Source organism: Nansenia antarctica, assembly GCF_963989245.1.
Source record: "Nansenia antarctica genome assembly, chromosome: 7".
Lineage (NCBI taxonomy): Eukaryota > Metazoa > Chordata > Actinopteri > Argentiniformes > Microstomatidae > Nansenia > Nansenia antarctica.
This window is the reverse complement of record NC_137677.1, coordinates 14,405,703-14,548,202: the sequence shown is the minus strand read 5'-3', so window position 1 is coordinate 14,548,202 and position 142,500 is coordinate 14,405,703. Positions and strand designations below refer to the sequence as shown.

The following is a 142,500-nucleotide window of genomic DNA, read 5'->3' as shown; positions in this document are numbered from 1 at the left end:
TATCGGGCCACGCGACACGCCACTACAGGAGTCTCCCCAGCCTCCCTCATGCTGGGGCGGGAGCTCCAGCTGCCTCTCGATAGGCTCCGCCCTACACTAGCTCAGCCCCCGGTCCATCCAGTTCAAGCCACAGTCACCAAACACCAGCGCTTGATGAAGGATCGTTTCGACAGGGCCAGACGTGCTAGGCCACCTGTCATTGCTGTGTCGGACTGGGTCAGGATCCGACGACCTCATCGGGACAACAAACTCCAGTCGTTTTGGTCTGACCCTGTCCAGGTCAGCAAACAGCTTGGCCCGGCCTCGTTTAGGCTCGCCGACGGCACTCGCTGGCATGCTACCCGTCTGCGTAAGGTGCAGCCTCCCCCTGGCCCAGCGCTGAGTGTGGCCTCTTCCACAGTCTTGCCAGCCGCACGGTTGGATGAAGCAGCAACCCCGGCCTACCAGGCTCAGCCCCAAGGCGTGGAGCCGCCACCAGTGGTTGTGGCTGCACCAGAGCCACGTCTGGTTCGAGCACGCAACAGGCCCGATCACTTACGTGACTACATGACTGAGTATCACACCTAGGTTGTGTGAGGGGGGGGGGAATGTTACGTCTGTAGTTTTACGACAGTTTGGACTTTACTACAGTGCCGTATTACGTTATGTGTTACACACGTTGTTGAATAAATGGAGTACCAGTTCCAACTTGAAGCTCTGAGTTCAGTCTCCATTATTGAACATAACAGATAGCTCACCCATGCCGTCTTTCTCCTTCTTTCTCTCTGAATCCTTGCCACCAAGCCACTTTTATGACCGCACATTGCGGGCGCTCCGTCTCGTGACGTTAGAATTATAAGGTTCTATGTCCATTTTTGTCAAAATTTAGTTTTTTACATAATCCGATCCATTAGGTGTTTATTAATGCCTGTGAAATGTTGACATTTTTGAGTTAGTAATTCATAAAATACAAAGGTTCCATCTCACAAAACATAATGGAATGTAAAAACTTTGACGCTCAATATCTCTGAACTGCCCTAAACGGAGATAGAACCTTATAATTCTAAGCTCACGGTCTGTTGTTAGTCCCACAAGTTTATCCCAAGGCAGCTCCATGTCATTTACACACCCGGATACCTGTTCATACAGATCCTTTCCTGTAGTTGTGCCATGCATCGGACATAATCCCAATAACTCTTCTGTCACGCACAGGCTTTGGGTTAGGGTTAGGGTTAGAGTTAGGGTCACTCCACGGATGAAAATTGACAGCTCGTGACGTTAGAATTATAAGGTTCTATCTCAATGTTTGTCAACATTGAGTTTTTTACATAATCTGATCCATTAGGTGTTTATTAATGCCTGTGTGGTGTTATTTTTAAAATGTTTACATTTTTTTACTTAGTAATTCATAAAATACAAAGGTTCCATCTCACAAAACATAATGGAATGTAAAAACGTTGACGCTCAATATCTCTGAACTACCATAAACGGAGATAGAACCTTATCATTCTAAACGGAGATAGAACCTTATCATTCTAAACTCACGAGCTGAGCAATGTCCGATATGTCGGTGCTCTCATCCACAGCAAGTGAGTATGCGATGAAATATTTTCCTTTTCCCACAAGCTGTTGTTTAAGATGAGTGGAAAGCTGGTTTACACGGTCAGCAACTGTGTTTCTGCTCAGACTCACATTTGAAAATAGCTGCCTTTTTTCTGGGCACACGACGTCACAAACTTTGAGCATACAGTTCTTTACAAAGTCTCCCTCTATGGTAAATGGCCGGGCTGATTTTGCGACCTCTTCTGCCACAATAAAACTGGCCTTGACTGCAGCCTCGCTTTGTGATGTGGCTTTTGTGAACATATAGCCTGCTGGGACTTAAAGATTTATTTTGAACTCTTCTACCTTCTGTAGCCTTTGGTCTGTGTTCATATTCTTGTATTTGTCTTTCTGTGCGTCTGTGTGTTTCGTTGATGTTTCATAGTGCCTTCTTAAACTAAGGTGATATGGCATTATTTATATAATTTTTTTTTTTTTCATTATCACTGTGTAGATTGAAATGAGTGCAAATACAATGTAAGTTTCTCAATGCCATTTGTCTCCAAAGCCTCCAATCAACGAACATTATAAAAAATAAATAAATAAATGATTAAACAGAGAATAAAGTGTTATTATATAAACATATACACATGTTTTCTATCTCATATTGACTGTATGGTTAAGGGGAGCGCTGTAGGTGGCGGTGATCTAACTACCCGTGGTCATGCGCAGAAGAAGAAGAAGAAGGAAAAGGGACCCTCGGAAAGGCGGAAGTGAAGCCTCTCTCTCTGCGAAGTGCACTCTGTCGTGTTCGCCGAGGACCCTCCGTAGTGGAACATGAGTAGCACCGATGATCATATGTATACTAACACCATATACAATACGAACACTTATGACCCGGCGGAATTCACCTATAAATGTGAGTACTCAAAGGCACCGTCCTTTGTGCAGTGGACTGTAAGTGAATGAAGTGGTTATACAGGAGCTTTCTCACCCTGGCTAGTAGTGAACCTCCACTCCCCACCAAGTGGACCAAACATCATGGCCGTTCCCTCCGATACTACTGTACTTGTCGGCTAGAACGTGTCCACACTGTGTGTGCACACTCTATCCATCCAGTTTGTCCATGTAGTATTTTTTTTATTAGTGCAGAATCATCATTCTTGTTAATTAAAAATGATATTCAAATGTTTTTTTTCTCCAGTGACTCCAAATGAAACTCATGATTTGGTGAAGCTGCGCGTCTCTAACCAGGGTCTCTTCACGGGGAGGAGGAACGCCTCCAGGTGTGCATGGAGGTACGTGTATTTAATTTATTTATTAAAATCAGGTTTACATATTAGTAGTTTCCACATGTCTAGTGTGTTGTTGTGATAGTAATTGCCGTTCTCTCCATTTAGATTAGATTACATTTTTACCATGATTATACATCATCTGTATAATACAGATGATACATTTACCATGTAGAGAGGGCACTCAGATGTACCAAGCCTGCACCAGGTGCACATGTTTTGATTTATTTATACTTTTTAATGAATAAATAAATAAATAGGGCCTAAAAGGTTTACCGTAGTGTAAATGCTTTGTAGATCTGGGTCCCCTGGTAGTGATATGTTTTTTCATTCATTGCCATAGATTGCCATTAACTCAACAACCTGTACTGTACCATAACTGTATTATATTGCATATTGTATGATATTGCATTTCATCATATTGTAACCTGTACAGCATTGTGCACTACTGGTTCACAAAATCACTTTATTACCATATTATTATTATTGTTGCTTTTGTATCTTGCCTCAGTGCCAATGTTGAAGAACCTAAGCCTAAGAATGATACTCTTGTATACCTGTAAAATTGAGGTAATAAAAGCAATTCTGATTCTGATTGACCTTTTCTTCCAGGGCCATTCTGAAACATATGGGCTTGCAGTGGAAAATGACGCCCAGCCAGGCAATGAAAAAATGGGAAAATCTGAAGAAAAAATACAAGGTATCAAAATGTACCTCTTTGGAAAAGTGACCCGAATAACACTACTGTCATAGCAAGTTATGCATTTTAAAGTGTTCATTGTGTGTGTCCATACATTTGCCCATCCAATCTTTTCTGGGGGATCAATAACTAAGATTATACAACAGTTAGTTCCGACCAAGTAATTTGATTGGACAAGAGGCATTCCATGAGTGCTGATATACAGTATAACAGCACTGGGACCTTTAACTTATGTATCACTCCGCCGCACAGATGTTCTACTAAATTACCGTTAATTAGACTACATGTTTGTGTTCAGGTTACTAGGCAACAGTCCATTTGAAGTTCAGTTGCAGAACAATTTTTTGTTTATTTTTATGATTAAATAAACAAACAAATCAGAATCTGTTGTCACTTATTACTGTTAACTAATAAATTGCGCTGTAGAACTGTTGTATAAAAGCAATATCACACTCAAGGTTGTGCTGTTATACTGAATATCAGCACGTCTGTGGTCGTCTTCAGTACTCGGCCTGCGGCCTTGTACCTACGACCGAATCACAGCCGTGTTGATATTCAGTATAACACACTCCCTCTCGTGTGATATTGCTTAATTAGAATAGGGGAGGGGCTATGGGGGGGGGTTCATATTCAAACTGGTCAATTACCAATACTGATGTCTTTGTTTTCTTGGGGACAGGAGCTGAAGTACCCGCCTGAGGGGGTGAGGGTGCACCCCGAACAGTGGCGTTACTACCAGCTAGTCAACGATGCCATCGAGGGCCGCCTGGTTGGCAGTGCCCCCCTCCTGGTCGCCATCCTCCCGGGGGACGACGGAGACTTCTTACCCGACACCAGGCCCAGGAAGAGGCTAGAGAAGAGACCCCCTCTACTAGAGACCGTACGGCAGGCGGGGAAGATCAAGTCAGAGATCGAAGTCCGGATCAGTGGCGAGGAGGAGGAGGAGGAGGGGGAGGAGGAAGAAGAAGAAGAAGAAGGGGAAGAAGAGGGGAGCAGCAGGGTGATGGATTGCGCCCTAGGGGAGGCGGAGGACGAGAGGATCATGATGGAGGGAGAGAGAGAGGTGCTGGAGGGCGACAGGGCGGTGCTGGAGAGTGAACGGGAGGGGCTGGAGAGGGAGAAGATGGCCCTGGAGAGAGAGAGAGGGGGACTGGACAGGGAGATGGCCTCCATGGACAGAGACAGGGCCTTGCTGGAGAGGGAGAAGGCGGCGATGGAGAGAGAGAAGGCGGTGATGGAGAGAGAGAGGGCGCTGCTCGAGACGGACAAGGCGGCAGTGAGCAGGGAGAGGAGTGCACTAGAGAGGGAGAGAGTGCTCCTGGAAAGAGACAAAGTGGCCTTGCAGCAGCAAAAGAAGACAGGGATGGGGAATGGAACAGAGGGAACAGGGGGGGAGAACAGCAACAGGACAGACTCCCAATCCTTGGACAGGAGGGAGAGATTCCTCAACCTTTTTGAGAAGCTCATTGACACTTTGTGAAAAGAACATGGCTAGACATGTTGTGTGTTTATACATGGCTACGTATACTCAATTGGAAAATAATTGAATATCATTTATATGAGAATGTATAAACATTTTAGCAAATGCTTTAGTCTGTATTTTTTAAGCCTCTGGAGAATATTACATTGGGATTTATACTTTTTGTACATCTACTAAGTGATATGCCTATTTCTATGCACAGTGGTAACTTATCTCCAAGTGTTGTATGCTAGCCTGCTTTGTTCTAGGCAGATATGTTCGCCAGCTATGATTATCAAGACTAGACTAGTCTATTCAAACCTCCTGAAAACGTCTCACCCATCAGTTCTCAAGAAAAAAATTTAAGCCACTCCTGTGTTGGAGAGGTCATCAAAACTTTTTTATTCAATTGGTATTGGTATTAAACTGGTTGTAACCAGGGAGTAGCTGAAAAGGACTGTATAATTTAGGAAGGGGCTGGTTATCTAACTAAGGGAGCTAAATAGGCAGTATAGGAGGATACAGGCAGGGGGCGACAGCAAACCGTTAGACTAGCAGTTAATGTCGTTAGCATTAGCATGGGAACTAGCATTAGCATTAGCCTTGTGCTTAGCATTAGCATACAATTAGCATTAGCATTGGAACTACAAACAACTAACACACGGTATTACATATGAACAACACATTTATTACACAAATGGTATAGGTCTATATCTCCCAAAATTATACCCTCCCTCCCAGCCGGCCACACACGCACTCAATCACTCACTGACAGTCTCGGGCCTGAACAGGCTTATAGTCCAGGGGCTGTGGTGCGCGTTGAGGCCTGGTTGGATGGCATGTGCGTCGATGAAGTTAGCCGACGAAAGGGGGGGTGACGTAGCAACGCGGAGGGAAAGGGCCTTCTTCGTGGTCCACCACGAGGTGAAGGGCCCAAGTCCGCGTGGTCCGCGTCGAAGCTCCGCTGGAGTCAGTGTTCAGTCGCAGTCCGCTCGTGGAGGCGACGATTATGTCCAGCTGGCGTCCCGCTTGGTCCAACGTTGAACAGCCGGCTGCTGGCAAGGCGGTCCAACGGGAACACAACTAAACAGGCTACAGTGGTACACTCAATAATCGCTTTCCTGGCGTCTTCAGTTGCTGCACGGTGTGCGCGCTGCTGAATCCGCCATCTTAGATCGGCTTCTCGTTACTATCTCTCGTTCTGCTTCTCTCTCTCTCTGATTCTCATCACAGACTCTGACTCGCGGACTACTTCCGTCTCTTATATAGGCACCACCGAACGTAACATCCGGGTCACGGACACACCCCGGATATACTACGTCATCAACATATACATAAACATTACAAGAATAATACATACACTTCATAAAACGTACAGAAATAGTATAGAAAATAACAAAGAAATAACTGGGGCAAAATAGGGCTGGTTTGGGGAAACTAAACTGGCACTAAACTGTGGGCCTTCACAACAGCCGCCCCATGAAACCCTCGGTTTCAGTTAACTAAGAAGGCACACTGGCTAGGCTGCTCTAGCAGCGTGAAGTAGGAGGTGATAGTGTCGACCACTCTGCCTGTCTGCCAGGTGGCGCGCGGAAGGGACTGGTCCATCACCAGTACCACGGCACCTTCGGACATCTTGTCTCTCTCCCTCAGCAGAATCTTCTGCTTCTCCTCCTTCTCCAGGGCGCGGATGTGCTCCTCGAAGCAGATCAGAGCGTCTTCCTTGTCCATGTTCTCCAGCTCCTCGTACTCAGCGAAGGTGGGGTCGTCCAGCAGGTACTGCTGGGCCTCGGACCAGGTGGTGCGGTAGGTGACGCTGGCCATGTTGTCCAGAATGCTCTTCAGCGCCTCCCAGTTCCTCTTCCTGAGCTGCTTGGCTTGTTCCTTCTCCTTCTTAGCCTTGTAGGCCTTAAACGCTTGCTTCTTCTCACTCAGCTTGGGCAGGGCGCTGTAGCGTGGGTCGTTGATGATCATTCTCATGGTTTGCTCCCATGACGCGTCGGATGAACCACCATCCTCCTCCAGAAGCTCTTTGAAGGCCTGCTTGGCCTCCTCTTTTGGGTTCCACTTGGACGTTTTCTTCGCCAACTCCGGCCTTTCCTCCTTGGAGGCGTCTACAATACTGGCTGAGACTTCCATGGCTGACGTGTACTCGACGGAGTTGACGGGTGCGTCAATGCTGACCTCGGCCACGTGAGGGTGCATGGCCACCTGCAGGTGTTCCTCGGCAACAGCTGTTGCCGCCATGGCACGGTAGCGCCACCACCGGGACTCCTTAGTCTGGGAGTTGTAGTAGTAAGGCTTCCCATCCAGAGACTTATGCTCTGTCCACAGAGACTTCTTCTTTGGTTGGTCATCCTGTGGTGAACCATTTGTGGTACTAACGGTTCCAGGTGCACTGGCAGCAATAGATTCCACTCCAGGCGGTCCGGTTGGTTGGTTTGCTTCTTCGGTTCGGACATGGAGGGATGACGTAGCTCTCCCGTCTCTATCTCCCCCCTCGGTAGCGCCTTGGAGGGCCCACCCAAGCGCAGTCTTAACAGCCATCGGGCAGCCTCGTGGTCCTCTCAGCGGAGGACGGAGCGACACAATCAGGTCAGCGTTGTCCGAGCCGATGAGAAGGGTTGGCTCCGCTCCTTCTATCGGGTGTAGGTCTACTCTCCGTAGGTGGGGATATCTTGCGCGTAACCTCTCCAGGGGGTAGTCGTAGCGGGAGAGCGCTAGCTGGTCGGCGGTGAAGACATTCTGAAGCCGATGTCTATCCGACGGCCGCCCCGCCGGGGAGATAGAGAAGTTGATTCTCGCCCCGGTGACCTCTTTAAGGTCGCGACGTATCGTGCGCAGAGTCAGCTTCTCCGCAGTCCCTTGGAGCCCCAACTGGCGCACTGCCCCCTGGAGAAGGATGGTCCGTTCCGACCCGTCGTCTAGAACGGCGTACGTGTCGTACACAGCGTTGTTGTGGTGAAGTCGGACCTTCACCACCTTCAGTAGAACCTTGGAGCCGCTGCTCTGTGGCGAGTCTAGGTAGTAGACAGGGGTTTCCTCTTCCGGTGCGCGACCGGACCTAGGGCTTCTGGTGCCCTCCGTGGACCTGGCGAGGGAGACCTCGTGTAGAATGTTGAGGTGGACCTCCTCACAGGGATTGCACTTTCTCCTCAAGGTGCAGTTCTTAGCCAGATGGTCGCGCCCACAGTTCCAGCACCTCTGGTTCTCCTCGAGCCACCTCTGCTTGTCCTCGGTACTCAGGTTGTTGAAGTCACTGCACTCATTGAACCAGTGCTCGCTGGTGCAGTACGGACATGGCGGTGGACCTCTCCGTCCCTTTTGAGGGGGTTGAGAGGAATCCTTTCCCTCAGGTCGGGCTTTCCTCTCTCTCCGAGGCTCCTCCTCCGTGTGCAGCACTCCTACTGGGCGTCCTCTGTTCGAGCTCGGCCGGTCCCAGCGGTCTCCCTTCTCCCTCTCCTTCTTCGGCTCAGCGTAACCCATGGCGTCTACGTTGGTGTCATGCACTTCCTCCAGTAGGAACTCCGCGAAGGCAGCCATGCTCAGACCCAACTTCCCGGGGTTACGAACGCGCTGCTGTCGCCGGAACCTCTCCTGCCGGAAGCGTGGGATCTTGCGGAGCAGCCGCTCTACGTTGGAGGTGCTGTTGATCTCGCTGGCGCCAGCTGGGCCCTGCGTCTTCAGCATTCCAACCAAGGTGTGCACGCGGAGCGCGAAGTCATCCAGCGCCCGGTCATCCTTGATGGGGGCCTGCTGTTCGAGGGCTTGCAGTTCAGCAAGGGCGTGGTTCCAGGGACGACCGTAGCGGGCATCCAAGTCAGCGAGCGCTCTGGTGTAAGGTGTCGGTGCGGAGGCATGGGCCAGTACCATGTTGTGGGCTCTGGGGTTCCTCACATGCTGAAGGAGAATCGCATATTTGTAGGACTCTGAGCAGGAGTTGTCCAAGAGCGTGTCTAGGCAGATGCGTAGCTCCACATACTGGCTCCTGTCCTCGTCCTTGAAGAAGGGGAACTTGGGTCCCTCCACCTGGGGGAACATCCTGTAGTGGATCATCGGTGCTGGAGTGACGGTCTGGGTGTCCGGCCTGCATGCATTTTGGTGCACTGGAGGACCTAGGGGTGTGCTACGCTCTTGGGGGATGGCTCCCCTCCCGGGCAGCGACGCTGGCTCCCTCTGGGCCGCATAGCGGTCGGGTCCCTGGTCCTCTTCCTTCCAGGTGGTCAGCTGGGCCTGCAGTTGGACAGTCATGGCGGGGGTCATGGAGCCATCGGCGGGGGGTTCAGGAGATGGCACTCGAGAGGGCCGTGCGGATGATGCTCTGGAGCTACGGGCCGACGGAGTTCTGCTGATGCACACGTCGCGCATGGTCTGCATCATTTCCTCCATCTTCTCTGCGTGCAGTTGCTCTCTCGCCATCTGCCTCTCCGCCGCGCGTTCCGCCCCCTCCATCTGTCTCTCCGCCGCGCGTTCCGCTCCGTCCATCTGGAGGCGCTCGCGCTCGTACTGGATGCGTTCCCTCGCTGACGCCCCCTCCATCTGGAGGCGTTCACGTTCTAGCGCCTCCTGGCGCTGGAGGCGTTCACGCTCGAACTGGAGTCGTTCCCGCTCTAACGCCGTCTCGGCCTGTTGGCGCTCCCGCTCTAACGCCATCTCGGCCTGTTGGCGCATACATTCGGACAGCGCGGCACTACTCCCTCTGGAGTGCAGGCTATCCGCCCCAGAGGCAGAACTGCCCACGGAAGCCCTGGACCGGTGGGAAGCCACTGAGCGGCAGGAGCTAGGTCTCGAGCGCGCCGTACTGGGAGGCAGATCGTTAAGGCTGAGGCCCTCCCTCTTCCGCCCGCAGGCGCTGTCGGACCGGGCCTCTCCTTCCTGTTCTTCCGGTTCCACGGCAAAACCCTGCGGTTCTGCCATCTCATCCTCAGGCTGGTGCTCTTTGAGGGCTGTCTCAGTGCTAGCCACCCGCGCGCCGGCGGACACCTCGGCCTCTCCGACCACTGTATCCCGTGGAGTGCGCTCCTCGCTACCACTCAGTGAGCTTTCGAGCTCAAGCTCATACTCCTGTAACCTCGGAGGCAACCGCGGGACTCTCTGTGGTCGTGGCTCTGGCTCAGGGGGCGGAGAAGGGGGGGTAACTGTCTGGTCTGGTTGGCTGCGCTCAGCCATGCTATCACTACACTACCTATCCGGCTCGAAGGACCAATTGTAACCAGGGAGTAGCTGAAAAGGACTGTATAATTTAGGAAGGGGCTGGTTATCTAACTAAGGGAGCTAAATAGGCAGTATAGGAGGATACAGGCAGGGGGCGACAGCAAACCGTTAGACTAGCAGTTAATGTCGTTAGCATTAGCATGGGAACTAGCATTAGCATTAGCCTTGTGCTTAGCATTAGCATACAATTAGCATTAGCATTGGAACTACAAACAACTAACACACGGTATTACATATGAACAACACATTTATTACACAAATGGTATAGGTCTATATCTCCCAAAATTATACCCTCCCTCCCAGCCGGCCACACACGCACTCAATCACTCACTGACAGTCTCGGGCCTGAACAGGCTTATAGTCCAGGGGCTGTGGTGCGCGTTGAGGCCTGGTTGGATGGCATGTGCGTCGATGAAGTTAGCCGACGAAAGGGGGGGTGACGTAGCAACGCGGAGGGAAAGGGCCTTCTTCGTGGTCCACCACGAGGTGAAGGGCCCAAGTCCGCGTGGTCCGCGTCGAAGCTCCGCTGGAGTCAGTGTTCAGTCGCAGTCCGCTCGTGGAGGCGACGATTATGTCCAGCTGGCGTCCCGCTTGGTCCAACGTTGAACAGCCGGCTGCTGGCAAGGCGGTCCAACGGGAACACAACTAAACAGGCTACAGTGGTACACTCAATAATCGCTTTCCTGGCGTCTTCAGTTGCTGCACGGTGTGCGCGCTGCTGAATCCGCCATCTTAGATCGGCTTCTCGTTACTATCTCTCGTTCTGCTTCTCTCTCTCTCTGATTCTCATCACAGACTCTGACTCGCGGACTACTTCCGTCTCTTATATAGGCACCACCGAACGTAACATCCGGGTCACGGACACACCCCGGATATACTACGTCATCAACATATACATAAACATTACAAGAATAATACATACACTTCATAAAACGTACAGAAATAGTATAGAAAATAACAAAGAAATAACTGGGGCAAAATAGGGCTGGTTTGGGGAAACTAAACTGGCACTAAACTGTGGGCCTTCACAACACTGGTATTTCCATGCAAAGCACATAATATCAAGCTATTATTATTATTATTATTACCAAGCACCCGAGGCGGCTGGGGGCCCCCAGAGGAGATGCCCGAGGACCACCGGCGCATAGCAAGCAAGCAAGGGTGAAAAACCTGTACACTGTACATCCAGACAAAGGTAAAAAACCTGTCCACTGTACATCCAGACAAAGGTAAAAAACCTGTACACTGGACATCCAGGAAAAAAATTGTTTGGTCCATAGGGATGAGATGTCAAGGTGGTTAAGACCACAATTCACATTTCATCTCAACAGGTGGGATTACATTTGTTGTTAAACAAGATGGTGAAGTGGTTGAGGTATTGTGCGCTCAGCCACTTCACCATTTTGTTGAAAAGACGTATTACGAATTTGGCCTGAGTATGCACTCCCACGAGATAGGAGTATGTTCCTTAAAACGAGATGGCAAGATGAAAATGCTGACCCTCCTCAAAAGATAGGTGAAATGTTGACTTTGATATTTGCTTGTCATTCAGCCAGTGGAGGTCAAAATGTTGTTTCCACGTAGGCCATCAAGTTCAAAAAGATGTCCTTTGGTACGGACAAGCTGGTTGTCAGTCACATCCACCTTGAATAAAACACAATTTAGTCATGTCATCACTTTGATATTGAAATACATGTTAGGACTAAATTGACCTACATATGATTTAGTATACAGTACATTTAGTTGACCCTTTGTCTGTGTAGTAATGTTATATTTAATTTAGTAACACAACTCTTCTAAATAATGAGTCACTACAGTTATTACAAGTACTATCCATGGATCAAGCCACATCATGTAAAGTGTGACCAATAAATTAGTCCATTCTGGCGTTTCAACACCAAATTAACACGGCACTTCTGTTTCAACTCTTACTCTTCACTGTTACTTATGCTGGTGTTAGAAATACATCACTAAAATGAAAACATGCGGTATATAAACTAGCTAGCTAGCTAGAGATTAACATTTGACTACAAATCGTTACACAACTAACTAGCTTGTTAATGGGGTTAAGAGTAAATGATTGGCTACAGACTAATATGAAGTCAATTAATAACTGACAATGGCATATATTCTCATGTGAAAAAGATCGTTCTGTACTTACCAAATGATCAGCTGATATGTTCTCTCTATAAATAGTGATTTGCAGGATTTGAGAGGAATTCAAACAACCCACGACCCTCTGACTCTGTAGCTTTGCTCCGTAGCTTGTAAACCAACACATGTCCCACAGAATTGTTGAATTGAACGTAATAAAAGTCAAATGCTATGACATCATCATAATCTACATAGACTTCCCATTTACAGACAACACAGAATTCAAGTCTTCCAAGACATTCATTATTGGCTCTTCACACAATGCTTTTCCTTGTCTCAGGTTCAGCATGGGAAGAGCCCATAATTAGTCAGAGTTGCATTCTGGTTGTAAAGACCACAATTCACATTTCATCTCAACAGGTTTGATTACATTTGTTGTTAATTAGGCTATTCAAGAATTCTTCAACCTCAGGCACAGAACAGTGAAATATCAGTTTCATAAAATAAAATAAAAAAGAAGTAGCCTAAATATCGGCAGATGTCTGTAATCTGAAAATGTTTCCATTTTGTTGATTATCATTATTAAAAAATAATTGTAATAAATATTGCAATAGCCTATTTAACAATTGACAGCGCTAAGTACATTCATCGGTAGGCTTATCTTTACCTTCTGTATCAAACAAACTATTCTGCCATCTATACACATGTTCTGAAAGGTTTGAGCTCAGCAGAGCAGCTGTGGTAACACCATGTTCCTACCTGATCCCTGGTGATTGGCCACATCTATACAGTGTTGAATACCTCTACCAGTTGAGAAGGTCAGTCCTGTGACGATTTGTCTTTTCCTCATCATTCAGCAAGCACATCTTAGCCTCTGATCCTCCACCTAGAAATATAGTAAAAATGCACCGCATAAGCCATTCTGATGCAGGTCATTAAGGAATCATACCCCACGATTTAATTAAAATAATAATAATATAGCCTAATAATTACATTAAAACAGCTATTAGAGGTCGGTACTGAATACGGTATGCCGGTCTAATTAAAGTCACAGCCAAGTGAAATAATCATTTGAAGTACTGTAAATTCTAAATGTGACCAGTTAGTGGGAACCAATGTAGGGTTTATAGGCCACTTCTTGTTAACACGTTTGTTCACTATTGCAGTAAATCTATAGGCGGGATTGATTAGGGTTTGTGTCAAAGTCGATAAGGGTTTGAACTGGAAATGTAACACATTAAAAGTGAATTCCTGTTTTCCAATACTGAGAATACTAAATAAAATGTGTACAATTGTTACAAATTGTTGACCGAGATTCTCTCAGTGAGGAAAATACAATACATCCGCTTTTTTGATTGATTGAAAACGTTATTAGAAGATTTGCAGAAGTAGGTACATGAAAGTACATATTACATACAAGGTCAACTAACAGGATAAAAACCCAAGAAAGCCACTGGCTTATTTCAATTGGGGTCCAAGGCCTACTGAATACGAACAATCAGCATTAGCGCAACAGTTGACATGAGAAGTATGTAGGCATGTTAAAGTGGTCAAATGATCTGTTGCACCTGCTCATACCGAAAGATGAGTCCTGCTGTGATTTCTCCGACTTCATCTTCGTCCTCCGGTATCAAGAACATGTATATGGACTTCATAGTCATAATACCGCACTTGCAATTCATTAAATTACAGGAAAACCCTGTTAGTGGTGCGTAAAGGTTTTGACCGACTATCACCGTTTCAAATCTCACTTGTTTTCCTTTAATTGACCGTCTATGCAGCACCATTGTTAAGTGGATTTGTCGCACTTGCAAAATGCTGTGAAATGTTTGACGATAAAACATTTATAAACGTCATTGTCAATATCCGTCATAATGCCCTATTTCATCACCTGTTTCCATGGAGCGGCCGTGATTTTCTGCGCGCTCTGTTGGTGCATAATAATAATATTAATAATAATATTAATAACAACAATAATAACGTTTATTTGTATAGCACTTTTCTTGCAAACATAATAATAATAATAATAATAATAATAATAATAATGACCTGCTGTATGCAGTGTCGTTATAAAGTTTGTACCGTTATCTTGATGGCGTAGCTTATATATTTGCCTATGTAGATACCATAGACACATATACCATGGCTCGATACACAATGTTTCTGAAATTCATAAATTAATTGGATATGCAGACAAATAAAAGGACATGGCAACTTCCCTCTGCCCACTGTCTAGTAGAAAGTACCACATGTTATACATTTGTCTAACCATGTCCTTACCGTTACTACTGCACCATTGCTTGTCCCAGTTGAACAACCTTCAAATTAAGTCAATGTTTATTGGAGCAAGAATATTATTGTGTATGTGTGTGTGTGTGTGTGTGTGTGTGATTAATGTGTGTAGTTTGCTATTGTTGTGCAATGTTGTGCTTGTTTGCTGTGATTGTGCATGCGTGAGACAGCACGTGTGTTTGTGTGTGTGTGACCCTCTCTTTCCTATATGGACAAGACTGAACCCACACTGACTATGCTTTCTTCACACCGGCGGCTCTAAACAGCCGCGAATGCACCCACCCCGCTTTGAACGCAGTCCCACACAAGGCATCCTCGCGCTCCCAGAAAAACAAGTCACAAGTAGGTTTGTTCAGAAGGAAATTATTTGAGCCACATTGATGGAATGGAACCAAGCTGAAATTAACCCCCGGATCAGATTTAAACCTGGATCAGATTTAATCAGGGTTGTCGGAACGGCCTCCTGCTCAGTTTAATAATGTTACAAAACTCATGTATTAAGTTTTAGACTCAGCATCTTTATTGTTGATTGGTTTAAACATAGTTCTCATTGGAGCTGTATTGCTGTAATGACTCGTGGTCTGATAACATCCTGTATGTGTGTACTTTTTGGGGGTCATTAACCTGCAATGCTGTGTGTATGCTAACCTTTTGTCAGTTGAAAACCATAATTCAGTAAATCCTGACTTTTTTTTATTAATAAATATATCAAGAATCTAAATAAGACTTAATAGAAACGGAAAGACAGACAGTATACATCAATATTTACAGTATAGACTGACTTGTAACAGAGATATAAGGGCATTCTGAAGCTGTTAAATAATGATAATTAAAGAATAATATTTTCTTATGACACCAATGTTTTTGAGTTAACACAACGTGTGACTACTCTGGTGCAGGTGCACTCAGGGAAACTTAGGGTCAGAGGGCTTAAAACCCTGAAGCCATCACAATTATTAACCCCAGCATGACATTCGTCTCTTGTCCACTTTCCAGTGTTTTGTTTTTGGTTCCAGGCTTAGTGCCTCTCCTCTAGTTAATGATGCTCCTTGGTGCTTGTTGCTTCGCTGCCTTCACACTACACCCCTCTGGTCCTCATGAGAGCGTTGGTGGAAGACAAATGACACTGCGGCGTCCCAGGAGGCCTGGAGCACTGGGTCCCTCAAGCCCCTCTTGTCAGAGCAATGTTGCCACTGGGACAGGTCACATGTGCAGTCGGAATCCTCTGGAGGGGGTCGCACTTGCCTCCCGTTGACACAGCGCCTGCAGCGGAACCTGCCGGGGGGCCACCAGAAATAGAGGAACTTCAGAAGCTAAAAAACAACTGTTTGACTGAATCCAGTTGTCTGACACACAAACAAAAAAGTACCAATGGACTTGTGTTGAGCTCATTTAACTTGTGTGTTTGTACCTGTCATGAGTGTCACTGGTAGTCTCCTCGCTGAGGCAGAAGAGCTCTCGTAGCTCTCCCAGAGAGAAGTGCCTTTCCACGTCCTGCTCCTCATCAACCACACAGCTGCTCAGGGCCTTCTTGTGAGCCTGCCTCTGCAGGATCTTCTCCTCTATGGTCCCTGTCTGCAGTCACAGACAGAGCAAGCAAGCAAGCAATTGAGAAAAGCAGGAAAACACCACAAATGATGCGACCTGCAACACACCCTACTTTCTGAGACTCTTCTCGTCTCTGTTTACTCACTGAAAGCAGTCTGTAGATGTAGCAGGTCTTCTTCTGGCCGTCTCTCCAGACACGGGCCATCGCCTGCTCATCATTGGCTGGGTTCCAGTCAGGATCAAACATGACCAAGCGATTCGCACCGATCAGATTCAGGCCACACCCTCCAGCCTTGCTGCTCAGCATAAAGATGAATTCTGGACTCTGATAGATAGATAGATAGATAGATTTGAATGCTCATGTCCACAGACTTGTGTGGTTAGTAAGATATAATTTAGATGGGCTGTAAGATACTTACAGATGGGCTGTTAAATCTCTCCACAATCTTTGCCCTTTTCTTAATAGACATTGTACCGTCAAGTCGAACGTAAAGGTATCTGAAAAACAAGAAATCTGTTTATTTTTCCGTTCTCAACTTATACCGTTTGATTTAAATAATAGAAACATGCTATTAAATAAACACGTCTGTTTCTCCCTTACCTTCGGGATCGACACAGCTTTTCAAAGAGGTCCAGTGTTTGTGTGTAGTTGGAGACCAGCACCACTTTGTCACTAGTTGTGCTCCTTGTCATTGCCAGAATATAGTCCAAAACCAGCATTTTCCCTGGAATGAGAGACTTTATAACCAGGGGTGCACATAACTTTTTGGGGCCAGTGCTCAGAGGAGCACCTAGGGATGCTGCTTGGTGCTCCCCGAGCTCGCGAGTCACGACCCGTCCCACAGGATGGATAAAAAAGGGATACATGGATAACTTATATTAGCAAAACAACATGTATTCATAAATAAAGATGAACGAACAAATGATTGTGTGCAAAACAAAAGAAACAAATGCAAAATCAAATGACTGCTCTTTAAGCATGAAAGTCTGTCAGACTCCTTTAAACACAATGAAATCAACTGACATCTCTTTAAGCACTAACTGAATGTCTGTTCTTTAAACACAATGAAATCAACTGACATCTCTTTAAGCACTGCTCTGTTCTGTAAACACTGAAATCAACTTTTCAACAAAAAGTTACAGCCTAAGCATTTATTTATGCTACAAGCTTAATCATCATCATCACTGCTCTCTTGACTGCTGTTAATACTGTCCTCAATTTCAACCATGGTAGAGGATGTTGTAGGCTATCACTTTAAATAGCTCATTATTTTGATTGTGCAACAAAGTCTTTTTTTCTAATAGAATTCCCAACCATATTCCCTGGGTCAGGGGTCGAGGTGCGATAATGAAGCTGTAAAACAAACGTCTGAACGTTTGAAAGCTTCAGAGAAAAGAAACGTGAAGTCCCTTCAAGGGACCCTTGGTGTTGTTTTTCCTTTTAGCGACGAGTCGTTCGGGACTGAATTCACGTGTCGGCGTGATAACCGTGCGATACACGATACGCGATACGCGGAATGAAAGTACAAGTTACGATACTTTCGAGGCTGACATAGATATGGAAATAGTTACTTAGTGGGGCTTGCAGTGATCGAGCAGTCAGCAGTCAGCAGTTGGATTTTGAGGAAGTAAGTTCCTCTCCCAGCGCTTCCAGCTGTTGGTGCGCAAGAGCGCGTTCATGCCGCTGATCTTCCGCGCAGCATGCATTTTGGCGACGCATGCGCACTGGCGCACCAGTTATGTGCACCCCTGTTTATAACTAATATATATACATACTACTTAATAGGGGTGGGCATCAATGATCAACGATCGATAATTGATCGATAAGGATCTTGGTCGATCACAAAATATTTTGCTCGATAATCATTAATAAATTGGTGTAATTTATAATTAATAATAATAATAATGGAAATTAGTTTGTCCACGTTATGTGTGAGAAATGAACTTTGCATTTGCCTTCGCATTGAATTTCGCAACGCAGTACGGCATGATGCAACAAGTTCCCGTACGTTAGTGTAACCTCCAGTAATTCCAGGTTCCCCTCAACAAAGAAGCACTGAGAGCGTCTTATAAAAAAGTTCAAGTTTATTACACAGTTGTAAAAAAAGGTTAGCAGAGCTGAACTGCGACCCAACTGACTGGTGGAAATTGAACGAAAGAAGGTTTCCTAGGTTGGCCAAATTAGCGCGGACCTACCTCTGCATCCCCGCAACCTCTGTGCCCTCGGAGCGAGTGTCTGTCACCAGATTGCGTTCGTCTCTCACCCCTGAACATGTTAACATGATCATCTTTCTGAACAAGAACCAGTAGGCCTGCCGCCTACAGTCTCTCGCTGGATTTTAAATTTAAGTTAAGCTGGACGCTCTTAAGGACACTAACGTTTTCAGTCATCCTCCTATTTGTGAGTAACTGTTTTTTTACTGCTCCTATGGTGAGTTACTTATTTTACTATATTTTTATTTATAACGTAAAATGTGTTTTTAAGTTAAACAATTTAGGCTACTCACTGCCTTGTTTAAGAGGATTGTTATCTGACTGTAGAGTCTAGTTTGAATGTGAATGAATGAATGTGTGCAATAGCAACTCAGCGTGTGGGCAGCCTACTGGGCTAACGTTATGGCTCGCAGATATTTTTTTCTTTCGAAATGCTTTGTGAAATGGAATGCCTGGAAGGAATACAAAATAACGTTTTTTCCCCAAGGAAAACATGCTTGTTATTTCTGCCCTAGTTTTTTTTTTTTTATGAAAAAAAAGCTTATCAATTGATCGTTAATTCTTGTGATTATCGAAAAAGAAATGTTGATCGTTTGCCCAGCCCTACTACTTAATACTAACCAATTCAAAACAAATAAATGAGCCATTACCAGATAGCTGTGGCTCCACGGCTTTAGTGGAGTAGCCTGGGGGGAAGAGATCCAGTGCCCCGTCAAAGCCCTCCTCTCCCTGCAGACATTTGTCGTAGATGAGGGCTGGGTCTGGGACATAAGAGGAAGGAGAAAACCGTGTCACAAGCAACAGAGAAGGTCGACATAAGGAGCGAAACAAAGACGATACAGAGAGTACATGGCATATCAAGTTATCTGATACCGGTACAAACTTCACATGGGCTTTGTGTACTCACGATTACAAAGCTTTTTGAGTGATGTGATGGAGGACAGAGAGGATACACTGATCTTGCTGCCCTGCTGCAGTGTCTCAACGGGCTTAGCCTGCTTCAGGAACTGCTTATACAACTCTGTTTGGAGTGGGGTCAACCTGCAGGAAAAACCCAGATACACTAGTCACCAAATATACTACCCATACAACAGAAGCTAAACAAACGTCCAGATAATGAACACGCTCACAGCTGTAAAACACACTGTGCATATTTCATGTAAGACGTACCTGCAGCAGACGACCTGCTCTATTTTTACAGGGAGATACTTGGAGAGGATGTCGGAGGTTCTTCTGATCAAGCATCTAAAACAGCCAAAGGAAGGAAATTAAAATCATGGGACACTTGTTGCATACATAATTCCATTGGTAGACAAGGCTTCAGCCAAGCCGGAATACGTAAGGTATTACCCGTTGACAATGCTGATCAGCTCCTTCAGCCTTTCCTCTCCCGACTGTCTGTCTTTGTCACTGGCGTCTGCATCCCGACCCTTCAAGATAGGAATCTCAAAACGCTTTTTAAATTCCTGGGCCGTTCCTGAGATGAGAAAAAAATACCAGAGAATAATTTGTAGGAGGACAATTGAGATTGAACATGCTGAATGAAAGTTCTGTCATATCAACAAGACAATAAAACCTCTGTTATTGACTGTCATTTGAATACAGGGTTTAGCTTACCAAGGATGCCAGCATTGACAAAGTGCACCAGACTGAAGTACTCTAGCAGGTCATTCTGAATGGGAGTGCCAGAGATCAGTACTCTCCTCTGGGCACTCATTGCATTTAGAGCCTGGTATGTCTGGTTGTCAGAGTTCTTTAGCCGATGACCCTATTGTGTGTTAATAGAAAAATAATAATAATGCTGGCCAGAGTCACATAGGTCTATGGACAACTGGTAAAATGTCCATTTGAGGTCTACAACTAAAATCAGAAGCCTACGATCAAACTACCGTGATTATGTTACCTCATCACAGATGACAAGTCCAACTTTTCCCTTGTGCAGAACCTCAGCATGAAGACGGAATGTCTCGTACGAGATGATCAAAATGGGAGTAGGCACCCTCAAGCCATGCTGAGACATGAAGTTTACTGTGGACAAAAGAAACCCGTGTTAATACCGTGGACCAGAGGAGATACAATCACACTGTAGTGATCACCAAAAGCATTTTCCACTGCACTCGTCCAAAATGTACCTAATTTTTTGTCTATCTCGTCCTTTGAACCCCCGTCAATGGCGACTGGTGTGATGCGTCCACCCAGCCACTTGCCCACTTCGTTGTACCAGTTGCGAACCAGGCTGGAGGGGGAGACGACGATGACCTTGTCTATTTCAGGTTTGGCATCCGGGCTCTGACGCAGCAGGGTCCATATGAGTGTGATGCACTGCAATGTTTTCCCAAGTCCCATCTCATCAGCCATGATGCAGCCGTATGAATCAGCGATGCGTCTTCCAGTTACACAGTCCCACAGGAACTTCACCCCCTGACCGACAAAAACAGAGAAATCTGGTTGTTTGTAATCTGCTGAAGAATACACAGTATAATAAAGACAACAAGTGTGCCATATAAATGATTTACCTCTCTCTGATGGGGTCTGAGTACTTTTCCAAGGACTGGATCCACAACAACATGCACTGGTACCGTCTCTCTACAGGGAGAAATCTGGTTAATGTCATATTCGGCAAAGCATTCTGTGATCTTATCACAGAATGCTTATCTTAGGATTTTTCTTATCTTAGGATTTTATGATGCGTAGTCTGTATATCATAATAACTAAAACCTCTAAACATATAAAGTAACTCACTTGTCTGCTTTGATCAGGTCATGAGCACTCAGAGCTGGTGGCTCGTAGAGAACCAGCGCACCCTCTTCAAATGGGTCATGAAGTGCCTTCCTTACCCCTGCACGCTTCAGACCTAATGCTCGGATTCCCAATGCGCCTATGGAGTGAGCACAGTACCATATAGGTAATTCATCACTCACTATGTACTGTACACAACAATAAATTGATTGATAAATATAGTTACCTGTATAATTTGAAATGGGAATTTTGAAAGGTTTCGAGAGAATACTTCGAATGAAGTCCTCCTGAAGAGACAAGACATGATGAGTAAAAAGCTGGAGCAATAACAGCATTACAATTGTTTGTCCATTCAAGAACGACACATTTGCCAATCCAACATAATAATACATCTAGGCCTAGGTCTCAATACTTACGTGTGTATTACTGTCAACACAAACAGGGAAGTTGGTCAGCTGTGTCAAAGGCTTTCGGAAAGGGGAGATGTAGCTCTCCCTGCATTCTTTACCCCCTTTCCCTTTCCGTCTTCTTTTGTCCTGAAAAAATAAGTTGTTTTATTATCTATAACAGAGATACTATACTTGACATTTAGAATCACCACGGCTGAAATATACTGACGAACAAAACAATTGACAAAAAAGCAAAGATGACCTACAACTTCTGGGTCCCATTCCTCATCCTCGGAAGAATCTCCACCTTGCTTCCGTTTGGCAACCTGGCTTGGTGCAAGACTTCTCCTCTGGAATACAGATGTCTGTCAACTATCACAATCCCATATAGAATGTAACCTGCATACAATTGCCATAACTTATAAGCATAAGGTAACTAGCCAGCTGGCTCCATCATCATGCAGGCAGAGACTATAGTAAGTACATTTTATTTATAAAGCACCTTTCGAAACAAAGTTACAAAGTGCTGTACAGTGGACATCACATAAAAACAATCAGCTAAAAACAAGTTAACACAAGGCACATAAGGGCATAAGAGCAATAAAACAACAAGAGATAAAAACAAAACAATGACCTATAGAAGTGGGTCAGGTGAAAATGTCATGGAATGAAGTGCAAACAAAACAGGTGTGTTTTTAACAAGTTATTAGTAATCATAGATCAGTTACTTACTATAATATAGCTGTAACGATGTTCATAACAGTATATTATTATTCACACAACCAGTAATATAAGCGTTGTTGGCTCGTCAATTCTTACCATGATTATCCTTGTCTTTGATTGTCACCAGGGTGGGTGAAGGTAGTAAAATAAAGCTGCGATGTTCAGATTCCAGCCTTAGCCAACACTGAGAAGCGACATCTAAGAACTGGGCTTGTTTTTATTTCATCCATCCAGCTACAACAAGCGTCAGACACCGGAAGCTACGATATTTTAGTTTGTTTATATCTGTTGAATATCCCGCGCGCAGGATGCACAGTCCTACAGCGAGACTCAAGGCTCAAATTAAATCGCGTTTTGGTTATGCGTGCGTCGGTCTTCCTCCGTGTAGTCAGAGCAACGCATCCGGGTACTTTCCCCTCCCGTCATGTCCACGCCCCCTTTTGGGTGATAGAAGAGTAGAAGTTTGACTGGCGGTCAATGGGAATTTCTGGTCTTTGCTACTTTTATCCGATAAAATAAGAAAACCGTAGTGCTTTTTAGATATTAGGAGCCCAAATCCGATGGCCAGTTAGGCAAACTATTATATAGTGTCGTTGCCGATCAATGATCGACGACGTTATATAGAGAAAATTAATGAAATAGGGGTTGATTCATCAGAGTAGTCATACGTCATCTCCCTGTCATCTGGGATTTGTAGTTCTTCAGTTGATACGGCATAGCGCCTAAATAGGTTAAAAGCATAGGTGAAAGTGGGCCGGAACGGTCCGGTGCTGCGTTCCGGCAAGACTTTCTGTGCCGGAACGCCGTTGGGGGAAGAGATGCAGCTGCCTGTCAATCAAAATCCGATTGCTGCAGAGTGCAGAACTATCTTTAGCTGTGCTAACTATTTTATAATCTATTCACGATCCATAATTTCCAACAAGGAAACACATGGCTGACGTTATGTTTCCTTGCGTCTATTTTAATACCTTTGAAAAGGACACGTATGGAAGCATATAGTGGACTAAATTCAAATGTTAATGCAATTTGAGATTGCATTTGCATGTTCCACTTTTGCATGCATTCTTTCAGACAATATTCAAATTCAAATGCAATTCTAATGATTTTCATTTTCATTTACCTGATGTGCACATTCGCTGTCAATATTAAAATGATAATGCAAAGCCATTTGACATTTAATTTTCAAAGTCATGCGCTGCTTTGTAGCTGACAAAATTCAAAAGTTCATTCTAATGTGAAAATGACTATGCAATCCCAAAATAGCATATTCATTTGCCACTTTTGCCTGCGTTATTTGAGTCAATATTCAAATTGTAATGCAATAATGTGATACGCAATACATTTACATGTTCTAGTAAACACATCCGCTTTGCAGCTGACAAAATTCAAATTTTCATTCTAATGTGAAAATGACTATGCAATCCCAAAATAGCATATTCATTTGCCACTTTTGCCTGCGTTATTTGAGTCAATATTCAAATTGTAATGCAATAATGTGATTAGCAATTGCATTTATATGTTCTAGGAAACACATACGCTCATTAGAATTGCATTTGAATTTGAATATTGTCTGAAAGAATGCATGCAAAAGTGGAACATGCAAATGCAATCTCAAATTGCATTAACATTTGAATTTAGTCCACTATATGCTTCCATAAGCAAGCCGTGTTGCCAGATTGGGCTACTTTTGGTCACACTGGACGGGTGGATTCGACAGCTTTTAGACTGGTTGGGCTGGAAATTGTCAATTCCATCTGGCAACCCTGGTAGCAAAATATGTGCATACGTATCTGGTAGCCTACTGGTACTTTCAAATCGCATCGTATTATTATTATTATTATTATTATTAATAATAATTACAATTTACAATACAAATACAACAATTGGGGGTCCCTCAAAGAAAATGTGGGCGCACTGCAAGGCTTGATTCTGACCCAGGAAAAACCCTGGTATATACTGTATAACATGATAGCCATCTATGAGCAATGCACTGTATATAAGATGATGACCAAGGGTCTTTCTGCTGCTGACCAAGGGGCTGAGTTCACTTGATGAGGCCCAATTTTGTTTTAGACTCTGTAGGCTACTGTATTTGTTTATTAAGACTTAAGATATATTATCTGAATTTCTCTTGTTTTATCAAATGTTCCAATTATTTTCATTTCTTGTGCTGGTTTAAAATGGCAGGAAACTAGCACACATAATTGGGTGGGAGAGAGGGGCCGCCGCTACCAAAACGTGCACAGTTTTGGGTCGCTCCACCACCAAAAACTCTCACTCCAAACTCTGGTGAAACTTGGCAGCCCTAAAGTGTTTCTAATTTCGACACCAACACCACGATGTGTGTGTTCAGGGATGCATGAAGCTGGGGGCAGGAGGAGAACAATATGAAACGATGAAGGTTGGGGTAGTAGCCTATAGTTCCTGTAAGAAACTCAAACCACTTTCACCCCTGGTTAAAAGGGGTACCAGAGTGCAGACCCCCCAAGCTCCCCATGTCATAAAGTGATTATTTAAATGCTGTGTTTACATTCCCCTCATGATATCAGAGCCCAGAAAGAGCTTAGCTATTACACGGCAAATAAAATGAAGAACTACAAATCCCTGATGACAGGGAGATGACGTATGACTACTCTGATGAATCAACCCCTATTTCATTAATTTTCTCTATATAACGACGTCGATCATTGATCGGCAATGACACTATATAATAGTTTGCCTAACTGGCCATCGAATTTGGGCTCCTAATATCTAAAAAGCACTACGGTTTTCTTATTGTATCGGATTAAAGTAGCGAAGACCAGAAATTCCCATTGACCGCCATTCAAACTTCTACTCTTCTTTCACCCAAAAAGGGGCGTGCTCGTTCTGATGACAGGGAGATGACGCGCAATTGCTCTGATGAATGGGCCACCCACAATTTAACGTACCCGGTGTAGGTACCGGATTTTCCCACCCTACCAGATTTCCCCACCATGGCATCGCGAATCATAGCGAATCATAGCGCTACCTATGGCCGGAAAGGGAAGAAACTATGACCGGAACAGGAAAATGGAAAGATCTGGTACGGTGGGAATATCCGGTACCTACACCGGTACCATCTGGGTGGGCAAATTCTAGGGATTTTTAAATTCCTATACATCCCTAGATTATGTTTTGATATGGAAGATCTTGCTGACTGACACCTTATTAGTGGTTATCCAGTGGTTATTAATAACTGGGAAAGTGCCTTCCCTGGAAATAATCTTTCTTTCATTATAGTGTGAGGGTGAGTAAAAAAACACACACGCACGCACACACACTAGATAGACTGCTGATGTAATGATTACATTTATTTTAATTAATGATTGATTACATGATGTACCTTTGTTTTTTGCCTTTTTTGTCTGAAGTCAGATTATTATTATTATTATTATTATTATTATTATTATTATTATTATTATTATTGTAAATGTAGTCCCAGTGCCTATCTTGGGAATGTGCAGACTCAGACATTTTGTTTCTTTTTGAAAAAGCTGGGAAAAAAAGCTGAAAAGAACAGGAAAGACACACATCTTCCCACACACACTTTAATGACTAGTTATTGACTTAAATTTCCCTTTGCTCAAAACAAAACAATGTCAAATAAATATGAAAAGCTGCTCCTGTGGAAAGGCTATCATATATGAATTTACTTATATGGACCCTATAAACAATTTAGCATAGGTAAGGCTTTTCCCATTCAGATGGTACTGATATCTGGTCAGGCCCATGGACTAGTAAACAAACAAAAAATACACTGAGACACTGATTGAGATATTTAATGGGGGAAAAATTTGGTTTAAATAGATACAGTACACTCTAACTCTATTTGTGTGAGTGTGGACAAATCCGGCCATTAACCAATAGGGGGCCTACTGCAACAAGGTATGCAGCTTGTGGGAAGCATGTATTCAAGTATTATTGACATTTCATTATAATACAGAACTCAATTAGGCTGTTTGATCCAGGCATTGTATGATCCGATTTTCATCTTGTCATCATTCCACCAGGTGGCTTTTCCTTGCATTGCTGTGGTGCTTAATTGAGATTGAGCTTGTTAATTATACAGTGGCACTGTAAAAGGACATGTATTTTTTAGGGGGAAAATGTGTATGAACAATTGGCTTGACTAATGGATGCAGATCTGGGTCGTTCATTCATCAAGCCTTTATCAGCAGGGGATATTTGTCATCTTAGCACCTTTGATGCATTTGTCTTAAGAGCCAACAGGAGGCAGGTTCCCCATACTCAAAGCGTTGCTACTTGTACACGCCCTGAGCTCAAGTTGTTTGGCCACCTGCCCTTTGTGATATTATTAGTACACTTTGTTCTCTTTTCAGGAGTAGAGAGATCAGAATCAAATACTCATAGAGCCTGCCCTACCTCTGTGTGTGGTTGGTTTAATCAGCAAGTCATGCAGTCGTGCTGAAGAACACTGCACTATGTCATATAGAGGGGGCATGACATTACCAGGCGACACAAGGGCCTCTGCCCTATGGTTTAAAAAGGTTCCTAATCTCAGGTAGAGATCATGCAAAAGAAAGAGGCTTATCAGAGTTGGATGGTGACGGATAAGAAGACAAGGACAGCCTTGTGTGGTAGTTTACAGAGACGTGCAAAACCCAGTGTCAGCTTAGCGCTTCATGGAGTGCTCTGTGGGAACTCCTTTTTCAGTTGATTCCCCGACCATGGCAGAACAACAAGAACACAGGGTGTGAACCACCAGTCAAAAGGCACCTTTTAAAGGGCTCTTCGAAGGACAGTGAAGTCCACACAATGTTGAAAAGTTTTTTGTTAAGTGGGTCCAAATGTCATGAATTTCTGTTAGGTGTACAGTTAACAGTTAGGTATTCGTAAAACACATTAGGAGGTTCCTCTTTAAACAAATATGTTTGAGAGAGCTTTATTACTTAAAGAAAAGTACAAAAATAGTGTCCAGGAGACATTTCAGACAGAAATACAATACAACAACAACATCAATATAATAATAATAATAATAATAATAATAATAATAATAACAACAATAACAATAATAACAATAATAAAAATAACACATACATATATGTACAATATTGTCTTTGTTAAACACTGGATATGAGGTTGACATTTGAAATAGTAAATGCATGGGACCAGAAGATCCCATGAGAGTCCTGCTGACTCCAACTCAGAGCAACATCAGGGAGCTGAGGTGTTTGGTCTGTGATACCAAGCATGCCAGGCACAGGCACTCTTCACTTGGCATAGTTCCCTGGCACCACATGTGACTGACTAACTTGAGGGAGGCCACGCCAGGTTACATTTTCATGTTGCCTGTATACCTGGTACATATACGTAGATACTGTAGGACGGATAAATGATAGGCTACACCTACATGGACTGTTGGTGTAGGTCAATCCCTTCCTCTTGTTGAGTGCGTGTGAAGTCTTTGCCTGGAAATATTCTGCTCTTTACATAATACATACATTAGGAAAGAAAAATAATATTATAATGCATACATGGCCATTTCATAAATAATAAACATCTGTAAGAACCTTGTTTAATATGAATGGAAAATAAATAAATAATTTAACTGTAATAAATACTTTCACAAATGTACAATAAGGCAATGAGATGCATAGCATCTGACGGGGGAAGTTAAGTTTGGACTCAAACAGTGAGCGAAGGCCTCAGAGTCCTCGTGCTGGAGACACGTTTTTGCCAGAGTTAGCATTCATAAAGAGTTAGCATCCATAAAGAGTTAGCATCCATAAAGATCACAGACTATAAGAGGAAGGCAGAGTTAAGAGATATTTTGTGTTGCCACTATACCCATGCCCCTAAACAGTGAACATTTAGCGCACACAAACTACATGCTTCATGTCATAGGATTAAGTACATGGGACAAAATGGGACAACGTCTTTCTGTACATGGTCTGGTTGTATCCATTGATGGGAGTATCAGGGAGGAAAACACTGAATTTGTTGAGTAACAATGTAAAATGTTCAAAATGGGTACACTTGGAACTGTTTGGTATTCCAAATGACAACACATTCAAGTCATTTAAAGACTGATCATAAAATGTCTCTAATAAATGAAGGATAGAACTAGATCTAGATATCTTTCAGCGAGTGTAAAATGTAAAAATAACAGCACAGTCCTGAGAGAATGGTGCAGAACTCTAAAATGCAAAGTCAAATGAAACATTACAAGGTACTTTACAAGGTGAGCTCCAACCCTATACAACAGAAAAAAATAAATGCTTCATTTTTATTTTTTTTAACATCACTTAACTTGATGTTTGTCAACCGCTTGCTTAAAAATGTAAAGAACACTGAAGATGGAGCTATAGTTTATACAATACAATAAATACATACATGTTATCTATGCAATATCTGTGATTCTATGTAAACTTTCCCCTTGTTTGTATTTACTGTATTATTTATATCATATTTAACCATTCTTTGCTGCCTCCATTGTATTGGTCAGGTGTGGAGGGGCTGCCAATCAAAAGACGTTCTATACTGCATGTGGTCCACTCAAATTTTCAAAAGCTCTTTGAACACAACACGCATCAAAGTTGTATCAAGTGAATTTGAGTATGGAACAGTAATGTTGATGCCGATATGAGAATGATAGTTCTGCACATCAACCACATTAAGAATAACAATTTCCATTACTTATAAACGATCTTTGAAATCCCAAACATTGAGTTGACAGTTGTGATGTGCCACATTCAGACCTCAAAATAAACCGTGTAACGAAAAGCTGTCAGCATGAAGGATGGCTGGGCTATGAATAACCTTGTAATGGCATCCTATAATAGACTGTTTATAGACATGTAAACACGTTGGGCCAGGTGACAAAGAGATACCTCTCAGCTAGCATTTACAGTGAGTTTACATTAAAACTTATATACAGTATGTGATGGTGACTTTTATTCAGATTGTAAGAGCAGGCATGCATTGTAATAGCTACTAAGGTCCTTGGAATCAGCTGACTGCCACAATGTATGTTTATAGAAACACTGAGAGATGTACTACAATTGGCTCAAAATGATCATGCCATGACCAATCACTATGTTGATGAGCTGCCATTGAAGGAAACATACAAATTATATTACAACTCATACTGGAGCTATTTTGGTCTTATACAGGAAGAGCCTTCTAAACGAAATAACTTCACTTTTCATTAACATTTCTTCACATCATAGTATAAGGTCTTCAAAGTTGTTGCCCTGATACCCACAATGCTCCTCTGTTGGTTGAGAGTCGAGGCTTGACGCGTGCTGTCTTGTCGTGGTCATGGGTCAGAGGCTTATGCTTCACTATCAGACTTAACAAAAGGCACATGAGGGCCTACATACACTGACCGAGGTCTGTCCTCTTGCAGGACAGTGCTGGTGGTGGCTCTAGTGCTCTCTCTAGCTCTCTCTCCATCTTGCTGTCAACACAGGGAGGTAACTTCTAACAACGTCTGCCACCTGACAAGGAGCTCAAGCCCTCCAGTGGGGACTCATGGGCTCTGAATGGGGATGCCCATGCCTCTCAGGGTGAAGGTGGCATCATGCATCTCCATGTTGTAGTCCAAACAGGACTGTCATGCTGTATCTCTACCTTGCAGACAGGTTCTTCTGCAACCTGGCAGACAGAGGTGAGAGCCCTGGACCGTAGCACAGTGGATCCATGTCAGACTGAAGCTCAAATGAGATCAACCTAGGCTCCCGTCCATCTACTATACCGAGCACTCGAGGGATACTCCAGGGCATCTCTGCCTGCTCCCCATCCTGGAGCCTCCGTGTGTGTGTATGTGTGTGTGTGTGTTTGTGTGTGTGTGTGTGTATGTGTGTGTGTGTGTGTGTGTTTTACAGGTAGACTGGCCTATTCCCCTGTCATCCCACACAGCTGCAGTTGGCTGCCGACAGCCATTTAATGGTCTGCCAGATAGTCTGGGTGTCCATGAAGGACACGGTCTCGTAGCGCGTGGGGCGGCAGCAGGGGTGTGCGCTCACCTTCCTGGAAATGCTCCCGTTCTCCATCAGGGCCTTGAGGGCCAAGTCGTAGTTCTTACGGGAGCTCTGGCACGTGCCTACGCAGTACTTGAAGAGGACTATCTCGTCCGAGTCGAAGCCCAGCCCTAAGTCCCGCACGCGCATCTCCTTCCTCTCCATGCGGCAGTCCCTGAGGCTGCTCTTGGCCTTCTTGCGGTTCCTACGCGAGGCCCTGGAGGCGGGGTCAGGAAGAGAGCGCTGCCACCTGCTCGGGTAACCCTCCTCCTCCTCTAGCGGTGACGGGTTCTCTACAGGAGACGTGGGAGGTGGAAAAAACAGGTCAATGAAGGCTGTCACTGTGACACTTTCTAAAACAACAGAGATCTATTTTCAGACACAGGTCCAACCTCAGGCTGTATTGGCGTCTGCAAAAGAGGTGAAATGACTACAGCACTGGAGCACTGTTTTGTCTGGCACTCTCTCACTCAGGTGGGTGGAGTAGAGGTAATAGAGGCATGTTCATGACAATGAGCAGGTCAAGTGCCACCACCAAGCGCCACCGTTTGTGCTAAGACCGGTTTCTACGTTGTTAAAATATATCCCTTAATGTGGTGGACCAAAACACTGTCTGTGAGTGAGTACAGTAATATCTTTGAACCTGTGAACTTGGCAAGTGGTAACAAAAGCGTGCATGCATAAAGCAACAGTCCATAATACTACATTATACAAGATATGTCCCAGATGTCTGAGGTGGCCTTTAGATAGTACAATGAAACACTGCTCACAGTTGAGCTCATGCGCTGGTTGAGGGCCGCTAAGGCCTAGTCCACACATACATGACTAAGGCCTAGTCCACACATACATGGGTCTTTTTGAAGACAGAGTTTTTCCTCCTTCGTTCTAAAAAGAAAATCCTGTCCCCACAAGCACTTTTATAGAAAATATCTCGAGAGAACGCAACAACGATTTCAAACGCTAACATAAGGATACCAGGCCAGTAGGTGGCGATAAAACATTATGTCAAACACCACAGAAGAACATTAGGAGCATGCGCATTTAATGGGCTTCTTCTTGAGCGTTGAATACACCACATACAACACAGCATAGTGAAATGTTGCTTCTGGATGATGTAAACAAAGGAAATAACGGTACACATTCCAAAAACTTCACCCTGGGAGGAGTTTTCCAAGAGGTCCGTTTTCAGTGGGCTAATATGCAGTTTGCGTGTGGATGAAAGGCAAAAAGCATAGAGAAAGCTACGTTTAAAAGAAATACCTGTGTACGTGTGGACAGGCTCCTGGAGAAATGTAAAAGAGTTGGAAAAAAACTAAAGGCTGTCACCCCCAAACTAGCCCCACACACACTACACAAATAAATATATCATATGACTACATTCACACTGCTTGACTACTTGTACTGTATGTTGTATTTCATCTTATTGTAGTTTGCACAGCATTTTGCACAGCATTTTGCACTATTGAATCCACTGTAGTACGACTGGCTACAACCATCACTTTACTACTTATTATTTTTTTTTTTTACTTTATTTGACTTAACATTTTACTTTACTTAATTATTGTGATCATGTATCTTGATGCTGCAATGTCAATGTTGAGGAACCAAAGCCAAAGAGATTTACTCTTGTGTACATTGGGATGGAATAAAGGCGATTCTGATTCTGAAGTGCAGTGCACAAGAACTAAAACGTGCTGCTGGTGTGTGTGTGTGTGTGTGTGTGTGTGTGTGTGTGTGTGTGTGTGTGTGTGTGTGTGTGTGTGTGTGTGTGTGTGTGTGTACTAGTGGGGAAGAGCATGTGTATTAAATTGAAAGCAGATATGGGTGTTGAAACCCGGGAGTGAAATTCCTCTGGTTATCAGCTGAATGGTGCAAAGTGTACTGTCACTACGCAGGGTCATTACCACAGGGGGAGAGGCGCTCTTGGCTCAACTCCAAGAGGAGTTCATGTTGGTTTGTGAGTTAGAAGGAATATTTCAAAGAAAATGTACCTTCAATAAACCTGCTGAAGCACATCAGCATGAACATTTTGCAGGTTTTTTACTACATGGGCATGGTCCAGACATTCAAGCTGTTTCAACATTCGACCACAAGAATAGCTTTGCCCTGCACATTTGCAGGCCTATTCCTTAACATGTTTTTCCAGGACTTTGGATGTAGTTGATTAGCCCAGACAGTTTTAGTTACATACTTTGTTTCCTTTACAGTAGTCATAGTTTTGATTCGGAAAAGATGTCCAAAACACTTTGCAGACACTCCAAACCAACTCATATTATTATGACAGAATTCCCTTCTGCTGACTTTGTCTACATCACATTTTGGTAGTGACTTTACTGTGCTGTAATTCACTTAAGCATTGAGTTACCATGACAACAAAAATGCAAAAGTGTACTACAGTGTAACAAAGTGACTACCGAAGTGTTCTGAAATGATGCAGACAAAGTCTTCAGAGAGGAGGTTTTCCATCATATCAGTTTGATTGATCATATTGAGAATGTCTGCAAGGTATTTTTGGGACATATTTCCAGAATGAATGGGCTCCTATGGGGCACAAAATATGACTACTCAGTATCTAAGAAAGCATTCATTAAGATGTGGAACATCCCATTAAAAGTGCTAATCTTGCATAATGTTTTGGAGTGGAGTATGCTTTCTTCCAGTGTATGAGCTGATGCAGGGAGACTGAAGTCACTTGTCAGCTCATGTCTTGTTGTTTATGCAAACTAAAGTCATTATGAAGAAGAAAAAAGATATTGGAATAAAAATGTTCCCCAGGCAATGAAGCTGAGCTGATTGTCGAATCCCTTCCCAGGTACGTATTCTGCCATGTTAAAACACGCCATGAGGGTTTGCATTATGTCGTACAATTATAGAACTATTCCACAAGAATGACGGAAGTGCTGCTGACACACTTGTTGTTGCAGGACTACCTCTGAATCTACTTGACTCGATTCACTTCCTTTCTTAGATCAAAGCGTCTGCACAGTGCTTGTCAATAGGGAGAGGCTGGTGCACTACATAATAACTAACAATGAACCCTCCTCTGATTACCTCTACCAGCCTCCACTTGTCAGATATCAGAGAATCAAAACATATCGTAGGATAGATCTGAGTTAGCATGGATGATGTACATAAACAATAATTACAATCAGCATGAAAAAGTAACTGGAGTCAATAATTACAAGCACAGGGTGGATGTGAGTCAAGTACAGGAAGTAAGTGATAGTTGGCCAGCAAAAGACATGTTTTGTACAGTTGCACTCTGAGTTGCTCCTCTGTGTTTTCAATAGAGGTCAGTGGAGATCCACCCAAGCCAGAACATTCTAAACCACAGGAACACAATGCCAATGACAGAAACTTACTTACTTATTAGACAGATTTTTTTTTTTTATCCCAATAGTATGTGAGAGTACACGCTCCATTAACCAAGGCCACATTCTTGCATTGAAAACTACCAGGCATACTTCTAGAGGTTATATTAGTCGTTGGAGTGTGACAGTCTAGTGCTTTATGGCCATTACCAATTAGGGCTCCAACACAGATTTATGAATTTTGTTTTCAGGGAGACAGCTTGATTATCGTTACACCGAAGGATGAATAAGAAGAATGCCCTTCCCAATCTAATAAAAACTTAGCGGAGCTTGCAGGCAAAGTAAGATGGCTCCCACACAGAAACAAGAGACCTTGATGCTTTCCCAATATAGTGGAGAGTCCTCTGGCTAGCCAAAGATACTTTGTGATTTGGTTTGTGAGTAAAACCAGTATTCGACCCTAGCTGCCTGAGTTCATAGAGAATTCGGAGGAAGTACTGTACTAACCCAAGAAACTGGGCCAGGGGGCGTGAACGTTGTTCTCCTCTCCCAGCTCATCTACCTCAGGATAGTTGATGGTGCGCCCAGCAGCCCACTCCTGGCCTCGGAGAATCTCTGATGGAGCCTCTTGCGTGTCCTCTTCAGAGAAGACCCCCTCTACCAGGGTCAGCAGAGAGGCCACCACCCACAGCATCATCTAACACAAACAGGGAATATGTCGAAACATCACAGAATAAATACACCGACTTCAACAAACTCAACATAAACATCAACAAATACAGCAGAGAGAAACAGGAGTGTGACCCAGAAATGAAATTATATTAAAGGGGCAATCTGAGATTGCTATTTCAATCGTTTTACTTTTAAATGAATGCTTGTTTTACCCCATGAAAACCCAACATATGTTTGTTTTCCCTCTTGTTTGTAAACAATTTAATTGTAAACAAACACTGCAAAGCTTTTTAAAAAATGGTGAAATGGTTATCATTTTTGATTTAATGGATAGTCAGTCCTTGCATAACTCCGTCTATGATTTTGAAAGTAGTTCCATTTCTCCAGCCCCATCCCTCTGTTATTTACCAAAATAAGTGTCAGGGAGACAACATTGTTTCTGATTTAATCCCAGATTGCCTTTAATAAACAAACATGACAACATAAACAACATAGACAGCAGACAAAGTAAAGTACACAAAAATTCAATATTCAATTCAAGTATTGAATATGACAAAATATTAAAGCACACAAAGAATGTCATATTTTGAGAAGGAGATATTATTTATTAAGCCCATTGATTTAAATAGCTTGCAAGCCACAGAACATGTGTAGGACACAGGGGGGGTACAGTCGAGTACGGTAGCCCCCGTCTACCCCTCCTCTAAACAACAGGCCGTGTTAAGGCCTGCCCCTGGTCACTTTGCATTTGATTTGGTTGTCTGTTACATAATCCCTCCGAAGGTTGTCGGACTCCAAGCTGTTCTGAGTAAACTGATCCCTTACTGTCCCATCAGCCCCCTGACATGGAAACAGTCCCTTGCCTCCCTGGCTGGGCCTGGGTCCAGTGGGCCGACCACTTATAGCCCTCTGGGACGGCTGCGACCAACACCTCTGCCTCTTTAATTACTTAATTGATATGTGAAACCCCCTGCAGGGCCCGGGCTGGGTTAATATTTTAAGGGCACTTATAAAATGAGTTTCTCTGCAGTGTCTGCCAGGCCTAGGTACAAAGGCCTAGATCAGATGGGCTGTGTAGTGGAAACTGACTAGGCTGAAACATATATGCCAAGGTTAAAACAGGCTGCCAGCCAAGCCTTTGGCCTGCTTTTCATTATTTCATTCAGAAATATAATTGCATTGCATTGGCATTGGCATTGGTGTAAACATGTTTATGTGGTCACGAAGTATGAAGAAAGACACACATAAAACTGCAAAAAAAAAGGGGGAAAAGTGCTTGATCTCAAATGAAAGTTATGTTGTTTGAAGTTTTGTTGATATACAGAGAAGATACTCACCTTCCAGTTTCTTAGGTGATATTGGGTAGTTGACACTTCCTGCCTCCACCACATTTTTCCATCTGAAAAAAAAAGAAACAGCTCTGGCTACATAGTTCTATGTTGTAGTATGTCATCAGTCCAACTATGATGTCTTTAAAATGCCTCACAGGGTTAGCTTAATAGAGTAAGGAAGCATGTTGGTAGTTCTGGCTTTGCCTTTGCTCTCAGCAAGTCTGACTCCTCCATTACCTCTTCACTTGGACAGAAGGATATTGGTGTGGAAGAGTGCTGAGTTAATGGCATCCCTTTTCCCCTCAAAAGGAGCGCCCAAGCTGGAGGCACTTTATGAGGTCAGAGTTCACAGCCAGAGATAGAGGGCAGGTGTCAGGTGAAGGTGCCAGATGAGAGGTGCCAAAGAGGCCTGCTCTCAACATCAACACATTTCTCTCTCAAGGAGCAGTCGGAGCTAGTTTATCTATGAAGTGTTTCCTATGCCATCCGCCGACAGTATGTATGATGCAGCTCACTGAGATTACTGTTGACGAAAAGACCAATAGCTGCTGTGGTTTTTTGCTTGAGTTAGCCAGCAAAAAACCGAAACAAATCGCTCTTTCATGTTTAACACTGTTGAGAGCTAGAGGGCTAGGTCTCCATCCACAGTTGTACTCATTATCAGGTGTACCTGATCAAGTCAAATTCCTCCTGATTCAACTCGACCTGTTCTGTTCTAGAACTGCTTTTACTCTCTGGGAAATGGGATCGTTGGTGGTTATTACAGGCAACCTCATGAGGCAGGTTTACTACTACTCAGAACAAGATGCAGCTGGAGCAAAATCATCTTAGTATTAAAGAAAACAATCCAGCTTGTTCCTGCATTAACTGTAGTTTAACTGTTCACAACAAGGAGGAACTCACTTTTCCTGGGCAGGACTCACATTCTTAAATCTCATTGTGACAGGACCTCGTTAAAAACAAATACAAGTTCTTGGACCACGAATGCATGCACAAAGTTCACACTCAAATACATAAGTGTGACTTCCCAACATGGCAGATACAAAGGTTACTGCCATAAAGAAACTAAATGGCCGCACCCTTCTTCCACCAAGATGGTATAAATAACCAAATAAGTCAATGAAGTATTATCTTCTTTATCTCAGGCTTTTAATACCTTTACTTTACGACTCCATGTTTCTAAAAATACCCTGGCCTTCCCCAGCAGACGAAGCATTGACACGCTGCTTCCTGCAGTTTGGATGACATGCACAGAGTAGTACAAAGGTTAGGAGAAGACCCATGTTAGATTACAAAATATGAGCTCGCCGCTGTTAACCAGGCATGTAATCAATACCCTATTATGGCCAATAGACTGTATTACTATTACCACAGATACAAGCTACAACTACTATGGATTTGAAAAGGCCACTGGGAGGTAAAACATGCAGAAGACAAACAAGAGGAGAAAGAATGCAGCAGCAAGTGATATGGTCCCAGTTGGGCCAGACTGAAGGAGTATGGCAAGCGTTCAGGTAATGTCACTCTGCATACTTAAACATGGTGGCATTCCAGCATCCTGGACAAAAATGGATCTTTGCAGTTGCAGGAGTTCAAGTGGTAGGAGGTAGGTAAGGTTTTAGGTAACACACCGCTATCACCAACACACAACATCAGGGTGGATTTGTGTGTGAGAGCATGGATATGATCAGTGTGCATGAGTGTGTGTGTGTGTGTGTGTGTGTGTGTGTGTGTGTGTGTGTGTGTGTGTGTGTGTGACGGTGTCGGTGTCGGTGTGTGTGTGTGTGTGTGTGTGTGTGTGCGTGCATGTGTGTGTGCGTATGCACATGCACATGCGTGTGTGTGTGTGTGTGCGTGTGTGCGTGCGTGCGTGCATCTGTGTATGTCTGAGCAATGAGATCACTTCAATTGTATTTTGCACACGTACAGAGTCAGGACATGCTTCTTGCATTCCACTCCAAAAGGGAATTTAACACACAAGCTTTGATGAGAGGAGCAGAGAGAGCTTCTCAACCACATATGGGCACAATGAGTAAAGCCAGGACAAGCTATCGCAGCTCCCTCATCAGCCTGAGCTCTGACCGGACCATGGCATTAACACCAGAGATTAATAACCCACTCTGGGGTCAACCCAGGGTTGGAATGTGCACCGCTACCCTCCATCCCTTTCACACCCTAGAATCCATCAAAACAAGGATAAAGGAGGCAGACCGTGTCACAAAGTTCTGATCCAGAGTCTGTGACTACAAGCAGAGAGTCTGTGACTACAAGCAGATACTCAGACCGGCAGGCATGTGACCATGCACACACATGCATGAACATACTAATACAATATGTATGTACACACACACACACACACACACACACACACACACACACACACACACACACACACACACACACACACACACACACACACACACACACACACACACACACACACACACACACACACACACACACACACACACACACACACACACACACACACACACACACACACACACACACACACACACACACACACACACACACACACACACACACACACACACACACACACACACACACACACACACACACACACACACACACACACACACACACACACACACACACACACACACACACACACACACACACACACACACACACACACACACACACACACACACACACACACACACACACACACACACACACACACACACACACACACACACACACACACACACACACACACACACACACACACACACACACACACACACACACACACACACACACACACACACACACACACACACACACACACACACACACACACACAGTGTGTGAGCCTTTCATCAGAGTGGGATGTCCCCCAATAAGGACAACAGAAGGTTTTAATGTTCCAGCTGCTACTGCTTACACATCCATTGGCCTGCCCGTCACCTGTCACTTCGTATAGTCTACTACATTCGCTCTGTTTAAACAGACTATAGTCCTGCCTGGAGGACAGTGGAGCTGGAATAAGGAATGCTAGGACCTCTGAAAGTGTTCACAACCAAGGGGAGATAAATGTATAAATATGACTGATTTAAATAACTGTATTGTTTCTCAGTTTACATTTTTTGTAATGAAATATATGAATAAATATGTGAAATATGTGAAATATGTAGACAAAAACACAGAGGAATGTCCTGCCACTTCAGAAGGCTTGGACCACAGTGACTCATCCTCTTGTATTTATGACTAATGATCACTGGGTCTAAACCACAGATATTACTCACATAACCTTCTCCCCTATGGGCAATGACACACCAGACATCCATGCTTCTTTTGTGGTATAATGGATAAAAGTGTGATACAGCATTATGTCATATAACTAATCATATATTCTGTATCCGCAACTGAGGTCTGCAGGTATAAATACAGTGTGGATAATGGCCCCAATGGTGCTTATAGGAACATTTAGGAGTTGAGAAATCTGTTGGTAACCAGTGCCATTACTATGCTGCTCAACAGTCTTGGGAGAACTCTTTGCCTCTACCCATCATGAGATGTTTCTTGCAGGAAAGCTTGGTGACAATTATTCAGAGGTAGAAAACCCTTTTTCAAAGAGTGGAAGTACTTACCCACCAACATGCACTAACCCAGCTGATTCTAATTAGCATCGGTAGGAGAACTGATTAGTCATATAAGCTGGTATAGTGCCTTTTCTTACTCAAGTGTTCAATACTTTTTTCCTGTGTTCCCTTTTGCGGCACATAGCTTTTTTATGAATGGGAATGTTGCAATTTCTTAAGCTGTGTAGTTTTATTGAACTAATAGAAATGTCTGGTCTACATTTCATGTGAATAGCTGCAATGGAAATATGTTGAATTATAAAATTGTTGATGTGTTGAATACTTATTTCCCCCACTGTACATGAGATAGTAATTTAGGTCATCAGAACCAATATGATCATATATTTGTGTATCCCAGATTTAGGTTTGAGTTACTAATGGCAACACTGTCTAATTTTAATTAATTAATTTTGCCATTTAGCAGACGCTTTTATCCAAAGCGACTTACAATTACGAATTACAGGGACATTCCCCCTGGAGTAACTGAGGGCTAAGTGCCTTACCCAAGGGCACACTAGTAGTGGTGTGGCTTCAGGCGGGATTTGAACTCACAACCTTCCGATCACAAGTCCAACTCACTATCCACTAGACCCCCACTACCACTGTCTAACCATGGCAACACTGTGTAACCCATGATTCAAAGCTACACATACTGAGTTTGGGCACGGTTCACTATTGAGGATTAGACCTGTCATAATTCAAATGGTAATGAGCACAGGTATCCTTAATCTCTCCTGCCATTCTGAATGGGTCCATGTCAAAACAAGTTTGCTCCTCAGGACACCAGCCTGGGTGTCTTAGATAACATTGGCTTTCATTGGGGACCAGGATCCTCTTACACTGTAGGTCTATAATACCTACCATAATAACAGAGACAGTGACAGAACAAAGACTATCACTACTAGATCCACTATCTGAAAATCTGCTGTGGATTCTCAAGGGACACTGTCTGTCTCTTGCTGTGATACAGTAAGTCAGACAGTCTATAAAGTCAGAAATCGTTTTTTTCAGAAGAAACTACTGGAGGTCTCTGTGCATCACTCTCACAACAGATGAAGATGAAAAAAATTGAGATGGACAGCTTTATTTGTCCTCTTCAAAGCAGTCTACAGTGTTTTAAATGCAGAAAGGGGAGTGCTGCTTTGGCATCAAGTATGGAGACAAAGAGAGGTCATCGGCGCACTCTCTCTTGTGAAACAAACCCAGTTGAATTAACGGGGATTCTTTGATGTAATGCTTTTGTACAGCTGGAACTTCATTTAGTCGCTGCAGTGTTTCAGTTTGAAATCTGGTACTTTCTTATAAGTGAGAATTAGTCTCAACTACTTATTCCTATAAGTGATATACATAAGCAAACCCCTACTCGCTACAGAATGGTCCAACACGGAGTGTAGAAGTGTGGAAGTTTGACTAACATTAATGTTGTTTGACAATTCTCCTGCTGACAAAATCTGCAGCAAATACTTAATGCAAAACAAGAGAGATCATTTGCACATGAATGGAAATGTAAACCATATTGAGAATTACACATTCCAATCATAGGCACTGCTATATTTATAGAATGTACACAGTACTAGAAATTTGATTCTTCAAACAAAAACAACTTGTCAGAATAAGGCTTTCTCAAATGAAAACAAATTAAAGAAATTAACATATTAATAACAACCAGTTTATAACCTTGCAACAATATGTACATATTGTGTCAATATACATTTCCTGCACTTAAGTTACAGCCCATTGAAGTCCAATACTGGTTCTGAAGGGCCAAACAAGTGGCTCCTTGTTTCAGGGTATGGCATACAGTATACTTTAGGTACCATGAGATAGCATACAGTATACTGTAGGTACCAGGAGATAGCATGTCGTATTCAGTGTGACAGCTTTAACACTAGAACAGCCGTGCCTTTTTTACCTACTAAAAGAGCCGCCTCTTTACAATGCTAAGCTGCTATTTACACACAACGACCACTAGTCGGCCGCTTGTATATTAGCCTGCGTCCTACACAGAAAAACTGCAAAATAGCTTCATACTAGCTTATCTTGATATGATTTTGAAAATGTAAGGATACTGGGTGGTAGAACGCACATATCTAGGAAAAGACATGAAAGGAGGGTCCTGAAATTTGATCGAGTGCAAAGATAGAACTTTTTTCTTTACTCTCATGGCTGTTCTAGTGTTAATGGAGGCATTCAGCATGCAGGCAGACAGTGCTCAAAGCAAAGCTGAATACATGGTTACAATAGTCTTCCACTTGCACAATGTGCTTATCTAATACATAGTATAAAAAATGACTTAAAATGTCTTAAATGTCAAATATGTACGTATAATTAATTAATTATAACTAATTAATATAATTAATAATAATTAATTAATTATAACTAATTATTAGGTAGCCGTAGAACCGGAACCCCAATAATAATAAATCAATAAAAGTATAATCAAATAAAGTTTGATTGATTGGTCATGCCCCATCTATCAACATATTATATGATGCATAAAAGTCATTCAGATTAGAAAACTTTCTCCAAGGCAAAATAAAAACAGTGTGGCTAAAGTGGAATTCAGACCACCAGCTCTTCCAACACTATTCCATTTCCTTCCACACTCGACACGAAACAAACAATACACTGTGCGTATGATTAAATGTACATGTTTATGTGTCCATGGAGGCCAGCAGACCCAGACTGAGCCTCTTGATGGATGAGTCTCTGTCCGGAAGACATTTTTTAAAATTTGGCTTTTACAAATTAAGTGGAGGCTGTTTGCATTCCCAGCATGCTCCTTCCGTGTGAGCGTGACTTGTGTGGAGCAGATGTTCAGCTGCGCTCTCCGAGTGGATGTCTGGATGGGCAGCCGGACAGCTCACCCTGCACAGTCCTCAGCCCATAGCTCTCTCTCTCCAGGACTACAGATACTCTACATCTACAGTAGAGGATGGGAGACGGACTGTCCCAGTGGCTATGATTAGCAGACATCGAATATGGCCGAATATGTGTGTGATGAGACACCACCAGTCTATCAAACAGCGACGTTTTATTAGCCAGGTGCTTCTGTCAAGAGCTTCTATGAGGAGCGTGTGAGGAGAGGAGAGAAGAGCTGTGTTCACCACTGCTGGGGACATAACATGACTCAGGCATTCTGGGAGAGGTTAACGCTGTTTACACATTATGCCATTATACAGCGTTCCCACAGCTTTGTGTTTGGAGTACTGAATACTGCAGTTCCTCCTAACTCCCTCCCCTGGGCCTCCCATTCACCAGCCATCTCCTCTTGTACATGAGAACACTACTGAAAGAATGATGCCACTTGAACCCTCACCAGGGTGGGAACCACTTTCACTTTGCATTGTTGCTCTTGACAAGAATGATGTGCAGCATAAGGACTTCTATGATGTTGTATCGCTGCCTGTTAAGATTCCTCTGTTTATTTTCAATGGTAGTTGAGTTGTTCAACGTGTCAAGAACAGGGGTGTGCTCTTACATGACAGAATGTCTGTACGCATCATTGCGTCAGCTGAGCATGACCTGTTATGACCTTGTGCTTCCGTGTACAGTATGAGGTAATGTGAACAGGGGACAAAGTCTCAGGTACACACCATTGACACACACAGACACACACATGCGCGTGAACACACACGCACACACGCATGCACACGCACACACACACACACACACACACACAAAACGACAGACAGGGCTGGGGTATGCAGAGCCACAGACATGGCTAGGGTATGCAGAGCCACAGACAGGGCTAGGGTATGCAGAGACACAGACAGGGCTAGGGTATGCAGAGACACAGACAGGGCTAGGGTATGCAGAGACACAGACAGATCCACAGACAGGGCTAGGGTATGCAGAGCCACAGACAGGGCTAGGGTATGCAGAGCCACAGACAGATCCACAGACAGGGCTAGGGTATGCAGAGACACAGACAGATCCACAGACAGGGCTAGGGTATGCAGAGCCACAGACAGGGCTAGGGTATGCAGAGCCACAGACAGATCCACAGACAGGGCTAGGGTATGCAGAGACACAGACAGATCCACAGACAGGGCTAGGGTATGCAGAGACACAGACAGGGCTAGGGTATGCAGAGCCACAGACAGATCCACAGACAGGGCTAGGGTATGCAGAGACACAGACAGATCCACAGACAGGGCTAGGGTATGCAGAGCCACAGACAGATCCACAGACAGGGCTAGGGTATGCAGAGACACAGACAGGGCTAGGGTATGCAGAGACACAGACAGATCCACAGACAGGGCTAGGGTATGCAGAGACACAGACAGGGCTAGGGTATACAGAGCCACAGACAGAGACACAGACAGGGCTAGGGTATGCAGAGCCTCAGACAGATCCACAGACAGGGCTAGGGTATGCAGAGCCACAGACAGATCCACAGACAGGGCTAGGGTATGCAGAGACACAGACAGATCCACAGACAGGGCTAGGGTATGCAGAGACACAGACAGATCCACAGACAGGGCTAGGGTATGCAGAGCCACAGACAGAGACACAGACAGGGCTAGGGTATGCAGAGCCACAGACAGATCCACAGACAGGGCTAGGGTATGCAGAGACACAGACAGATCCACAGACAGGGCTAGGGTATGCAGAGCCACAGACAGAGACACAGACAGGGCTAGGGTATGCAGAGCCTCAGACAGATCCACAGACAGGGCTAGGGTATGCAGAGACACAGACAGATCCACAGACAGGGCTAGGGTATGCAGAGCCACAGACAGAGACACAGACAGGGCTAGGGTATGCAGAGACACAGACAGATCCACAGACAGGGCTAGGGTATGCAGAGCAGTATATAGAGCCACAAGCCCTAACTCATGCAGAGCCATAGACAGGGATAGAGTATGTCCTACTGCTTCCATTGGTGGTTAATGGCCATCGGAGCTGCCCTGACCCTGGTAAGGGACTGAAGGTGTTTCTCATTACAACAAAGCTCTGCCACTCATTAGCCCTCTTTGCAATAAAGCGAGCCGCCGTTATTCTGCCACGGAGTGACTGCAGCCCATAACTCTCCCTAGAACCACTTTGCACCGCAGCCCTATAGATTACTAAACAGACCCCTGTTATGCTTTTGGTGTTGGTTTTGTAGCCTATAATGGAGGACAGTGAAAGACATTCACTTAGCCTGAGAGGCACTAGATGTTACTCCTGACTGAGGCTTTTCAACAAGCAGCTCAGCTCCTGGCGGCTCACAGTTCACAATGACAGGAGAGACTACGACTACAACAACCACAACAATTACTATTACTGACGTACTATCTATGTTCACAGACACACACACAGACACAGACAGACACACAGACACAGACAGACACACAGACACACACACACACACACACACACACACACAGACACACATAGACACACACACACACACACACACACAGACAGACACACAGACACACACACACACACACAGACACACACAGACACACATAGACACACACACACACACACACACACACACACACACACACACACACACACACACAGTCATTATACAACAGCTGCAGAATCATATGGCTTGCATTTCTCAGTTTTTACAGAAACGATGGCTATTAGCCTGTTTGAAAAGACAAAAAACATGCATTTCATGTCTAATGACCTTCCTTTAATTTCAAAGTCAACAGCCCCACTGTTGATAATGCATTTGATCTGGCAAAGAGGCTCTTAGACTCCAATAATGACACAATTTAGCATATACAGTATCAAACGCTTGTGGCGAGAGCAGGCAATGGACTTATTTAACATTCTTGACACATTCCTCTAAATCTTAAAAGGGCACTTGGACAGGAATGAGGGGGCTGGATTTTAATAGTGTGATGGTGATTTGTATCAACGTTGATAACAAATCACTGTCTGCATCAGGCATGAACTTTTACTTTCCAGTAATAACTTATATAATAAGAAGGAATATGTATATATGTATATTAGAATATAAGAAAACAAAAATGAAAACTGTAAAAATGAAAAATGAAAAACTGTGCCTTTTCCCTACAATATACAGTAAACGCAGACTTAAAAGTTCAAAATATGTCACAATCAAACCTTTAAAGTGAACAATTCAGTCGAGATGAATGCTGCTGATAGTGGTAGAAGCCTGCCAGTAAACTGTCATTTTGAAAAGTCTGACTTGTCGGATAATTTCGCGTTCATTTTCTATATATATATATATGCAGAGACTCTTCACTCTGTGCACTTGTTCTCACAATACACTTTGATCCACTATGAGGATGTTCATTTGGTCCTCCCCGTCGAGTCCAACAACAACAACCCCAGTTATAATATTGCATACCCATTGCTTTTGTTACATTTCACACATTTGAAATTAGAATTCGTTTGATTAAAAAACGCCAAATTGAATCTACAAATGTTTTAGAAAACTGCTCAGAAGGGCACACACAACATTGACCTTTTCATGTTGTATTGTTTTAAACCAATAATGGTTTTCATGATAATCAGTTGATGTCTTTTTACTATAGCAACAACAATAATAGCCAATATAATAATAATAATAATAGAATAATATGTTATGAAACGTTATGAATAACCTATAATTAGGCCATTATTATTATTATTATTATTATTAATAATAATAATAAGAAGAAGCATTATCATCATGAATATATATATTCTTCGAATGTTAGTTTGATTGAAATACTTTATGAATTCAGGTTTGAATGTCAGCCCAGCACATTTGGTAGCAAAGCGCGGCAGAAGGGGGGCAAATTCAGGCAGCGCAGGAGTTTGAACATGACAGCTATTACTTGTATAGTGACAAATTCTGTTATCAAATAATTTTCTTAGGTTATATGTTATATTTTATAACACAAACACAAATAGAGAGAATTATAAACATATTATTAATTATTTAAGCTGGATACAAAACATCAACCTACATAGTAATGTTGTTTTTATTCCTACCTTTACCGACTTTGACAACCTTGCCAATCATGGGCGTGTATATGAAGAGAAAAATATCAAGGTAATAGTCAGATCAAAACAATCCAAATGCGATGACACGTTACTCCTTTGTGATCTTTTTGTAGATTCCTCTGCAATATACTCTGGCATAATTGCGCAATCCCAGTTTCAATCAAAAAAAATGCGGCAACATTGTTTCAAAACTTGCAGATAAAAATAGGCTATAACCGTTTCCTAGACGTGACTTGGTAATGTGCTCCAAAAACCGTGAAAGATGAGTCAAAATAAAAAACATTAAAATACAAAAAAGATGCGTTCTGGGCTGTAGACAGCGCGTCACAGGTAGGCTCCTTACAGCAAACTGCAGATGTTAATGTCAATTGCAGCTCCAAATACAGATGTGAGTTGAGTTGGCTCAGGTTTTTTAAAGCCCGGGGTGTCAAATTCCACCCTCTATCACATGATCCCTGCGCACAACAGGTTACATGACAAGCTACACAAGGTGTCTACTTACATTTTTGGTTAACTTCCTTTTTTATCTCAACATAAACTTAATTCCGGATGTTCTTTTATACAGGCATGTCCACCAAAGTTGACCCGTTTGACTGGCTAGTGTGCTCCATTAGGCTACTGCTGCGCTCCAAACAGCTCCGCAAGCGCGACTGCTGGGGTCTATTAACTGCGCATGTTAAATGGACAGAGACACACATCGGAGGCAGCGGTTTTACGAGTAGGCTCCCAAATGCTGCCATGGTATTGCTGCCAAATGTTCAGCCTAAAGCATTGACTTCCACATGAACGGCATGTATTGATTTCTTATCTCATCAAAATTAACTCTGTATGTGCTTCAATTCATTCCACCTTTCATCAGTTTAAAGGAAGTAAAACAATGTATTCTTAATTTACAGCCACTACAAAATAACTAGAAACTGAACCCCATTTCTGAGGTCATAACCATAGGTATACACATTAAATTGGTAAACAAACTATGAAAAAGACAGTTGGCCTAATGAAGCAGGCAGCAATGATTTTCATGACCAAATTTCCCGCAAGTGCTAGGGTGCAATCTCAAAATTCTAAAGACTTATCAAGATTGGCAACGAATCAAACCTGACAAGCCAGGCCAGATTTAAACCTCTTTTTCTGATTGTGGATCTCCACTCAAGAGCACAAAACCATAGCATCTCCTCCCCTGTGCCAAATAGCAGATTAAACCCCTCAGAGAGGCTGCAGCTCCTTCTTTGGGCAGCGATGGCTCACTGGGTAGCTGCTAGTGCTAGACCCTGCCATCCTCCGTTGACTGAGCACCGTTGCCTGGCCTGATAGGCTGCCTGGCGGGCTGAGACCAGCAGCGGTGCCAGGCTGAGAGACAGGACGCCTGACTGGGGCACCAGGGCAGGAGACAGCAGCACACAGGGGCACTGAGGAGGAACTCAGGTCACACCACTGAGACTATGCGCTTATTCATGAGTGCTCAGTGAACAGCATCAGCACAGTCAAAATAACCTCACACACACACCCTACAAAGGAAAACCATGAAGACACAGCATGACATAGAAACTGCCTTACAAATGATGTACAGTCCATCAATATAGGCTATAGTATATACCTATTGGCTCCTTGCCGTGATAATAGCGACCCCAAGATGCAAGCATGTGTAGAGTAGGTAGGTACCAAAAGAATCAGTGATGGTTTAACAATGGCTAGCTGAGGGCAAACAACGTTTAATGAGCACACCCTGAAATGAATGGTGTCATTCATTCACTTTGAATACTTTTTCACATTCAAAAAATAAATCAATCAGCACAGTTGAGTGAGAACTGAGAGAATCCAATTGCTGGATAAGCCAAACCAGTAGAATGCTGTAGCACAAAATCTTTTTTTCTTTTCTTCAGGTGACTGTTTTTAGTCAGGTGACTATTAAGGGGGTTGGTCCTTTCTTTACAGGGGCCGCAACCCTGGACTGGGGACTTGTGTTGTGGTCAACAGGCATGAGAAGCAGCTTGACCCCCCTGCTCACAGGGAGAAGATTAATGAGCAACTCCAAGAGGGATGACATACTCCACAAGCAGGGCTGTCACACAGAGAGGACAGACACATGGCTAGGTCCTGACCCATGGCAGGGAGCCAGGACCCTGGCCCTGTCCCACATAAGACCTGCCTTGGCATGGCCACAACCACTAAGCAAACATTGATCCACCTGCTCTGTTTGGAGCTCCACACACCACAAGGCCACAACCACAAACCCACCTCCTTAAGATACCAAGGCCCTCTCTCTGCTCTCTCTACCTACTGTAAGAGCAACCGGCTGATTAGATTCACATGTAATTCTTAACGCAGACCAATGACCATGAATAAATCTCAGCTCTCTCCCCTCCGTGTTTTCCAGGCTGCACAAGTGGACTTCCCAATGGATATAATTAACTTTCTTCCCTACAATGAATGATGGCTTAACCCTTCAAAAGGAATTGATGGCTGAAATAATTTTATTTCAATACCCATTTAAACTCAATTTGGCCTCTGTCAGAGTGATGTATTTTTCAGGCGTATAGAATTCAGCTGCGAAAACAGAGCCCTCATTGACTGTTAGGATGGATAACATGGGGGAAATGGGATCCCGGGAGTATGTGCACAAACAGAGACCCGGATTTGTATTATATCTGAGGGAGTTATTTGATGTAATTTAGTTTAAAGCTACTACTTTTCCCCGGCCCCATCCAGAATATTATTTTTTCACATCTCTATTATGAACTATCGGCAAACAGCCGAAATGTTTATTTCTCTCTCCCAGACAATGTTGTAGGAGGAATATGAGCACACTGCAACAGCGCTAAACCACACATGCATCTTTAGTCATGGCCAATTAAGACTGGCAGGGAAACAATCACATGATCGCCCCACAGAGAAGGCACAGTAGCATTTAGGTTAGGTTATCACTGTGCACCAGAGCCCAAACATGACCAAGGAATTAACCTGTGCTCTCGGGTCAAGCCCCCCTGCAGTGTTCGGGCCTGTGCATCCTCTTATTCCAGCCAGGGCTCTTTCTATGATGAAACTAACCTAATCTTTCTATGAGGAAACTAACCTAATCTTTCTATGAGGAAACTAACCTCATCTTTCTATGAGGAAACTAACCTCATCTTTCTATGAGGAAACTAACCTAATCTTTCTATGAGGAAACTAACCTAATCTTTCTATGAGGAAACTAACCTAATCTTTCTATGAGGAAACTAACCTAATCTTTCTATGAGGAAACTAACCTCATCTTTCTGAGGAAACTAACCTAAACTTTCTATGAGGAAACTAACCTAATCTTTCTATGAGGAAACTAACCTAATCTTTCTATGAGGAAACTAACCTCATCTTTCTATGAGGAAACTAACCTAATCTTGGCATCTAAGGAACCCCAGGAGGCTCAAGGTTCACAGCGGAGATACTTCAAGATTGCTTTATCAAATCTGACCTCTTGACATGGGATCCACTGCCCCATGGAGTCCACTGTGGGTGTCTGGTGAGGTGGGGTCAGCATGGGCTAACCAGGGGTCAGCTAGTCTCTGGGTGGCCTTGCATGGACCCCTCGCTCTCCTGCTGCTCACAGCATCCAGCCCCCTGTCAAGATGTTAGTGGGAGATCATTCCACTCAGGCTTAGGATTCCTGTACTCAGGCAACAGTAGTCCTACCCTGGTCTGAGCAGAGCTGTCAAGTTGGCCCTCTGTTACCTGGTTCTGGATGGACTGGCTAGTGATGGTTTCTACCCCAATATGCTCTTATAAAACAGTGGGTTAGCACTTTTCCATTTTTTGTCTTTACCTAACCTGACCTACATAGTACAGAATTCGGTTGTTGGCTGAGGTGCTCTCTTCGAAATGCCTTAGTAATAATAATAATTCATTATATTTATATAGAGCTTTTCCGAGGCTCAAAGACCCTGACAATATGGGGAAAACGGGAAAGTGCTGTGTCCCTTGTTGTATTAATAGATCAAAGAGTCCAAAAACCCGATTGAACTGTCATTCTACCGCTGTAGTACACTGGTACTCTGGTGCTTTAGTACACTGGTACTCTGGTGCGGGGAATTTATGGTTTGGACCCGGAAATTGCTAAACGTCACGTTTGACGTCAGACTTAACAACCGAATACACCAAACATATACTATAATAGCATGTCTAATGCTCTCTGTCTGCCTGATGGATTGACAGAGGGACAAAACAGAGGAGGGATGGAGGAAGAAAAAGAGAGGCCTCAGGGGATAGGCATAATGGCCACGGTCTGTAATCAGGCAGCATATTCCTTTATCAGACTCCCAACCAACTCACCTGGAGCTCAAAGGAACATGGCATTGGATGTACGGTACTGATTCCACTCCACTGAGCTATGAACACAAGCTGCACTATTTATGGACAGCATACTTCATGTGAATATCTCTACAGACGATGAAAATACAAGTAGATCACAGTCGAGTAAATGTGGCTTAGTAAACCAAATAAGACTTTACAGAGGAATAATGGGCTTTTCATACATGCATAACATACACATATAACACACAGCATTGTAGTCATGTGTAGTCCGTCTCCTGATTAAAAATGATGATCTTTGTAAATAGCTACGCAATGTTTGGTGGATGCAGTGAGTGATCTAAGATGGAGGGAGGAGTACAGATACGTAGTGACCAGTTATTTCTCCATCTGCCTTCTGTCCCCTCTGCAGATGTGAACTGCATCATGGACTTGCCAATGAACGCAATGTGTGTGTGTGTGTGTGTCTGTGCGTGCGTGTACATCACAGTACTGTACGTTCTGGGCTAGGTCCCTGTTGATTGGTGCTTTGTCTTCAAACAATATGGTTTGAAAAACTCCTGAAAAACTGCCATGCCATGACCATTATATCTCTGGATTGCACATCACTGCAAATACCACTTGGTAAGTTGGGTCTATTTTGAGTATATATGTTACGGTACATGTGGGGATACGGTACATGTGGGAAAACTAGGGTTAGGTGCTAGGGTGCTATGGTTAGAGTTAGGATTAGACATGCCAGCATGTACCAAGTCGACGTAGCACCTAACCCTAAGCCTAGTTTTCCCACATGTACCGTATTCCCACATGTACTGTAACATATCCATTAAACACATTTCTCTCCTTGCTTACAAATAACACAATACACATTCATGCCAGAATTAAACACAAAAACAGTCATGCAGAAATTACAAATCTTTATTGGTCTCAATAGAGTTTGAGTCAAGACCTTCAAAACCCCTGTGGAATTAGTGTAATATATAAAGCTGGCAAAGGACCAGGAATGTGTAAATACTGTAAGTCAATGTGAAACAACATTCTACCTTGGGAGTGAGAACTAGCACACCTCTTCCCATGCTGTGCTTGGAGACCCAAGGAGACCCACGATGACATGAAAACTCCCAGCTGTGGAACGTCCTAGAGGGAGGCTAAAATAGAAACCTCTTCTACATCCCAACCATTTCCCAGCCGTAGAGATAGAAGGAGCAATGTTTTCCATCTGCGAGTGTTCCCATGTCTCCAAGTTTGAGTAAACGGTTTTATTGGTCAGTGTGTGTTGCAGCCATAGGCATATCCAATACAGATGCAGTGTCAGTGAGAATACAGGGGTGTGGAACCTGAGCCAGCACAGACACACTAGTGGAGAACAGTGGGAGAGTGGACCCAAACCCTGTCTTGCAGATCAGGGTTTAATTAAAACTAAATGATGGACCTAGACATGAACCAGGGGTCATATTTCAGACATGAAAAGGAAGCAGGGGAGATAAAAAAAACCTGGGTGGAACTGAACCCCCAGTCTGGCCTTTGCTGCTGGTATGTGAAAGCTGTCCCCCTAGTGTCCCAAGCCATACCCGTGTTGTCACCCCCCGAGGCCACCTACATAGTGTAGACCACCTGTCTGTGTGCACTCGACCAATCCCCCAGCCCCCCCCCCCCCCGCCTCAGAACATGTCCAGGTCAAGGATCCTCTTTAAATAGTGGCCACCTGCCTGTTGTGTCCATAGCAGAACTGTCTATGATCTCACACTTTCTAAATCGGTTTGCTTTTTTTACTGCGGATGCTACAAGCACATTACAACTTGTAGAGTATGGCCTGCCAGCATTATCAGACACTGGCAGCTTGTTATGGGGGCTGTCTCGTAACCTATTCTGTTGATTTCAATTCCTTCCTGATCCCCTATCTGTCTTTTTTAGACGAGAAGTCTTCTTTGCCATTTGATCTGGACAGTTACACAGAACCATGTTCTACCATCGCAGTAAACCAGACCAAGTACAGAGGTTTCAAAATTAAACCAAAAAATGGGTGTGATTTATCAGATATTTTACTTGCAGATACAGCATTTTATCTCAAAGTAAAAAGGAGACCCACATGAGCATGCCACATTAAACATAGCGTATAATAATAGGCTCTGGAGAAGAGTGAAACATTTTAAAGGTTTTATCAAAATGATGAGGATCATAACTGCCATATGTTGGTGCTAGGATCCTTCAGCCAAACAGTGTCTATAACATGGCGCACACTATAAAGAAGCCAATAGCTGGCTCCAAAGAATCTTATAGCGGCATACTTAAAAACGGAGAGAAAAATAATACTAACCCTAGCCATAGTGACTCTTAACAGCAGTCCCTGACTACATCTATAGCCCAGGCTTTGACTCAAAATCGAACCTATTTATTGCAATTCTCTTCAACCTCAAACCTTTGGTACAAGTAACAGTATAGACTGAAATTATAACCAAAGCATTAGAACGACATCCAGGGTGACTTGAATAGTGCACTACATTGATTTCCTTTTTTTCATGTGAATGCTTTGAAGATAATGCTCGCTTCCATGACTCACAGGAAAATAATGTCCATATGAAGAGAAATAACTTTAGTCTGGCTAATAAACTGAAATACTGTTGTGTAAGGGTGGCTCTTGTTAACGATTCACACAGTGTTTTTTAAGTCTCACAGAAGGAGACGGGATCGTCTGGAGTGTGATAAAAGATACGAATGAAACTCCGACATCTCCCGTTTTTCCTCAAGAGTCACCGTTGGTCTGGAGTTATGAGTTATGCGCCATGACTTTCAGCCGTCTACAAGCTAACTTGATCTCATTTGCAGACCAATGGTTGAACTCTCCTTCCTGCAATACACACTTTGATAGTCCTAGCAAAAGAACAAAGCAGTGTTTGAAGAGGCAATCTGTAATTGGTACATATAGCTTATAAATACTTCATGAGCTTAGTTCAACTGTCTTACCACATCAAAACAGAAGTGCTTGATAAGTGTGTCTATGAAATAGACATTTCTCCAGCCCCAACCGTCAGCTGTTGTGACAGGGAGCCCATTTTGTTGTTTGAATTACAAATTGCACCTTAAAACATGGAATTGGTCTTGATCATCACATTTCTATCCAAAGGGAACAATAAAATGAGGTCCCTGAATGTTACATTTCTGTCCTCTCGATCTCTCCCTCTCTCTCTCTCTCACACACACACACACACACACACACACACACACACACACACCTTGGTATCACTTTATGCCGTTAGGCTGAAGCTGATGAGCATCATGAAGAGTCTCAGAGTAATGGCTGAAAATCGGCTGTTTTTGGCTGGTCTGAATTAGCGGACCTGTGAACATTCTTCATCCTTGACCTTTTCATACAAATATCCTGCTAAAACCAGCACACAATGATGACTCACCACCATCCACCATGTTTACCCCACACTCTCTCATAAACATCTACTGTTTGTTGACCATACTTAGAAAACAGGGAACAGTTTACAGACTTTAAAAGTGCGACAAGACATGTTACTGAAGCTGAGACGATCCCTCTGATAATGTGTACCCACTGGGATACATGGATGGGTGGATGGATAACAGATAAACACATACATATGTAAACTATTTAAGATTAGAAAACAACACGGCATGACTCGTGAACCCCTTTGACAAACGAGGCTCTCTGTGCCAGTAAACAGATCAGTATAAGCATCTATGGATCCATAAACAACTGTAAATTACTGTATCATGACCAAGTCATTCTCCTGCATTTTGAGTGGGAACAAATGATGTCTCGTTCAGCTCATTAAAATTGTTTTCAAATCTTTCTTGTGTGCATTTCAACAAGGAACTGGGTTGGGAGATGCAGATTATGTTATAATCAGTTTTTATTTAATTAGTCAAATAATCTTGACAAATCCATGTGCAGTGACTGTGCATGAACTACTGTATGAGAAATACATGAGAGGACTTTGGCTTGTGCATAAAAGTAGAAAAAAAGTCAATCCACTAAAACAACCATAGAGGGTTGAACATAGAATATTTGAGTCACCGTGTATTGATTGAGGGAAACAAACTTTCAAAGTACAATGTTGCAAAATTAACAAACAAAAGTGTTTTAAAAATTATAACGCTCGATTGTTTAACGATAACTGATAGGAACATTGAGTATGATTAGGGGCCAGACTAGGGCCTGATATCCCAGCGTGTGCCGTGGTTGTGTGAGATGAGAGTCGAGGTGAGTAGTGTGTTTAGGAAGTGCACTGTTGGACAGACGATACACAAAGCTCAGTCTCTCTCTCCAAACAGAGCGGTAGAACAGTAGTCTCTGAGGCCTCAGTGGTTTTATGAAAATAAATATGTTAATCAAGGGGTGTCGGCTTCCTGTCTCGGCGTTGAAAAAAAACAAGAGAAGACTAGTCGTCCCTCGACTTAAAAAGGGAAGCACAGTCAGGGTATGGGGGCTTCTTAAGGTCAGCACAGGCCCTTCCCTTCACTCCCCTGTAGGAGCAGAACACGTGCATTTCACTGCCACCTGGACGGAAAACTATCCTATATGATGGGAGTCGAGAGGGAGGGCAGAACGGAAGAACAGAACTCTGTCTTTGATGTTTCTGTGGTGAATAAATACATTCAAGTACAGCAGAAGTACCCCTTCCTCCTAGCGTTCCTCCAGAGGGATTCTTGGCTCAGACTCAAGCCTAATGTCCAGTTTCTCAATCCGTTTATCCTCTACGAATGTCAAGACTGCAGCTAACCCCCAATCGAGCACTTCTAGCTCATAGCCACCTCTCTCTTCTCAAGGCTGTTTGGTGTGCAGGTGCAGGTTGAGGGAGATAGAGCAGGGCCTTGCAGTGCTACGTTAGCTCTGTTGTCTCTCCTCCATCTCTGCGACATGAAAGATGGCTGGATAAGGGTTAATCAGCACCCCACTGAACCACAGATCCCATTGGTCAGGTCTTGGATGACTCCTGCCTTCACCAGCTTGATCAGGAACTCCTTTTCTTTCGAAATGTTATGAGTCCATGACTGTGCAGGAGAGAGACGGTAGGGGACAGGAGCGTTGGGGAGTGAAAGAAGGGAGAGAGGGAAAGAGATTATGGTGGGTTTGGGAGAGGAAAGGGAGAGAGAGGGTAAACAATCAGGTACTTTACAGGAGAAGCAGGCAAATCACATTCCTTTGGAAAGCTGACAAAGTTATTTAAGTCTCTACCATTTACTTTCAGCTTTTGATCGCAGAGATTTTCTCAGCTGAGGTAAAAGCATAGTGGTTCAATAGTAACATAAAGGACAACAAAGTAAACAGGCCATTGAGGAACACAGAGAGTCTATTGTGTCTTTCAAAGCAGTCTTTTCCACTTATGGAACTTGCCCTAAATATAGGGATGAGAGGGGCAGAATACTGGCTTTGAAACAATGTCGTACACTAAGCGTTGTGGATAAACCACTTAAACACAGGCAGATGGATACAAAAGCACAGTGAAAGAGATAACCGCTTTATTGTCAGGGCTTTACAAGCTAAATGTGAAAACAACTATTCACTGGTAAAATGTCTGCGGGAAAAGATCTGACGTTATAGACTGAGCTAAATGACGGTGGGAATTTCTGAGTAATACCGAAGGCTTGGGAAAAGCACTTGCAGCACTTCATGCTTCAGAGGACAGGAGCGACCTATCCCTGCCTGCGCTCAAACAGAGCTGTTGTCAGGCAGTTCAAAGTCATCTAAGTGTGTCTCAAAACCCGCCCTTTTAATCACCACCCAATATAACTACCACTAAAAGTCAAATCTTTCCACAGGATAAGGCATCGACACCCATGGTTTAGGAGCAAGTGTGTCTGAGGTAGAGTTGGTTCTTGTTGGGAGCCTGCAGGGACAGCTGAGTAACTGGCAGCTCCAGAGCAGAGGGGAAGAGGACTGACACATCTACGCATGCTTCCACCTGCTCTTCTAGCTCTCTCTGTGGAGCGAGAGCTCCGTGCTCCAAACCCAGGGCTTCCCTCGACAGAAGGACAACATCCTCGAGGCAGGGATTAGGCAAGGCTCCATTCCATCCCCACACACAACATAGACACACCTTTGCATAATGTGCTCAAAGAATTCAGGAAATTCTTTAAAACATAACTTTTTACTACAAGTAATATAGAATTAATAGCCAGGTTACTTAATAGGGCTAGGTGTTACAGAGGTGTCTTCCCTGAAGATTCTAATAAAATAAAATAAAACATTTGGTCACCATAATTTTTTGCTTGTTATGTGGGACACATGCTAAGCACCAGATGTTCTACTATATCATTGTGTGTGTGTGTTAGCTTAACCTTCGTTGCCAGGTTATTGCTCACAGCGCATTACAAAAAAAAAAAAACTCAAACCTGGCCGTAGTGGGAGTATTTGATACTATTTCATTTCAGCGAATCGCATGGCTATGAAGCGTGGCTCTAAACCAGAAACATATGGTGCTCAGGCACTGGGGGGGGGGGGAGTGCTGTGGGAGATGATTGATGCAAGGTAAAGCCAATGGCTAAGCAACGTTGTGCTTTCCACAATGTTTCTATTGGTCAACATTGGTCAACCAGACCTTTTGTGCATTTGGGCCGGAACTGTCTGGGAACAAGACTACTGTAAGCCTGATGGAGAGAGATCCATAGCCCTGACCCAGAGCAAGTGTCTTGGACTGGCAGCTCCACACCGGGCCTTGGGTCACATAGAGAATACATACTACCTCAGCTCTCAATTATAGATGGCAGGGGGTGGGACTGAGACGGGTCTGTGTCGCTGCAAATTGAAACACAAGTCGCCACCGGTCTGAGGAGAGCGCACACTGACACCTGGGGAGGGGGGAGGGGGGGATCGCATGTCGGCCATGGAAAAGCCACTCTGGCCCTGATGTCTCTGCACTAAGAGTGATTTATGAGCAGGCAGAGTACTGTGTACTTAAACAGTGTATCAAATGCCCCCCCCAGACACTGCGTGTAGTGGTTGTGGTTGTGCCCCTCTTAGGACTGGCACCTACAGGTTCCTCTACTCTCGAGTCTCTCTACATATCCTCCTCCACATCTCACCTCCGCTGTGGTAACACAGAGTCGCTCCAATGGCAGAGCACCCAAGCTCTGTATCAAATAATGATATAAAGGCCACTGTAAACTTCCCCTTGGGAGATAAACGTGGAAAGCTAAACAGAAGGGATGTTGGTGGACAGCTCGTAGGGAGACAGAGACACACGCTTAGCCCGGAATGCTAACACAGAGCAGGGGAGGTTCATGGCTGTGAACTTTTGAGTGGGCGGATATTCCAGTAACGGCGCAGAGAACAGCCGATACTGGGGCACACAGTCAGGTGACCTGTGCTGCGTGAATGAGTCATCAAAGCACTGGGATTCCCTACATGGGTGTCTCTTCCAGGTCAGCCTCAAGCCTTTCACAAACTAAAGCCCGGTGCACACATAAAGATAATCTGGACGATTTTGGGCCGATTTTCCCCCTTTCCGACCGAGGACAGCAAATGGCTGATTATCGGATGGCTCTAAAGATTATCCTACACGATTATCCTGTGGTGTGAGGTGTGTTAAGAGTCAATTTCTTCCGGCAATCTGCTCGGAAAATTGTCGGGCCGACAATCGTAAATATTAAACGTGTTCAATATTTACGACCAAAAATCCTCGTGTGTGTGGGCAACTCCCGACTCCCGACAACAACCGAGCAGGGTCGCCAGATGGGCTCGTTTTTTGGGTGGAATTAGCGGTTTTAGACTGTGGCTAGGCTGGAAAGTGTCAGTCCCATCTGGCAACCCTGCTCCCGAGTCCGATTGTGACGTGGATGGAATGTAGCCAATCAAGAAGCGAGCTGACTTCTTCTTTTCATTCTTCAGCACTTTATTTGCCCTGTCGCACATGGCTGCCTCGTACAGGTCAGTCAGGGTACTACGTTAGATCACGTTTGATCACACGAGATTTCTGGCTTGGGGAACGAGACTCTAGACTGTCGTAACAACAGATCTTTATGTATGTGGGGTGCTGAATTGGGAATATCGGCGCACACCACACACAATACGATCAAAACTGTTCACTCCATGATTTTTTATCTTCATGTATGGGGTCTCTCTCAGATAGAAAATCTGTTAAGATTTTGAAAATCCTTATGTGTGTACCGGGCTTTAGGCCAGGAACACCTCACCTAATGCGGGGTACACACATAAGGAGTTTTTGGCCGGTTTTGGCACGATTTTTGGATGTCTGAAAACGACAGAAAACGAGAGAAAACGCCCGATTGTCAGATGGATCTTAACATTTTCCTATAACAAAATCCTGTGGTGTGAGGTGTGTTAAGAGTCAATTCTCTTCAATTGTGCAATCAACTCTCAACTCTCAACCTGCTCGGAAAATGGGCGTGGGGAACGACAGATTCCGGACTCTCTAGTCTCGTTCCCCAAGCCAGAAATCTCGCGTGAACCCATCCTTTTAATATTGCCTTTAAATTACAAAATAATTAAATTAAGATTATATAATGCTTAAAGCACTTTGAGCCGCAACGTTTGCAGGAAAAGCGCTATACAAATAAAGTTATTATTATCTAACGTAGTACCCTGACTGACCTGTACGAGACAACCATGTGCGACAGGGCAAATAAAGTGCAGAAAAACGAAAAGAAGAAGTCAGCTCGCTTCTTGATTGGCGAGCAGGGTTGCCAGATGGGAATGACATTTTCCACCCTAACCACAGTCTAAAACCGCTAATTCTACCAAAACAATCTGGCAACCCTATGATTTCTGGTCGGAAGTATTGAACGCATTTCACATTTACGATTGCCGGCCACGCCCATTTTCCGAGCAGGTTGCCAGGAGAGTTGATTGCACAATTGAAGAGAAGTGACTCTTAACACACCTCACACCCCAGGATTTTGTTATAGGAAAATGTTAAGATCCATCTGATAACCGGGCGTTTTCTGTTGTTTTCAGAGATCCGAAAATCGCTGAAATCGCAGAAATTCCTTATGTGTGTACCCCGCTTTAGTCTGATGGCACGAAACGCAGTGGCCTATCTTAAGGGATAAGGATTTTAAAAATCTTAACAGATTTTCTATCTGAGAGAGACCCCACACATGAAGATAAAAAATCATGGAGTGAACAGTTTTGATCGTATTGTGTGGTGTCAAGCCAAACATCCAACATCTCTTGGGCACAAAGTTAAGTAACTGTGTCTGATAAAAAGAAACGTTTCATGTTACATTGAACATCTCTTACAATTACTGTGTCTGGTTCAAATAATCAGGTTAGTTTGTCTGTAAATTCTCCCCTTGTTTTACGAGACATTTTCTGTATAAACGCTCCTCTTAATTTTGTTGTTTTGACATCGAGACCCAATGGACACTGAACACATCCATACATTTTTCTCACTGTGATGCTGTATGGACTGAGAGCATGTGGGTGGGAGGAGAGTTATGGAGTAACAATGATACATTCCTAATCCTATGGATAACAATCAGACTGACAGCATACGTACATGCCTTCATTTGGCTTTCCATTATTTCAACAGGGCCTGCCTGAAACCAAACAGACTTCCTCATGGAGGTCAGAGTGACCTAACGCTCAGATTAATGACACACTAATTGACATGACATCTTTCTTTCCATTTCGAAAACACAATAAAGAAGACCTCACAGTGACCCATGCTGAAGTGGAAAGAAATGGAGGGTGCCAGAGGTACTGTACCTCTTTGATGGCTGACATCCTGATCTTCTCGTAGTAGTGTAGGGGGGCATGGGGGGTGTTCATGTCATAGCCAAATCCTGCCACGGCTACCTCATCACAGTTATGGAGGGCCATTGTTATGGCAACCGTCCCCAGTGTCGGAATATTCTGGAAAAAACACAGAAGACACATCTTTACTGAAAACAGGGACAGGCGGTAGGAATCCTAAAGATGGCTGTAGCAAGCTGGGCTAACAGAAGGGAAATGTAAAAGGTTACAAAAACAGAAGTCATGGAAATGTTTGAAAGACCATAGTCACAGCTCATCTAAATCAAGGAAACATGCTGATTAATTGTCCTAACAAAGCTGGTGGGGAAAGGTCTCTCGCTTTCTCCTCCTTTTCTAACTCCTGTTAGAGATAGGTGGATGTCCAGGAATTAAGGTAACTTATCAGCTGGGTTAGCTGAGGGAGTTGTGAGGGTTATCTGCAGTGCTGAAGGTCTAACGCACTCACTTTGACAGACACACAGTGGCAGCCTCGTTGCCAAGCAGGTTAATGGTGAAAGGCTTATCAGCGTGGCACTGTGACTGACAGTGTTAATCCCGCTAGCGGCGTTCTGCCTGGCTGGCTGATAAGAAGCGGACAACGCTCCACATCCTCAGCTTATGTCCACTCTCCCTCCCTCCCTGCGCTGCTCTGAGCCAGGTCTCTGCGGGTGCAGGCATTACAAAAGGGAAGGGCATCTTCAGAGCTACGAAGCTTTGATCCTTGACAGGAGTCACCACAATGTGTACACAATGTTCTGGGAGCATTTCTACTAGTTCACCCCTGTCTCAGGCCTTGATCAGAAAATGCCTCGATTCATATTACCTCCAGTCAGGGAGAACCACTCGAGAACCACGCATTATATGCCAGATGTTTGATGAACATGGGGAAGGCTGAATCAGCATGTAATGGTCATTTTCTATGTTTTCCCCATGTGATTTGTCTGTGTTGATTCCCTGGTCTTGTACTAAGACTTGAGGCATGGCCCTACTATTAGTACTCTGGTGGCTGTAGTGTTTGTGTTGTGACTCATTGGTGTGGTGCTCCTGGAGGCACCTGGAGGTTCTGCTGTGTGTTCATGTTGACCTCTCCTGATATAAACAGGCAGACAGGAGAGAACATGAGCCAGGGCTCCGTTCCCAGCCATTAACTCATGCCTATGCGTAAAACAGCTGACTATTTTTCTTCTAGGAATAAAACTCAACCGTGACCGAGTTCTAGGGTTAGATGGCGTATTGGTTTGGACACTCTTCTCAGCCTCTCTCACCCCTCTTCCCATTTGGCCGTTGTTATGTGGCAGGCCGATGAACTTGAAGGAAGCCTCCTGGATGAAGTACGGGTTCAGGATGCGCATTTCACTGGGCTCCCTAGGGACGTTTCGGGCCACCGACTTCCAGAAACCTTCTGTGATACGCTGAGAGGGAGAGAGAGAGAGAGAGAGAGAGAGAGAGAGAGAGAGAGAGAGAGAGAGAGAGGTTAGTGTGGAATAGCATGAAACATTACTCCAGAGTAATTGCAAATTCGAGAACAGTCAGATCAGTCAGACGCATACATCTACCTCTCTCTATAACAATGTGTTGGTGGTCTCCGGCACATTGAAATCTTCCCACTCTCAAGACTGTTGCATATCAATTACCGAAGAGCTCTGCCAGAGCACCTCTCCACATCTTTTCTCATGTCCTGCCTTGTGATTAGTCATTCTTCAACCGTGAACAACTGGCCGAGTGAGAGCTGATGCAAACCAGTTGGTCAGTGAGTTTTAATGGAAGTCACCTGTGCAAATAAGTCAGTGGTGCCTTTGATATTCAGAATAAAGGGTGCCTATAAAATATGGCAAGTGGCTTTGAGCTGCTTTGGCTGCGTGCCAAGGGCACGCCCAAACATGGCTCAACTCTGTGTCAGACAGGTTTAGTAGAAAAGGCCTTTCTGACAGGGCGACATCATCACGAAAAAATAACAAATAACAAATCCTGGGACACGTAACAAATCAATTACCACTTGGTTTCATGAATATTTCAGGAGAATTACAATGGAAGTTGCTGTAATATAGGACGTGCGTTACTATCGGCTTATGTGTTTGATACTTGTACATATCAGAGCCACCGTACCATACTTGGGTCATGGGAACTACCTTTGGCTGAGTTCAGATTGAATGCCAAAGGTCCCATTCAGATTCAAATTGCACAACAATCAACAACATGGCTTTGTTGTGGAGACCAGACGGATAAAGTTGAGTGAAGCTGTGCTGTGTCACACACAGTTCCAGGTTCCTGGTGTACTGTAGGAACAGTAGAATGGGACAGGGAGGAGAGCCAATAAATCAGCATGGTTTTTTCTGGGAGGGTGCCATTTGCTGCAGCCCTGCTGAAACTGAGCATACTTTATAAAAGGTGTCCCACAAAGAGCTCAGGCACATTTAGGGAGCCCTGTGGCTTTTATAGGCCCTGAGCGGTGGTTTTATGGGCTCTGGGTTTATAAAAAGCAAATAAAGAACACATCAGAGCACAAAGCCATGTTAGAATCAATCCGTGGACCACAGTGCCATAGGTTTGAGTTTTCTCTCAAAGGGAAGAGAGATAGGGATTTGTTTTATTTGCTATGCTTTACACGATTTACAAGATAACTCAGACCCCAACACAGAAGCAAGATAAATCATTGCTTTGGTTCCATCTTTCACAGAGAGAGTATCCGGTGAAGTGGATAAAAGGAATAATAATTATTTTTATTTGACTCTTCCTGAGAAAGGAGACCAAAGCACAATTAAAGGCAACATAATTGGATGTTGACCTGTAAGAACCAAAGAAAACACAATACTCAAGAGACACAGAGTATCTCAAATTAAGAGAGGTGTCGGAGCTCAGAGTACTCAAACACTTTCCCACGGAGAGCTGTGTCCGTGGTTCTCTGGTCAAAATTAAGTGCTAAAGTGTGAGGAAATGACAGACATCAGGACCAGATGTGACGTAACGAAGCACCAAACTCCCATCTTGCTATGTGGCTAACCAGTTATACCGAAGACAAGACCACAGAAACAGTACAATGTTGTGAGAAAAACTGTAATTTCTTTTATATAATAGACAAAACATGACTTGAGGAAGCGGGATGCAGGAATGCAAAAATACACAGTGGAAAATATGAAAAGGTTAAAAAAAGCCCAGTGAAAGCAATACCCTGAGATGAGGCATAGAGAGGAGAGGTCGGGGGCATTAAAAACACTGATGAAAAACAAGTAGAGCAAACAAAGACAGGCAGAAAAGGAAGACCCTGTATCAATATTACCTGTGGGGCCATTAGGGTAATTACCCAGAGGCCTGCGCTCCGCAGAGCATTCCTGATTGGCTGTGTCAGGCCAGTTACTGGGATACCTGGGACTGAGAGGTCCAGAGCGCTGAGTATGAGGTATGTGGAACCTGGAGCAGGTAAAACCCACACGGCGCTGGTATGTACGAGCTGTTAGCGTGTTAGCGTAGCACTGTCACTACGCTGCTCCCATGTGAAGACCTGAGCTCCTCACTGAAAGCCCAGCTGGTAATCCTGTCTGACAGGGACAATTCTGCTCTCTAACTGAGAGATGGAAACCCGACACCTCCCCCAGTAGTTAGTTAGAGACAGAGGGGAAGGGAAACCCATCTGGACAGAACAGGGAGGGAGGATCAAATAGACAAGCGTTGACTCAGACACCTTACACATTCATAGTATTCATTGGCACAGTACAGCCTAGCTGTGGTTAAATTCCCCTTGTTCAAAAGAATTGTTCACATTTTAGCAAATGTTTCAATGGGGAGAACCTTTGTCTCCGGAGAACAGTGAGGCTTCGGTCTGCCCAGTTGGTGAGTGGGCCATGAGTGTAATACGTACCCCTGCTGCACAATGCAGGCACTCAGTCTGCCTCTGCACCGCACTTATCTCTGTGCCATCAGTCTCCTGCCAGTCCACACTCTTGCTCATTCATAACCAGTGACAATTGTGTGTGTGTGTGTGTGTGTGTGTGTTGGTCTGGTAATTGCTGCCATGCAGTAGTGGGAGTAGAAACTTGATTCCCATTCTAAAAGCTGGTGAATGAGGATGGTCTCATGCATCTCAAAGGCCTCCCTGATTCTTTGACCACCATATCGTTCAGCAATTAGACTGTGTCAAACGTGTTCAGCCGATATTTCATATCCTTATATTATTACAAACACAAACCATTCCATGTCTATTGTCTACGTGTACAGTATAAACCTACATGAATGCTACTTTGTCCTGATAAGATTCCTTGGAAGAGACTGTTGGAAAAAAAACAGCAATGTTTTATGACTTCCTTGAGACAAGAGAGCCTTTTTAAACATGTGTCAATAAAGGAGTGCAGAGGGATAGCAGCATGACTCTCACGGCTGGTTGACTCCATAGTGTCTCTGCCCCCACCTGTCACTGTGTGAAAAGTGATCCAGGTCAGAGGACCACCCCAGTGTTCTCCACTGTCTATTGAAAGGCCAGGTGAGCCCAGGCTTCCCTTACTGCCTTGAGCGCTGCTCTGACACAGCCAGAGCTGAGCTGAATCCCATACTCCGCCAGGCTAGTCCCCCTGCTTGTACCTCTGAGCCCCCAGAGCTTGGACAGACCAAGACCAGACATGGAGTCTTGTCTCAGGGAGCCCTGCAATAAAACATCCGAAAAAGTGGCCGTACAGACCTCATAACTATGCTTGCGGAGATAAGATATGAGATAAAAACAAGAGCATTAAGATCCTAGCTTTTTTTTTTCCTCAAGAGAAGAGAAACAATGAAGGGAGTGAAAAGCAGGTATGCTGTGGTTCAAACTGTAAGGAATGTGTTCTTTTTCCCATTCAAGCGTGCAGGACCCAGGACCACAGTGCACTGTAACCAGAGACCTCGTTCTCAGAAAGGGAAAGCTCCTACAAAGCAACCTTGGAATGCCGGTGTGACCTTGAGGCCTATAATAAAGATTTCAATTAGAGGGAAAGTATGGATTAACAGATGGTCTGGTTATTATCACATGGATACAGGCAATGTGGATTATCCCTTAAATGCAGAGGAATTCCACAGGTACAATGACACCTCGGAGGTCATTCCTCCACCCAGTCCTGTTAGAGGGCTGCTTCTCTCTACAGCCTTGCTGTGACAGACAGTCTACGAGAGGAATCTTAGAGTACGGTGCTCATGTGATAGTATACTTGGAGAAACATGAATGACATAACAGCAGTCGAGGTTAGGTACACTGTTAAGGAAAAAAAGACACTTATCTTAACCGCTGTTGCCATGAATCATGTTTGAGAGTCAATTAAGGACAGCCAATCTATAATGTAAACAGTCAATAAAGCTAAGCTATGGTGGCTGTCAAACAATCATCTTCTTCTACTCTTTTCAGCTTTTGAAAACACAGTTGAAAGCCAAATTCAAACTTGTTTCTCATAGTCAGTTGGGAGAGTAGCAGAGTTACAATGTTGCATACACAACCTCACAGAATGCAGAATAATATCCTTGAGTTGAACAACGCTGGTGTAACGTTAGTTACCTCTGCTATGTAAGATACTGGGCAGGAAGAATAGGGCCTAGATATGCAACAAGGCAATTTCCATAGTATTCTCTGATAACATACAGAAAGGGAGAGCAATAGAGACATTTATTAAGCTTCCTTTACTTAAAGCGATAAGGGGAGTCAATTCACCCACACAGGCTTGCCAATTAAACAGATCATTAAATGGCTGTCGCTCAGCTCAGTGAGAGAAATACTATACTGCCTGGCAAACAAAAGGGGCTTCCATACTGTAGGTCTGACCAGATGACTTTATCAAAGTGAAGAAGCGGACAAAGAATTTATTTTAGTAGGAAGGCTTAATGGCGTAGCTGTAGCACATTAATGCGCCTACCACGTAAATGCAAGGTTGCAAGATGTCATATCTCCTCTCTCTCACCCATCCTTCCTGTCAACCTCTAGTGTCTCTCTCCCAATAGAAGCAGAAATGCCCTTAACACACACACACACACCCACACCCACACCCACACCCACACCCACACACACACACACACACACACACACACACACACACACACACACACACACACACACACACACACACACTCACACTCACACTCACACTCACATATATATATATTATATATATTTACATATATATAAATACATATATTTTAGTAGATGTATGGTGTCTAATTCCTTTGTTATAAAAACGGACTGTGGAGGAAATAATTACAATTTAAGTGACTGTAGATCACCTTGGGTCAGCTTTGACCCTAACCCAACCCTGGCACAGACAGCCAGCTTTCCTTCTTTCCATCCACAAAACCATTTATTAGCATGATCCTAACAATATATTGGTGGTTCGGCCCAGGGACCCACTTCTAACTTCCCACTGCCCTCTACTGGTTAGTTCACGCTGCCTTACCAGCTTCTCATTGAAGATCATGTGCCGGAGCCACTTGAAGTCCAGAGATTTGAAGGCAGAGAGGACAAAGAGGGACTCCTGCTCATAGCGCTCAGTCTTCTGGATGGCCCCCTCAGGATAAGTGATGCGTACGGTGGTCTTAGAGCCCACGTCTTTCTCATAGCCTTTCACCGGGGCCTCGTTCAACCTGCAACACAGGGTTGACTGGGATTAGGGCTCGACTAGTCTAGTCTTGCGTCGCTAGACTTTCCAAGTTTCATTAGCACTCAATTATTTGTCATTAAAGTCTGGAGAATTTAATCATGTTTTGAGGACAACAATGCCTTGCCTCTTTTTTTGTTACGCTTGAGAGGAAAACATGTGTCATTAAAGCATTAGCCAATTAACTTAGCTTCCGTTGCTAGCGGCTAATGATTTTGAAAATAGACATTGCTGAAGACATTGCAGAAGCAAAGACTTGAAGCAAAGGTTTAGGGTTCTAGCACAACAGGGCTATCCCAGTAACAGAGCTTTATAAATGGTGATGTGCCGGACAGACCTTGCAACCACATCGTATTCATCAATCCTCAAACCCAAAGACTTGTTGGAAAGAATTCCACCGTTCCCCATGATGATGCATCTCTTACAACTCAAGCTAGAAGAGCAAAAAAAAAAGAAAAGAAACACAACATTGTGAAACTGGCAGGAGTATTACTCTGTGTAAACGTGCTGTAAGGTCTCTGTAGTGACGGGCAATGTTAAAGTGAAGTGCTGTGATGAACTTCGTTATAACATGATATTTACTCGGGCTATCAGGCCTACTGACAGCCTGATGTAGTAGAGGACGTGACCTCTGTGTAGCCTGAGTTCTACATTCCAGGTGCAAAAATAAACACATTCCTAATGTCCTTAAGCTAGATCTTAGTTGATGAAATCTGGTCTGCGTATTGTAGTGACTGTGGAAGGAATCAGGCCATTAAAAAGATAAAGCCGACAGTGAAATCTAAAAACTCCTGGACACTGTACCACCATCAGGCCGTCTCTGACTCATTCATGTTCATCTTCCTGATCAAATGTGAAGTTGAATCAGACCACTCGTTTTTGTAGACCCTGGTGAGTTTGCATGTATCCATTTTGGTCTCTGGATATTTTTTTAGATGCAGTCACAGTCCATAAAGGAAGCATTTAACAATACTTTTTTCTACTGTTATTACTAAAACAATTCTCTATACTGTGAAGTACAACTCCCGTAAATATCAGCACAATGTCACCACTTGTTATTGTGATTTATGGGGTTATGGTGGGATGTGTGGTCGAGACTGAGGAAGGGCTGCCTTGCGGCTGACGTACCTGTCCAGTTCATCTCCCAGACCGTAGTTTTTGGTGGCTGTCAAAATAGTATCTATGATCTTTTCTGGGGGGAGAGAATAGGGAGGAAGGAACAACATCTGAGTACAGAATTAAAAGTCAAAAAGAGAGGCTCTCATCCACATTCCAGCCAGCAGCATCGTGTCAGTAGGCAGATAGTGAAGGTAGTGTTTCTCAGACGTGGACTAACGGATTGTGATAAATGAAACAGAGGTGCTTGAAGCCAGGCTGGGTGGGCTGACAAGAGGACGGGTGAACACTTCTTCATGTTATACAACCCTCAGAGGCGGGGTGGCCAGGCGAGGAAAGAGCAGGGCCTCATATACCTCCTGGATCGGGAGAGATGTATACAGCGTAAGACACTGGGGGAAAGAGGCATGAATCAATAGCCGGAGAGAGGAACGGCATTTTTAAACAACACATTCTCCGGCTGACGGGGGTAATCCTGGGCCCTCAGGGGAGTGGAGTTATATCACAGCCTCGGAAGACAGGCCTTTCTCTCTGTATGCTCTCTGACTTCATTCAGGGATGCTTCCTACTCAGTCACTAGAAACCTCCTCATCTTTAGTTACTGCGTGTTAAGCAGACAGAAGGGTGCAGTATATCAAATGCAATCCAGATCTTTTTCAGACCATCCCATTAACCTAATTGCAGAGAGACTGCACAATCACCTGCTCTATTCAGACGATCAGGGTTAAACCAAGATAAACCCCAAAAAATGGGAGTGCTCTGAACCACTCACCAGTACACTTTGCCATGAGATGTGAAAACCACACAATTAACTGCATAGTCGTTGCGTGATGTTCTTGATCATTGACTTAGATTTCAGAGCATGAAATTGCCATTAACACTTGGGTGTCTAATTGTCAGACTCAACAGCTGATGGACATGAGGTAGAATCAATCCTTTTGAACAATGGAATCAGTCCATTTAGGAAACTGGGATAGGATTTGAATGAATGACACTGAATGTCCTTGTTTTGTACACAAGACTGCATACAATATACTAGAATTTAAGGATCATTCAGAAGTAATGTAATGTCAACAGCATTGATGCGGAGACAGTCACAGCACCATCCAAAATGACCTTCTGTTTTGCATTTCGGTTCGGTGACCGACACAGGATGAAATAGGGGGGAGAGCCGTTGTTGACTACTGCAGTGCTGCCTGTCACACATGCAAACAGACAGCATCATCAAGCTGGTTGGGAGGTTGAAAGGATTGGCTCTTCATTGAGCCAAACCACAAGGCTGATATCAGAGGAGCCCTAAATGACACCAATCCTTGACAATGAAGGACTCCAGAGTCCAGATCTATCGACTTGTCTCCTTCAGTAATCCACAACTGGAGGAGGCTTTACAGTGTGACCTTAATAACCTATCTTCAGGCAGATGAGGAAAACATGTGAGGTGTGATCCGTCAAAGTGGCAGAAACCGCCCAGAACGTGTCAGAGAGTCAGTACCGGGCATCCTGCGTCAGCCATGACGGCAGTCAGGCCACAAATACCTCAGATTAGCTGATGCTGTGTCTCAGACACAGGCTTCATAGCTAGCTCATTTGTTCTCCATTAACATTGGTCTGTACAACAGCTGAGAGCTAGGTGACCTAACCACAACCTGTGACTGGTAGACAGTGTGATGGTTAAGACAGGGCTGCTGTTTAGTGTTCCACAGACAGGCAGAGGGGTTACAGACAGACGTTGGCAAGAACACACACGCACAATACACTCCACGAGAGTCACAACATGTGTGTTATTCAATAGAGATTTTCCAATCGATTTCATACCATTAAACATCTGTTAAATTAACCTCAAGTGTGTTGTAATATCAACTTCAGAAGAGGTTCGGTATAGTTTTGCAACAAATGGGCGATGGCCAGACATGCGTGATTGACTTAAATATAACAGATGTGCATTCAATCAATGGCACCTTTCTTCCCTCTGTATGATGACAGTGTAGGCAAAGCAAATGTCATCCAACTATAATCTAACTAACAGCACAGCGATGGATGTCATTTGGTAAAAATCTTAAAGGCTAGTCTTAGAAACAGATATGAATGGGATTACATACTTTTGCTAACTATTTCAGCCAGAAAGACAGTTCATCTTTAACATTTCTATAGTGATGGGGGGAAAAAAAGAGTTGCATACCTTGCGATTTTATTCCAAAAGGTGGATATAAATTGCTGATCTTGGAAAACCGCCTAAAATTCAGATCGAGGAACATGGGTGCTGGTTTAGTGAACCTGGAAATACAAAAACAAAAAGTGAGCGAGAGCACAAGTTACAACAAGTGAGAGTGAAAAATAGCTAGGCCATCAATAACAGCCCAAACCCCACATAACCCTTATGAGAACCACTGGAGATCCACTGATTAATATGGGAGCATGCTTCACAGGATTAGAGGGGTTGTGTTTCAGGTAATCCACTGGCTGTCTGTGTATTTATCAGCACAGAGGAGACAACCTCTGAGAAAAGTGGTAGAAAGAGCGAGGGGAGGGGGGGGGGGTCTGGGAGCATCCTTGAGTTGATGGCTTTAACCATGAGAACAGATGCAGTGACCATGCATCAGTCTAAAGTTCAGTCTACAGTTCTGTAAGATGAACACGAAGGGGCTGGATGCAACAGACATTGGTCGATAGGAATCTAACCATGCTGCTTTCAAGTTATTTTTTTCTCATAAATCTATATTTCACACCGAGAACACAGTTCCCTGTTGTATTTCACTGTATCTTTAGAGTTAAATGGGAGACACAAGGACTCTACCCAGGGAGCCAAAATCACCCAGCAAAACAGCACTGTCATCTGCACTAACTTACCACACACCTAGAATGTCAGTTATACAGTGGGGGAAATAAGTATTGTATGGTCCAGTCAATCACCTGACTTAAACCCCAATTGAACATTTATGGAAGCATCTGAAGATCCAGATTCACAAGAGGGCCCCCCCGCAATCTTCAAGATTGAAAGACAATCTGTGTAGAGGAATGGGCCAAAATCACACCTGAATACTGCGGGCGATTAGTTACTTCATACAGAAAGCGCCTTGAAGCTGTCATTACAAACAAAGGCTTCTCCGCTAAGTATTGAATTAATTTCAGTTAGTGTTTTTTCCTGTTTCATTCCACTTTATTACAAGTCTGGTGCAAATTTCACTTGAATAGGCTCATTGGAAATACATTTACTGGACAAAATATTGATGTGTTCAATACTTATTTCCTCCATTGTACCTGTCCTCAAAATGTGATACTTGATATGTCAGATACTTTTTAGGGGGGGGGGGGGGTTTGATTGTAAGGGACCATTTCTAGTAAAAGGCACATACTGTAAGAAGGATAAGACTCCCTTCCACTTAGTTCATTAAACACATTTTAAAAAAGAAAGTTCGTTTTCAACTCCATCCAAGTCTAATTGACTTTAAGGCATGTTTAACAATGCATGTAAAACGTAAATAACATAGTTAACTAGTTTTTGTTGCTTTAGTGTCTCAACACACATTTAGCAAGCTATGGCCTTTTTACTGCTCACATCTGTCTCCACTTAAGGGTAGTAGGCTTCAGATGTACATGTACGTTCTATGTAACCATAGAGAGAGGCCGCTGACTGAACCCAGTGGTGTGGCACCCCTCCTTTTACATATATATTTTAAATCAGGAGAGGATCCATCCCCAGAATAAGGAGGACATACTGTTGGAGACAACATTATTGTAGGAAAGAATGATACTGGTCAGATGGATTTTGGATCAGCGTTAGAGATCAATCTCAAACTCAATTCAACTCAAGCCTGTCTCTCTGCCAGGAAACTGTGATTGGGATTGTGTGAGTAAAACCCAATGAGAACTTTTGAAAAGGCCAACACTCTTAATCAGATGGATATTTACATGTTGCACTGATGCATTATGCTTATAATTTCAAAACACTTAAAGAAAAACAGAAATCCATCACATGGGAATTCAAAATCAATCAAAAAATGCATGAAGAATTAGCCAAAACAAACCATGAGTAATTAACTTCAGCGAGGCATAATTTGGCTGTTTGACAAATAAATGGTCATCAAAATACATTCAAGTGGGCCTATGGACACATCTAACAAAAACATTCAGCTCTTCCACTTTCGACAAAGGAAACTTGTTATTTCTGTTAATAAACACTATATGGACAAAAGTATGTGGACACAATTATCGTCTGGGGCTGTTTTCATGGTTTGGGCTAGGCCCTTTAGTTCCAGTGAAGGGAAATCTTAATGCTACAGCCTACAATGTGATTCTAGAGAATTGTATGCTTCCAACTTTGTGGCAACAGTTTGGGGAAGGCCCTTTCCAGGTTCAGCATGACAATGTTCCCATACACAAAGTGAGGTCCATAATGACAAGGTTTGCCAAGTTTGGTCTGGGAGAACCTGACCTCAACCCCATCGAACACCTTTGGGATGAATTGGACCGCCGACTGTGAGCCAGTCCTTCTCGCCCAACATCAGTGCCCGACCTCATTAATGCTCTTGTGGCTGAATGGGAGCAAATCCCTGCAACCATATTCTAAAATCTAGTAGAAAGTCTTCCCAGAAGAGTGGGAGCTGTTATAGCAGCACAGGTGGGACCAACTCCCTATTAATGCCCATGGTTTTGGAATGAGAAGTTCCAGAATATATATATATATATATATATATATATAACTAAATTACAGTCTGATATATGTTCTCAAACAACAACTCAAAAACAACAGGTGGACACATGTTTCTAAAAAAGGGTTTCTTTAACCCAGACAAACCCCTCCAGTCTTGGCGGCTGATCATTTCTTTTCATGTGTAATATAACATAATGAACAGAAAATTAGCTCTGATCTGGCGGGAAATAACAATTGCTAATCAGTGAATGTTGGATGAATGAATGAGCCGCCTCCATTTCCTCTGGGGGCTCAAGACAATGCTCTCACCTGCTGCTAGTTTGCACTGAGAGAGAAGTGCAAAAAATATGGGTCAGTCCTATACTCATCTCAGGATGCCCAGAGCATATATACCCATACCTCTGAAAGGGAATCCCCCAGTGTTGTTTTATAGGTCCTGATCTTCCCTCTCTGCCTGCTTCATTAAGGAGACTCTCTCAGAGCCCTGGTCGGTGGACTCCTGGAGTTGCGTGTCTCCAGCACTAAACGAGACCAGATAAGTGGATCAAGCCCATGGCTCTGTCACGCACGGGGAGGACAGCAGCAGCAAAACGGGCCAAAAAAAGATTTGTGCGTCACATGGCCTCCTATGAGGCCGATGCATCCAAAGTCTTTTTTCAGACGAGGGTTAGGCTCTGAGAAAAACATACACAGGTGAAGGGCTTTCATGGTGTGGAGCACCTCTCTGGCACTCAATAATTCAGAGGCAGAAACGGGATCTTTCATCTCTCACGCCACTCTGAGCTCAGGAAGATTTCCACATGACAGGACTGCCCATTGAACAAGACGCATAACTACATACAAGAAGAAGCACCTGAATATAAAATAAAATAAATGGAAACTGGATCACTGGCCACACAGTCTTGTCTTGTACAAAAAGACAAGATCAACATTTACACACTATAATGAACATCAATTGTGGGGCTTTCCAGACAGTTGCACATGTAAAATGCCCATTGTCCACGGTAAGTGAAATGAGACACCTGACATTCGTAACGGATGATGATGTGTAAAATAGTCTCGTATGAACATCTGTTTCCACAGCTCTGTGGCTGGAGATCATTGACCCTTTCGCAAAGTGGAGAAAGGCACAAGGGCCACAGAACGGTCACTGTCTGCACAGGGGGGTCAGTGAGTTTGCTGTGATCCTTGAGCTGTCGAACGGGGGGGTCTAAGTCGCTCGGCCATTTTTGTGACCCATCATCTGTGGTCGGATCACCTATGACTCTCTATGGCTGTCACTCTGTAGCGGGGGCACACCAGACAAAGGGCCAGTGGTAGTCCAGCAGACAAGGAAACAGCTTTATGAGTAAGGGGTTTTCTGGTATAGAGGAAGCAGCTCATTCCCTGTGGGTGTGAGAGGGGCTTTCTGTGGGATCGGAGATGGAGACGATAATCTGTGTGGGTTTATTGTGCGGATGGTGAAACACCATAAGTGGCCATACAGTAGAACACTGAAGAGTAGAGCGTTAGTGTTGAATGGAGTCTTGAGAGGAAAAGCTTGCGGTCAGACAACCTAAAGGAAACTGTGAATGATGCTGTTGTCAAAGCGTCACCATCCTCTCAATTGAAGTACTGTAGCAGAGTTATCTGTAATGTATATGACATGGCAGTGAACATCAGAATAAAATGGTATCATTCTAAATGATGGTCAGTGCCCTGAACCTATGGTAAACCCAAATTATCCAAAATAACCATTGGAAAAAAACACATCAAAAAGGAAAAACATCGGGTTTTTTGCTCACTTTGGATAGATGGCGGTCATCTTGGCAGCTGTGTAGCCAGGCTTGCAAACTCCCTTACTGAGATTGCCATACTTGTACATCAGCTCCAAAGGCCTGTGGTACAAAGACAAAACAAGAGAGAATAGGACAAGCAAGGATGAGAGTGTGTGAGCAAGAGACACTCCTGAAATGCCTAGGAGAGGCAGGGATACAGTAGGAGTTGGTAAGAAGAAGCAGACAAATCACTGAGGCAAAAATAAATGGGCCATTGTTAATAGTCCCTCATAGACTTGGTTACACAACGAACACAAATAGCCTAAATATCTGTAGGCCTAACTATAAGCACGAAGGATAGTTATGGTACAGAATGTGAAAATAGCTCTAATGACTCATTTCTCAAATGTACTTATTTCATCTATGAAAAAAGGAATTTAACAGGCACTCGCTCTTGCATGTAGTGTATTAACATACTCTTCAAGAAAATAGGACATACCATCTCTCTCGGAGGTCAGGTTAACAAGATCAGGACTAGTTTAATCAAATTATTCTACAGCAGGATAAGAGAGATAAGAGCCGACACCACCAAAAAAAGATTAGAGATTGGGTAACATGTACAGATGGCCTAGCGCCTACCTCAGGGCTCAAATATTCCAGAAGACATTTGGAGTTGAACAGCTGCAGTGTATTCACATTGAAATAAAGGACTATTTGGTGAAAAACTCACATGTTCGTCTACAAAAGGGTGCGTCCCGAGACGTTGTTTATTTTACATTAACTCTCACCTCTAACCGCTGAGTCAGCGTAACACAAATAATACCGTTGGAAGAGCCTCGCATATCTACCTAAAGGCCAGCGTTGGGGAGAGGCAACCTGTTGATTGTGGAATGTATACAGGTGGAAGAAGTCCATCACATATCACCAGGATTTATTTCGAGCAAACTCAAAAATCTCCCGAGAGACCCCTAAAATGATTAGGTCTAGGGGTTAGATGTAAAATTGTTTCTACTTCTGGGTGGTTGGTGGGCCACCAGTTGTCGACAGATCGTTTGTTAACCAAATGTTCGACCTCACAGAAAGAGGATCAGGTCCACACTCTTAATAACACACACATTTCTTTATTAATTGTTGCTCCAAACAGCTCATTAATAACCTACATGGCTCTGGCTTATTCAAATAAACAGGGGCCCTGTAGATAAGCAGCTCCAGAAACACGATCAATTGGAAGAGGTATGGAACATCACCATGGTATTGCATAACACATACATACATTCACACATACTGTAATACACAGGTGTCTTGTGAAAAGCCTCCCATTACTTGTGATGAGGGGCCAGAACAGAGCATGTTCCCTACGGTAACAACACTGTTGACAGTCCATACAGTACGCACATCATGTAGCCAAAACATGCGTGTACATGCTGTAGCCAAAACAAGAAGCAACCAATCCTGAGCTCATTAAACACTGAGGTGAGTGGTCAAACCATTACATAATGCATAGGAGAATGCAGAATACTTACAGATTGCCATCAAGCTTCAGCAAGAATCCCTGTTTGTCATACACTAGATAGATAGAGCGAAAAAGAGAGAAAATATATTATTTAGATTATGAGAAAACAAGAAGGAAACAAGAAGGAAACACAAAAATAACTTATAAAATAATATGCAGAAAATATATTAAAATCATACAACGTGACCTATGGTTGCTATTTCTTTATTTTTGTTATAGGTGAGCTTTTAAGGGTTGAAAGAGGAGAGACTTAACTTCCTCTTAAAACACGACTTTCACTTTATGGCAGTTATGGGTAATCTACAGAGAAGGACATGATCCATAGGTAGCATAAAGCTTAAAGAAAACTGTGCTCAATTTAAGAAAAAACTCAAAAAGAAAGAAAAAAGGAAGATTTCTTTGAAGTGCAGGAAAAGAGCTAAAAACATAATTATGTGGAATTTTCCATTGCGGGGTCATAGGAATCATAGAATATGCGTCAAAAAGAATTCCAACCTACAACATTTTCATCGACAATGTCTGTCTGCAATCAAAGATGTTCAGAGGTCAAAGTAGTTGTCCTTTAAGCTAGCAATTACCAATTCCTCTCTGGCCTTTCCATAAAGGTTTGTGAAATGACTTCATTGCGGAATATATCACACAATAGTGAAGGGAACAGACAGGAACAAGAGAATGATATCTGAGCTTCCATGGGGTTGGACAGCAGTGACAGGGGCGGCCATCCAGAGGTCAGACGCTTTTCACTGAATCAAACTGACTTACTGAGGTCATAATTAGGTGGTATGCCAACAATAAAAACAGCTTAAAAACGGAAACATTTTATCACTAATACCTGCTGTCAAACCCAGTTTCCTCAAACCAGTTTCCTCAGCCTATGATCCCATTACTTTTCTTTGCAGTAGGACTATATGCCGTACAGAAGCAATATCAAATCATAAACAAATTAAAGTCTATAACCTCAAATCGGTTAGGTTAGGGTGGTTGGTACTGAATAGTGATACTGATTAAAGGCCTATTGGAATTGAACCAGGGACCCTGTGATTATATAGCTGACACCTTAGTGTGCTACGCCACCAAGTGCCCTTAAGTGATTTTAATCTTAAGTGAAGACTTAAATTGATAGGATAACATTATTCAGTGTTTGCTGTTTTCCCTCTTCAGTTTGAAGCGGTTCACTATTATTATTATTATTATTATTATTATTATTATTATTATTATACAATGAAATCGGGGAGGGGACTACGGATCGGTCTCTGTCTGTTCGTTTGTCACATGCTTTATCTTTGACACCACTGGGACAACTTTGATGAAACTTAGGGTTATGTGGCATCATTTACAAAATTACATTCATTGGCCCAATTTTGACGGAACTTGGGTGAATTATGCGTCGTCATTGTTTCAAGTTGACACTGATTCATCTGGTGATGTTGTGGTTAAAGTGATAAGTTGTTGTCATTAAAAACATCATAATAGTGTGGAAAGAGGAGAGCGCACCTCAGACCGCACCTAACTTCAAATAATCCTGTTAAATCCTTGGAAATGAATCAAATAAGCACTACAAGCTCCGGTACTTTTCAGCCTACCTTAAATCTGTGGACTTCACAAAAATGCTAAACTGTGAGAAGCGAGACTGTTAATGAATACACTTTTCTGAATAATTGTCACTAACTGACAAAGAGGGGTGCTAGTGCTACATCATTCGTGGAGGACATTTACTGTACACATTATACATAACTTGACATGTTATTATATCTAGGCCTATTAGATATAAAAATGATTGTATCTGCCATCTGCTCATCACAGTACACTTGATAGGGTTTAAATAATGAATGGATACTTCTCAGAGAGTATTAACTGTGTTAAACAAGGGTGTTACCACCATATTTAGTTGTCATAGCCATCAAAATGATAGCAAAGATTACATCCAACACTATGCTCGAGGGATTAGAGATTCAGGTCCACAATCCAACTTCCTGCTAAGTAGGTCTTATTAGGACCTGGACAACTGGAATAGAAAACATACTTGGTATTAATATCCCCAAAGATACAAATGAACTTACTACCATACATTTTAATACAAAGTTAATTTTAATAGACAAGATCTTGCAACCTTGGAGAGGGAAATACCTATCCATTTATGGTTAGGTATCACACTGATTAACTCCATAGTCATATCTCAGCTCACATATTTACTTATGGCACTACCTAATCCAGTTGACTTGTTCTTCAAATTACATGAAAACAAAATATTACAGTTTATTTGGAATGGTAAAACAGACAAGATTAAATGTACTGGGGTTTGGACAACGATTTAAATATGGGGGGTTGAAATTATTAAATGTCAAAGCATAACCTCTCACTAAAAGCTTCACTCATTCAAGAACTATAGCCTACTTAAACCTGAACTGGTTCTCTAGTAAATAAGCTCCTGCTTTTGCCTTTAAATAGATTACAACCTCTCATTTTCAGTACATTGAAAATGAAATCTGGTCCAAAGTATCACAATTTGTAAGCCAAACAAAGCTGGTTATAATATAAATGTTATCCTCCAGAAAAGTCTGATTAAATATTACAACAAATAATATACCGTAGTTAAACTGAAATATATTGATTGATAATAAAAACAATGTTTATGGAAATACAATGGTATAATTTTTCCAAAACAAATGGAAGAGGACAATTGGAAAAGGAAAATGTAAGGAATTAGCTTTTCTTATTCAAAATCACAAATGGCTGAAAAACATTTGTATAAATAGAGCAGTATACAAATGTAAGATAATTTAAAAAAACACTGATTGCTGCACCATACAGGATACTAGTTGCTAAGAACAGACATTACTGTACAAAACTATTGCAACCAAAGAATGCACATCCATATAGGGCATTGAACAATAACCACAATGCAGACTTTGCGGTGAGGAAATCAAGGCAGTAGATCAAATGTTCTGGTATTACCTGCAGGTGTCTCACTTTTAGTCTAAGGTAAGGAATGAAAATAATAATATGCATCTAAATATGTATCTAAATATAGCCCTACAAAATAAAATAAAATCCATTTTATTAAATCCTGCAGGAAATCCTCTTCAAATATAAATCAAGGGTTTCTGCTTTCATTTATTATCATTTTCTGCAGCAGAAATTAGACAATTTTGTTGCTAAAATCTCGACACAGTATTTTCAGTTAGAATTACACAAATGGGGCAGATAAAAAGTAAAGAGTAACAATCTTTAAAACGTTGATTACATTAACACAGACATGGCTCCAGAGCTGAACAAAGCCCAGGCCTCTCATAACCCGACTTATCAAGCTCTTTCGTGGTGCTATCTGCCTGCTGAAGCACACGACTTACACCATGCACGTTGCTGCTTAAAAGAGAATAAAGCATGAAAGAAATAGAGCAGAGGCATGGGGAGAAAGAGAGAGAGAGAGCAGTCGGAGCTCTTCAGGAACACTGGAGATAAAGCTGGCCAAGTCGGGCATGAGCAGATCTAATACTATCTGGCTGTGGGAGACCGCACTGTGTGTGAGCCGGAAAAGAGCTGTGGTGAGGTCCATGGAGGGCTGATGGGAAGGCTTGTTATGAAGGGTGGTTAGGGAACAGATAAGAAGCTGCTTGTTATCGCTGGGCACTGGCTGTGAGGTTGCTCTTGCAGCACACCCATCAGGTGAAAGCAGCAGGCCCCAGCTACCTCTGCGTTACAGTATAGTGCCTAGTCAGAGCAGTCTATGGGTCCTGTTCTTACAAAGACATAATATCTCCCTCATAGCAGGCTGGATTCAGTAGTAGTGTGGGGTTAGTATGTCACATGTAATGTTCTCTCAAGGATCTTAAACTTTGAGCCACATTCTTTCAGATATACAAATTGAACAAAGTGGGCAATGGGCAATACATTAATACACTGAAAATCAACTAAATAGTACATGTCCATGAGAAGATAAGAGTCTTTGTAAGACATATAACAATAGGTGCACATACCGTATAATAAGCTTGAACTGGTGGCAGTTTGGAAATGCTTCACAATGTTGGAAGGTATTGGAGTAGGCTCTCATTCAACCACACATAAAGTGGATAATCATTTACATATAAAAATAGAATATATATATATCAATATTGATGGCGGAAGGCCAATCTATGATGTAGCCTATGGTAGGTTTAACAATCAAGATCTATAAAACCTCCCAACATGGCTGCCTGATTTGAATGTCGCATGGTTGGCTAAATTCTAAACCTATACCTGAGCTGAATAACCGTCCCACGGAGAATATGCTATCCAATCCTGTCTCTGAAACAGAAGTGTGAGAGTTAGACACCACGGCAGTTCAGGTTCAGTAGAATCACACTGGACAACCCTAAGGTATCATAGGAAAAAAAAACTTGTGTGAAAGCAGGTGGTTGATTCAGTAGGGTAACACTAGTCATGCGTTAGCCACTGACAAGCCCAAACCACAATCCACTCAGAACACAACATTCATCCTCTCTGTTGCAAAACCGCCAACATCATTTTTCACTGCTCGCCTATTTGGATCAAAATGGCTTAGCCATTTCATAAAGTGTTTCTGATAAGTAGTAACACATTGCAAATCATGAGATAAGGCAAAAAAAAACTAAATGAAAATAAACTCATCACGGCTGTATACTTAGATCAACACTACAAGGGCTGTTTATGTTTCATTATGGGAGCAGATGACATGATTAAAAGGAGATCTAATTCAATAAAGTTTAGAAAGTTTAGTAGTTGCACATTACTGGAATTCATAACCACTCATAACAACTTCCCAATTGAGACATTGCTCATTAAACTTCTAACAATGTTACTAGCATTCTGAAAAGGTCCATGCAACAGTTAGACCTGAAATGTCATAATGTATAAATAAAAGACAAATAAAGACACTAGGCGTAAACCTTTATCACCACAAGGCTAGGCTACATACTGGGGCCAAAATTCCACTTGAGACTTAAAAGCCTAAATTACCTTTGTTGATTTAGAACTGAACATAAAATGTTGACCGGCCAAGGCAGTGATTGTGTTTGGACCGTGGCCCAGTGGATCGTAGAATAAGCTGAATGATAGAGATGAGGACCATTTGAAGTGGTCTACTGTTCAAACCACATAAAGAAAAAAGCTCTGCACACCCTCTGTGGAACGGTGGTTGGTTGTCTGTACATGTACCGTGAAAACAAGAAAGGAGTTTAAGTTGCTCACAACTGTTTGAGGAGGTAAGGAGAACAGCTGAAATAGCCGGCAACAAGTTTCTTGCTGTCTGCCAAAAGGCTTAAAGCCTTAGAGAAAGGTTAAATGCGCTAATCTACAAGCGTTTACATGGTTTTTACATAATGGCTTATTTTCAAATCAAACCTGGACTCTGGTTGGCAGGGGCCAGGCAGCCCTCCAGCTCCAGCTCCTCCATCCCTTTTATGAACTTTGAATTCAACCTCCGTCTGTGGTGAGCAGTGCACAAACATCCCACCCAAATTGCTAGCAAATGCTGATACGCCTGAGGTACAGGAGTCATTTTCTGCTTAAATATGTGTATGTGTGTATGTGAAAGAGAAGGGGAGTGTTGTTTTTATTTCTCTTTACCACAAAATGTCAGCTATTGTACTACAGTATGTCACTCAAAACTATCGACAATACTTTCTTGCACGAAAACAAAACCAAGAGAACAAAAATACCCAGCTTGGCTTCAAGAACAGTTTCAATGGATAACATGGAATCATATTGGGATAGCTCCAGCCTGGAATAACTTTTGACTAAGGTGCCTCTTAATCTAAAACAACCTCACATGCAAAGTCTGCTCTGTTGAACCTATAAACATACAGACCTACTACACTCTTTTGTCTGCTTTCGTGTGCCAAGTTAGACATTGACAGGGTCATGTTCAATTGGCACAACAAATCCAGGTAGTACCACCCCCCTACTGCATCTGTATAACACTCATATTAAAAAATGAGACCGTAAACCAGGTGAATTCAAGCTAGTCTATTCCCAATATTCCATTACTGGGTTAGCTGGATAGCATCCTCCTCTATGCAGTCCTATGAACAGATGGAGTCGAAGACTGACTCGATATATAAAAATGACCACACTAAGACAGTTTGTGAGAAAATCCTTCTTTCATTGACTCTGATGGTTCGTTGTGTTATTGCCCCCATTTGACAGCTATCACACTAGCCAAATGTGCCTTGCAATAAGTAAACACACTTTTCAACTATTCAAGGGGTACAGTACGAAGCAAGCTAAGGAAGTTAGTGAGCTAACTTATGCTCCAATTCGTTATTTGGTCAATATACTTTACTTGTTATTCAATGACTTTGTTCGAGAAATTTGGCAAGCTTGATGCCTGTCAAAGGCGACAACCACCCAACGATCCATCAGTCAGGAAAGAAGGATTTAAAACAAACTGTGTCTTGACAGGGTCATTTAGGACTGCATAGAAGTGAAGTGAAGTGAAACTTTATTTATATAGCGCCTTTTGTACACGGATGCCACTCAAAGCGCTAGAAGAGGATGTTATCCAGCTAATGCTAGGTGGGCACTGCCAGAACACCTGGCACAATTCAGTAAGTGAATTGAAAATCAATTTCACTAGGATGTATAATGGGTTGGTTCTATGAACAAAATGTTCATAGAAAACAACGGCCATTTTTCAATGCATAAATTGAATTACAATTCACTTCCTGAATTGACACAAACCCTGTGGGTCATAGTGTTCATTAGATATGTAAGTCTATTGGCTCCCCCATCTGGTAAGAAGCAGCTTCTCCTTGAGTATAAATAGCAACGGGGAACTCTCGCCGTGTTCTCTGAATAACCGCACGTTCCGACAATAATACTTCCGGTTTCGTTTTCGCAACATCAAAATAAAAGCTCGAGGTAATTGAGCACTAAAGGGATAGGATCACAGTATTTCATATTTTTCATGAATTTAGGAAATGTTACATAACAGAAAGTATGTGCCAGTCATTTTGATCGTTATAATGTACATATTTGTGCAATTTACATGTCATTTTACATTGGACAATGGACTGTACACAAATAATATCCCACGGCTAAACATGATTTTTACTACCAATCTACTCAACAACACTTCTAGTATACATATCCATGTGAGTTTCAACCATGAAGGATATCCAATACAAAGTGCTATTGGCCTTTTACATAGGGAACACATAATGGACTGAACACAAACTATTTTCCAAGGCTAATCATGATTTCTTTAAAAATAAAAAATAAAAAATAAAAAATAAAAAAAATATTGTGTGCAATGTAATAGGCCATATGTCTTACAAAAATCTTAAACCCTATGTTTTTTTATATGGTTTTGTTTCCCATTTCACTAGGATGTATAATGGGTTGGTTGTTGTAAATAACATAATATTATAATAACTCTAATATTAAGTAATCTGTTTTGTCATCTCTTACCTGGACTTGCTAGAACAGTACCTATTGAATATATAAGGGAAATTATTTCAGGACCCTGGACAGCACCCTAAATAGACTGTTGTCTGTATGACAGCCCTCATGGTTGAATATGACTCGACTCATATTCTAGACGTGCTGCTGAGTAGAGTGGTAGTAAACAAATCTGATTTATTTGTTACTTTTGTTATTATTTGTATACAGTCCATTATGTGTCACATATGCTGTACAGCAGTCTCTCATTGGGGCTAATGAGGATATTAAATTACCGTACAAACCCTTAAAAACACAAATAATACATTGAAAGGATTACATGTTTATTCCCAGATATAGTTACATATAATGTGTGGTTCCTTTATCCATATTTTAGTATTTCTAAATGCTTAAACAAGTTTAACGTTGGCGCTTTTATTTTGAAGAAACACTCTTTTACATACCCAAGCTAAGTGGGCGGAGGAGTTCTACTGTCGTTCACAGAACACAGCTGGACATCTAAAAGAAGTGATGCCTTTCCTTCCTTCACTCAGGCAAATCCAATAACATCTACTTGTGTGACTTTCATGGGCTCACAAATGTCTTTGTTGCATCAGGAGTGTGTCCCCTGCTCATGCCTCCCACGTTAATAAGGATTGTTGTGTTTCAGTAACACACTGAATCACTATTGATAGATAATGATGTGTGTGTGTGTGTATATATGACATACGTAAAATACGTACAAAATACATACTTACGCAAGACATGCCTTGGCATTTGGCAAACAATTTGAGTGATAATATGGTTTATAACACAAGGTACCAACATAATAATAATAATAATAATAATAATAATAATAATTCATTGAATTTATATAGCGCTTTTCCTAGGCTCAAATACATCATATAAGCACTAAACCTGAGTTATGAATGTACTCACGGGACTTCTGGCCCCAAGCCCTCAGATGGAGTCTGGCAGAGGAGTAGTAGAGGAACCCCAGGACCAGCATGGGACACAGGCCCAGGAGCAGGCTGCGTGTGGGCTTCATCCTCATCTCACACTGGACATGGCACTGTCCCACTGTCAATGGAGGGGGTAACTCGTGACGTTAGAATTATAAGGTTCTATCTCCATTTTTGTCAAAATTGAGTTTTTTACATAATCTGATCCATTAGGTGTTTATTAATGCCTGTGTGGTGTTATTTTAAAAATGTTGACATTTTTGAGTTAGTAATTCATAAAATACAAAGGTTCCATCTCACAGAACATAATGGAATGTAAAAACTTTGACGCTCAATATCTCTGAACTACCCTAAACGGAGATAGAACCTTATCATTCTAAACGGAGATAGAACCATATAATTCTAACGTCACGGGTTGTCATTGTCAACACAGGCTAGACTCTATGGCCTACTTCCCAATGTAGTTAATATGACTAGCTGCTGACACACACACGTATCTACTCCATATAACGTTCATATTTCTTAGTTTTGATAATAAATGCCACGGGGGTCCGCTCTCCCTGCAACACATCTAGCTGTCCCAGACACCTGACCTGGCCTGTCTCACCTGGCCAGCCAGTAAATTATTACATCAACGTCGCTAAAGGAAAATCCAGGCTTATTTTGGATTGATCTCGCGAAATTTATAAAACACCCAGCCATATTTTGATAAATCTCGCGGGATTTATCAAAAATAAGCCTGGATTTTCCTTTAGCAACGTTGATGGAATACCCCCCAGAGCTGCAGTGCTACAGTTATGCTTGCATTATGCAAAGCAAAAAGCATCCCTTGCACAAGATATCGGTTAAGTGGCAACACTGTTAAATAGGGTCGGTTGCCCACCCGAGTCAAAGGGATGCCATCCCACCCAGGACATGGCTAGCTAGCACAGCGCAGCTAACGTTAGCTAGCTAGCTAAACAGGAACATCGCATTGGGCTTACCGTTACTTTGAAGACGCGTGACCCCCCAGATGTTTAAGTGTCTGCACTAAAGTAAGGTAGCTGAAACACATATTCCGACTTTGAATATGCAATAGTTTTGTCAACTCGCAATTTCCAGTGCAAGTGGACTCGTTTCTGCTCCGGGACCCTTCTGCAGAATGTCAGAGGACTCTCTCAGCTGCCTGTCAGTCGCGCGCACGCGCACATACCGGGGGGGGGGGGATGAGCAACACAAACCGGGGGTGGGGGGGGATGAGCAACACATACCGGGGGGAGGGGGGGATGAGCAACACATACCGGGGGTGGGGGGATGAGCAACACATACCGGGGGGGGGGGGGGATGAGCAACACAAACCGGGGGGGATGAGCAACACATACCGGGGGGGGGATGAGCAACACATACCGGGGGGGGGGGATGAGCAACACATACCGGGGGGGGGGATGAGCAACACATACCGGGGGGGGATGAGCAACACATACCGGGGGGGGGGATGAGCAACACATACCGGGGGGGGGGGGGATGAGCAACACATACCGGGGGGGGGGGATGAGCAACACATACCGGGGGGGGGGGGATGAGCAACACATACCGGGGGGGGGGATGAGCATCACATACCGGGGGGGAACACTCGCGCACATACCGGGGGGGGGTGGTGACAACATTCTGATGACACGCCGAATCACACCGCTAAGGCCCCGTACACACTACACCTCAATGCATTTGTCAGTGCTGTTTTTAGTCCTTTATCCTGACAAGTCCATCCATCACACACAGTCCTCTTACGAACGAGAATGACAACAGAATCTACTGACTAAAAACAAGTAGTGACTACCGAAGTTGACACCAGTTGCCATGCAAACGACCAGTCATGGACGTGCGCACGGCGAGTAGGAGATAATAATACTGCTGCTGGCACTTGATACGTAGTGGCCCTCTCTGCGCAGTGGTCTGACACACCCACAGAACAACTGAACATTAGGTAAGAGTTGTCATCCTAAAAACATTGCCTATAGTACACACGCATCATTAACAAACTGTGAGAACTAACCTATGAATACAGTAGTCCGAAAAACCTCTATTTGTTGTGAAAACAGTAAAAAAAAAAAAAAAAAAAACTGTATGAAAACAGCCTGAAGTTTTGTCTGTCTGGACCGTCCGTGATCAATGCAAACACTGACAATACTGGTAATGGTGAATGTGGTAATGGTAGGGGAATTTAAGGGAAGTGAATACACATATGACCTTCAAAATGGTACAGCATTGTTTACCAGACACTCCTATAATACAAAGTTAAACCCAAGCAATGAGCAGCTTGCTTAACATGGCATTATGCACTAAACAACTAACATCCCTCAGAAGTAATCTTTGACAACAATTTAGCATGTTGGAGATTGCCTCTCTTTAACATGATATGGCAACTATCCATCAATCTTGTTTATGGCTGAGCTGTGGAGTTCTGGTAAACAAATCCTGAAAGAGCCTTATCTTGCCCAAGTCACAGAACAATTTCACAAGGACAAGAACGTTTCTGTAACATTCTACAGTAGTGTAAAGACTGCACTATCACTTACAAGGTGCATCCTAGTATCTTGTACACAACCATTAACTTCAGTTACATAACATGTTTCAGCATCAGTAATCATTCAATAACAAATAACAGACACAACATGCAAGCCGAATCCTTTACTGAAACAAACAAATGAACTTTACAAAATGCATGAATGATAATCTGGATAATCCAGCGTTGTTTTATCACAGATGAGGAATAGGGTCACACATGAAACCTGGGACCAGGATGCTGCTGATAATGCCTACTCCCAGGGGGAGGCAGAACAGGAACAGACACAACATCCCTTGAGTCAACAGCTTATATTTTTTAAATAAACTACATATTATTATTAAATCTCACAGTGTTCTGTGAAAACTGACAGAGAACATGTATTATATAAAACAAAGCAATAAAATAGGCATTTTGATAGAAAACTTTCTTACCCAGCTACTTTGCATACTTTTGAAAGATGATACAAACTCTTGCTCAGTTGGACTCCTGTTAGCATGGGCGTCTATTTCTGACAATAATTATGAAGTCATTTTCAGACTCAGAAGAGAGCAGTTTACAGGCAAACGATGGACACTGAAGGCCACCTTTCCTAAAGAGCATCATGGTCAATGAGCACAGCCAAGTAGAGAAGGGACACACAATCTATGGGAACATCTTATAAATCTTTTTAAAACATATGATTTTTGACAAAATAGCAATGGCAGCACACAACTATCAAAATGTCCTCTCAAACTGGACTTAAATAAAAGTGCAACGCACAACTTTCATTAAAGGAACCAACTGGATATAAATGGGGCCCATAGCCCATTCTGAATTGCTATCTCCAATTCATCTCTATAGCAAAAATAGAACATACATCGGTCCAGCACCTCTACAGCATTGCAACTGACAAATGTCTGTATTGCAGAGGTTACTTTCTCAAAGCACCATATAATAAATAGGCTGGTAAAAAACAACTCTAAAAATGGAAAAGCTATATTCATCGGCATTCCTAAAAAATACAATATTCGGGAATGCAGTCAACATTGTGAATCTGCTAAAAATAGGAGGATATTTGCTAACAAAATGGCATTGCACCTCCTTTAAACCAAACATTGGTACAAGTATCACCCTTAAACTAGGAAAATAAATACATCTAAAATGACCGACTGGCAACATTCTGTGAAATAGTGAGTCTTAATTTGTGTTAATGAGTGTGCAGTAACTTTTGTGTCTACTTCACTCTCTTTACAGATTATTCTAATGTAGTAGATTATTTTCAGAAAGTTACATGGAGCAAATGGTCATGGTCCGATATTGCTTCAATTCAAGTTACAACTGCTGGGCACTGCCAAGATGCCAACAAAAGTGGCCTGGCAGTTTCCTTCCTATACAGAGAGTGGAAGCGGTGGTTTGTTCATAGTCCTTGATCATAGTCAAAGAAAACATACAGGCAATAAATGCTGTGACTGATAAAGGGTAAATGGATAACAAACATCCAATCTGAGGGTCCTGAACCAAAGTTAAAATCAGAGAAAGTCCTTTTGTCAGAGCTACACTCACTCAGTGGCTAGATTATGGTTAAAGTGAGCAAAAGTCCAGAATATCAGTGCTGGTGGTCTGTGGATGAGTAGGCAGGTTTTTGATTGGCTACTCCATGATGGCTCTGTAGATCACAGGTTCAATGTAGTCTCCTCTGTACCTCGAGTTGATCACTCTCTGCCTCTTTGACACTTTTATGATCTTCTCCTCCTCAAAGATCCCATCAAAACGCATATCCGATGCCTTAGACTGGAGAGATCGCAGGGCATGCAAAGGTTTAGGTTAATAGTAGCACTATACATAGCTGCAACGTTTGCAGGAAAAGCGCTATACAAATAAAAAGTTATTATTATTATTATTACTACATATTCAGGAGCTTTGGATCTCTCATAGGTGCACTCACCAGTCTTGACTTGACTCTCTTAGGGAGTTCCTCATCCAAGGTGTAGACATCGTCCCTCTTGGCTGTTAGCTGTGACCCGTCCTCAAACTCCACCTGCATCAAATGACAACCTGAATTCCACAATCAATGCCATAGTGGATAACACACATTGTTGTAGAGCGAGAGGTTGAATATTCTTACCAGGTACATTTGGATGACATGAGCTGCCACGAACTTGGCCCCGTAGACAAGGCCATCTGTCCATCGCACCTGCACCACCTCACCCTTGGGTGGGGGGCCTAGCTGGGCACAGTCCCGGCTCTACCAATAGAAAGCAGTTATTAAATACAAAGATACACTATCTGTACCTATTACCAAATGTAAAGACAAACCTTTGCATTGCACTGGAGAAACCAAGCAAAATCAGATGAGGTACACACCCACTAAACCACAATTCTGAACAACGAAACATAACCTGTTGCACATTAGTATACCTACCACAATGTCTTCTGGGAAGAGGTTGTCACTGAAAGAACCGTCGTCAAAGTTGACTTCGTAAAAGGTCTCCTTGGACAGCTGCACCACGTCACACTGGTAGTAGCGGCCATTTTTGTGCTTGCATATCACCCGCTGTCCAACAGTGAGCTCGTGCATGGCTGCTTTATCGCGCTGAGAGAGAGTAGAGATAAATCACTAAATGGGATTGGTTTAATGCACACACATACCGTATTTTCCGGACTATATATATAAGTCGCGCTTTTTTTCATAGTTTGGCTGGTCCTGCGACTTATAGTCAGGTGCGACTTATATATCAATATATATATATATATATATATATATATATATATATATATATATAATTTCATACTGACTGACATGAACCAAGGAGTAAACATTACCGTCTACAGCCGACAGAGGGCGCTCTGGGCCGCTCTGGGCTTGTGACAACTATATGCTGCTCCTATTCCCCTGAAGAAGTTATCTAAAACATTAGCTTGTTGAAGCTAAGCAAACGGTAGCTTGGTGAACTTGCTTACTGGTAACTTGCTTACTGGTAACTTGCTTGTTGGACTCGCTGGCTTGTTATGTTAATTTAGCCTATTCAGCCTCCCAGGTATGTTCTTTATGCTATTGTGTTGCTGAATAACTGTTAATGTGTTATGTTAACATACTTCTATTCAGCCTGTTGTTCTGTGTTCTATTGTGTAGTTGAATAAACTTGCCTTTCCAGATTAAATGTCTGTTCTTGGTCTTGGATTTTGTGAAATATATTTCTAAATAAATGCGACTTATAGTCCAGTGCGACTTATATATGTTTTTTCCTCTTAATGTCGCATTTTTTGACTGATGCGACTTATACTCCGGAGCGACTTATAGTCCGGAAAATACGGTACACTAGTCAAAGATACCGTAACCAATCTGGGAAATACATTCCAAGACAGGAAAGCAGGTCCCCAAAGTGGTGGTTTAGAGCAGTGTTTCTCAACCCTCTCCTCGGGGCGCCCCAGCCGCACCACATATTTGATCTGTTCCACCAGCACTCCTGATTCAACTAATCAAGTGCAAAGCAATTATGATTTGTACTTGATTAGTTGAATCAGGTGTGCTGGTGGTGGTGGAACAGATCAAATATGTGGAACGGCTGGTGGTCCTCGAGGAGAGGTTTGAGAAACACTGGTTTAGAGAGTGTCCTCATACCTCTGTCTGAATGGGGCCCTTGTGCCTGCAGCAGGTGACGTAGACCACAAAAGGCCATTCGTCTGGCTGCATGAGGACTCCGGCGGCCTGGGCACAGGTGGGGTGGTAGGCGGTAGGACAGCGGCCGTGGGAGCACTGCACACAGCAGCCGGACGTCTTCTTCATCCGCTTCTTACAGTAGTAACATTTCTGCCAGAGATTCAACATACACTGAGAAACAAGGAAAGGGAAATCCCCAAACACAACACTGGGAAAACTCAACTTCCTGCCAGGCTGCAATAACCTTGATAAATACAATGGCTGTCATGATTCATTATCATTCAATTCTTAAAATGCATCTCAGAAGATATACAGAGACACGCTATTTCTTATCTTGACAGATAATCACATGCCAAAAGCTCTGCCGGCACTTAATCAAAAACTCATGTGACATCCTCTAACGGTCTCTCAGTCTGGATCTCGATGTCATAAGATTGGACATGGAAAAGATTGGATTGGAAAAGCAGAAAAACATTGGAAAGCAGAACCAAAGTCCCGTCTGGAGGCAGATGTTCCTACCACCCTTGTGACATACTTAATTGTTCTTAAAAATCTGTCTTAGAAAAGGTTGACTTTTTACTGTAGGCAACTCACCAGTTTGAACCTCTGTAAAGGTATCCCACTTAAGTCCACTGGGCTTCTCTCACTGATGTTTACAAAGCGTGCCTCCAGTACCGCTACTGCACACAGTACATGTACCCACCTACAACACACACTGACATGTCAATACCCACGTGTCATCATCATTACTCATTACTCATTACTCAACAGTAATAGTACAAATGATCGCTAAAACCTGTCAAAAGACTGTCATTCTATGAACAGAAGCGAATGGACCAAGACTATCATACTAAAAAGCTACTATAAAAAATATACAGTTCAAATCATATTATATGCAGATGCAATGGCTTGAAACAGTTCGGAGGGCATCCACTCAACCACAGAGCAGTGTCCACGGTGTGGGCAACTATTTTGGACACCCCAGTCATGCTGATGGCTTTGAGTTGCATCCGTGTACGAAAGGCGCTTAGTTTCACTTCACTTCACATGGACCTAATGCACCTGGACTGTAAATAGTGTTTGTATCTCTACCATTGTCCATTAGGTAACAATGTCAATGTTGAGGGAGACTGTCCCTGTCTGCTGAGGTCAGCAAATGTTAACCCAGCACACTCACTTGTCATTATTGGCTTTCTGCAAGGCTCCACCCCTCAGTGAACACAAACAGCAACTCTGCAATCAAGAGAAACAAACCGTAAATCATCTTCCATTTAAATGTACTGCGAAAGCAAGACGACCAGCAACAGTCATATCATGGGACTACTGCAAATCTTCTACCATTGGCATTTGGCAACAGTAATGGATACATGTCAGCTCAGTAAAATGGTAATGATATGGCTCTTTGGTGGATTGGAAGGTTGTGTTGAGATATAAACACTGACCTCAGTCATGGCGTTGGCCTTGCAGCGTGCACACCTCCAGTCCTTAGTCACGCTGGCTGGATCCACGCCATAACAGCCTGGAACAGCAAACACAAACCACATCAGCTAGATCAGAGAGGAACTACTTCTTCTTCGTCGTATGGGTTGTTGTTTTTCTCTCCACTCCACCAGGCTCGGGCCGAGGGGCTACCCTTTTACCACCCCGAGACCTGGTTGAGGGGCTCACCCGGGTTATATTTCTGGACACCCCTCCAGAAGCCACGTCATTGTCTCATCCTCTAATACCGACAGACCATGCATCCCGTTGGGTGGGTGGTACACCGGGCAATCCAGGATAACATGGTCTGCGGTTTGGTCCTCTGCGCCACACTCGCACAACGCATTTGGGGCCAAGCCCCATCTGTGCATTGATAAGCGGAAACGCCCGCCCGAGAGGAACTACTGACACACTATCACACAGTAGAGGCTGGTGGAGGTAGGAGGAGGACAGGCTCATTGTAACGCATGGAACGGAACAAGAAACGGTGAGGCCCGTCCTCCACCAGGTGTGAGCGACGGTAACCCAGGCTTTAGTATAAAGTGGGATGTGGTGTGGAGGAGGACTCACTGGTGTGCACGCGGACGCTGCAGTGGGAGCAGCTGATGAGCAGGCTGGTCCCGTCCTCCTCCAGGTGCGGGGTGGGGGTCTGCTCCTGCTCCTCGGCGGCCTCCTCCTCCGTGGTGGTGGTGAAGCACATCTCTGGGATCAGAGGCTTGGTCCGCATCCGCCCCCCCGACGTCACCGGAGCAGAGACAGCATCGCCACTACACTCGGTCTGGCCACGGAGAGAGAGAAGGACACAGGCATACCGCTACTATAGGTTCAGATTGGGAGAGATAAACGTGAATCATCCCCCATCGCTGATACGTTATATCAGAACTAGGGATGCACGATATTATCGGCACCGATATTTATCGGCCCGATAATGGGAAATTAATGTTATTAAATATTTATCGGTTTTATTAAATTTTAGCCGATATAGAGCCGATAATATGAAGCCGGAAATATTTCTGGTTCCGGTTGACGCGCTCATGCTGCTGCGCCTGCGTACAGCCACGCAGTGTAGAGACGAGAGCGAAACATGTCTTCCCCGGTGTGGACATTCTTCACAGTTTCTGAGGCAGATAGTGCGTTTGCAATTTGCAATACATGTTCGACAAAAGTTCGGAGAGGAGGGCAAAGGTCTACGAGTTACAACACAACGAATCTCATAAGTCACCTTAAGATTCTCCATTGCAAGCAGCACGCTGTATGGAAGGAATATCACTTTTAAGGTGCTAGAGGAGGGAGCCTCTAAGTCCCCTGAAGACGTACAAACAAACTGCACGTTGATACGACCTTCCTAGCCGGAGATATGGCCACACTTTACAAAAACTTCCTTTTTTTTTTTTTTTTGCTATTTTAAAAAAAAAAAAATCGCAAATTAATCGCAATCGCGATATCTGTCCAAATAATCGCAATTCGATTTTTTCCACAAATCGTGCAGCCCTAGTCAGAGCACCCATCTCTGAGCGCTCCCAGAGCGCAGAGCTCTGAACTTTGGAACTTTGTTATGTTTTGATATGTTTTGATATGAGAAATTCGAACTAAGTGGTCAGTTTATGAAAATAATACCATAGAATACTAAATAAAATATTGAAATAATAGCCCCTAGCGTTTGCCGCCATATTGTGACGCCACCACCCCCAAAGTCCAATCAAAAATGAATAAATATTAGCATCATAAAACAGCAATTTGGCGAAATGCAACACCAGCACACTTAAAAAACTAACAATGTTAGTTGTAATGTACAGTTTTGTAGCCTACTGTTTGTTCTGCACCGGACATGTGTGAAATTGCTGCTGTTCCGTAGCAGTCTGTTTGTATTCTCTGCTCTTGTCTGAGTTTGCGCGTCAACATTTCTGTTGCGCGTCAACATTTCTGTTGCGCGTCAACATTCCATTTTGAAGTTTGAATGGAAGTCTATGAGAACATCGCATCTCAACACACACGGCCCCGCACGGCGAAAATTCGATTCCATTCATTTTGAAGCTAACATTTGCAAAATTTTACAGTGCGACAAAACTCGTTGTCGTGTGCTTTGTCCCATTCAAAATGAATGGAATCGAATTTTCGCTGTGCGATTAAAATCGGGGCCGTGTGTGTTGAGATGCGATGTTCTCATAGACTTCCATTCAAACTTCAAAACGGAATGTTGACGCGCAACAGAAATCGCACGCTGTGTGCATTGGCCTTAACACTCAGAAACAGCATTTTTATTCACATTCACATGGCTTTTCTGCTCTCTGGTAGACTAATAATAATAATATTCCAACTGCCCCGTTAAATCAAATCCATTATTTGGCATTCAGTGACATGCTTTTTAAATGATATAACACAGAATATTAGTCAACATTAATATTCAGGGAAGAAAATAAGCCTACTTTTTTTGATGGGGGGCGGTAAGAGACCTGGATAATGGACAGGGGGGCGCTGGCCCAAAAAAGGTTGAGAACCACTACACAAATAGATACAGTAGATAGATGGATAGATGGGGTGAGCCTGGGATAGTTTAGTGGAGTCGGTAGAGAGTTGGTTCGTTAAGTGGTTGAGAGTGGTAGTTGGTTGGTTAATGAGTTGCACTAAATGACAAATCGTCGTCCTCACCTGCTGGTAGGCCTGGAACAGCATGCAGATGGAGCAGTAGGGAGCCTTTAGCCCTATGCGTCGGTTGTACTCCTTCTCCCTCTTCAGGTTGGAAGGCCTGTGCTGCCACAGGTGAGCCAAAGGTTTGGCCCAGGACTCCCCCTCCAGACCACCCTCCTCCAATGGGACCTGCTCCTGCAGCTCTAAGGGGACACACACACACAATTATTTAACTACAATATTTCCCTGCCTGTATAACATGAACTGTATATACACGCACACACTAGCACACCACCCCCACATTTACATCCACCCACGCACGCATGACTGATGCATCTGATTTTCTAAACATGCCTGACAGTGTTTTTTCCATCTGTCTTATCTATTTGTGTTTGGAAGGAGGCCTTACTTAAACCCTATGACTCTCTTTTTATTATTATTCTAAAAAAAAAATCTGAGTGGGGCAGTCCCACTCATATTTTTCATTTTATTGACAGATACAGTAGAGATTTAGACAGGAAGGATGGGTGAGAGAGAGGAGGGATGACATGCAGGATATGTCCCCGGCCGGAATCGAACCTGGTCAACGCTTAACCCGCTACGCCACCTAAGTGCCCAACCCTGACTCTCTTTGTGGAAACAGTGTTGTGTCATTCTCACCGTCGTCACTCATGCTGTCCTTTATCAGAGGGTGATGGCGAGGAAGCTTTCCCAGATTGCTTGGTACATCCCCAGCTCCCTCTTCTGCCCCCTGGTGGAATAAAAGAAAATGTTAAGACAATAAAAACAACAAAACTGCCCAAAAAAAGGTGCTAACAGAATTCACCCCCAACTGTATATCTGTCTAACTATCAGAGGAGACGGCAAACAGACTGCGTTTCGGTGTGGTGTGACGTTGTGGAATCCTCTTTTACCTTACTGTCGTCCTGATCGTCGTCCGTCTCACTGTCACTGTCGCTATCGCTCCTCCTCCTCTCCTCCTTGCAGGGTGTCTCTCCCTCACTGTAGTCTCCCTTAGCGTAGCTGTGGACGTGGAGCACATCGGCAGGGCTCAGGGTCCTCTGAAACTGCCTGTGTGCAGGGCTGGAGCTGCTGGGCGGCTTGGTGTCCTCACTGGGTCCTGCGTTCTCCGAGCCTGGAGCTGCTGGCGCTGGTTGCTGTGGCTCAGATGGGGTGGATGCTTCAGGAAGGGCTGAAGAGCTCCTCGCTTTTGTCAGTTTCTCTGTGACGGGTTGTGGCAGAGAAAAGCGTTTCTTCGCTTTTTTGCTCTCCTCCGGCTTGGGTTTCAGTTGCTCTGAAAACAACATGGAAACAATAGGAATTCGTGAGCTTAGAATGATAAGGTTCTATCTCCGTTTAGGGTAGTTCAGAGATATTGAGCGTCAAAGTTTTTACATTCCATTATGTTTTGTGAGATGGAACCTTTGTATTTTATGAATTACTAACTCAAAAATGTCAACATTTTAAAAATAACACCACACAGGCATTAATAAACACCTAATGGATCAGATTATGTAAAAAACTCAATTTTGACAAAAATGGAGATAGAACCTTATAATTCTAACGTCACGAATTGCTGGAGGCAATTATTTGACAGTCCCCCTCCTGAACACCTGAATAGTGTACATTAATATGATGGGCTGATTTTTTTTCAGAGCTGAGCAGTTACCTTTGTCTGCCTTGCTGGGTCCTTCAGTAGCCTGCTTCTTCTGGACCAGCTTGGCTTTCTTCTGCTCCACCTCCCCCCCGTCTCCCCCAGCCAGACCCGTGTCCCGGTCCTCTGAAGCCTCCACACCGTGCTGCCGCTTCGTCCCGATCTTCGGCTTTGGGCTGCGGCAGAGTTAAGACAAATAGTGTGAATATGTTATAATAAGCACGTGAATGTCATGGGGTCACCGAAGCCCCACTCAGTGACGTGAAAAGTACAGACCTATTCTGCTGCTGAGCCGTGCCTGGGGTGTCCTCGTCTACGGCCTCACTCGAACCTTCCGTCTCAAGCTCGGGCTTCTCTCCTCTCAGGAACACAGCTGCCTCCGGGGTGGGCTTGGAGTGGTCGATAGGTGCGTTGTCCTTCCCGGCCATCCATAGTTTGTAGCGATCCGGCTGGAACTTCCGCACAAACACGTCCATGGAGATCTTCACCATGTCCTTACGACAGGAGCACTGAGGCAAGGGAAAAAGAGGATCAGTTTACGAGAATAAAGCAGGCAGTTGAAACACCCCCCCAAAAAAACCAATTTCCTATTGAGATTATGAAAGCAATCATGCTATGTTCATGTATCTTGTACATACTACTGTGGCTTGTTTTCCATAATCGATCCATCGCTGAGTAGCAAAGTTAGTGGACTCTGCACAGTTGAAGCCGTGGTTGAAACCAGCGTGGTAGCCGAAAGGAAACGTCACAACAAACTGTCCTGCTTCCTGGGTGACCTAACCACAACAGACAAACCACTCAGACAGCTGATCTAGGTGGGAAAACAACCTTTTTAAAAAGAACTACAATCCAAAACAGATAAAGTAAAAGGTAAAGAGTCTGCATCGCATTTTTGTAAGTTTTTTTTTTGGCCATTAAAAGAGAGGTCACCTTCTCAAACGGTATGCCGTATTTTTTCAGGATCGAGGGTGAAATTAAAGTCATCTTGTGTCGCAGGAACGCCTCACAGCTTTGAGCACTTCCGGGGAAAAACCCTGTGTGGAAAAAGCATTGCGCACAACATGATATAAAGAATATTTACGTTAACATTTGACATAAAGAACCTTCATACATAGACGATATGGCCAAATATGGCCAAAAATTTGCAAATGCCTTCGCACATACCCTTAGCAAGGCGCTCCAATCGTTTCCCATGTTCTGGGGGAACAACATACCTGGAAAGGATGAAAATCACAACCCTCTGGTTAGAAGCACCTAACAAGCGAATGACACTAATTCCATTAGTAAGTGAAGCATTCTGTCGTCTGTGAATATTGGTGTGACTTTACCAGGACTTGGGCTCTCCAAAGTGAAGGTAGTTGATGCTATAGAGATCCATGTCCTCAGTGTGCCAGGCAAAGGTGCTTTTCCACATGCCAAAATACAGGTATGGTGTGTTCACCCCTTTAATCTTGATCCCACTTTCCCGCTCCACTGTGTCTAGGATGGTGTTCAGATGGCCAATGTTCCACTCGGTCACATCCTATGAGAGATAGATGAGAAGCAACGTTGTCAATGCCAAGGTCATTCATATGTAAAGAGTATGGTATAGAGACAAATGAGGACCAATGGGTGGAGAATAAAAGGAAAAGGTGATAACAATAAATGAATAGTGATTAACCCTAGTTAGATAAATCCTACTTACCGGATCATACAGTGTCCCATTGACATCTGCTCCATAGAGAGGTGGGTTAAAAGTCAGGTTCTTCCAGAACTTTCTCTCAAGCTCCTCAACATCAACATATCTGGGATTACAAAACCTAGAATGACAACGGTAATGGGTGATTAGATACATTGGACGGAGTTTTTTGAGTATGACCAATATTTAGAGTTTTCTCATTGCTGATTGCTCATTTCTCATCGCTTGTTGCGTGTTGCTCACTTGTCTGTGTTAGCAGTCTTGCGGAACTCCCGGACAGTCATGGGCTTCTTCTGAATGTTGTACTGGGTAAAGAGACCTGACTGGCCAGTCACCACCTGCTGGATGGGTGCAGGAATCACCAGGTCATCTATGTCGTCATAGGAACGGCGGGGCTTCCAGTCTTTCGGTGGAACAACCTGCACAATACAAACATGAGACAGGTTTATTGTATATTGTATATTGTTCTACTAATTCAACAATGAATGCATATGCTCCCCAAAGAAGTTCAAATCTTTATATATAAATATACATAATATAATGTATCATAATTAGTGCCGTCAATCGATTACAATATTTAGGCCTATTTAAGTTAATCACAATAATATTCAGATGAATCATGTTGAAAATACTAGTATTAGTTTAAAATACTATTATTTACTTAAATCTTCACTTTATTATTATTTCAGAATAAGATTAGAATATCTTAATTTGTCAAAGTACAAAAGGTCTCAAGCTATGCAGTCACTTAACTGCCAAACTTCAGACTGCACAGATACACTAATGAAAATACTATCATGTAATATATCTTCGTCCACTGGTTAGTTTTGTGGCGCTGTTCCGACTTTCACTACAGTTCAACAAGCGGAGAAAAACAGAGTACCGTATTTTCCGGACTATAAGTCGCGGTTTTTTTCATACTTTGGCTGGTCCTGCGACTTATAGTCAGGTGCGACTTATATATCAATAATTCATAATCTCTGACTGACATGAACTGACATACGGTAATCTCTGACTGACATGAACCACGGAGTAAACATTACAATCTACAACCACGAGAGGGCGCTCTAGGCGTGTGACAACGAGTAGGCCTACCACTGAAAAAGACAGCTGATGACACAAACAAAATGGAGTCAAAAAGAAAATCCTATTCTGCAGATTACAAACTGCAACTTGTAAAATATGCAGCCGAAAACGGTAATCGAGCAACAGAAAGAAAGTTTGGAGTGAGTGAGAAACTTGTGAGGGACTGGCGAAAAGCAGAGGTTACTCTCACTGCCATGAAGAAAACGAAGAAAGCGAAATCGCGGGCTGAAAGCTAGATGGCCAGAGATGGAGGAACGAGTCCACAGATGGGTGCTTGAACAACGTGCTGCCGGGAGAGGCTTGTCAACAGTGCAGTTACGTCTCCACGCCCTGGCAGTGGCCAAGGAGATGAATATCAATGACTTTGCTTGTTGGACTCGCTGGCTTGTTATGTCCGTTTTCGCCTATTCAGCCTCCCAGGTAGGCCTATGTTCTTTATTAATGTGTTCATCTTTATTCATTAATGTGTTACGTTAACATACCGGACACCTATTGAGCCTGTTGTTCTGTGTGCTATAATATGTACGGTGGTTGAATAACTGTTGTGTTACGTTAACATACCGGACACCTATTGAGCCTGTTGTTCTGTGTGCTATAATATGTACGGTGGTTGAATAACTGTTGTGTTACATTAACATACCGGACACCTATTGAGCCTGTTGTTCTGTGTGCTATAATATGTACGGTGGTTGAATAACTGTTGTGTTACGGTACGTTAACATACCGGACACATTAAATTTTTGGGCATTTAGCATAGGCCTTATTCCATAGCGACTTTACAACCAATTTAGCCTATTCAGCCTCCCAGGTATGTTCTTTATTAATGTGTTAATATTTTTTATTTATTTTTTATTTTTTTATTTTTTTATTTTTATTCATCACATACCGGACACCGGTATTCAGCGGCATTCAGCCTGAGCCTGTTGTTCTGTGTGCTATTGTGTAATTGAATAACTGAATGTTTTTGAGAAATACATTTCTACGGTAAATAAATGCGACTTATAGTCCAGTGCGACTTATATGTGGTTTTTTCCTCTTCATGACCCATTTTTTGCCTGCTGCGACTTATACTCGGGTGCGACTTATAGTCCGGAAAATACGGTAATCTCCAAGCACTCGAGTTTGACAATTTGTTTTGCTTATGACAGTTTCTTTCTTCAAACCGATCTGTGCCTTAACCTTTGTTAATTGATTGCTGATTGTTACTTTCAATAAACATTATTGTACACCGACAGTAGCAGGTTGAATTGCTTGTTTACTCTGTTGTTGTTACACTGGTTTGTAACACGGGACCTTGTCTGGGGCAGATCTGTTCTGGATCTAACCACCGTAGCAGGGATGACAGCTGGCTGGCTGTGTATCAGAACTCTGTCTGTCTTTTGGACCTTGCTCAGGACTGGCTAGCTAGCTCTCTACTCAATTCATCAATTATTGTTATTGAAGCTAGTGTCGCTGTCCCAGTCTCTGTAATATAGGGAAAAATATATTCTTGGTCCACATAATGAAGCCTTCATTCACCATACTGTATAAGGGGAAAAAAGGGGTGTCGATTTGATCACAAACAAACTCATCTGTGACAACGGACAGAACACTTGTAAAGTGGTGGTGATTAGCGTTTCTACATATGTAAACATGACAAGTGGTCAGGAATGTAACCAACCACTGTCTCACCATTCTACTTCAGCAGCCTACACACAGGTTTGTCTCGTGAAACCCCTCTACATGCGTTTGACACGCATGTCAGTAGAAGTTCTGATTCATGGTAATATGAATGTATGCTAATAAGATTAATTCGTGCCAATTGTTTCATTTTCAAATCAACCGTGATCGTTAACGGCGTAACATTGACAGCCCTAATAATAATAATAGTAATATAAAATGCGTAATGTATAAATGTAACGGATTAAAGATCACCCACCTTTGCCATCCCAGCTTTATGTGCTCCCTGTGATTCCATGTAAGCGATGTAGCGGCTGAAGTCCTTAAACTCTTCCTTCGAGGGGTGAAAGGTCATGATCCTGGAGCCAGGAACCTGGGATGCTGTCTCTGTTGCCATCCTGGACAAGTCCCGTTGATCCTAGGTCTAGATCTGCAGATGCTGAACAATATCATTTTTTTTTTAACAGATACAGTGGTGTATTAATTTCACAAATATTGTGGGAATGTGCTAGAGTTACAATGAACCATGTATGACATGACTGTGAGATCATAGCGCAGAAGAGTTGAACATGGACAGATTCTACCCCCTGTCACCCCCTACTGTTGAACACAAACCTCATCCTACAAACACTGGTTGGTTAACGGTGTCATGCTAAACATGATCTATGTATGTCTATCTATCTTGTTTGGCCCCTAAAAGCACCCTCAAACTACACTATAAAGATTATACATCATAAAAAAACACTACTGGTGTGAAGTTATAGGACACATCGCAGTGCTAAGCTTGCCAAATAACATCAATCTTGGGCTAAAAAGTTAGCTAAGTGGCTAGCTGTCAACATTTGGATTAGCTAGTATGCTTGTGGACCTACCCACTTGCCGATTGTGATTGGACAAACTCCTGATAAAAACAGCTACTGGAGTTCTGATTGGTTGAATGCCAAGTCCTTTTAAAGGCATGGCCCCAGCGTCTCTCTCCCTGTTGACATGCTAAGCACCAGAAGCAATGTCTTCTTCTTCTCCCAGATCAGATAGAACTCGTCAATAGCAACGCAGTAACACAGAGTTTAACACATAATGATCTCATGTTGCCAAATAGCCAAGAGAATAAACACAACTTTGCAGAACAGACTGACTGGTTAGCTAGTTAGCGAACGTCGATGTAGCCTTCGTTAGCTAAGTAAGCTAGCAGCGCAGATGAAGCTATCCGTTTTCAGCTACGCACAAACATGAATTATCCTTAGTTAGCTACTTAAAAGCCGGTAGGTTTTGAAGCTCGGAACATTAACTTACGTATTTCGACCTAGCAATACGTGATTACTCCTTCCAGATGTTCTGTGCTAGAAATCTCCAGCAGGATTCACTGTGGGTTAGGAAGATGGTCCTCCATTATGATTCCAGTTTAACGCGCATGCGCAGTGTACGTTTGTTTACAAGGCTGAAGGAGGGCGTGTCTCACATTCTCACGCAGACAAAGACCCCGCCTCTTTTAAACCAACCAGGGGGCTACGTTGATTATCAATCAATGTTCACACCCGCAGGTAGAAGGAGCCCAGAAGAGCCGATTGTCGAAAAGAAGATGCTAGACTGGAAAGTGACAGCACAGCTCTCCTACTTATTGATCTTTATGAAGACGGAAAAAATGAGTGCGATACTGCCGCAATTAACAAGGCAAGGGAAATGGTTTGGCAAGACATTGCTGACTGATTAAATGCGTAGGTCATACTACTTATTGTTTTATGTTCATATTTTAATAAATTAATATTCACTACTGTGGTGATATTAGCAGCAGGCTACAAACTATCAGATCAACACGATGGCATAGTGGTATTAACCGCTGCCATAATATGAAAGCGTTGTCTTAAAACGGGGGTTCATACCCTGCTTCTGACATACACTTTTTACTGCATTTCATTGTCTGATGCGTGTACTCTGCAATAACAATAAAGTTGAATCTAATCTAAAAATGTATGTATAAAATGATGGTGTACTGTAGGCTAATTTACGAGAACTGTCAGAATTACAATGGTGTTTGAAGCCTTTCTGACTAGTAAATTATGTTCTTCTAGCATTGTAACTGGACCCTGGATTTGGCATCTATTATTTCTTATGATTACTGATGGATAGATGATTCACTTACTTAGACAGATGTATATCACTGATTCTTGAAACTTTGGCAAAAACATGTCCCACTAACAAAAGTGCTAATTCTGTTGGAAATGAATAACATTTTAATGAATAAAAAGAATCAAAGTTATAATCAGAGGGTCTTTTGCACAAATGTAAGGTTCTTTCATAGGTTTATTTTTAATTAATTATTAATTATTAATTTAATGATTATATGCTGGCCCATTGCCTACAAAATCAGTTGTCCTCAGATAGGAGATAATCATTTCAACTTGATTAAAAAAACAAAAAGTAATAATTGAATTTAATAATATTCTTACCAAATGAAAGAGTACATTGTAATGTGTATTAAACACTACAAACAGTGAATTTTGAACAATATTTACCATTATTTTGTGGTTTCTCAAAATGTGTCCCACATATTCGTCACCACCGTCAGATATTTATAAAAACCAATAAAATCAGGCAACTGCAAGGTCAACTACATTCCTGAGGACCCCCTTTTCAAACCTTCAGCTTTACTACATGCTTCAAGATCACTCAAGCTCCTGTAAGTTTGCTATTTTCTCTCAAACTTGTACTTGTTTTTTTGACACTGCTACGGTCACAACCATAACATGTCAACACCGTCTCTTTTGTATAGAAAATATTAGATTAGATTATGACATAAATGTATACTTTTTAAGAAGAGGTCTGGGGTAGCTAGCAACAGAGGGGAAATAAGATGGCTAATGTGAACAGCTCATGCATATCATGTAAAAGAGTAGGTTTTTGTCACCACCGTCAGATTTTCTGTCTGACGTGGTGACATACTGTCTGACGTGGTGACATACTGTCTGACGGTGGTGACATACTGTCTGACGGTGGTGACATACTGTCTGACATGGTGACATACTGTCTGGCGGTGGTGACATACTGTCTGACGGTGGTGACATACTTTCTGACGTGGTGACATACTGTCTGATGGTGGTGACATACTGTCTGACGGTGGTGACATACTGTCTGACGGTGGTGACATACTGTCTGACGGTGGTGACATACTGTCTGACATGGTGACATACTGTCTGACGTGGTGACATATTGTCTGATGGTGGTGACATACTGTCTGACGGTGGTGACATACTTTCTGACGTGGTGACATACTGTCTGACGGTGGTGACATACAGTCTGACGTGGTGACATACTGTCTGACGTGGTGACATACTGTCTGACGTGGTGACATACAGTCTGACGTGGTGCCATACTGTCTGACAGTGGTGACATACTGTCTGACGGTGGTGACATACTGTCTGACGTGGTGACATACTGTCTGACAGTGGTGACATACTGTCTGACGTGGTGACATACTGTCTGACGGTGGTGACATACTGTCTGACGTGGTGACATACTGTCTGACGGTGGTGATATACTGTCTGACGGTGGTGACATACTGTCTGACGTGGTGACATACTGTCTGACGGTGGTGACATACTGTCTGTCGGTGGTGACATACTGTCTGACGTGGTGACATACTGTCTGACGGTGGTGACATACTGTCTGACGGTGGTGACATACTGTCTGACATGGTGACATACTGTCTGACGTGGTGACATACTGTCTGACGGTGGTGACATACTGTCTGACGTGGTGACATACTGTCTGACGGTGGTGACATACTTTCTGACGGTGGTGACAAAAACCTCCAAATGACTAGAATATCATTTTTTACCACAATAATTACCCATATGGCCTATAATGTTTCATTAAGCTCTATTTTATTCTTATACTTAATTGTATCTTATGCTCCTTATTAAATGTTTATCACAGTGCTCACAATTGTTATTTGTTGTACCAAATTAAGTTGTTAAGCAAGAAGGCGTTGACTTGAGTGGTATAGCTACATTTTGGAATTGTATGTTGTAATGAGGCCACCGTCAGAGGGAGTTTGTAATCTGTCTCTTCAGTGCTGTTGAGTTATTAAAGTAATAGTCTCTTTTAATACAAACATTTGTTTTTTAAGTAAAAAAAACATTACTTTGTCTGTTTAAGCTAAAAGTAAACATTGTATGATGTAAGATCTCTTAAAGGAGCACACGTGAAACAGTATAAAAAATGAGCAAAAGTGAATATTCAACATTTAACAGCATATATGTGTACTCTAAATACATATTAGACTAAAAAGCCTATTTTATGAAAAAAATACAAAATGAGGAGGTTGCACCGGTACATTGCTGAACAGCCAAGACCTTGGTCTATAATGATATAACTTCAGATTTTGTACACTTGACAGAACTGTCGTTCAGGATTTAGTTTTCGCCTGTCGCATTTTTGACACACATCTTACTTAAACCAGACCGTAAACCTGGTCGCTACCTGGTTTGTTCTGAACGATTGGTTGCATAGAAACCAAGCAGCGAATTATTTGAGCCACATTCATGGAACGGAACTCGAGCTGAAATTATCGCGAATTATCAAAACTAGTCTCGATTGTCTCTAATCGGCCTTCGTGGAATAGGGCCCTGTAGTCGATAGCCTACCATTATTCAATGCCATAATAGATTGTGATGATCTCATAGGGCATCATGCAGTAGCCTACAGTAATTATAATTATCTATTGTTCTCCATCAGTCTTCATTCTCTGTGGTTACATGTATGACAGATACGACTGAATAGATAGTAAGAATAAAGAGTGAAGATGGAAAACGATGTAGTGTAGAAAATGACCCTTTCCAACAAAGTGCCATGAACTGTCATGAATGACCCTGTCCATGTAATTCACCCTGAGTATCTGCTTCTCCCCTCAGGCAGATGTTATAGGGTCCCCACCTGTAAACGGAAGTATAAGCAGAAGCATTCATGCCCATGAAACCTAAAAAGCATAATGTAAAAAAGCAGAGCTGTGTTAGTAAACCACTGACAGGTGACAATTCTTGTACTGTACCTACAGTAATCCAAAACAATTTGAGCAGTTTGTGCAATTTTCCAAGGGCTCTGAAGATGGCAGTGGCTAGTCAGGCCAAGGATGTAGGCACAGGAGGGACACCTACCATGTTCCCCTGGAGCTGGCATACTCCCCACAGAAAACAAGCTATGTGCTCTAATAGGACAAAAATGGCCATACAAACAACATGATAAAAAAACAAATTATTCAACTTTATTAACATCAAGGTTTTTGCGACATTTTTCCTCTCCTTTTTTATTAACAAATAGAAAACAGATCGTGTGTATACAACAGATTGAACCCCTACGGCACTATTCAAAGACAAAGTGAAATGAATTCTTGTTGTAGTCCCACTCCATCCAAATTCACCTCACTTTGACAATCCTAGCCACTTAAGAGAGAAACGCTTAACTATAGAGATCCTCCACCGTACGTTGATGCTGCTCCTTTGTGTTTACAGGAGACCGTCCTTCTGTACCACAGTGTGATATACTAGAACAGCAGTCATACCATGGATGTGGATTCAGTGATTAAAGGAGTTCATCTGTACCACAGTGTGATATACTAGAACAGCAGTCATACCATGGATGTGGATTCAGTGATTAAAGGAGTTCATCTGGGTTGTCTTCTGCTGGGGGGGGCCAGTCAAGGTGAGGCCACTTGTTTGCAAATGGAAAATGTGCAGTTCATACTTCAGCAGGGTAATCAGAAATGCATGGATGGATGGATACTGTCTGGTCATTTGAACACTTCCCATAGGAAGAGGATGTTGGATGTTGTACTGTATATATGTCTGAGATGTGGAGCACTGATCCCAGACCAGGTAGGTCAGACCAGAGCCAACGATCCCACTGTGCCTTTTGGGAGTCCTAGTCCACCTCAGACGAGGCTCACCTGTGAGGTGAGAACTAAGAAGGGTGCTGTCACAGGAGAAACAACCTTTTCCGAAATACTGGTATCTTTCTTTCGCTGTGTTGAGGTTTCTGAGTGACCAGCCATAGAGAAAATCACAGTTAACAGCTATTGAGAAAAAAGCCAGAATCTGTACATGGCAGATTTCTTTCAAATGTCATAAGGGTTAGGGTTAGTGTTCAGTTATCTAACCATATGTTTATTTTATAGTCCACCACCTCTGTGTTTTTGATCTCTACTGTGGAGATTATCATTCTGTAAAGTACCAGGAAGTGAAAAGGCTTATAAAAGTTTGTCCCTCATCCCACTGAATAACACCAACCAGATAATGAGAACATTAGAATATAATAATTACCGGAAAAAAAAAGGAAAAAACAAATATTAGCAGCTGAGTATGCGTTCTCCAGTATTAATAACTCGGAGCATGTAGAAATACATGTCCCTTGTGCGAAAAAAAAAAGAAAACTCAAAAAAGTTACAAATGAATTTAAAATAAGACCCATTAGACATACAATAACCAGTGTAGATGATTAGAAAATACATTCTAAATGATAATAACATATTTATCATGGTAATAATAATAATAATAATAATAATAATAATAATAATGTTAATAATAATAAAAAGCAGAACAATATTTTTGCTGATAAGCTGGAGGCAGAAGTAGGGGTTATGTAGTGTGCAGTATAGACATCAGATTGAAGCATACTGAAGCCTTTACGGTTATTTTTTGGGGGACTTCAGTGAAGGGTTTAAAGCAGGTTCATTGTGCCAGTCCAGGAGTACTGCTCCTAGTCCTACTGAGTAGGAATTGTGCTCTCGCCCCCTTCCTCCTAACCCCTCACCCCCCCTCCCCTCACCCCCCTCCCCCTTCTCCTGCCCCTCCAACAGCCTCTGGACTGAGTCAGCAGGGTGGATATGGCTCAGGAGGGGCACACAGCTCTCCTGAAGGGACTTTTCAGGGCTTTTCTGGGAGTGGTTATGTTGCATAGTGATCAAAGCTTCCAAGGTACTCCAGAGCTGCCCTGTAGCACAGTTGGTACTGGTCCTGGGGAAACAGAAAGAAAGAAATCCATGTCAGTCAACAGAGTCCAGAGATAGTAGTATACTCAGTGCACTCCCTTGGCAGAGCATTTTAAAATGATCAACAAAAAGTATTTGTATGAAAAGTATTAATGGAAACCTTGGCTTAGTCAGTTAGGTGCTGGTAGGCAAACTGTCTAGTAGTCGCTCTATGTGTAGAGGGCTGCAAGGGAATTTTCCTGGCTACATAGTGTACAGGTTTTTTCTTTTGCCTGCTTGCGGCTCTGTCAGTATTGAGTGATTGATTGATTGATTGACTGAGAATGTTTATTATGTGAAGCGCATTGAGTTGCATCTTTTAAGAAATGCGCTATACAAATAAAATTTGATTTGATTTGATTAGTCACCTCCACCCAGGATCATCTGAGCCTCATACAGTCACACCCCATTCCCTAACCAGTCTAACCCCCCCACCCCACCCCCCACCCCCCCACACAAAATGATGACTGTACCTCTGTCTGCACCATGGCTGGTCTCTGGGTTCGCAGTGTCTTGACGGTCTGGAACAGGTCCACCACGCCCTCGTACCTCATCCTCTCCAGCACGATGCTCAGTGTGATGAAGACACCGGTTCGCCCGACCCCAGCACTGAAACAGAGAGTTACAGTATGCATAGTACACACACACCTACACAGCCACAGATGAACGTATATATATACACACAGACTGCATGCCCACATGCACGCACACACTCACACACTCACATTCTGTACGCACTTACGCAAGCATTGTACGCATGTATGCACGCATGCACACACGCACATAGACACACATAGACACACACACACACACACACACACACACACAAACACAGATACACACACACACACACACACACACAATGAACTTTGAGGAAACTGTGCGTGTATCATAGCATTGGTGTACCTTACCTGCAGTGAACAGTGATTGGTCCATCCTGCCCAAACTGTTCCTTGGTTTTATGCACTTGGCCAATGAAGTCAATGAAACCTTCCCCGGTTTTTGGCACGCCTTGCTCAGGCCAGTCAGTGAACTGGAACTGCCGAATGGTCCTAGACTGGCCATCCTGAGGGTTGGGAGGGTGGGGTAGGAGAGAGAGCCATTAGGCAGAGAGGCAGAGAGTGAGGAGTCTCTTTCTACCTTGATTCACAGCTCTGTAGTTCTGTTTTGTGAAATCAATTTATCTGCCGAACTCAACCACAGTGAAGACAGTGCGTGAGCTTAGAATTATAAGGTTCTATCTCCGTTTAGGGTAGTTCAGAGATATTGAGCGTCAACATTTTTACATTCCATTATGTTTTGTGAGATGGAATCTTTGTATTTTATGAATTACTAACTCAAAAATGTCAACATTTTAAAAATGTTAATGCCACACAGGCATTAATAAACACCTAATGGATCAGATTATGTAAAACACTCAATTTTGACCAAAAATTGAGATAGAACCTTATAATTCTAACGTCACGAGTGGGTAAAAAAACGAATCTGCTATCCCTTGAAATCCCCTCCCCCGATGGGCCAAATGGCCATTGTGAACTCTCAGTTTGAAGTTAGCGACTCTTTGGGAATGTTTGAATAATCCTAGTATAGGATAGTATGACTGTAACTGATCACATGATGTCTGATGGGTGAACCCTTACAACAGTTCTGGATTTGAATACTGACGGTTGAAAGGCAGGTATACAACAACATGTTGAGGAACATCTTTCTCTTTGTCTTCCTTCTTGTCTTCCTTCTAGCTGTATGTCTGTGAGTATAACATGCCATGTGGTGTGTGTCTCTCTCTCTCTCTCTCTCTCTCTCTCTCTCTCTCTCTCTCTCTCTCTCTCTCACTCTCTCCCTCTCTCTTTCTCTCTCTCTCTGTTATTAAACTTTAATAACGTATTAAACGTTATTAAAGCCTCATTTTATATATTCTCACCTGATCATTCTTGCTCTAGTGAGTTGCTCCAAAACTCAACAAGTCTTTGCACATAGTGTTACTTACATCAAATGGAGTCAGATTATGAATATTACAGTATGCTTTGTTATTAACTATAGAGAGCCAGACTTCCCTGCCAATTCTTCTTATTGTAACTGCCGACCTATAAGGCTCTATAACAGTAAGATAATTACATGTGTGGGTTAGCAAAACATCTATTTAGTCACCTCTACGTTGCTCTATTTACTGAAAATACATTTCAGTGTTCCTATCGTGAACTGAACCCTACAAGCAACAGAACACCATGGGTGATAGCAGGGCCAGTCCTAGGCATTTAGGTGCCCTAGGCGAGAGTATGATTTGATGCCCCCCCCCCCAAAAAAAGCCACCAGTACTGCCTCATCACCACCCACACATTCAACAGTAAAAATATGGACAACAATGGTTTCAAGACAAAAATACCGCCTAGTTCGCCTATGCCTAGGACTAGTGTTGTTCCGATACCGATACTAGTATCGGCATGGCCACCGATACGCACAAAAATGCTGGTATCGGTATCGGCGAGTACTAACAAATAATAACACCCGATACCAAACTTTCACTATCGCGGAAAAACAAACACGCAACTGTGGTTGTCGAGGAGAGGAGCGGTGGAGCGGCGAGGCTCACCTCAGGTAACCTGCTGTCCCTTCCAGCTGCTCAGAGCCCAAGCTAAGCTATGCTACCGGGGCAACGTTCGGAAAGTCCCCCTGAGAGCGCCGGAGCGCACACTGGGCTCTGACGTCATAAACGGACCGAGGAATCCGATTGGACAAGAGGCGTTCCACGAGTGCCGATCAGTTTCCCAGAGCAACTTTTACCAACGCAGCCCTCAGACATAGACTACGCCACTCCGCTTAAAGCGATACAACCCACAGCCAAGATAGGACACATTTTACACATTTTACAGGAAAAACATATCGACCTTAATCGATATTTATTTCGGTTGCACAGTCTAGCACCGCCACCGGCGTGCTGGAGAGAGTTCAAATAATAATAATAATGTCCGCGCGGCCGCTTCTCCGAGTCCCGCCCAGCTGTTCCCCTTTCGGGATAGTTCTCGGCTCCGTCTCCGCGCCACACCCCCTTTCGGGATCTGCTGTTGTGGCTCTCCGTCTCTCCGTCTCTCTCTCTCTCTCTCTCTCTGTCTGTGTGTCTCCGTGCGGCAGGTACTTCCTGCCTCCTTCCTTCTCCCGAGGAGAAGTTTTCTCTATGTTTGTTTGAATTGTTTACATATGCAGAACACAGAACACACATGCATTAGTGGTGCAGGAAGGCCTACTGTCACAGCGGAGTGTGTGCGACGCGCTGGCCAATGGGAGAAAGATCATCGGCCACTTCAAGCATTCCCCACTGGCCACTTCACGTCTGCAAACTGTACAGACTGAACTTGGAATGCCTAAAAACATGTTTTTTTGTTTTGTTTTTTCAAACGCCGTGGTATCGGATCGGTACTCGGTATCGGCAAGTACTGCACGGTCAGGTATCGGTATCGGTATCGGAATCAAAAAATGGTATCGGAACAACACTACCTAGGACCGTCCCTGGGTGATAGGGTGGATGGAGGTGAACATACCCTGGCATCTGTGACCTTGAACTCTCTCAGGATGTACTGAGGCATGTTGTACTCAGCCATGGGGTCCACAACAAAGTACTGGTACCGGGCCGAGCGCTCTGCTGGCCAGTACTGATGGCACTTTTCCTGTGAGACAGACAGACAGACAGGAATGGTCAGAACCTGCAGCCCGTACGTCATCAACCATAGCATAACTGGTCTAAGCATGTGTACATGTATGTGTATTAGTGATGCTCCGATCTGATCGGCGCCGATCGGTATCGGCCGATATGGCCTTGATCGGTTTTGATCGGAGTTCTCAAAACGGCCGATCAAACATGACCGATCAGTTTACAAAATGGCGTCGCCAGTCTGGAAATATTACACAGTGTCGGAAAGAGACAACAAATATGCCGTTTGTAATGTCTGCTCAAAAGAAATACCTCGGGGAGGAACGCACGCAAGGTCTTTCAATACCACGAATATCATACGGCATTTGCTGCGTTCGAAGCGCACACTGGGCTCGACGTCATAAAGGGACCGAGTGCTTTGATTGGACGAGAGGCGTTCCACGAGTGCTGGTCAGAGTTCCAGCGCGACTTCACGAGCGTAGTGTAGGTAGTGTTCACCGACGTCATGTGACCCCGCGAGCAGGAAGTCACTTGGCCCATAGCAACAACAACTATTAGCGCGTGAGTTTTAGGTCTTCCTCTGTGCACCTTGCACAAGTGTAGATAGCGAGCGACTTTTCAGCAGCAGGACATATTTTAGATGATAAGAGGAACAGGCTGAGTGCCAAAAACGCTGAGATGCTTGTATTTCTCAAGGCTAATCTGCCAGTGATGCTGCTTAATCAGAAGTAAGGTTTGAGTCTGAAATCTCCTTAGGTGCAATGTTTTGTTTTTTTGTTTTATTGATTATTGCTGACTTGCTGTCTTATCTCCTCCTAAATATGACTTGAAACTGACTGACTTGAAACAGTATTTTATATTTGGCTATAGCCTGTTTATGTTGCAGTTTAGTTTGGGTATGTTTATTGTTCCTCAGGAAAGCTACAGTTACAGTATAAGCTCCAAGTTCTCTAAGAGCCCCTAGTTCCTCTCATTCGAGTGGAATGTTGCACATTTGATGTGACAGTGTACATTTGATTTATTATGATTTTTATTTTCACATTTTATTTGTTTTTCCTGAAGTAAGCTACAGGTGGTTGTGAATTCAATAAAACAGATGGTCGTCAATTCATGATACTTTCTCATCTCCTAATTTTATTTAAATACTTAATATACAATGTCAATGGTGTTAAGAATAATTTAAAACATAAATAATGCTACACAATAAATAGAATGCTTCAATTGCCATTTTCGACGCTGTGATCGGTGATCGGTGATATCGGATCGGCAGATCACTGATTCCAGTGATCGGTGATCGGTGATCGGCACCAAAAACCCTGATCGGAGCATCTCTAATGTGTATGTATGCATAAGCTCTTCCACTGACCCGTCCCATCTCTCTGAGTTTGGTCAGCATCACTACGATGGTGGAGTTGTGCTCCCATAGCATCCTCCAGAAGTCCTCGGTGGTCTCGGCCAACGGGCCCTGCGTGGCCATGTAGGCCTTCTGCTGCCTATGGACACAGACGCAGACAAGAAGACAGTGAGGAGAAAGACATCAGAACTCCTGGAACTATGGAGTAGCCATATTTAGCCCTGAGTGCACTACGCAACTGTGATCTGAGAGGCACTTGTGAAGCTTATGAAGGATCGGCTTGGGAATTATGCCTTGCCTGACAGATAATGCATCCTCTCCAAGCCACTGAGAGAACCACTGAGTTTTTTTTCTTTTCAGTATGGGGGATTGTTCTACTGAATCACCACTGGGGGGCAGTGTTAAGCCATGAGAGAGGATGCTGTTGATGGCAGTTTGACAAGCGTTCTCAAGACATGTGAGTGCTAAGCCCTAACCCAGCACACACACATTCATAGGACCAGACCATGAGCCAGAAAACACTTCTGAAGGTGAACTGCTTCAGGGTGGGACATTTGTGAAATATATGTGATATGATATCCTGCATGTTTTAGAGGTAGAACTGTTAGCTCTTTTTGTCTTATTTGTCGTAATATGTGACAAGGCCGTGTTTAAAGGGACTCTATTGGCTGATGGGTAAGAGCGATACATTGCTATGTAAAGCAGAATCCTTTCAGTTTGAGGTCTGCATTGAGACACTGGAAATGAGCAGGCATGCAAATTAACTTTAAAATCTCAAGGTCAGCCATAGAGACCATTGAGACAGGTGTAAAATGACTGCAGTGCCATGACATCAGTGATTTGCATCATAGTGACAGAGGCAGTGGTGATGAGTTAGAATACCTTACTTAGACGACCTTCTAACAACCAACATGGGATAAAGTCTGGGTAACGTAATTAAGTTGTTCAACAAAACACTTTATTACATTACCTGATGGTTATTACATTTGCCGGTGAATATATTATTTCGGATGATCATGTAATCACTTACCAAAAACGTTGTCTTTATGTTTTGTTTCATTCATTTTAAGAAGCACATGCACATACACGCATGCACACACAGATTATATGCTATCACTTTAAAGGGCATAGATAAACAGAACTCAGCAAGGACAGTTTGTGACACCAACATAGGGAGTTTTAAAGATATGTTGAACTAAACATGTTGCTCAACACATGTTGAAACATTATGTTGATCCGGATAAAGTAATAAAGGAATAATATTTTCCGTTGAACAAGTTTATTACATTATCCAGCGAGTAAACATTATACGATTTCATTACATTATAAATGCAAACTTTATTACATGATCTGGTGTCATTATGTTATCAGTTGTTAGCTACATATCACTTGAGAATACATTCTCGGGTGGTACCTCGTCAAAATCATCATAATCATTATCATCCTCCTCGCCATCATCATAATCCCTTCTTACAACTTTAAAGATGCTATGCTGCCGAGAGCTTTGCCCCTCACTATGTCTTTATTCACTCTTAATTAGAGCAGGAACAGGAATTTAAGAGGAATCACAGCTCGCCTCCCCGCCGTCCCTCAGGTGGAGCGGCCCGAGGGACTTCATTAGACACGGAGGAGGGAATCCAAACAGAAAACCGCCTCACTGAATCCCGAAAAAGGGGAAGAAGCTCCTCTTCATTCATCCATTCATTACCGTGCCATTGTGTTGTAGATTATTCCAAATTATGCTGTTTACACTTCCATAAAGGAGCTGCTGCCTCTATGGGAAGCCTATGATTTGGGTATTCATTTGATATGGAACAATAACTGTACAAGATTCCCCAACGCACTTCACACACACGTAACACATGCACGTACGCACGCATGCACTTATACAGACGCACGCGTGAAGAAAAAGGGTTCGTTTCTTTTCGCGGTTCTTTTTTCTGATATCTACGAGTGCACTTTGAAAGCATCATTTCTCTATCATACCTCTTTAAGGAGATTGTGGATCTCCACATTATGCAATCCAGTATGCAATCACTATATTCCTCCCTGGAGTGGTTTGATACCTGTCACAAACTAGGCTATTTATTTACTAGAGAAGAAACGTAGAAGGGAATGGACAATCCTGCCAATGAGACCAATTTGTCCTGACAACTGACATGACAAAGGGATGGGAGGCAAGAAAACACTGGCCTGCATGTCAGACCATAATTCACTGCTGTCAGCTGCTGGAGGAAAGGTCTAACTCCTTGCTCATTAGAGGAGCTATGTGCCGAATTCTCTCCTCTATTCTCCCACCATCCCCCCCAACCGCACTTGTTTTTTCACTACATTTGTCATAATGCTGTCTCCTCTTTTCTCTTCTCTCCCCCCCCTCTCCTCACCTGTATCCGTCGATGAAGCTGGCGTTGATGTAGTCCGAGCCCTCCACTCCTCTGATTGGCTGCAGACACACCCGGGTGGACTCGAAAGGCATAATGTTCACCAGGCGATTCTTGAATTTGTTGCACGGGAGGTTGGCACTGATGAATCTTGAGGTATGTGCTTTGGAATTGGCCAGTTTCTGTGTGAGGGGGGGAAACAGTGGGGGACAGGTGAAGCCAAGGACACGCCTGGTTCTTGAACAGAACTCTGTGCTAACAGAACACCGACCCATCCCCCCAGAGATGACTGTGCCATAGATTTTCCACAACGCCCACCAGGGCCAGTCTATCTCCATCCAGCCTTTTAAAGTGCTAATGCGACCCAATCCTAGCAGTGCGCCGGTGTGCGAGCAGGGATATCGGAGGGCACTGGGGGCTAACTCTGTTATTGATGCATGAAAATGATGAGCTTTGAGCTCCAGCCACGTTCTCGGACTTCAATGGAAAATCCTGATACCTGTCCTTTAAAAACCCCTCCTAAGTGTGTCCATGCAGACATCAGGGGGGTCAAAACTTAATGCTTCCACACAAATCGCTGCGCACAGAGATACACAGACCCCCATGCCAGCCACCTCAACCAGACAAAAACGTCTTAAAGCTATCATCTCCCAAAATAGAGGCTGATGGGATTGCTGCTGGCTTTTGCTGATGATGGGTCCTAATGTGACGGCGTCGCAAAAGCAAAGTGTCAATTTCAGAACTGCTAGTGAAAAAAATGTGCCAGTGTGCCAAGCATCAAAACCTAATTATACCGTTCAGGATTTACAATCATCTTTGCTTGCTTAACAATTTTGATCCACATAATTTGGCTTGTGATGCGTTCCTGTTCCCAGGAACAGGCTTGGTTATAGCACTGTTGTTCGTTTTTTTTTTTTTCAGAGTGAGGCCATGAAGATCTTTGGGATGACTTAAGTGCTGGACTTAAGTAGTGTAGTAGGCCATTCCCAGGTGCATCAGCATTCCTACTCACTGTGGCTTTATCTGAAGACTGTCAGATGGTCTGTCTGTCCCAACACTCTCACTGTATTATCTCTTTCTCTGTCTCTCCCACCCCCTCTCTCTCTCCCCCTTTGTTCCCCTCTCCCTCTCTCTCAGCCTTTTTTCCTCCGGATAAGCCCCCTAATACAGAACCCGTCTCCTCCTCTGTGTTTTGAACTATTCTCAGTTTCACAGAATCCAGATGAGAATCCCTCCTCCTCAGTGTCCTCCCACTCCCACTCATACACACACATGACACATCAACTTCCATCAACTGTACTGACTAACTACTTAAATCGTGATGTTAGAATTATAAGGTTCTATCTCCATTTTTGTCAAAATTGAGTTTTTTTACATAATCTGATCCATTAGGTGTTTATTAATGCCTGTGGGGTGTTATTTTTAAAATAATGACATTTTTGAGTTAGTAATTCATAAAATACAAAGGTTCCATCTCACAAAACATAATGGAATGTAAAAACTTTGACGCTCAATATCTCTGAACTACCCTATATTTCTAAGCTCACGAAATGCCTGTCATGTGAGTGACTTTCATTCCTGGAGGATTAGAACTGCCTACCTTGAACTCCAGCTCCATGGTGGTGATGGTGTCTCCGGGAGGAACCTGGGTGAGTTTCTGGATGTGGGCGTACAGGTTGCGGGCGGGGACCTCTGTGTTGCCGCAGGAGGCCGCCTCCAGCAGGGCCTCGTGGATGAAGATGTACTGGTCCTCCGTCTGCACCATGTAGTTCCTCTGGGCACGCATGCAGGTCACGTGACCGTAGATATCCACCGACTTCTCGTGCTTCATACGCTCCAACATGGCCTCTGTCACGATGAAGCAGCCGGTCCGGCCTACACCGGCACTGTGGACACACACACACACACACACACACAAACTTGCTGTAACTGTAGACAAAGACAAAGTGACTTTGAATCTACTAAAGCATGTATGTGTGTGTGTATGTGTGTGTGTGCGTGCGTGTGTGTAGGTGTGTGTGTGTGTGTGCGTGTGCGTGTGTGTGTGTGTGTGTGTGTGTGTGCGTGTGTGTGTGTGTGTGTGCGTGTGCGTGTGATACCGCTCTGAGATGGGTGTGATTCTGAGGTGTGGCGTGGCGTACCTGCAGTGTACCACCATGGGGCCAGCGTCTGGGGGGTTGCAGGCCTTGACCCGGCGCAGGAAGGCCAGGGTGGGGGTGGGGTACTCAGGCACGCCGTGGTCCGGCCAGGCCATGAACTGGAACTGCCTCACCTCTCTCTTCTCACTGGACCCGTTCTGTTACAGTAGGAGAGGGACACAAACTGATGACCTCATAAACACACACAGGTGGACACAAGACCAAGATCCCTGCCCTCTAGGACTTGTCACACTTGGACTGCATTCTTACCTTATAGAGGGCGAAGGTCCGGACACTGTAGGTAGCCAGCTCCACAGTGTCCAACATGGTCACCTGGATCATCCCGTAGGTCTCTGTTCCCCGACTGGGCCAGTACTGGTCACACTTCACCTGCACACACACGCACGGACGCACGGACGCAGACGCAGACGCAGACGCAGACGCAGACGCAGACGCAGACGCAGACGCAGACGCAGACGCAGACGCAGACGCAGACACAGACACAGACACAGACACAGACACAGACACAGACACAGACACAGACACAGACACAGACACACACACACACACACACACACACACACACAGTTAGAGGTATAGGACACACACACAGTTAGAGGTATAGGATAGGGTGCTGAGTTAGAGGTATAGAGAGGAAGTGCATGATGGGTCTGGGAGGGTGTGGACAGCTTGGGCTGCTTCCGCTCCAGTGTGTCAGTCCCCATGTCCTGGAGGGAGAGAGGAGGAGAGGGACAGCAGAAGAGAGTGACAGCCAGCTGGGGATCAGGGCCTGGCTTTAGGGGAGTCAGGGATAGAGTGTGCCAGCCAAGCCAGGGGGGACCCTGGCAGGGGTCCCTAACAGATGGGGGTCTTACGCTACTACAACTCAGGCAAGGGGGGGTCATGTCCATGTTTTTTTTTTGGTCACAGTGGCTAGAGCTCTGCAGCCTAGAGTGTGACTGGTGTCTCTTTTCTACTCCACACTACAGGGCCATTGGTTAGGGCATTGTGGGAGAACAGCCTGGTGGACAGCAGGGTCACCACCTGGACACATCATTCCACTGGAGTTCCCCTCCCCGTACGGCCAAGAGCTGTCTGAGCTGAGGGTCGCAACAAACTATGGGGGGCGGTGGTAGCCTAGAGATTAGAGAGGCCGGCTAGCGATCGGTTGGTTAATTGTAAAATAATCTTATTTGTCACATATGTCCTGTACTATTGTAACTTTCTTATTATCTTGAATTATTGCCTATTGCCTTATTGTCTTGTGCTGCAATGTCAGGAACCATCCGAAGCCTAAGAATGTTACTCTCTTACACTTGTGTTATGTGATGGAACAATAAACTTGAACCTTGAAACTTGGTTTGATCCTCCCTGCCTCAGGAGGGAGCTTGCATGTGCCCTTGAGCAAGGCACTTAACCCCTAATTGCTCCGGGGGCGCCGAATATGGCTGACCCCTGTGTCTAGACCCTGTACCTAGAGCAAAAGGACCAAATTCCAACAATTGACTGACAAGTTGATTGAATGGCAATAAATCAGTAGAAGCGAAACCTGCCCAGAAACATACTCAATGGAAACATAATGAATTTTCAACCCAGACATTTGTAAACATGTTGTACTTGTTTCATAGAACGTTTAATGTCGATGATGTTTCGATCTGTTCACATTTCACCACAATAAGCCAGGATTACGTGACGTTAGAATTATAAGGTTCTATCTCCATTTTTGTCCAAATTTAGTTTTTTACATAATCTGATCCATTCGGTGTTTATTAATGCCTGTGTGGTGTTATTTTTAAAATGTTGACATTTTTGAGTTAGTAATTCATAAAATACAAAGGTTCCGTCTCACAAAACATAACGGAATGTAAAAACATTGACGCTCAATATCTCTGAACTACCCTAAACGGAGATAGAACCGTATAATTCTAAGCTCACGATTAGCTAAAACTAGGAACGGCTGCCCCTGACATTATTGAAGCCTCCTGTGCTCTAGTTGCTCGGCGGAACAGAACGGACAGGTGGTCACACTCGATGGGGGTGTGACTGTGTTCCCCCGAAAATCAGCTGCTATGGACACATGACTTCCTGTATAGACTGTGGGTCTAGCAGGACCGTACTTTCATTTCCTTTCCTGTGAGACTCATACCTGGGGTCAGATATAGAGGACAATATCTCATATTGAATTGACCCTTCGTCTGAGCTGGAGACAGATATGATATTAAGTTTGTCAGGAGAGCTGATGAACTCTGTCACACCTAATAAAAGAGTGTGGTGCCCTTTAGTTCCACAGTTATTGACCGTATGAGTGAAGGTGGAGGAGGAGACACCCCTGCTCTAGCAACACACTCCCCCCTCTCTTGCAGCCTCAGTCATTCCCCGTGTCCAAACCCCTCCAGAGATGAACCTCACACGGCCTGCCCATTAGAGGGCCAGGTTGAGACTGCTGGGAGTGTTCATATGATGTGGTGTCAATGTGAGGGGAGGGTCAATGTCAGTGCAAGGTGGATTGGGGGGGTCAGGATGTGTGTGTATGTGTGTATGTGTGTGTGTGTGTGTGTCTGTGTGGTGGTGGGGGGGGGGTTGGGTGGGTTTGGGTGGCTGGTTTGGGTGTGTGTGTGAGGGGGAGGGGGGTTGCTTGTATGTGGGTGTGCGTGGGCGTGTGTATGTGGACGTGTGTGTGCATGTGTGCTTGGGTGTGTCTGTCTGTGTGTGTGTGCGTGTGTGTATGTGTGTGTGTGCGTGTGTGCATGCTTGCGTGTGTGTGTGTGTGTCCAATACAGGGTGTTTGTAGTGCAGCAGCACTCACTCTCGACTTCTCCTCTAGTCTGGTCATCATGACGATGGTGTTCGTCCTCTGCTCCCACACCATCCTCCAGAAGTCGCTCAGCGTCTCCGGCAGCGGGCCTTGCGTGGCGATGTAGGCGTTCTGCTTGCGGTAGCCGTCGATGTAGTTGGCGTTGATGTAGTCGCTACCTGGCACTCCTGTGTGTGTGGAGAGAAATTATATGAAACATCAGCGGCTCGGCAGGGTATCATCCAGGCGCCTCCACCCCAGCGTGACACGATCCCACACAGCGCAGCACATTAGAGAGAGAGAGACGCCTTCATAAGCAGTCAACAGCAACAGCCTGTATTTACATCTAGAATATCAAGACGCTGCCAGGAGTGATGGAGAAGTGTTGTCAGTTGTTGTTTATGAGATATATTGTGGTGATAATGACTTTGCGGTTAGGATTGGGTCTCTCACCGTCGACAGGGGCGAGGATGACCCTGGAGTGGTCGTAGGCGATGACGTTTGCATAGCGGTTCTTTGGCTTGTTGACTTCCAGGTTGGAGTGCTCCCAGGTGAACTGCTGGCCGGGATCGATAGACTGAGCGAGAGACAAATAAAGAGACAGGGAGAGAAAAGAAAACAAGAGAGAGAGAGAGAGACAGAGAGGGAGAACTTAGTGTAATCTTCGCTGTTAATGTTTTCGGAAACTCAATAGTCTTTGCAGTGCTTTGGCGAGGAAAGTTGTCTATACCAGTAGTTCAGCCTTAACTGCGGTACCCAAGACACATTTCCGATCCTATTCAGCGTGTGCTCTGTAATAGGAGCAGCCTTAGACGACCCCTCAGCACTCTGGGTTCAACACTGGCCAGTTTGTACAGTGAGAGGAGCGCCTCTTGGCCCTCGACTTCATCACCTCAGGGCAACATAATGGCCAAGAGGAGCTGCAGTGATGTAATCAGAGAGTCACAGAGGTGTACGAACCAGAAGCAGGAAACAGAGAAGCTCTTTTGTCAGCATTCCCTGAATGTATCAAAGCTGAGGGTCATGACCTCCAGTCCCCCCCGAGCCTGACTCAGAGAGAGAGAGCACATTCTACCTCCTACCAATGTTACACTAGCACATTGTAGTCCAGCAGGTCAGGAGGAATCAATTATATGATATATATATACAGCTCTGGAAAAAGAGTTCTCTTAAATCAGCATGTATCGCAGACATTCCATTCCAGTGTCTGTTGAATTCCAACACAGGCACACCTCGTTCTACTAATAGGGCTTTCACACCGCCAAGGAACCGTGTACCCGTTCCCGTTCCTGTTCCTGTTCTGGAACCTTCCGAACCTTGGTGCTGTCTGGCGATGATACCAGTGTAACCGGAACCATCAGCGTCATCGACGTTGGGTGACAAAAGGGCGGAATAAACGAAAAATGTCACAACGAGATGCCAGCTAATTCACTGGAAATGAGGATAATATCTTCCACTAGACTGACTAGAGTATCTGAAATACACCACTATTTTCTATGAAAAAATAAAAGAAAGCAAAAAAAAAAGAAGAAAGGTACAGACCAACAGAGGAAGAAAACGACTCTCCACTGACCGGGATGACCGCCCAGTCATTTGAATGTCACTGAACAAACAAAGGATGTCATCAAGTGACCTATAAAAAGAATGGCAAACGGCAGATGGGGTGAAGTGCACAGTTGGAAACAGGCTCCTAGAGGCAGGGCTGAAACAGGCTCCTAGGGGCAGGGCTGAAACAGGCTCCTAGGGGCAGGGCTGAAACAGGCTCCTAGGGGCAGGGCTGAAACAGGCTCCTAGGGGCAGAGCTGAAACAGGCTCCTAGGGGCAGGGCTGAAACAGGCTCCTAGGGGCAGAGCTGAAACAGGCTCCTAGGGGCAGGGCTGAAACAGGCTCCTAGGGGCAGGGCTGAAACAGGCTCCTAGGGGCAGAGCTGAAACAGGCTCCTAGGGGCAGGGCTGAAACAGGCTCCTAGGGGCAGGGCTGAAACAGGCTCCTAGGGGCAGAGCTGAAACAGGCTCCTAGGGGCAGAGCTGAAACAGGCTCCTAGGGGCAGAGCTGAAACAGGCTACTAGGGGCAGGGCTGAAACAGGCTCCTAGAGGCAGGGCTGAAACAGGCTCCTAGAGGCAGGGCTGAAACAGGCTCCTAGGGGCAGGGCTGAAGTCATGCAAAGCTAGAAAGAAGGCCATTATCAATGAGAAGCAAAGAAGAGAGGCTGAGGTTTGCATAAGGCCTTGGAGGACTGGCGTAAGGGCATCTTCTCTGAAGAGTCCAATTTTCAACTTTGCCCAACACCTGGTCATCTAATGGTTAGACGGAGACCTGGAGAAGCCTACAAGCCACAGTGTCTCACACCCACTGTGACATTTGGTGGAGGATCAGTGATGATCTAGGGGTGCTTTCAGCAAGGCTGGAATCAGCCAGGTTTGTCTTTGTGAAGGATGCATGAATGATTACGTACAAGGTTGTCCCGGAAGAAAACTTGCTTCCTTCTGCTCTGACAGTGTTCCCTAACTCTGAGGATGTCATGGTCAGCCCAATCTCCAGACCTGAACCTCATTGAAAACCTCTGGAATGTGATCAAGAGGAAGATGGATGTTCACAAGCCATCAAACAAAGATGAGCTGCTTGAATTTTTACGCCAGGAGTGGCATAAAGTCACCCAACAGCAATGTGAAAGACTGGTGGAGAGCATGCCAAGACACATTAAAGCTGTGATTGAACTTCAGGGTTATTCCACCAAATATTGATTTCTGAACTCTACATGACAATATTTTTATTTGGAATTTGGGACAAATGTTGTAAGTAGTTTATAGAATAAAACAAACATGTTAATTTTACCCAAACACATACCTATAAATAGTAAAACCATAGAAACTTGTAATTTTGCAGTGGTCTCACATTTCTAGTCCCAATATCACACTATAGCAAGGCAATACATCTATTACAACTGAATGAATGAATGAATGGTCTTTATTGTCATTGATATAGTACAGGTACCAAACAACGAAATTTGGGAGGGGGGGCTCCCCTGGTGCTAGGAAAAAAAAAAAAAAAAAAAACAAGAAGGGAAAAGAGCTGGTTTACATAAATAAAGGCTATGTACACTATCCACTATACTATACTATACAAATAAAACACTGTGCTGTACTCTATGCTATGCTATACCTATTCTAACATTTCCTATCTACTGTAACTAGATGAGAAAAAACTTGAAGAAGATGAAGTTGACATGTCGTTCCATAATGGAGACTGTTATGTATATAGCCAATAACATCGATAATTCACAATAAAGAATGGAGGCAGAGGCGGCGAAACACTTTGATATATATCCGTAGCTTTACTGACCTCCGCAGGTATACAGGCATAGTATCACTTCCGCCTTCCTGCCCCGGGCAACACTCGTTACCTATATCGCTTTTCATCACTCCAACTACGGTGGTTCACATAGCTCAAAAATAACACTTCAATACATAACAGAGACATTTCCAGTAGTTTATCTATGTGATATGATATGTAGTATAGGAGTAGATGTAAAGGTAGTGCTACGCAGTATGGGACATAGAGTGTAGGAGTCAGCCATGAGGCATGGGATAGGTTAGCTACGTACAGTATATATTGATGATTCATCTGAGCTTATTGATCCCTGGCACTGGACAAACGCCCTCTGCCAGCGGAATAATGACAAGCAGTATATTGTTATTCATTATTGACCTTTCTCTGCTCCGACCACTGATCTGACATCATCTGAAAAACATATGCATACACAAACACTTCAGCTCCCTCCCTTGCTCTCTCTCCCCCAGCCTCTCTACCACACACACACACACACACACACACACCCCCCCACACACACACACACACACACACACACACACACACACAGAAAGAGGCTGAAATAGACTGTAATATCCTGATGGTTTTCCACCTGACTGACTGGCTGGGCAGGGCGTGTTGGCCCCAGTCTGCTGCAGATAATGACAATGGTGAGAGAGGTTGAGCGCACATCTTATTTAACAGCCTGTTAGGTAAAGCTTCCACTGCGTCGCGCTGACAAATCACACACATTACTACTAATGTGCCGTGCTGACGTGACTATCAGTTACCGTGCATGTCACTGCTGTAATCACGCTCACAGTGCCGCAGTTCCGTTCCCCCCAAAACAAAACAGGTACCCAAGAGGTACCCGAAAGCCAAGAGGGGCCCGCACGCACCATGTGTACCAGAGATACCATGCTCACATTTTGGCAGAGGATGACGAATTAACATAGGCGAGGAAAATGGACTTTGCCCCATCACACATTGGGAACAGGACAGGAACTCCCCCTGTTTTTGACTTGCCTCATCCTAACCAGTGTGGTGATAATCATATTTCATGTATATATCCTCCCATTGCTCATCATGCTAGATTAGGTATGGTTGCTGTTTTTATCTTCATCTCCACATAGAAGTTACTGCTTCAATTAGTAGTTACAAAGGTAGCAAATGTGTGTCGTACCCTAAACGCATTCAGATGTAAATAAAACATGCTTAGATCAACAGCTTCACAGAGCTACAGTGATAATATGCTGCTGGGGGCATAATAAGCCAATAATTTCCCTGCAAACATGAACTGTATAAACACCCATACACACACACTAGCACGCCACCCACACAAGCACTCTCTCTCTCTCACACACACACGCACATGCACACGCACACACACACACACACACACACACACACACACACACACACACACACACACAAACACACACACACCCATCAGGGTGACTCAGCCCCTCTGGTCCATCTGTTCCAGGGATGGGTGGGGGGGTGGGTGGGGGGGGATGAATGTGTGGATCAATGTCGGTTGACAGTCTGTCTGGGCGAGTGGCTGAGAGACATTGTTTGCTGTATTTCTCACAGACACGACAGAGAGATGCACCTGCCGACTCCACAATAAGCCTCCGCTGATTCTTCCCCCTAAGAGCCTGAGGTGGGCTGTTATTTATGGCACCTGTCTGCAGCCTCGGCGGGGGGGGGGGGGAACAGGCACATGGGCGCAGTGCAACGCACCCGAAATGTTAAAAAGCCCCATCATTCCCCTCTGTCGTGAGTGACGCCGTGGTATTTAAAGGAGTGCCTCCCATTCTTCAGCGTTAGGGTGATGATATCCTAATCGAGTGAGGCACATTAGGAACGTGATTGTCTCATGAAAGGCCTGATTAACACCTGTTGTCATCTCGACGTGTATATTACCGGTGAAAGCGGTGATATAAATTATCTGCATGTGTCCCTCTATCCTGAATTTGTCATCGCTGGCTGTGTTTGGTCCTCCCAGAGCATATGGCCTTCCTTCCTCTGCGTCAGCAGAAGGCATCAGTTCCCCACAACTAGGAGAGGAAACATTGGCCAGCCATGTGCCACAACCAAGAAAGGCACAATCGACTAATGACTGTCACTGTCTCAAACCTGTCTGTATAAAGGCCCCACTGTGACAATAACAGTTGCTCCACAGCTGGCAGTGATCCCAAAATCACTAGACAATTCAAACATTTGAAAGAGCGTGTGTATGTGTGTGTGTGTGTGTGTGTGTGTGTGTTGCCCATGCAAACCAGATGAATAATCTTATTTGAGGTATTTTTAACACATTTTTTCTATTCACTGTCGAAAAAACAAAACAGCCTGGGATGTTGTCCAAACCACAAATTCTCTATTATTAGTAGAATAAGCATCCAATGAAAATAAGAACAACATAATTAACCAACATAAATAGACAATGGACTATAGCGGAACAAAAAGAAAACATTATCTATTAAAACGATGTGTGTGTTTAACTACACGTCCCATTCATGAATCCCAGGGTTCTCATAAACCCTTTTAGTGATGATAGTGTAGTAGAGGTATAGAGCACAGTCTAGTACTAACTGCTAGAAGAACTGGAACTCTATTTCTATCTGAAAGGGGAGTGTCACTTGGCTTACCCTTCAGATTGATTAGACTAGATAATACATCTAGCCTAGTCTTAACTTGTAATAAATGAAAGACACTTACTCGTACTTGCTACACTTTAACTGGTGATGACTACAGTATATTAGGATTATGCTAATCACGGTTGTGACGGAGGCTATCTGCAGTATATGCAGTGGCATTCAGCACGGGCACCAATCACAGACCCACTTATCCGTCAGATCTAACAAGCTGTGAGAAGCTTTGACTGCTCTCATTTAAATATAGCCATTATGAACCTTTAATTTCACGCCCCGATGCTCTGAGATAAGCTAACATGATGAGTTAATAGCTCCTATGTATGTCTATAAAAGTGGGGGGCAGGGTGTGTGCGTCTGGCGTGTGCGTATACGTGTGTGCACGCTCGCACGTGCGTGTAAACAAATTCACTGAGAAACCCTGAAACAGGAAATAAACGCGATGCACTGAAGTTGGAAAACGTCCACCTTAGTGGAAACTCTCCTCATCAACATTGCTGAGGTAGTGGCACTTAGGTGGCGTAGCGGGTTAAGCGCTGACCATGTAACCGCAGGGTCCCCGGTTCGATTCCGGCCGGGGACATATCCTGCATGTCATCCCTCCTCTCTCTCTCACCCATCCTTCCTGTCTAAATCTTCACTGCAACTGTCAATAAAAATGAAAAATATGAGTGGGACTGCCCCACTCAGAAAAAATTACTACAAAAAAACATTGCTGAGGTAGTGAGGTGGCTGAAACCCCCGGTTCCGCCCACTTCATCTGACAATCTGTTCTCTGAACACTTCTTGTCATTCTGATTGGTTACAAACTAGCAAACAAAACAGCTCTACTGTTCACCTACTTCCCAACACACTGAATGAAAAACAGGAAAAAGACCGAAAAGTTGATCTAGGTGCTGTTTTATAATTAATATGCCCCCCCCCCCCCTTTCTCAGAGTAAACAGTGCACCCATCTGTCCTGCTTTATCCGCTCCGAAATTCACCACTTTAAATGCAAATTACCTCCCTTTGTAGGACATCAACAAGCCATAATCCCTCACTGGCGTTTACAGTAGGTAAGTGCAGTGGAATAATATTCTTGGAAGGGAGGGATAGAATTCATGCATACTTTAGTAGTATCCTTTTACCCAACCATGATATTTCACAGAGTGAAGGTAAACCTGACTGGAACTTGAGCAAAAATAGCTTATTGAAAAACAGAATAATAATGCTTGATTCGGACACATAATAGATGCTACTGTATATACATCGGGGTGCGGTGGGGACAATGATAAAGTCCAATTCCCGGAATCATCAACAAGTCTAATACCTTATAGACTCCATTGACCACTGATCATTGTCTATACTGTAATACACCTTCACTGGTATACTTTAATTTACAAATCCATCCTTGGTCTGCTCCCCTCCTACCTTTCTAACCACCTGTCACGCAAGCAATCCGTCTACGGCCTTCGCACACAGGACATCATCACATACTCCATCCCCTTGGTCCGGACCATGAAAGGCAAGAGGGCGTTCTCATTTGCAGCCCCTTCCTCTTGGAATTCTTTACAGCAGAGTCTGAAACTGTCTCATCTGATCCCTCTTTCCAGTTTCAAGCTCTTGCTGAGAGACATACAGTGCGAGTCTATGATTTGTTCTTGCAATTGAGTTGACTCTCCCTTTTGCCCAATGCTGACCCCTCCCTGTCCCTAGCTCTTTAGCTGTCTAGTTTTAGGTTTTGTAGTTCTAGTTTAGTTTTAGACTATCTTAGACTGTTTTAGACTAGTTTTAGTTTTAGACTATGTAGTTTTAGTTTAGTTTTAGACTATGTAGGCCAGGTTTTGTATTGTATTTGTTTGTGGTGGATGTTGTTGTTGTATGCCTGTGAACAGGTTTACCTGTATAAATAAAGGTTAAATAAAAATAAAAACTTCTCTGGAGTACAGAGCTAGATGTGGTGATCTAAGTGGTCAGGTGGACAGGGCAGACTAGATGTGGTGTTCTAAGTGGTCAGATGGACAGGGCGGACTAGATGTGGTGTTCCAAGTGGTCAGATGGACAGGGCAGACTAGATGTGGTGTTCTAAGTGGTCAGATGGACAGGGCAGACTAGATGTGGTGTTCTAAGTGGTCAGGTGGACAGGGCAGACTAAATGTGTTCTAAGTGGTCAGGTGGACAGGGCAGACTAGATGTGGTGTTCTAAGTGACCAGATGGACAGGGCAGACTAGATGTGGTGTTCTAAGTGGTCAGATGGACAGGACAGACTAGATGTGGTGTTCTAAGTGGTCAGATGGACAGGGCAGACTAGATGTGGTGTTCTAAGTGGTCAGATGGACAGGACAGACTAGATGTGGTGTTCTAAGTGGTCAGGTGGACAGGGCAGACTAGATGTGGTGTTCTAAGTGGTCAGGTGGACAGGGCAGACTAGATGTGGTGTTCTAAGTGGTCAGGTGGACAGGGCAGACTAAATGTGTTCTAAGTGGTCAGGTGGACAGGGCAGACTAGATGTGGTGTTCTAAGTGACCAGATGGACAGGGCAGACTAGATGTGGTGTTCTAAGTGGTCAGATGGACAGGACAGACTAGATGTGGTGTTCTAAGTGGTCAGATGGACAGGGCAGACTAGATGTGGTGTTCTAAGTGGTCAGATGGACAGGGCAGACTAGATGTGGTGTTCTAAGTGGTCAGATGGACAGGGCAGACTAGATGTGGTGTTCTAAGTGGTCAGATGGACAGGGCAGACTAGATGTGGCGTTCTAAGTGGTCAGATGGACAGGGCAGACTAGACGTGGTGTTCTAAGTGGTCAGGTGGACAGGACAGACTAGATGTGGCGTTCTAAGTGGTCAGATGGACAGGGCAGACTAGATGTGGTGTTCTAAGTGGTCAGATGGACAGGGCGGACTAGATGTGGTGTTCTAAGTGGTCAGGTGGACAGGGCAGACTAGATGTGGTGTTCTAGGTGGTCAGGTGGACAGGGCGGAGGCAGGGCTGAAGTTACCTCGTACTCCTGGGAGAAATGGAGGCTGTCGTTGGCCTTCAGCCGCTCGATGTGATCGGCCAGGTCAGTCGTGGAGATGGCCGGGTGTTCCCTCATCCCTGTCGAGAGGAAGAGGTGGTGAATACAATTACACACACACACACACACACACACACATGCACAAACAGTGAGAAATGCAACCAGAGAGCTGATTCATGTGCAATCACAAAGCACATTGCTAATTGAGAGTGGTGATATGGAAAGTGTGTGTACAATAGTGAGAGAGAAAGAGAGAGAGAGAGAGAGGGAGGGAGAGAGAGAGAGAGAGAGAGAGAGAGGGAGGGGGAGAGAGAGATAGAGAGAGAGAGGGAGAGAGAGAGAGAGAGAGAGAGAGAGAGAGAGAGAGAGAGAGAGAAGGGGTGATATCTAACTGTAGCTCTACAACACAATGCTGCGGTCATTTGTGTGATGTGAGTGAGTGAGTGAGTGAGTGAGTGAGCAGTAGCCCACAGCAGCACAAGTGTGAGTGGGAGGGGTAAGGGAGGAGGAGTGGGACATCTACAGCATCTCGTTACTCTAAATAGAATAGGCCACTCTCCCATGAGCTGCCCTCGAGAGAGGCTTAGATGACATCACAAATCTGAAACGATCTCCGTTCGTCATAATTGATACGTAATATTTAGTTATAAAAAGGAACCAACCACAAAACAAAAATCCAGCACAGAGTTGTTGCCCGGAAATGTAATAATGATCTTAAGAGTGAAACATAACAAACACCAAACTTTTCAACACAACATTGTATATCATCTCTTTCAGAGGAAGGAGAGCTTAGGGCTTCCAAAGATCAATGGATGTAGGGACAACCATTCCGCTTGGCTTTGCTCCCAAAGCAATATGACAAGGATGATTCCCCAATAAGACACCACAGAGAACAGACAGAACAGCACTAAAACAACAAAACAAACACAAATACAAATGGAGTAACAACGTCTTCAGAGATCCAATATTCTTCAACATTTCAACACTGAATTATGAATTTCATTCAATTCACAACTTATTGGAACTGTTTTATCATCTAATTAGGTTTACTAATTATATATCTTAAGCTCTGTTCTCTCCCTTTAACCTCTCAACACCCACAGCCATCCAGCCAAACACCATAGCTCTCAGCTGTGACAGTTGGGATGGCCAGCCTGCGGAGAGGAAGTGAATGAGGTGGTGGGGTGGGGTGGGGTGGGGGGGGTGGGGGGGTGGGGGGTGGGGGGGGTGGGGGGGGTGGGGGGGGGTATCCAGCGACTGAGCTACAAATCAAACGTTTACAGACACAGTGCAGCTAGCACGAGCTGAGATGGCCTTGATGACACACAGAAAACAGCAGTGGAATAGAGGAGGGAGGTGGAGAGATGGACAGGGAGGTGGGAGGGAGGGTGTGGGGGGGGAGCGTTCCACTTCAGCTCACAAAAGTAACAACATCACAGCACATCCAGAGGTTTGGGTGACCCCTTCTTCTATACTGGCTATACTTTGAGGTTTTGGCTTAATAAGCTTGATACATTTTCAGAGCAGGGAGAACTTATTGTTGTTTGTGTAAGCTGTGATGTTGCAACCGTGAAACTGATGTAGAGTGATCCAGAGAATATGAGAACAGAAATAATGAGAGAGAGAGAGAGAGAGAGAGAGAGAGAGAGAGAGAGAGAGGAGGGGTGAGAGAAACAGATAGAAAAAAACAACTATTAGAGAGAAAAAGAAAAGGAGAGGGATGGGGGAGAGACTCAAATAGGTAGAAAACACAGGAGGAATGGAAACTAACTTGGAGTGTTCGGGCAACTGGGGGCACTGGAACCTGCGGGGAGAAGATGGGGTAGGTGGGTAATATTCAACAACAAGTATCAGAGGGATCATCCAGGTTGAAGAGGCAAGATGAAAGAGAAGAGGGAGCACAGGATAGATCAGGATCAGAGAGACAGTAAAGAGATGTCGTACAGAGAAGACCAAGGCCCTGTAGACAGATACTACAGCCTTGAGACCGCCTGCTTCCTATGCCCACTGTGGAATTAGAACAGTCCTCACAAATTCAGCCTGTCTGTCCATGTATGCACTGGAAGTGCTGTCCACATGGCTACCCATAGACCAGGCCCCGCCTTTTCTTGGCTAAGGAAATAAGATACTAATTCATGAGCTTAGAATGATAAGGTTCTATCTCCGTTTCGGGTAGTTCAGAGATATTGAGCGTCAAAGTTTTTACATTCCATTATGTTTTGTGAGATAGAACCTTTGTATTTTATTAATTACTAACAAAAAAATGTCAACATTTTAAAAATAACACCACGTAGGCATTAATAAACACCTAATGGATTAGATTATGTAAAAAAAAATCAATTTTGACAAAAATGGAGATAGAACCTTATAATTCTAACGTCACAATATCTTAGTAGGCTACAGTCTTTAGACACACTTTTGAGGAGCGAACTGAGCTTTTTAGAACAGCAGCCGCCTGGTGGGTCTTCAAAGTGCTGAGGAAGGGCACCAAGGTATGAGCCAAATAGTCAATTACCTTCCTCTATTTGTGTAAACAACATCTGCCAAATCCCCCCCATTGTTAAGACATTTACAAGCTGACTATTAAATAGGAAACAACAAAGAACCCCCCCCCCCCCCCCCCCCCACACACACACACGCACACACACACACACACACACACACACACACACACACACACAAAGACAAGCTATGTGATGGATTTATCTTCCAAAACACCCACAGAGTGAAAAGAGAAGAGACAGAGAGAGGGAGAGAGAGATAGGAGGGGGGGGGGGGGGGGGGGGGGTAGGGGGGGAGAGGGATGAGATGGTGATTGGGGAGATGGAGAGTTAGAGCAGAGACAGGGGGGGTAAGAAAGGAATAGAAATAGAGAGAGCACACGAGATAGGGGTAGGGAGCGAGTTAGGAGAGAGGTCCTCTCCTGTGAGTCTGTTGGCTTTATTCCTGTGCTGAGTTCAAAGTTCTCAGGAGTCTCCACAATGCTTTCAGCACTGTTTAATTACTGTACAGGCAGTGGTGTAGTCTACGTGATACGCAGGACTACGCCGTATACCCACTAGGAAAGGCCAAGGATTTCCATATACCCACTTAAAAATGTGTGAGGATACGTAACAGCGTTTTGTGACAGAACCTTCACTTTCATTCCGTCTGTGTTACCAAGCACTTGAATTTTGGACCATTGAGACTGACTATAGCGTCATATACCATCAAAGGGGGGAGATCAGCACAGATCAGCCTTATAACATTTAATTTATATATATATATATAACGTTAGACAGGGAGCGCATATTTATTTTTATGGCGTTCCGAAATGAACGATACGAGGCTGGGAGGGAAAAATCACAGTATACCCACTAGAAAAAACTAGACTACACCACTGTGTACAGGGTCAGTGCAGCCTGCACGGGGTAACCAGATCAACTCTGTCTCGTTCACTTTCCTTCACTGTGAGATGAGAGAGAGGACGCCTACCTGGGAACTACATTATCCCCATATTCACTGTTTTACTTGAACAAGAGTCCACCAAACATACAGTAATCAAGGCTGCTGTGAGTTCCATTGAATGATAATCAATCTTCTTGAATGTCCTAGGGACTTAGTTCCTCATAGTGTATGTGGGGGAGAGTGAAAGGGGGGTGACCCCCTGGCTGCTACAGTAGCTCGTGATCAGGTTTTTCCTTTTTTGGCCATAGAAAGACGACATCGTTTCAGCATGGCTGAATTTGGAATCTGGATGAGTGTGTCTGTGTCAGTGAGTGTGTGTGTGTGTGTGTCTGCTAGTGTGTGAGCTGACGTGAGCTCATGTTCGTGTGTAGGACCATACTGTACCTTGTGTCTGGTAGTTGAGTCTCCTCATCTCCACAGGGTCTGAGGAGTGGGCCAGCAGCGAGTCCTTGACCCCAGCTGAGTGCTCATCCTTGGCTGAGGGAGAGGCTCGCTTCCTGGGGAGGGAGACAAGCAGAAATGATGCGAGGAGCCCCAAAAACACACATAGAAGCAGCAGCGTACTAGCTGTGCAAGTTAACCCCACTTACAAATTGACAACCAGACTCCAAACCAAAATGAGAGATGTGGCATACGATTGTGACGAAGGGAAGAAGCAGGTTTCCTTAGTGAATTAGTACGCCAGTATAATTCACTAAAGAAAAAATGCTTCTTTGCTTTCGTCCCCTTTTGTGTGTGTGGAGTGCCCACTTAAGTGTCTCTACAGCTGGAGGTAAAGTGGTGGCATAGTTTCGGATTGCACTCATTAAAACCTATAATTTCCCCTATATGAATGTGTGAAAACAAACAGGCTGAGCAATTAGCGGTTCAGCCGGGGTGACAGAGAGGCTAACTAATTATAGCGGAGGAGAGAGAGAGGAGAGGAGAGAGAGAGGCGCATCTGGTGGAGGTATCTCACTCCTTATGCTCCACGTCTCCTAATGCTAGCATGCTTACCGATGTCTTAGCGTTGCCGTATTACAGCTGACACGCTAATGCACTAAAGTGCTATCACTCCGACATATCTCGGAGTGCATGGCTGAGTGCTGGTGTCTCAGGGGGTGCATGTATTATTAGTGTTGCCATGCAAGCATGGCTTTCGGATGTATCAGTCATGTTTGCCCTAAACTTAGAGAGGAGGACATCTCTTGCAGAGATGAAGCTAAAGCATAGAGGCATGAAATACGGGTGAGAAGCCCTTTGTTATTTTCACTATATTGCCTAGGGAACATAATTCCTTTTTAACTGCAAGTTTGGCATTTACTTTCAATGGCAGTGCTGCAGGTGTGTGTGGGCGGTTGGTTGAGGAAGAAACAACAGACAGATGAACAGAGACAGATCACAGGATGCCTGCGCACACGCACACACGCACACACGCACACACGCACGCACGCACACACGCACACACGCACACACGCACACACACACACACACACACACACACACACACACACACACACACACTCACACACACACACACACTCACACACACACACATACGCACACACACACACACACGCACCCGCACACACACACGCACACACACACAGCATACACTGTCAGGACTCCTGATGGCTCCTGAAAGCTCAACAGCACACAGCTGAATGACGTGGCATACATGTGTTCTTGGCAGTGCCACAGAAACAAAGAGCATGTCATTCTGTCACTTCACATCAATGGCATCAGTTCACTCTGAAGGGTTTGACCCAAAAGCATGTGTGTGACATCAGTGTGTCAGCTTAGCCAGGGTGGTTGTAAAGTAGTGTACAACAGGGAGAAGTACTAACCTTTCTTGCTTGCTGCGTCCACAGAAAGCAAGGGGAGAAAGTGAGCAAGGAAAAAGACAAAGATAAAGAGAGAGGGTGGATTAAATTACAGTCTGTCAGCAGCAGGGATGCCACACAGTGCTGTGGATGGGAACAACACCTGACTTACAAGATCCTACCCCCCCCCCCCTATCCCCGCCTGTGTTTTTTTGTCAGATGTCGACGCTGACATTTAGAAAATGTGTTTTTCCACAGCGAGCCCAGATCTAAACACCTGCCACGGTGATCATCTGCATCAAGTTTTTAATATATTTGTTCTTTCTTTTACAACCCTTTCTCTTAAGATTGCATACTTTGGAAAGTGAAGGGGAAAACTATCTGCAGTCTTGCAGGGTTATTCAGGAGTTGATTACTTTCTCTGCTGGACAGGTTGTCTGATAACACACTCAGGCACTTTGAGTTATTTGAGGTACAAACAGTATTGTATTTAGGAACAAAAATAACAGAGAGAAATACAGAATATAGCAGAATATAGCTCTATTCTGCAACTAGCTTCCTAGTATCAACTACTCTGTATGCCATCCCAATATTGTGCCGGCAGAAGAGGGATAGTGGACTCAAATAGTTTGGATTTGCTCATTACTCACTTCATAGCTTTTTGCTGAACTGTTGTTGGCTTTGGGGAAATGCTAACATGTAGAGATAGAGCTAGTAGTCTTAATGGGGTTGAGGTTCCATTAGGGAGGGTGATCTTTTAGAGCCAAAAAGACTGCTTTCATACAAAGTCATACAAAGTTGCTATTGCTATTAAGTGAGGGTTTAAGAGAAATGTCCACTCACATAAGCATCTGAAATTGGGTCACTTTCAAGATTTTCTCTCATTTTCAGTGAAGACATTCTCCACCCTTATCCCATCTAAGCTATGCCCTGGCTGGCTTATCCACATGCAAGAGCAGCTAAGGCTCTCTGCAACTCACTGACAACTGCCCCCAAAGCCAAAGGGACTTAGAACCTGAATAAAAGACTTTGAAGTTCCAGCTAAATTTGGCTCAGTACTTTTTCTTTCTCCGGGTGGTATATATGAGAGAGACCCTCTTGCTGGCTCTACTAGCCAAAGTAAAGGAGGACCACCACTATGTCAATCTAGTCATGGAAATAAATGAAAGCACAAGAAGATAGGAGAGTAAAGAAAGAGAAGGAAGGAGAGTTGCACAGATAAGCAGAGTGACAGAGAGAGGAGGCCCAGCCCAACCCAGCAGGGTTGTAGCAGAGATGTCATCACTAGTGGAATGCGCCATATGGACCCCCCCCCCATCCCCATCCTAACCCTAGCAGAGTCAGCTACCTCCAGATGCCTGGCCTAAGGACAGCCCCGTTCAAACTGAGCAGAGAAAACATGGCCCGACTGTTAACCTGTGTGAGGAGGGCCTGTGGGGTACCTGACGGAGCCTTCTCCCATATGCTGAGGATCATAGGAGCCTCCAGGCTCAGTCAAGCATGATGGATCTCTCTCTTCATGCCGAAATCATTCAACTCTAACGGGCAGTCATTTCTAATCATCTTTAATACGAGATCTTCTACAGACTTCTGCACTAAAAAGAGGAAAAACGTCTGCAGAGACCCGCTCAGAAATGTCGGACAAGCGAACAAAAATAGAGATAAACATTAAATAAGACAAATCTCCAGGGCACAGCGTTGGCTTATTAGGGTTATTGCTGAAGTATTGATCTCAAAATATGAAAAGATTGTCTGAGGGGAACAGTGGGCAGAGCGTGTCAGTCTATCCTCAGTCCTGATAACACGAGCGTATCGCTGACTAGCAGAGCAGCCGTCGTCGGCATGGCAGCAGCGGGCTCACCTCTTGAAGAGCAGGATGGCAATGACGATGATGATGATGAGGACGACTGCGAGGACGGGGCCCATGACCCACAGCATCTCAGGGTCGTCCGAGTGGCGGGACATGCCGCTGTGGAGCTTCACCGTGATGGGGTCTGAGTAAGGGCTGGCCGCAAAGGTCCTCTGCTGCGGGGGGGGGGGGGGGAGGTGTGAAAAGGAGGGCACCACGTACTAGTAAGTAAGTAAGTAAGTAAAGCTTTATTTATATAGCACCTTTCATACAAGAAATGCAGCTCAAAGTGCTTTACAACAGGAATAAGAACATAAAGTGAATAAAAAACATATATAAAAACATATACACGCATAGAATGAATATAAAAGCAGGGGAAAACAGTCAAAAGAAAAGGTAAAGATCTAACTTCCCATATCCCTTTCATCTCCCTAGCTTACACAGTCTTTCTGTACTTCCCACTGGCTTTCCACCAGCACCACAAACATCAGTTTTTGGAAAAGGTCCGTCTCAGTCTCTGTGTACGTTCTCAGTCTCTGTGTACGTTCTCAGTCTCTGTGTACGTTCTCAGTCTCTGTGTACGTTCCCAGTCTCTGTGTACGTTCTCAGTCTCTGTGAACGTTCCCAGTCTCTGCTAGACCTTGCACCAAAAATCCAAACTACTCAGTCACTACTAGCTGCTGTGAGTGGGGGCTTTCATGTATGGATGAGGAAATCAATCGGAAATACATTCTTCCCATTTCAAATATGCAAAGTCAAATCCTACTAATGAGCTCAAGGAAAGCTTCAATAAGATGAATGAACATCCTTTATGCTCTTCAGATGCAGCTATGACCACATGCAAAATCCCATATAGCATTTACTATTTCACTTCAAGACATCAATATCGATATTGAGGATCGAGTATCTTGAGTAGATGTGCACCCCGGAGCAGGCGATCATGCTGTGTGAGGGGAGGACTAACCTGGTCTAGACCTGTTATATGTGTGAGAGGAGGACTAACCTAGACATGTTATATGTGTGAGAGGAGGACTAACCTAGACATGTTATATGTGTGAGAGGAGGACTAACCTAGACATGTTATATGTGTGAGAGGAGGACTAACATAGACATGTTATATGTGTGAGAGGAGGACTAACCTAGACCTGTTATATGTGTGAGAGGAGGACTAACATAGACCTGTTATATGTGTGAGAGGAGGACTAACCTAGACATGTTATATGTGTGAGAGGAGGACTAACCTAGACATGTTATATGTGTGAGAGGAGGACTAACATAGACCTGTTATATGTGTGAGGGGAGGACTAACCTAGACATGTTATATGTGTGAGAGGAGAGGAGGACTAACCTAGACATGTTATATGTGTGAGAGGAGGACTAACCTAGACATGTTATATGTGTGAGAGGAGGACTAACCTAGACATGTTATATGTGTGAGAGGAGGACTAACCTAGACATGTTATATGTGTGAGGGGAGGACTAACCTAGACATGTTATATGTGTGAGAGGAGGACTAACCTACTGTTATATGTGTGAGGGGAGGACTAACCTAGACCTGTTATATGTGTGAGAGGAGGACTAACCTACTGTTATATGTGTGAGAGGAGGACTAACCTAGACATGTTATATGTGTGAGAGGAGGACTAACCTAGACATGTTATATGTGAGAGAGGAGGACTAACCTAGACATGTTATATGTGTGAGAGGAGGACTAACCTACTGTTATATGTGTGAGAGGAGGACTAACCTGTTATATGTGTGAGAGGAGGACTAACATAGACATGTTATATGTGAGAGAGGAGGACTAACATAGACATGTTATATGTATGAGAGGAGGACTAACCTGTTATATGTGTGAGAGGAGGACTAACATAGACATGTTATATGTGAGAGAGGAGGACTAACATAGACATGTTATATGTGTGAGAGGAGGACTAACCTAGACATGTTATATGTGTGAGAGGAGGACTAACCTGTTATATGTGTGAGAGGAGGACTAACCTAGACCTGTTATATGTGTGAGAGGAGGACTAACCTAGACCTGTTATATGTGTGAGAGGAGGACTAACCTGTTATATGTGTGAGAGGAGGACTAACCTAGACCTGTTATATGTGTGAGAGGAGGACTAACCTGTTATATGTGTGAGAGGAGGACTAACATAGACATGTTATATGTGTGAGAGGAGGACTAACCTGTTATATGTGTGAGAGGAGGACTAACATAGACATGTTATATGTGTGAGAGGAGGACTAACCTGTTATATGTGTGAGAGGAGGACTAACCTAGACCTGTTATATGTGTGAGAGGAGGACTAACCTGTTATATGTGTGAGAGGAGGACTAACATAGACATGTTATATGTGTGAGAGGAGGACTAACCTGTTATATGTGTGAGAGGAGGACTAACCTAGACATGTTATATGTGTGAGAGGAGGACTAACATAGACATGTTATATGTGTGAGAGGAGGACTAACCTAGACATGTTATATGTGTGAGAGGAGGACTAACCTAGACCTGTTATATGTGTGAGAGGAGGACTAACCTAGACCTGTTATATGTGTGAGAGGAGGACTAACATAGACCTGTTATATGTGTGAGAGGAGGACTAACCTAGACATGTTATATGTGTGAGAGGAGGACTAACCTACTGTTATATGTGTGAGAGGAGGACTAACCTAGACATGTTATATGTGTGAGAGGAGGACTAACCTAGACATGTTATATGTGTGAGAGGAGGACTAACATAGACATGTTATATGTGTGAGAGGAGGACTAACCTAGACATGTTATATGTGTGAGAGGAGGACTAACCTACTGTTATATGTGTGAGAGGAGGACTAACCTAGACCTGTTATATGTGTGAGAGGAGGACTAACCTAGACCTGTTATATGTGTGAGAGGAGGACTAACCTAGACATGTTATATGTGTGAGAGGAGGACTAACCTAGACCTGTTATATGTGTGAGAGGAGGACTAACCTAGACCTGTTATATGTGAGAGAGGAGGACTAACCTAGACATGTTATATGTGTGAGAGGAGGACTAACCTAGACATGTTATATGTGTGAGAGGAGGACTAACCTAGACATGTTATATGTGTGAGAGGAGGACTAACCTAGACATGTTATATGTGTGAGAGGAGGACTAACCTACTGTTATATGTGTGAGAGGAGGACTAACCTAGACATGTTATATGAGAGGAGGACTAACCTAGACATGTTATATGTGTGAGAGGGGGACTAACCTAGACCTGTTATATGTGTGAGAGGAGGACTAACCTAGACCTGTTATATGTGAGAGAGGAGGACGAACCTAGACCTGTTATATGTGTGAGAGGAGGACTAACATAGACATGTTATATGTGTGAGAGGAGGACTAACCTAGACATGTTATATGTATGAGAGGAGGACTAACATAGACATGTTATATGTGTGAGAGGAGAGGAGGACTAACCTAGACATGTTATATGTGTGAGAGGAGGACTAACCTAGACCTGTTATATGAGAGGAGGCCTAACCTAGACATGTTATATGTGTGAGAGGAGGACTAACCTAGACATGTTCTATGTGTGAGAGGAGAGGAGGACTAACCTAGACATGTTATATGTGTGAGAGGAGGACTAACCTAGACCTGTTATATGTGTGAGAGGAGGACTAACATAGACATGTTATATGTGTGAGAGGAGGACTAACCTAGACATGTTATATGTGTGAGAGGAGGACTAACCTAGACATGTTATATGTGTGAGAGGAGGACTAACCTAGACCTGTTATATGTGTGAGAGGAGGACTAACCTAGACATGTTATATGTATGAGAGGTGGACTAACCTAGACATGTTATATGTGTGAGAGGAGGACTAACCTAGACATGTTATATGTGTGAGAGGAGGACTAACCTAGACCTGTTATATGTGTGAGAGGAGGACTAACCTAGACATGTTATATGTGTGAGAGGAGGACTAACATAGACCTGTTATATGTGTGAGAGGAGGACTAACCTAGACCTGTTATATGTGTGAGAGGAGGACTAACCTAGACATGTTATATGTGTGAGAGGAGGACTAACCTAGACATGTTATATGTGTGAGAGGAGGACTAACCTACTGTTATATGTGTGAGAGGAGGACTAACCTAGACCTGTTATATGTGTGAGAGGAGGACTAACCTAGACCTGTTATATGTGTGAGAGGAGGACTAACATAGACCTGTTATATGTGAGAGAGGAGGACTAACCTAGACATGTTATATGTGTGAGAGGAGGACTAACCTAGACATGTTATATGTGTGAGAGGAGGACTAACCTAGACCTGTTATATGTGAGAGAGGAGGACTAACCTAGACATGTTATATGTGTGAGAGGAGGACTAACCTAGACATGTTATATGTGTGAGAGGAGGACTAACCTAGACATGTTATATGTGTGAGAGGAGGACTAACCTAGACCTGTTATATGTGTGAGAGGAGGACTAACCTAGACCTGTTATATGTGAGAGAGGAGGACGAACCTAGACCTGTTATATGTGAGAGAGGAGGACGAACCTAGACCTGTTATATGTGTGAGAGGAGGACTAACATAGACATGTTATATGTATGAGAGGAGGACTAACCTAGACATGTGTGAGAGGAGGACTAACCTAGACCTGTTATATGAGAGGAGGCCTAACCTAGACATGTTATATGTGTGAGAGGAGGACTAACCTACACATGTTCTATGTGTGAGAGGAGAGGAGGACTAACCTAGACATGTTATATATGTGAGAGGAGGACTAACCTAGACCTGTTATATGTGTGAGAGGAGGACTAACCTAGACATGTTATATGTATGAGAGGAGGACTAACCTACTGTTATATGTGTGAGAGGAGGACTAACCTAGACATGTTATATGTGTGAGAGGAGGACTAACCTAGACATGTTATATGTGTGAGAGGAGGACTAACCTAGACCTGTTATATGTGTGAGAGGAGGACTAACCTAGACATGTTATATGTGTGAGAGGAGGACTAACCTACTGTTATATGTGTGAGAGGAGGACGAACCTAGACATGTTATATGTGTGAGAGGAGGACTAACCTACTGTTATATGTGTGAGAGGAGGACTAACCTAGACCTGTTATATGTGTGAGAGGAGGACTAACCTAGACATGTTATATGTGTGAGAGGAGGACTAACCTAGACCTGTTATATGTGTGAGAGGAGGACTAACCTGTTATATGTGTGAGAGGAGGACTAACCTAGACATGTTATATGTGAGAGAGGAGGACTAACCTAGACCTGTTATATGTGTGAGAGGAGGACTAACCTAGACCTGTTATATGTGTGAGAGGAGGACTAACCTAGACATGTTATAATTATGTATGAGAGGAGGACTAACCTAGACATGTTATATGTGTGAGAGGAGGACTAACATAGACATGTTATATGTATGAGAGGAGGACTAACCTGTTATATGTGTGAGAGGAGGACTAACCTACTGTTATATGTGTGAGAGGAGGACTAACCTAGACCTGTTATATGTGTGAGAGGAGGACTAACATAGACATGTTATATGTGTGAGAGGAGGACTAACATAGACATGTTATATGTGTGAGAGGAGGACTAACCTAGACCTGTTATATGTGTGAGAGGAGGACTAACCTAGACATGTTATATGTGTGAGAGGAGGACTAACCTAGACATGTTATATGTGTGAGAGGAGGACTAACCTAGACCTGTTATATGTGTGAGAGGAGGACTAACATAGACATGTTATATGTGTGAGAGGAGGACTAACCTAGACCTGTTATATGTGTGAGAGGAGGACTAACCTATACCTGTTATATGTGTGAGAGGAGGACTAACATAGACATGTTATATGTGTGAGAGGAGGACTAACCTAGACATGTTATATGTGTGAGAGGAGGACTAACATAGACATGTTATATGTGTGAGAGGAGGACTAACCTAGACCTGTTATATGTGTGAGAGGAGGACTAACCTAGACATGTTATATGTGTGAGAGGAGGACTAACATAGACATGTTATATGTGTGAGAGGAGGACTAACCTAGACCTGTTATATGTGTGAGAGGAGGACTAACCTAGACATGTTATATGTGTGAGAGGAGGACTAACCTAGACATGTTATATGTGTGAGAGGAGGACTAACCTAGACCTGTTATATGTGTGAGAGGGGGACTAACATAGACCTGTTATATGTGTGAGAGGAGGACTAACCTAGACCTGTTATATGTGTGAGAGGAGGACTAACCTAGACATGTTATATGTGTGAGAGGAGGACTAACCTAGACATGTTATATGTGTGAGAGGAGGACTAACCTAGACATGTTATATGTGTGAGAGGAGGACTAACCTAGACCTGTTATATGTGTGAGAGGAGAGGAGGACTAACCTAGACCTGTTATATGTGTGAGAGGGGGACTAACATAGACCTGTTATATGTGTGAGAGGAGGACTAACCTACTGTTATATGTGTGAGAGGAGGTCTAACCTAGACATGTTATATGTGTGAGAGGAGGACTAACCTAGACATGTTATATGTGTGAGAGGAGGACTAACCTAGACATGTTATATGTGAGAGAGGAGGACTAACATAGACATGTTATATGTGTGAGAGGAGGACTAACCTAGACCTGTTATATGTGTGAGAGGGGGACTAACATAGACA

At 43.7% G+C, this 142,500-nt stretch overlaps 5 protein-coding genes across 5 annotated transcripts in view; all 5 read right to left on the bottom strand.

Moving 5' to 3' along the window:
* Nucleotides 1-15,645: 15,645 nt before the first annotated feature.
* On the bottom strand, nucleotides 15,646-21,567 carry rad54l (RAD54 like; the record flags this gene model as incomplete). The annotated part of the gene is given in 17 exon segments (XM_080537231.1): nucleotides 15,646-15,847; nucleotides 15,984-16,147; nucleotides 16,266-16,457; nucleotides 16,460-16,530; nucleotides 16,533-16,618; nucleotides 16,722-16,845; nucleotides 18,985-19,095; nucleotides 19,242-19,375; nucleotides 19,505-19,579; nucleotides 19,685-19,811; nucleotides 19,952-20,102; nucleotides 20,238-20,362; nucleotides 20,467-20,755; nucleotides 20,851-20,920; nucleotides 21,077-21,212; nucleotides 21,300-21,360; nucleotides 21,490-21,567. Coding segments are annotated over 13 exon segments (1,788 nt in total). The 5' UTR covers nucleotides 20,693-20,755; nucleotides 20,851-20,920; nucleotides 21,077-21,212; nucleotides 21,300-21,360; nucleotides 21,490-21,567.
* An 8,507-nt stretch (nucleotides 21,568-30,074) lies between these two features.
* Nucleotides 30,075-36,718, bottom strand: artn (artemin; the record flags this gene model as incomplete). The annotated part of the gene is made up of 4 exons (XM_080536589.1): nucleotides 30,075-30,481; nucleotides 34,007-34,196; nucleotides 35,509-35,595; nucleotides 36,692-36,718. The coding sequence occupies 4 exons, from the start codon at nucleotides 36,716-36,718 to the stop codon at nucleotides 30,075-30,077; spliced, it is 711 nt and encodes a 236-aa protein (XP_080392715.1).
* Nucleotides 36,719-54,269: 17,551 nt separating this feature from the next.
* On the bottom strand, nucleotides 54,270-85,197 carry st3gal3a (ST3 beta-galactoside alpha-2,3-sialyltransferase 3a). The gene is made up of 11 exons (XM_080537337.1): nucleotides 85,055-85,197; nucleotides 84,049-84,189; nucleotides 75,725-75,767; nucleotides 74,229-74,321; nucleotides 69,973-70,067; nucleotides 67,806-67,869; nucleotides 67,015-67,110; nucleotides 66,477-66,663; nucleotides 61,341-61,487; nucleotides 60,049-60,195; nucleotides 54,270-55,373 (listed from the first exon to the last, which is right to left on the bottom strand). The coding sequence occupies exons 2-11, from the start codon at nucleotides 84,161-84,163 to the stop codon at nucleotides 55,266-55,268; spliced, it is 1,095 nt and encodes a 364-aa protein (XP_080393463.1). The 5' UTR covers nucleotides 84,164-84,189; nucleotides 85,055-85,197; the 3' UTR covers nucleotides 54,270-55,265.
* A 1,537-nt stretch (nucleotides 85,198-86,734) lies between these two features.
* Nucleotides 86,735-101,841, bottom strand: kdm4aa (lysine (K)-specific demethylase 4A-a). The gene is made up of 22 exons (XM_080536422.1): nucleotides 101,734-101,841; nucleotides 100,700-100,879; nucleotides 97,939-98,114; nucleotides 97,702-97,816; nucleotides 97,346-97,539; nucleotides 97,182-97,231; nucleotides 96,948-97,051; nucleotides 96,656-96,793; nucleotides 96,294-96,526; nucleotides 96,033-96,193; nucleotides 95,278-95,657; nucleotides 95,024-95,114; nucleotides 94,385-94,566; nucleotides 92,306-92,513; nucleotides 91,699-91,775; nucleotides 91,434-91,489; nucleotides 90,851-90,959; nucleotides 90,218-90,406; nucleotides 89,018-89,188; nucleotides 88,721-88,840; nucleotides 88,541-88,633; nucleotides 86,735-88,386 (listed from the first exon to the last, which is right to left on the bottom strand). Exons 2-22 carry the CDS (start codon nucleotides 100,835-100,837, stop codon nucleotides 88,246-88,248), a joined length of 3,126 nt encoding a protein of 1,041 aa, XP_080392548.1. The 5' UTR covers nucleotides 100,838-100,879; nucleotides 101,734-101,841; the 3' UTR covers nucleotides 86,735-88,245.
* A 5,469-nt stretch (nucleotides 101,842-107,310) lies between these two features.
* The window catches only part of ptprfa (protein tyrosine phosphatase receptor type Fa), a gene marked incomplete at its 5' end in the record, with an annotated part of 134,839 nt that continues 99,649 nt past the window's right edge, over nucleotides 107,311-142,500 (bottom strand). Inside the window, 15 exons of the mRNA XM_080535442.1 lie at nucleotides 107,311-107,447; nucleotides 107,935-108,070; nucleotides 108,373-108,527; nucleotides 110,998-111,123; nucleotides 112,474-112,600; nucleotides 114,846-115,024; nucleotides 116,443-116,728; nucleotides 116,984-117,138; nucleotides 117,251-117,370; nucleotides 119,787-119,962; nucleotides 120,228-120,351; nucleotides 128,721-128,818; nucleotides 130,510-130,542; nucleotides 132,570-132,682; nucleotides 135,849-136,012. Coding sequence (XP_080391568.1) covers nucleotides 107,379-107,447; nucleotides 107,935-108,070; nucleotides 108,373-108,527; nucleotides 110,998-111,123; nucleotides 112,474-112,600; nucleotides 114,846-115,024; nucleotides 116,443-116,728; nucleotides 116,984-117,138; nucleotides 117,251-117,370; nucleotides 119,787-119,962; nucleotides 120,228-120,351; nucleotides 128,721-128,818; nucleotides 130,510-130,542; nucleotides 132,570-132,682; nucleotides 135,849-136,012 — 2,061 coding nt within the window. The 3' untranslated portion in view covers nucleotides 107,311-107,378. The remainder of the gene's footprint in view (nucleotides 107,448-107,934; nucleotides 108,071-108,372; nucleotides 108,528-110,997; nucleotides 111,124-112,473; nucleotides 112,601-114,845; nucleotides 115,025-116,442; nucleotides 116,729-116,983; nucleotides 117,139-117,250; nucleotides 117,371-119,786; nucleotides 119,963-120,227; nucleotides 120,352-128,720; nucleotides 128,819-130,509; nucleotides 130,543-132,569; nucleotides 132,683-135,848; nucleotides 136,013-142,500) is intronic.

What these genes read in the sequence shown, in the direction of transcription:
- st3gal3a (XM_080537337.1), bottom strand. Translation starts at nt 84,163, where the DNA reads ATGAGGATGAAGCCCACACGCAGCCTGCTCCTGGGCCTGTGTCCCATG. An exon ending in CTGGGAGATGAACTGGACAG is followed by an intron (nt 67,111 to 67,805) that starts GTACGTCAGCCG and finishes TTGCTCTTCTAG; the next exon opens with CTTGAGTTGTAAGAGATGCA. An exon ending in ACGGCCAAATGGGAAGAGGG is followed by an intron (nt 60,196 to 61,340) that starts GTGAGAGAGGCT and finishes TGTTTTTTCCAG; the next exon opens with AATATTCCGACACTGGGGAC.
- kdm4aa (XM_080536422.1), bottom strand. Translation starts at nt 100,837, where the DNA reads ATGGCAACAGAGACAGCATCCCAGGTTCCTGGCTCCAGGATCATGACC. An exon ending in ACCCAGCAAGGCAGACAAAG is followed by an intron (nt 95,658 to 96,032) that starts GTAACTGCTCAG and finishes TGTTGTTTTCAG; the next exon opens with AGCAACTGAAACCCAAGCCG. An exon ending in TCTTCCCAGAAGACATTGTG is followed by an intron (nt 88,841 to 89,017) that starts GTAGGTATACTA and finishes TTCTATTGGTAG; the next exon opens with AGCCGGGACTGTGCCCAGCT.